The following is a 144179-nucleotide window of genomic DNA, read 5'->3' as shown; positions in this document are numbered from 1 at the left end:
ATCTTGCATGAAATATCGGAGGTATACAAATCAATGCATTACAGGTAATTCTGTATGAATGGCTACTCGGTTGGTAAATGAAAAAAATAAACACAATCTAGATGACATATATGATGTATTTGATAGGGTAACGTGGCGCCATCGTGACATATGCGAGTACTGTCCCAACTAAAGGAATATTTGAAATGACCGTTTATATGGTTAATGAATCTAATTTGAGTGTCCTGTCTGTTAGTCTGTGCTTATGCCTTCAGCGACAAATTTACCTAATGGAATAAGAGCATCAATTCCTGTAGATCCCGAGACGTACAACTATCGATATTACCTAGCTAACAATGTAAATGAGTTCGCATTAGGGTCTGTACCTATCCCCTGTATCGCGGAACAATCAAGAACACATCCCACGATGGGCCAGTCAGAAACCCAGCGGCCGATGGAAATGAATTTACGCACGTCTGATGCCATATGGTATCCCGATAGAATTGGTTTATATCAGCCTTACGATCGTCAACATCTGGTAAGCTCTAATATACATAATATGCCTCCACCTTCGACGGCAGGGAACGATTATGACCGTACAGCGCAGTGTACTGTTAACGTTCCAACGACGCAAACCGCGCATCCGGCAAGAGGAATGAATCATATGACAGTGCATTCGAACCCTCTGATTAACGGCTTCGATCATTTTATGCCATCCCAACCATCAACGTCACACCCCCAGCCATCGCAATACCTTTGGCCTGCAGGCGGAGTTATTAGTCCACATCAACTTGCAGCTCGTCACGTTGCCTGTAGGTCTGTCTACCTAAATTCGCGGGAGATCCATTGGAGTGGCCTATGTTTCTGAGCGCATTCGAATCAACTACGGTCATGTGTGGAATACAACCGGACGAAAATCTGGCCAGGTTGCAAAAAAGTTTGATTGGAAGCGCCAGAGAGAAGGTTCAAAGCCTTCTCACTCTTCCATCAGCTATTCCGGAAATATTAAGTACACTTAGAGATGAGTGTGGTCGACCGAAACAATTAGTTCACTGTCTGCTTTCGAAAATACGGAACGCTCCCCCAACGCTCCCCTAACGTGAACAAACTAGAGACGTTAGTCATATTCGGCAGGGGAGTAAGGAATTTAGTAACTTATATCGAAGCTGCCAACTTACATTCCCATCTTTCGAACCCGATGTTGCTGTCTGAACTAGTGGGCAAATTGCCACCGAGCTTGCGACTGGACTGGGGATTGTACAGTCAACGGATATCTGAGAGCACGTGGAAAGCCTTTAGTAACTATGTATCGTCTATTAAAACAGCAGCCTGCCAAGTGAGCTCTCCGCTTGAATGTGCTTCCAATTTACCAGACAGCATAACACGACGCGGATCGAAAAGAGAAAAGGGCGGTTTCCTGAATGCGCACTCGACGAAAGACGATTCCGACACACAATTAAGCAATGAAATTATTTCACGCTCGTCGAACGTAAAGTTAAAATCATGTCACGTATGTCAGAGAACTGAACACATGATAAGGAACTGTGGCACATTCCTAAAGTACTCTGTCTCAGATCGCATCAAGTTCGTGGAACAGAACGGACTATGTAAACGATGCCTTACGCATGGAACATGGCCATGCAGAACGAAACAGCCCTGTGGTGTAAATGGCTGTCAAGAAGCGCATCATAAACTACGAATCGAACTACCAACCATCGATCCTCAAATCAGTTCTTCAGCTATCATATACACTCACAACCATCGTACGTCATCTTTATTCAAAATATTACCAGTCATACTACGCAATAACGGAAAGTCAGTGGAAACGTTCGCGTTTTTAGACGATGGTTCTGATTTTACGTTACTGGACAAGGACCTCGCAGATAAACTTGACCTCCATGGGACCGAAAGCACGCTCTGTCTTCTGTAACCGTTTGTTACAAAGTCCTCTGATTATTTTTATTATATGTTTAAATGTTATTTGTACTGTCACGTTTCTAAATGTTAATACATGGGTTTATTGTTAGTAGGGTTAGTCAAATAAAAATGTTTAAAAATTGTTAGATTATATGTTAATTGTAAAACTAGGATTAGTAGGGTTAAATAAATAAAAACACGCAATTGTCAAAACACTAAAACAACACAGTGGGTACAAATGAACACCGAAGCGTATAACAGAAAATGTAAGGTGGCGGAAAACTGTTCTACGGCTGATGAAGTACGATTGCGCGGCACACTAATTGTTCGCGCCTGGAAGGAGGTAAAAACAACCGCCAAATTTCAGTTAATAGGAAGGAGAAGAGCAATCGAACCCAGAGCAAAGGTTCAGAATTAATCTGGCGTTCGTGTGCTGAGGTTCAGTTGAGCAGTGAAGATTGTGGTGTTTTATATAAATTGTGAGGTGTGATAATAATTCGTTCAGGACCTTTTGGTATATTTATTGATCGCCTCGGACTGAAGGAAAATCTTCCCAAGGTAGCACACGATTCGGCCTAGTGAGCCCTGGATGCTCACTACGTCTAACCCGTCAAAGACCAGCGATTGTTCTCTGGCCTTGGGCCATAACTGCAAAGGAGAACTTACCCCTCTCGGCACGGTCACTCCGGTATCGTCCTGGGCCTGTCGATCTCCGTCAAAGAGGGAAGACGCCAGTACTAGCCGTAACTTCAACCTAGAACCCACCAATTTCGACCAACCGGAATTCTACGCCAGCCATAGTTCCCGTACAACCGCACCGTCTGTAGCAGCCACGCGAGCGCTCGCCGGACCATCCCAATTCAACAACAACATTGGTACGTACCAGGAAAACCCCACAGCACTCACATACACTCACACTTACAGATTGAAAAAAAATAAATAAAATAAAGTAAATCCAATAAATCCGTTTTGTTAGTCCAAACACATTTCATTTTTAATTCACAACCCATATTCAGACAGGTGACAGTACCCTACAATAGTTGTTCGCGAAGCCCCTCCGAGTACCCAGTAGTAAGCCGACCCTGAGACCCAGCTCGAGGGGTCTCTTGCTATTGAGCTTTTCCGGGATACACAGTAGAAAAGTTACACTTGGCACCCAGCCACAACACACGAAAGGTAATCGGAGGAACCGAGTAGAATAAAAAAAAATCAGACGATTTTCTCCCAGGCGGCAGGAGAGTACACAGTCAGCTTCCTCTGATTGTGTAGGATCCTAAAGCGACCCACGGCATAATTTTTGCATACTGTTTCATTTAAGAACCTGGTAGGTAACGGTAACAGTGAATTTTGATATCGTGCAAAGAGAAAACAACGAAACAGCGGTTAAAATTTCAAAAAAAGAGTGGAGTTTTTCGGATATTTAAAGTAAAAGCTGGTTTTTTTTACAAATTTGCCAAAAAAAAACAGAATACAAAGGTCCTGAATGAAAATTTTTACAGACATAGAACAAAGTTTCACACATATTTATTTATTCTGATATTTATAATTAACTTTCGAGTCGTAGTCGTGTTTTATTTATTTTGATCAATTCTTCACTGATTTGTTAATTGTAAAAAAAAAAATGAATTCGGAATTTTGGATGCAATATCGTTTGATGAATGTTGAACATTTGTTGATAGATGAAGTTGAGCATGAGCTTGTAATTCGTCGGGTCTTGTTCAAAAGCGGTGAATCTGGTGATGCGAAAAAACGGAAACTTAGAAATAAACTCAAAGAGCAACGCGAAACTAATGATTTTTCCGTTGTTTTACTAGAGTCACCAGATAAATGCGAAGAAGAACTGAATCAAGTGGACGAAAAATTAGCCAAAATTCGCGATCAGTTAGATAACAGGAAACCTAGAAAAACAGAATTACCCGTGCTGAAAACGAGGTTAATTCATCTATTTTTTAGATTAGTACGTTTAAAAAAGAATTACGATACAGATGGGTTGGAGTCAACAGCTTTGAAACTTTTGCGTGATCACTTTACATTATTATCGACAGATCCAGATGCAAGAAAAAGGACAGAGGAACAAATTAGAGTTGATGTAAGTAATTTGAGTATCCGTGAGCAAGAGCAGGATAAGTTGGAAGATTTAGAGCAGGAGTCTCATTCTAGTAGTGGTGAAAGTCATCTAGAATCTGATACAGGAAAAGGGAAAACTGAAGAGAACAAAAACACCAGTACTCCCAAGAAGAAGGCTCAGAAAGACGAGAATGCAGAAGAAGGTGAGGAATTATTCAAAAAATTATTAGAGCATGTGAACAGCTATATAGAAGCAAAATTAAGTAAACTTGAAATTAAAAATGATATCCGGGAAAGTGAGTCTTCTGAAGTAGAAAGCGAAGATACTGCTCATCGGAAAAGAGTAAAAGCGAAGGGTAAACGTCAGAGGAAAGCAGAAAAAGACGGAAAACATGAGCTCAATAAAAATAAAATCAGCCGCAGAAAACAAATAAGCGATAGTGATAAAAGTAGTAACACCAGTAGTTCGGACAGCGACAGCGATAGATCAGGTGCTCCGAGGCGGAGGCCACGGTCGGTAGCAGATTGGAGGATGAAGTATGATGGTAAGGATGATGGAAAAAGATTGAATAAGTTTTTGGCAGAAGTTGAGTTCATGGCAGAAGCTGAGAACATAGGAAAACGAGCACTCTTTAATGAAGCCATTCATCTCTTCACCGGAGAAGCAAGAACTTGGTACATTGAAGGAAAGAGTAACAAGGACTTCAGAAATTGGAGAGAGCTGGTCACTGAGCTGAAACTGGAGTTTCAACTACCGGATATGGATTTCCACTATGAGCAACAGGCTGCTCAACGGAGACAGAAAAGATCCGAAAGGTTCCAGGACTACTATAATGCAGTATTGGAAATTTTTCGTTACATGGCAGTTCGACCGAGTGAACAAAGAAAATTCGACATAATTTTCAGGAACCTTCGGTCTGATTATAAAAATGTCCTAGTCGTAAAAGGAGTTCGTAATTTGAAAGCGTTAAAGCAGTGGGGGAGAAAACTAGACTCCGCGAATATGTGGATGTATCGTAGCAAAGATACTGAGGTCACGTCGAAGATAGCTCATGTGCATGAAGTGGAAAACACGTCGCATCAGAGAGAAGTGAACTCTGGAACAAAACCGTGGAAAACAAATCGCTGGGAAATAAAGCCAGATTGGAAAAAGAAACCGGAAACTACAAAACCCTTTGTTCCAAGGAAACCTTTCTCAGAGAAGGAAAACGATCGTCCAGGATCGAGCCAAGGGGATACAGAAAAGCGGATAGCTAGCTACAAAATTCCGGACAAAATGGTGTGTTTTAATTGTAGGGGAAAATTCCACCACTATGAAGCTTGTCTGAGAGAAAAAGCAGTGTTTTGCACAGTATGCGGGTTTCATGATTACACGAAAGAGAAATGTCCATATTGCGCAAAAAACGGACGCAGTTCGGTGTAGAAGGTCGCCGATTGCAGTCAACAAAGCCTTCAACTGTGTTTGTTCCGTACTGTTCTGAAGTTAGCGAACTGAAACTAAAGTTGGAAGGCGATGATAGACCGTTTGTTGAAATTGGAGTTATGGGAGTAGAAATAATAGGCTTGTTGGACAGTGGAGCCCAAGTATCGATTTTAGGAACCGGAAGCGAGAACTTAGTCAAGAGACTAAAGTTAAAAATGTACCGTACCAAAACTAAACTTTCGACTGCTGGGGGTGACAGATTGGAAGTAACAGGCTATGTAAACTTGCCAATCACGTTCAATGGGCAGACCAAAATTCTTACTACCCTTGTAGCACCTTCAATGAAACGGAGATTGATATTGGGCATTAATTTCTGGCGGTTATTCAAAATAGAACCCACGATCACAGGACCGCCAGGACGAGTAGTTGATGCATTAGAGATAGAAATCGCAGAAATGGAAGGAAATGACCGTCTAACTTTGGAACAAAGGAGCCAGCTTGATGAAGTGAAAAAGCAATTTAAGGTTTTCGAAGAGGGAAAAAGACTTGATACCACACCGCTAATTTCGCATTCAATAGAATTCACCGAAAATTATCAGAATGCTGATCCGGTTAGGCTAAATCCTTACCCGTGGTCACCGGAAGTTCAGAAAACCGTTAATGAAGAGCTCGATAAATGGGTCGAATCTGGAGTGGTGGAACGATCCAACAGTGACTGGGCATTGCTGATTGTACCAGTTATGAAAAAAACCGTTAACGAAGACGGAGGAGAAAATATTAAGGTTCGAATGTGCCTAGACGCCAGAAAATTGAACGATAGGACACGGAAGGATGCTTACCCATTGCCACACCAGGATAGAATTCTAGGCAGATTGGGACCGGCCAAATTTCTGACCACCATCGATTTATCGAAAGCTTTCTGGCAGATACCGTTGGATCCTGCTTCGAGAAAGTACACAGCCTTCCGAGTTTTTGGTCGGGGATTGTTTCAATTTACTCGGTTGCCTTTCGGACTGGTCAACAGTCCAGCGACTTTGTCGAGACTTATGGATCAAGTTCTCGGTTACGGCGAATTGGAGCCAAACGTGTTTGTGTATCTCGATGATATTGTGATCGCGAGCAACACGTTTGAAGAGCACCTAGAAAGTCTGAAAGAAGTAGCCAATCGACTAAATTCTGCCAACCTTTCAATAAACATTGAAAAATCGAGATTTTGTGTCTCCGAGCTTCCGTATCTCGGATTCATTCTTTCTGAGGGTGGAGTGAGACCAAACCCCGACAAAGTGGAAGCGATTGTCAACTTTGAACGACCTTCTTCTGTGCGTTCATTGAGACGTTTCTTAGGTATGGTAAATTATTACCGCAGGTTCATAGAAAATTTCAGTGAATTAACGACACCTTTGACAGACCTTTTGAAAGGCAAACCGAAGGTCGTATCGTGGAGCGAGGATGCGGAGAATGCATTCAATGTACTGAAGGAGAAACTAATAACCGCACCTATTCTAGCCAACCCACAGTTTGATCGTCCTTTCAAAATTCAAACGGATGCCAGCGACATCGCTATAGCCGGAATTTTGACGCAAGAGGACGAAGGAAAAGAGCACGTGGTGGCATATTTCTCAAGAAAGTTGACGACTCCTCAACGGTCATGGAAAGCCGCAGAAAAAGAAGGTTTAGCGGCGCTGGAGGCTATTGAGAAGTTTCGTCCATACGTCGAGGGTGCAAGATTCACCTTAGTTACGGACTCATCCGCATTATCATTCATAATGAACACTAAGTGGAAACCGTCGTCCAAACTCAGTCGATGGAGCATTCTTCTGCAGCAGCATGACATGCAAGTCCAGCATCGGAAGGGGTCTGAAAATGTGGTCGCAGATGCCCTGTCCAGAGCCATGGAGTCGATGGAAGTTTCCGTGGAGAACGATTGGTACTCGAAACTTTTTCGAAAGGTTCAAGAGAATCCGGAAAGTTTCGCAGATTTCAAGATCGAAGAGAACAAATTGTACAAGTTTGTATCGGTAGCGTCAGATATGCTAGACTACCGGTATGAATGGAAGCTGTGTTTGCCGGAAAGCATGCGAAGGTCTGTACTAAAGGAGGAGCATGATGATAGTTTGCACCCCGGATATGAGAAAACATTACAGCGACTTAAAATTCGGTATTACTGGCCAAAGATGGCGATAGAAGCCAAACGATACATTCAGGCTTGTGACGTGTGCAAGCAATGTAAGCCCTCGGTGGCACCGTTAGTTGCACCGATGGGAAAGCAGAAGCTTACTGATCGACCTTTCCAAATTTTAGCGTTGGATTTTATCCAAAATCTTCCTAGGAGTCGGAATGGGAATTGCCATTTATTAGTGTTAATGGATATATTCTCTAAATGGTCAATGCTCATTCCGGTCAAAAGGATTGAAGCTAAGTCCGTATGTAGAATGGTGGAGGATCAGTGGATTAGACGCTACGGAACGCCAGAGGTAGTGATAAGCGATAACGCCACCACCTTTATGGGCAAAGAGTTCCAGAATCTATTGAAGCTGCGCGGAATACAGCACTGGCCCAATGCAAGGCATCATAGCCAGGCGAATCCGGTTGAACGAATTAACCGAACGATAAATGCTTGCTTGAGGACATATATGCAACCAGACCAACGAGTTTGGGATACACGGGTTGCTGAAGTCGAAGAAATGCTCAACACAACGGTGCACTCGTCAACAGGGTATACGCCGTATCGCATTTTGTATGGACATGAAAAAGTTGTCAAAGGAGAAGAGCATCGTTTGGAAAGAGATGAAGGGGAATTATCGATGGAAAGAAGAGATGAGTACAGAAGGGAAATTGGTGGAATAATGCTTGAAAAAGTTAAACAGAACTTAGAGAAAAGTAACGAGAAGCACAGAAGAGTGTATAATCTTAGACACCGTCAATTTTCGCCAACTTACCAAGTAGGGCAGAAAGTCTACAAGCGGAATTTCCGCCAATCATCAGCAACTGACCACTACAATGCGAAGTATGGACCACTTTTCACTCCATGTAGAATAGTTGCAAAGCGTGGCAGTAGCTCCTACGAACTCATGGATGAGCATAACAAACACCTTGGGATATTTTCTGCTAAGGACATCCGACCAAGTCATGAATTTCTGCCGAACTAAAAATAAGCCATATATCCATATACTCATATATATATTCAAAAAAAAAAAATAAATAAACAGAGATATCCTTGTCATAAGAGGACCCTGAATGTGGTCGTCGTTGGACATACAATACTATGTATCACATTTCAGGAATTAGCATCGCATCAAAATAGCACGTGACATAACGCAGCAGTTCATCATATCACTCTCAATTAGGTTCATTCACGAGGGTGGTGAATATCTCTGGCTGCCGATCTTATCCGTCATATTCAGCTTTGGTTTGTTGTAATTGCTGAAAAGAGACAACGAGACATTGAATGTAGTCTAATTTATAAGTGACGTCACAAAAACATAGAATGTTGAAGGATGAGTAGACATCCGATGATAGCTTTTGTTAGTGCACGAACAGAAGCGAATTAGATAAATTAGGTCGAAGATAATAATCTTTCCCCTACTAGGAGAATCTTGATCAATACTTACCCAAATTAGAGTCAGATAAGATTTTGCCTCCTGAAACTTACATGTTTCTGGAGTTGTTCCTAATTACCCAGGTGGCCAACTGGGGGAACGAATCCTGAAATAAAAAGTTTCAATCAGCCCAACAAATTAGGATACAGAAATATTTTTACTTATCTTGTATTCCACTTGTTTCACCGCTTCCAATAATTTACACAGTTTTTATTCCGTGAACAAACGCCATTGTGATCTCGCCGGATGAATCACGTTACTAAACCACATACGATCAAGATTGTAGGTAGACTGAATTGATTATTCTTGTCATCGACGGTATTGCCCGATAAGAGAATCGATCAAATAATAAATCACAGTAGTAGAATCTCACCACTGGTGTTCAAGGTGATGTATAAGCACAGGATTAAAATCACATGTGATCAATTATGGCAAATTTTATTTGAAATCTAGCTTTTAGTTACGCATGATTTTAAAGTGTTGTACGTTCACTCAGACTTGTTTGAATTTTTTAACTGCTACGCGTAATACAAAAAAAAACCTATTGTTGATTATGAAAAATACCTTACATGTTCTTAAAAGCAATAGTGTTTTAAATGAAATAAAAATAAATGCTTCACATTTATTTTATCGTTGTGGGGGGATAGTGTAACCGTTTGTTACAAAGTCCTCTGATTATTTTTATTATATGTTTAAATGTTATTTGTACTGTCACGTTTCTAAATGTTAATACATGGGTTTATTGTTAGTAGGGTTAGTCAAATAAAAATGTTTAAAAATTGTTAGATTATATGTTAATTGTAAAACTAGGATTAGTAGGGTTAAATAAATAAAAACACGCAATTGTCAAAACACTAAAACAACACAGTGGGTACAAATGAACACCGAAGCGTATAACAGAAAATGTAAGGTGGCGGAAAACTGTTCTACGGCTGATGAAGTACGATTGCGCGGCACACTAATTGTTCGCGCCTGGAAGGAGGTAAAAACAACCGCCAAATTTCAGTTAATAGGAAGGAGAAGAGCAATCGAACCCAGAGCAAAGGTTCAGAATTAATCTGGCGTTCGTGTGCTGAGGTTCAGTTGAGCAGTGAAGATTGTGGTGTTTTATATAAATTGTGAGGTGTGATAATAATTCGTTCAGGACCTTTTGGTATATTTATTGATCGCCTCGGACTGAAGGAAAATCTTCCCAAGGTAGCACACGATTCGGCCTAGTGAGCCCTGGATGCTCACTACGTCTAACCCGTCAAAGACCAGCGATTGTTCTCTGGCCTTGGGCCATAACTGCAAAGGAGAACTTACCCCTCTCGGCACGGTCACTCCGGTATCGTCCTGGGCCTGTCGATCTCCGTCAAAGAGGGAAGACGCCAGTACTAGCCGTAACTTCAACCTAGAACCCACCAATTTCGACCAACCGGAATTCTACGCCAGCCATAGTTCCCGTACAACCGCACCGTCTGTAGCAGCCACGCGAGCGCTCGCCGGACCATCCCAATTCAACAACAACATTGGTACGTACCAGGAAAACCCCACAGCACTCACATACACTCACACTTACAGATTGAAAAAAAATAAATAAAATAAAGTAAATCCAATAAATCCGTTTTGTTAGTCCAAACACATTTCATTTTTAATTCACAACCCATATTCAGACAGGTGACAGTACCCTACAATAGTTGTTCGCGAAGCCCCTCCGAGTACCCAGTAGTAAGCCGACCCTGAGACCCAGCTCGAGGGGTCTCTTGCTATTGAGCTTTTCCGGGATACACAGTAGAATAGTTACACTTCAATGGACTGGTAACGTTACTAGAAAGGAATCATCAAAAAAAGTCCATCTAAACATCTCAGGTTTCAATGCTAACGAGGAATATGCTCTTCGAAATGTACGCACCGTGGATAGCCTCGACCTACCTAGCAAAGTCTGCACTATCCGGAGTTAGTGAAGCAATTCCCGTATCTACAGGGGCTTCCCGTTCAAAGCTATACCGGGGCTAGTCCAGGTATTCTAATTGGAGTGGACAATGCGCGATTAAAGCTGCCGCTCAATCACCGATATAGACGAGACAAAGAGCCAGTAGCTATAAAAACTCGCCTGGGATGGACTATCTTTGGAGGCATAAGCGAATCCAGTGAAACCCAACACGTTTTTGTTCATATCTGCTCCTGTACTGAAGAATGACAGTTGAACGAAATGGTGAAAGATTACTTCCTAGTGGAGAACTTATGTATTAATAATTGTACACCACGTGAATTGGAGGGAGATACACGTGCTTGGAAGATAATTCGTGACACAACAAGACGAACGGAGTCCGGCTGATTTGAGACGGGACTAATATGGAAAACGGATAATATCAACTTCCCCAACAGCTATCCGATGGCAAATCGCCGGCTGGAATGTCTCGAGCGTAGACTCGAAACAAATTTGGAGCTGAAGCAGGCGGCTCACGAACAGATCATGGAATAACAAAGGCTAGGCTACGCTCATAAAGCGTCAGCGAAGGAGCTACAGGAATGTGATTCTCGCAGAGTATGGTACCTACCACTCGGAGTGGTTTGCAATCCAAGAAAGCCGAACAAAATCCGCGTCGTATGCGATGCGGCTGCTTGTGTTGAGGGACCATCCTTAAACTCCAATCTGTTAAAAGGACCAGACCTGCTGACCCCACTTTTAAAAGTTCTGTGTAATTTCCGTCAAAAACAATACGCGATAACTGGCGATATGAGACAGATGTTTCATCAGCTCCTGATACGAGAACAAGATCGCCAATCCCAACGATTTCTATGGCGGACTGATGCAAAATGTGCCCCAGATGTATACATCATGGATGTAGCAACCTTCGGAGCGAAATGCTCCCCATGCTCCGCGCATTATGTTAAAAATCTAAATGCGAAGGAATTCGAGTCCATATACCCATTAGCAGTTTCATCAATCGTTAATAATACATATGTCGATGACTACTTAGATAGCACAGATACTATCGAGGAAATAATTAAGATAGCTACTGAAGTACAAATGATACACAGTCAAGCCGGTTTCGAGATACGAAACTGGCAGTCAAACTCCGATGCGATCCTCACACGGGTCGGGGGAAGCTGCAATGAGGCAGTTAAAAGTTTCACCGCAGATAAAACAACAAACGCTGAGCGCGTGTTAGGAATTGCGTGGATTCCAAGTGATGATGTTTTCAGCTTCACGGCACAGTTTCGCAAGGATCTTCAGCCTTTACTGACAGGCGATATTATTTCTACAAAACGTCAAGTTCTACAAATCGTAATGAGCCTGTTCGATCCGCTGGGGTTTATATCTAACTACACGATACACGGAAAGATACTCATTCAAGATGTGTGGAGATCTGGAATTGAATGGGATGATTCCATTACAAAAAAAGATTTATATAGTTGGAGACGATGGATTTCATTAGTTCCCGAGTTGCGACAAGTGAGAATATCAAGATGCTACTTCAACAACTACTCACCCGGAAGCTACGACTCGCTTGAACTACACATTTTCGTAGACGCGAGCGAGATGGCATACTGCAGCGTAGCGTACTTTCGTATCGTTGAGGATCGAACACCAAGATGTTCCCTGGTAGCATCGAAGGCGAAAGTAACTCCGCTCCGACCGCAGACTATTCCTAAAAACGAATTGAACGCTGCCGTGCTCGGCGTTAGATTGATGAGGAGTATAGTAGAAAACCATTTCCTAACCATTAAGAGACGATTCATCTGGTCAGACTCCTCAACCGTCCTCTCGTGGTTACGAGCAGACCCTCGTAAATATCGCCCTTACGTGGCATTTCGGGTTGCCGATATTCTCACCGAAACGAATATTGACGATTGGTAATGGGTACCGACAAGGATGAATATCGCCGACGAAGCTACAAAGTGGAATAGTGGTCCAAGCTTCGATCCATTGAGCTGCTGGTATCGCGGCCCCGAGTTCTTATACTCGCCCGAGCACCTTTGGCCATCAGCTGAGCTCTCATTGAAAGATCCTACTGAAGAATTGTGGACCGCCCTTATTCATCGAGAAATTCCGCATCAAACACCGTTTGATTTCGCGAAGTGTTTCCGCTTCGATGATCTAATAAAACGGCTCTCGTACCTCCAACATTTTCGCAATCAGTGCTGTTCCAAAAACAGGGTTCTTACAAAGTCCTGTACCGCGTATCTGAATCATGAAGACTACGTTTCGGCGGAAAAGAGTCTGTGGCGAATGGTACAGGCCGGTCCTTACGCGAATGAAATCTCATTATTGAAAGCAAACTCAGAACGACCCATAGCTCAGCGTCAGCGTCTGTGAAAAGCAAGTACTTTGAGAGGTCTATCGCCTTTTCTAGATGAAGATGGTACGTTCAGAAAGTAGAATCGACCCCAAAGCGGTTTACTATTGTTTCGATTTTCGCAATCCAGTGATTCTACCAAGGGAGAACCACGCGACAGATTTGCTCATACTTCGATTCCATCAGCGGTTTGCACACGCAAATACAGAAACAGTAATAAATGAGATGCACCAGAAATTTTACATCCCAAAGATGCGTTCAGTAGTGAAGAAAGCGATTAAAAATGTATGTGGTGTCGCGTGTACCGAGCCAAACCAGGCGAACCAAGAATGGCATCATTACCGCAGGCACGAGTGCAACCATACGTGCGTCCATTTACATTCACAGGTCTCGACTACTTCGGACCGCTGGTCGTTAAGCGGGGTCGAAGCAACGTCAAACGCTGGGTGGCACTTTTCATGTGCCTTACAATACGCGCTGTTCACTTAGAGGCCGTCCATTCGCTATCAACAGAATCCTGTAGAATGGCCATACGTCAGTTCGTGGTGAAAAGAGGTGCACCGCAGCAGATCTTCAGCGACAACGGCACAAATTTTCACAGCGCTGCTCGAATTTTGGCGAACGAAATTAAGGCAATTAACCACGAGATAGCAGCCACCTTTACCAACACCGATACGAAATGGTACTTTGATCCACCTTCTGCACCGCACATGGGAGGAGTGTGGGAAAGAAAGGTGCGCTCGGTTAAAGACGCATTCAAAGTGTTAGCACATCACGAAAGACTAGACAACGAAGGGCTGGTTACACTTCTCGCAGAAGTCGAAATGATTATCAACTCTCATCCTCTAACATTCGTGTTGTTACACCGAACAGTTTTCTCTTCATGAGCTCGAGTGGATCCAACAACCTCAACAGAATCCCAATAGGTGAACCAATTTCGCTGAGAACAAACTGGAAACGTATGCAGTATCTTCTGAACCAGTTCTGGAAAAGGTGGATCCAGGCGTATCTTCCGACAATCGCTCGGCGGACCAAATGGTTCTCAGAGTTGCTTCCACTAAAAGAAGGCGATTTAGTTATTGTCGTCGACGAATCTGTGAGAAACGGGTGGCTACGAGGCCGCATCGTCAAGACATATACAGCTGTGGACGGACAGGTACGCAAAGTCGACGTTCAAACCAATTCGGGAGTACTGCAGAGACCAGCGATCAAGGTAGCCCTTCTGGACGTTCAGAAGGTCGGTAAAATCCAGATATAACGGGTATTACGGGTCGGGGTGTTATATTATGTATGGAGTAAGCCCCTCGATCGCCGTACGCAGTGATGTCGGAGTAATCGTGTCGGAGAAATCGTGTCACTAGTGGACTGACAGCAGGACGTCCAACGTCATAACCGGAGATATATTCACGTGCGAATATCGGAGAAGTTAACCTTATTGGATAAGTTAACTCGATTTATTACCGTTATCATCGTACACAATTCATTTTGTCGTGAATACGACTTACTTTACTATGGGGCGCCTTTTCAAAATTAGCCATATGGAAAATTGGGCAGAACTTAATCGTGAATATCTCAACTTGTATTAATGGTAGCAACATAGTTCTTTCACCATTTCATCAAAAATATGATCGGGAATTTAGGATAATTTTTTGAACAATGTGAGATAACCACAAACAACTCAAAAATTAAGTTTTCTCAAAATTTGAAAATAATGCGGAAAACTCTTTACTTTCGCTTGGATTTTTCGCGCAAGGACGACGATTTTGAGGTAGTCAGGCACATATATTTAACGTAATGCGTATAAAAGGGGAACCGTGGTGAAAATCGATCATTTCTTTTCGTGCGTTCGATGGTAGCAGACGTCGTGAGAGTTAAACCATCAACCAGCAGCAACGGAGAGAGCACCTTCTGCGTGGTTAAAACCTCAAACGCTCAGGTAGCAACTCTCATTCGCATGCTGGTCATCAAGTCGAGCGGGAGTTAAAAGTTAAACCATCAACCACGCACCTTCTGCGTGGTTAAAACCTCAAACGCTCAGGTAGCATCTCTCATTCGCTTGCTTGCCATCAAGGCGAGTGGGAGTTAAACCATCAACCAGCAGCGACGGAGACTGCACCTTCTGCGTGATTAAAACCTTAAACGCTCAGGTAGCAACTCTCATTCGCTTGCTGGCCATCAAGGCGAGCGGGAGTTAAACCATCAACCAGCAGCAACGGAGAGAGCACCTTCTGCGTGGTTAAAACCTCAAACGCTCAGGTAGCAACTCTCATTCGCATGCTGGTCATCAAGGCGAACGGGAGTTAAGAGTTAATCGTGAATATCTCGACTTGTATTAATGGTAGCAACATAGTTCTTCCACCATTTCATCAAAAATATGATCAGGAATTTAGGATAATTTTTTGAACAATGTGAGATAACCACAAACAACTCAAAAATTAAGTTTTCTCAAAATTTGAAAATAATGCGGAAAACTCTTTACTTTCGCTTGGGTTTTTCGCGCAAGGACGACGATTTTGAGGTAGTCAGGCACATATCTTTAACGTAATGCGTATAAAAGGGGAACCGTGGTGAAAATCGATCTTTTCTTTTCGTGCGTTCGATGGTAGCAGACGTCGTGAGAGTTAAACCATCAACCAGCAGCGACGGAGAGTGCACCTTCTGTGTTGTTAAAACCTCAAACGCTCAGGTCGCAACTCTCATTCGCTTGCTGGCCATCAAGGCGAGCGGGAGTTAAACCATCAACCAGCAGCAACGGAGAGAGCACTTTCTGCGTGGTTAAAACCTCAAACGCTCAGGTAGCAACTCTCATTCGCATGCTGGTCATCAAGTCGAGCGGGAGTTAAGAGTTAAACCATCAACCAAGCACCTTCTGCGTGGTTAAAACCTCAAACGCTCAGGTAGCATCTCTCATTCGCTTGCTTGCCATCAAGGCGAGCGGGAGTTGAACCATCAACCAGCAGCGACGAAGACTGCACCTTCTGCGTGATTAAAACCTTAAACGCTCAGGTAGCAACTCTCATTCGCTTGCTGGCCATCAAGGCGAGCGGGAGTTAAACCATCAACCAGCAGCAACGGAGAGAGCACCTTCTGCGTGGGTAAAACCTCAAACGCTCAGGTAGCAACTCTCATTCGCATGCTGGTCATCAAGGCGAGCGGGAGTTAAGAGTTAAACCATCAACCACGCCCCTTCTGCGTGATTAAAACCTTAAACGCTCAGGTAGCAACTCTCATTCGCTTGCTGGCCATCAAGGCGAGCAGACTGCCATCGCGGGAGTTAAACCATCAACCAGCAGCGACGGAGAGTGCACCTTCTGCGTGGTTAAAACCTCAAACACTCAGGTCGCAACTCTCATTCGCTTGCTGGCCATCAAGGTGCGTGGTTGAAACCTCAAACGCTCAGGTATCAACTCTCATTCGCTTGCTGGCCATCAAGGCGAGCGGGAGTTTAACCAGCAGCGACGGAGAGTGCACCTTCTGCGTGGTTAAAACTTCAAACCCTCAGGTCGCTTTTTGCTTTTCGGTAGTCGTAACGAGAAGTTCAAGCCTGCGTGCTGAAACTGGATTCTGGAACTGTATTCCGGAACTAATTTCAGTTTCGAATTCAAACTGGATTCTGAGTCTGTTATTGGTTCTAAATTTAGTTCTTGAACTCAGGGTCTAGTTCTTTATTCCAGTTTTCTTCTATTCGTTTTTTTTAGAACCCATAATAATACTCCTAAAGAATTATGCGGAAATTTACTTTACTGTACACTATACAACATATTCTTGTAGTCATGGCGAAAAATTGTCTTCAAGTTTTAGAGCTTAGTTCCGGAATATGGGTTTTGAATTCAGAGCCTGCGTGCTTAACTAACTCAACTCGTCACTCTTCATCACGAACGCTTTCATAAAAAGTTCTTTTCAGAGCCACCATTGAATACGACTTATTTCACTATGGGACGCCTTTTCAAAATTAATCATATGGAAGAATGGGCAGAACTTAATCGTGAATATCTCGACTTGTATTAATGGCAGCAACATAATTCTTTCACTATTTCATCGAAAATATGATCAGGAATTTATGATAATATTTTGAACAGTGTGAGATAACCACAAACAACTCAAAAATAAAGTTTTCTGAAAATTTGAAAACAACGCGGAAAACTCTTTACTTTTGTTTGGGTTTTTCGCACAAGGACGACGATTTTGAGGTAGTCAGGCACATATCTTCAACTTAACGTTATAAAAGGGGAACCGTGCTCGAAAATCGATCGAAGAGCGCACCTTCTGCGTGGTTGAAAACCTCAAACGCTCAGGTCTCATTTGCCTTCCGGTCGTCAAGGCGAGAAGACGCATTAAGGTAGCGCTTCGCCGTGGTCAAGTCGAAGCGAGACAACTCACTGCTTCCTCTTGCTTTGTCGCCGAAATTTCACTCTAAATTGCAAATTTCTCCAATACTAACCCGATTCACGAAAAATCAAAAACATACGATTGTAGGTAAATGATTTTACTATGCATTTGGCGAAAAATATTAGTTAGAAAGCTTTTCTTTCGCGAGATTTCGTGCGATTTTGCATGCGTTGACATTGTGTGCGTGCGAAAGAATAAGGAAAAACTCATTTATTTTTAAAACTCGCACGAAATCTTTCGATAAAAACGTTTATCAGGCACAGTTTATATACGAATCGATAGAAAAATTAATTATCTAGAATCGTATGTTCTTGGAATTTCCGTTTTCTTTACCGTTTTCAAACAATTTTGGGTAAAGTGCGTGAACCCCCGGGATAGACAGCGAACTCCCGTGACCACGGCGAAGCGCTACCTTAAATCAGTTTCGCATCATTTGGCATTGCGAGCGGATGTGTCGGTTTGTTTCAGTTCAAGCAAGAACGATTGCATCAGCTTCTGGTGCTTTGCATTGGAGAGAAAGAAAACAAGAAACGAAAAGTGGACAACATTATATAAAATCAGCCGTTCTAATGGCTCTAAATGTTATCTAAAGAACTTTTAAGATTACTTCTTTGCAAATCAAAAGTAGAAATCATCAGTTTACTGAAAATCCAAAATAATTTGATTTGCTTCGTGCACTTTTCGCTGTGCGAAAATCGTTCGAGAAAAATGTTCCGAACTGTGCTAAATATCGTAGAGATTTCCACAATTTGGTCCTTCTAAAAGGCAGAAATGAATCCTGTACAGCATCTTGATAGTTTCTGTCAATGAAATATGCAAATCCGAAATGAGAAAATCGACGTTAAAAATCGTTGATAATTTTAGTAGTGAAAAGGGGGAAAGTTTCGCAATTCACACAATCGATCAACTATCAATTCGAATTCGAATGTGTGAAGAAATCGTGTCAGTTTTATTCGTATTCACGACATCTAGTTATGTCTCTGACATTACACACCCGTACTTTTTCTATTTATAAATTAACGCTACATTTGCCGTAAAAGTATGCCTGAGCTAAGTAACTTTACCAGGTATGAAGAGAATTGTCATTAGCAATAAACTTAACTTATACAGGTAACCTTAACTATAGCTCGATAGGAATACCAGTAACCGTACAAATTGCCAAGTTGAGAACTCAGTAGCCAACGAGCACTCGGTTAGATACTAATTGAAAGTAAGCGAAAATTATGTGAAATCCCGAAATAACATTCCAATAAATTTTAGTTCGAGTTCTTGCCATTTAAACAAAACTGAGAAATTTCTAACAATAGGGATGATCAATATTCATTCATATTCTGGCACGATCTGTAATATTTCAGCAATTAGCGAAACTTGGTTAGATAATTGTTCTGCTGTGAATATAACAGAAAATGGCATCGCCGAATCTAAACGTTCTAATTGTAGAGCTGCTGGTGTTGCAATTTACCTAAAGGACAGTACGTATTTGAATGCAGCTGTTCATAAACTCGAACAACTTAGTGAGCAATATGACGAAAATTTGTTGTTGGCTGACAATTTCGGTGACATATGTGCAACTGATATTACGCTAAATGGCATAACAATACTGTTGGTTGTTCTGTACATTTCGTCAGATACAACCTACAAAGAGAAGCAATTTTTCACCACGCGTAATTTATTTTTATATTCTCGTAAAGCAATGCCGATGATATGTGTGGAGGATTTCAATATAGATGCTTCAAAACAAGATAATATTAAATTCATTGGTTTCATGAGCAAGTATATGAAGCTGGATATGGAATCTGATCCTTCGAAAGCTACTACGCTTCGAGGCACATGTATTGATCTTGTATTTGCTAAGAACATAAATGTAGAAAGCCATAGATATATTTCATACTTCTAATATCACATGCCTATTGTATCACTGATCAATCCAGCAGTTTAAAGTTTTCTTTACTGGAAGATTGTAATCGGTTGTGAACTCTATACCTACACAAACCATATCAGTATCACACCCACGGACAACAGGTCAGCTTGGAAACAAGTGAAGGAAATCAGCGGTATTCATCAGAAGTCAACGTTATCCATTTGAATTCGAACTCAACTCGTCACTCTCCATCACGAACGCTTTCATAAAAGGTTCGTTTCAAATCCACCATTATTTTATTATAGAGAACTATACTGGTTGTTTCATAATATTTAATTGTGTCTCAGAATGTTTAATATAACTAATCTGTACTTTAGTCTAGGTGCATCGTTTAAAATTATAGTAGTGAAAAGGGGCAAAGTTTCACAATTCACACAATCTCGGTTTTCAAAAGTCTGCGAAAGTCTGCACAACAAAAAATGTCTGCAACACTTTTTATTAAATCGCCAGATTTACAGACAAATCTGCAGATCTGGCATCTCTGATTCCATGTTTCATTTCATAATGAATTAATAACAATTGCAAATTGCTTTTTTGACATTTTCAGGGACTATACGGTGGTTCTTCCTGTAAAATTGTAATTTTTTTGACTAATGTTAATTCGATGCTCTGGTGAATCCATAGCAGCTCAAATAATATAATGTTGAACATGTTCAATAGATGAGCGAATCAGTAGCCGGTAGAATAGGATGATTTTGGACGTTTTTAGCGAGCGGTTTGAAGTGGGTCAATATGAAAAATGGTGAACATTTTGACTTTTGCATGTTCGATGCTATAATCATTAGTGCATTAATTGCAGTTAAAGTCTGTTAATTTTGGCTATTCTCAGCGAGTGCTGGATGGCTTAATCAGGGATGCAAACTGCCTCCCCATTTCTATTACCGTAGTTTGTTTATCCACATTCATATTTTCTATTATTCGTACTGTACCACGCTGCCGCATCCAAACTAAAACTTTATTAAAGTAGGCATGTGTAAGGTTAATGAGGTCTTAATCAACTAAAAACCGTTTAGTTCTGGTTACACACATTTATAGTGTCTTGACTGTCCGCTGCTCAATATAACAATGCCTGCAACTGTGTACCTATTACCCACTTGTACAAGGCGGGCAGATTCCCCCCAGGCGGCTGGCTATGTCTGCCAGCTATTTTTGTCGGAATTCTGCCAGAGTTCTGGCAAAAGTCTGGCAACAATGCAATAACCCTTTTCGGGGGTTATTAACGGTTTTGTTTCTGTCGGATTCTTGCCATACAAGATCGGCAGAACCGTTTTGAATCGGTTCTAATTTTTAGATTTTTGGTCTCATTTTTTCAATAAAAAGTTCATATGAAAGACAATAAGTTATTGCCCTTCATATATACTCATTATGAAAAATGTTATTGCGAATAACATTACTTTCTCACTTCCAAACATACCCATATCTCAATCTCATTTACCTCGTCTTAAGATTCGTTTTTTTTTGTATGTACATGCGGGATTGACGAATATCAAATGAAGTCGAATAAAAAAAGAGAAAAAAGAAGGAAGAGGGAAATAAACAAGACACGTCGGGCGAGATAATAACGCAATTTCGCCTGGACAATTTTGAGAGCAGCCGGAATGCAGCCAGTTTTCTGACAGTTGACAGAATTCCTCACAAGCGAGTATATTAGGAGCTCATACCCAGAGATGCCAGGTCTGCAGATTTGTCTGTAAATCTGCAGATTTGGGGTATAGTGCTGCAGACATTTTTTGTTGTGTAGACTTTTGAAATTCTCGCAGACTTTTGCAGATTTTTGAAATTCTCGCAGACTTTCGTCTATATTTACAGACTTTTGAAAAAATTTCCGCGACCTTTTTTTTTTGCTCGCCAAGTCTGTTTTGCGTGTCATACTTTATAGAGAAATTGCTGCCAGCAAGACATACTTGCTGATTGCAGATTTTTTTTTCAGATTTACAGACCCTGTCTGCAGATATTTGAAATTTTTACCTGGCATCTCTGCTCATACCAGTGTTGCCTGTTGACCAGGGTCGGGGTACACGCTTATTTGTGGCTACCCAAAATTGAGTCAAAAGCTACCCAATTTCGCAAAAACTATACCTACCCAAAATTGAGTAGAATAGGTATTACGCAATTTTGGGTAAATACGTTTTTCGCAAAATTTGAGTAGAAATTACTCGTTTTTGTTGACACTTGTAAGCGAGTGGAAATTACTCATTTTTTCATTGAAAATGGATAGATTTTACGTCTATCTCAACAATTAAAAAGAAAACTAATAGTATATAAATTTTCATTTAATTTCAGACGCAGTATTGTCTTCAAATTGTTTAGTTTTATGAAATAATTTCTGTTTTCACATAAGTAGAGCTTTTAATGACTCCTCAAGCACTCCGGCAATTTTATGCACCGTTTTACGAGCTGTATGTTTTTTCGTTTAGTAAATTACAATGTATATAACATCGTGAAGAATTTTCACTCGTGTGGGAATTTGTATGCCGAAGACGGAGAACGTTTTAAAATATACGTCTACAGCATTTCTGATAGAACTGTTTTTTAACAAACACCATCAACAATGACACAGTATGATCCAATTTTAAACGTTTCAGAATTGCAAACTAGATGCGGTACTCTATTTGCAGATACCAAGTAATCAGTCAGGTTCTGAAAAATCATGTAATTGATTGAATAGCACCTAGTAGATTGAGAATTTCGTCTCAATACCTGAGTCCACTGTATAACCGGAAAAAATAGTAGCTCCTCTGGAAAATTCCAGGTCTCCGATCCGGATTTGTTGATCCCTTTTTTAGACAAACTTGCAAAAATACAGAGAAATCCTCGCAGAAGCTAGCTCTACTTACCAACTATAGGCTCATACGACTCACTGTCCACTAGATCTCTGATTTTTTCCATTTTGAGCAACTTCAAATCTTCAAAATTTCAAACATGAAAATGTCGGATAAAGCTAATTCTACGCAGAGAAAGTTTTATATTTTACTCATTTTTTGACAGCTGGTCACAGTATTCGAAAATGAGTACTTTTGAATCAGCCACTGAGTACCCACAAGTAAGCGTGTAGTTTGGCCGAGTGTGATGATATATATATATATATATATATATATATATATATATATATATATATATATATATATATATATATATATATATATATATATATATATATATATATATATATATATATATATATATATATATATATATATGTGAAACACATCAAATGCATCAATGGAAAACGTTTATTGGTGTAAACAAATCAGTGCACATCAAAAAGCTCCTCTTTATTTGTTATTATTTTTTATTATTTCAGCTTTGGTAGGTTTGGATAACCTATTCAAAGCTCACACTGCTTTTTTTCTACACTAGCGTATGCTTAAGTTTGCTCTCATTTGTTTCCTTCTCCAATGCTGCTCTTATCGGAGAATATGTCAAAATTTGGTTTGCTTCGAAACAAACCAACTTCGGTTATTCCGGTCATATGAATCCGGTTTCGTAAGAATTAAAAATAGTGATCAAAAACAGCAAAACACGCTTTTCTTCAAAATGGCCAAATCGATTTCCACAAACTTGTTATTCTACAAATATTTCAATATAAAATAAAACGAACAGATAAGCAGAAATAAAATTTATTTATAAAAACGATTAAAAAACCCCAAAAGTCTACATTCGTCCTGCTCTTTCATATTTATCTGCTTCTTGTAATTGATACGCTGGTAAGTATGTATATTCTCCACATTCACCAATTCTTTTCAGATGCGGATTCGGGATAGTGTTGGATTTATCACCGATAGATGTATATCTGATATTGATAAGAGTATAGTTAAGCTATCTGTAAATGAATTTCGCATTATTTTCTCACCCTCTATCGTACAAGCAACAATAGGGTACGTTATTTTCTCTAATGTAATCCCACACTTCAGCGCAAGACCAATCGAGCAATGGATTAATCCGCATTATAAGGGGCCAATCTGGATCAGTTTCCTATAACAAAGTAAAATTAAATTATGTATTTAGATGGAGAAGCAGTTGTTCACTTTGTCTTTTCTACCTGTATCGGCTTCAAAAGTTCACAATATGGATCCGACCTTCGAGATCCCATCAAACAGGACTTCATGCGAGGATTTTCCTGACATATTCTTTCCAAAACTGACTTAATTCCTCCTCTCATAGTTTCTATATTTATATTATAATGATTTTTGCAATGATCTACGAACTCTTCTATTTCTTCAAACGGATCGACTGGTTGTACATATATACATCGAAGACTTAACTCGTAGTTTAAGTGACTGGGAAGCAATCTTTTTACTACATCTAGCAGTACCGTGCAGTCTTTACCACCGTTGAAAGAAAGGAATATTTCATCCTCCTCGTAATTCAAAAAAACATGCTGTAACAGCTGAAATAAACAAATTTGATAGCTATATGAATTTTTGGTCCAAACACAAATCAATAATTTATCATTTCATTTAATTGTAACAATTGATGGAAACTTCCTAAAGAAAGCTACCTTTTATTACTTTTCATATGTTAGTTATTTATTACGTAAATGTATTCATTACATTTACGTAATAAATAACTAAAAATTTAAACATTGTTAACATTTTAAGTTATTTAAATATTGTTAGGGTTTTGACTTTCTCATATATGCCCTCCCGTGGTTGATGGGCTTGACGGTACTGCAAACATCATCAGATTAATTATTGTTACAATTTAATATAAATATGTGTTATAACTTTTAGTTTAATTATTGAATTTATTGAGTGAGGCATGATTTGAATAAGATGTTGATTGCAATACGCTCCAACATCCGGGGTTGGAGAGGCCGGTAGGGCTTAACTGAGCTCTTTTTTTATGTTTCATTTTCATACTACCGGCCCTTATTACCAGTGTGAAGTGGAAATTAAGTGAAATGAACGTACCCCAGTCAGGTTTCACACGATAACGGAATAGTTGAATGGTGAATTAAGTTTATCTTTGACGTTTATTCTGTGAGGTTGTGTCGTGCTCGTGTGGGATCTGATGGATGAGGTGATATGTGAGTGAAGTGTAAGTGAAGTGGAATGCAAGAACGGTAATAAAGGCTACCGTTTCAGCTCAGGACCAACGATCGACCAATAGAAGAGATAGAAATTGGGTGACGGCACCTCCATCCATCTCAAATCCATTAGTCATTTCATATATGAAAACCATTAGTTAGAGCGAGATCTGTTGTGTCTGTTCGATAGATTGACTTCGAGAGTGAGATGAGGTTAGGAGTATTTCGCGTCGCTATAACAGCAATAACGTACATTTTCTGAACTACTTTTATGTGGTATTGCCTATCAGAGATGAAGCAAAGATTTTGTATTTGATTTCATCACAATTCATTTATTGAAAGTCGAGTAATCGGTAGAATAATATGGTGACTCTATTAATGAAATGACTATTGGCACAATGAATTTAGTTAAAATCTATTAGAATAGAAATAGTAAATCAATGTTACGATGTTTGCGTGTGAAATACATATTTGTATATACGTATATGTATGTACACATGTGTGTGTATGTATGTGTGTATGTCAGTATGCCTTGGTGCCTGTATATATTTATACATGTATGTATGTATGCGTTGTATCAAATACAACGCGTGATACATGTCGATTGTGAATGAATAAGATTTTTTTTTTGTTTCAATTATAGAGGCTTTAACATCTTCCCTAGGCTTTGGATGATGAGCTACAGGGTGCGTACCCCCGCTTGGTGGATGGGGGTGGGAGTCAATTTACACTTCGCGTATTTACAAAGTCTGACCATACCGAGATCGATCGTTAGCTTATAAATGTAAAAGATGAAAATTATTGTGTTGTCTGAATCGATCACGGAGTGGACAGGACTAATAATGCTTGAAATTGACAATAGGTCATTAGGTGGTTTCGAGCATTCTTATGCCTGGAATTGGTCACCAATTTGAATTATTTTGATCCAGTTGGGATGAATATTAATATATCATATTCGTCCTGAGCTTGGTGAATTTAATTCTAAAAGGAGGACTATTGTTATCAGGAATAGGAGTAAATTGATATCCTATGAACCGTTTAAGAACTTTCAAACCTTTCCGATCCGGCTCGGTATCGGTAATGTTTACAAATTGCAATGATGACGAAACTGATTAATCAAGTGTGAATACACTCTCATATCGGGAAAGGTTTGAATGTACTTAGATTTCTCAAACTTGGACACAGATTCACCTTCCAACTAAGAGTGTGAGATGTGTGTTTCTGGAAGAGAACGGTTCACGTGGACCATTTCATCCAATCACACCTAGTATTTCTTCACGAAATACATGTAGTTCTTGTTTCCTGGATGCGTGCTCAACACTAGAAGGCCCAAAGATTATAGACAAAAACGATATGGATATACTAGGATGCTACAGGAATACCAAAAGGAAATTGAAAACAAATCAAGAGCCCCAGTGAAACGACGAAACATTGGTATGTTATTGTAATAAATCTTTTGATGACATATTAACTTTTGGTAAGTCACAATATTTCTATTTTTATTATTACTTTTATTATTACTTTTATTATTATCATTATTATTATTGTTGTTGTTATTGTAATATTATAAATATTTATTTCTTTATTCTTGATAAATTATCACATTGAGATATTAACAGGTTTCTCCGGCATAATAAAAAAGCGATGCAATGGGGAAAAGGAAATGTAACGTAACTTCGACAAAGATAGAATTAATCAGAGCAGATTAGAATGGATAGTGTTAGTAGTCCAAACATATCTACATCTGTTTAGGAACTTTAAAGTAATAATCGTTTGTACCGCTTCAGACATATAAGACTATTTAGGAAAGCAGGGACAAGACCGAAGCGGATACAATGCGAAATTTGCAAAGTTTCATCGACGAGGACATCTAAGACACAGAAGCAGCTGGTAGGATGACAAAATACGAATACGACAGAGACGCACGACTCAATGATTGACTGGTTACAGGGTGAAGCACACACTTCCTGCTCAAGTGACAAATTCTCTGGCGAACTTGCAATAGAAGATACTCGTATCTTTCGTTGCAAATTGATAGCCGCAAAGGAATCTGTCGCTTGGGTTACATGCTGGAGGATTTCCTCCTTCGTTACTAGTGTTCATTTGGGCACATAGCCTAGTTCGTCTGGTATGGAAAGTGTGGATCGTTGTAACCACCCCCCTCGGCCAGAGCAGCCTATAAAGGAAAAAAAAAAAAAAGTTCCGTACGCTTTATTTTCAGCCATAAACACAGTAGTTAGTAGTAGTTAGTTAACTTCTAAATGCTAAATTTCCCTATTCATCTCCACTATCCCTAACCTAATGTATCTGAAACCAGTGGGACTCAGAGCAGCGCCTGCTGGTGGAGGAAGCCGGTGTGCTATACGGTCTAGTGCATATCAACGGTCAGGCTCTAGTAGGCTCACAACCAGCTTGTAGTGAACCTCACTCAAGCAGATGGGCGGACACGGTCTGCCAGGTTGTGGGCTGATAAATTACAATTACAATTACAATTATAGAGGCTTTAACATCTTAGGTCATTCGCCTCTTCGGACCAGAAAATCTTTCTGACCCTATGTGCGGGGTTGGGAATCGAACCCAGGCGGGCTGCGTGAAAGGCATCGACTATCCCATCACGCTATACCCGTCCCCAATGAATAAGATGTTGATTGCATTACGCTCCAACATCCGGGGTTGGAGAGGCCGGTAGGGTTTAACTGAGCTCTTTTTATGTTTCATTTTCACACTACCGGTGCCTATTACCAGTGTGAAGTGGAAATTAAGTGAAATGAACGTACCCCAGTCAGGTTTCACACGATGACAACAGGTGAACGGTGAATCGAGTCCATATTTGATGTTTATTGGTGGTTTGTGTACAATGGATCACTGTGGAATGAGATAGAATATTGTAGAATAGAATGAAATAATAATGACTTAACCAATGGACAAACCACTGATAGCTGTCAAACGATGTTCATCCAGTTTGTATTGTGAGGATGTATCGTTTGGGACCTGATGGGTGGGATGATGTGTGAGTGAAGTGTAAGAGTAACTGCATGCAAGAATGGTAATGAAGGTCACCATTTCAGCTCAGGATTAGTGATCGATCATTAGAAGAGATAGAAATTGGGTAACGGTACCCCCATTCATCTCAAATCCATTAGTCATTTCATATACGAGAACCATTTGTTATAGCGACATCTGTTATCTCTGTTTGATAGATTAATTTCAGAAGTAACATGAAATTTGGAACACTTTGCTTTGCTAAAACAGCAGTATTGAACCATTTCCGAGCTAATACTATGCGTTATTGCTTCTTAGAGAAGAGGCAAAGACTTTGTATTCGGTTTTATCACAATTAATTTATTAAAAGACGAGTGATCGCCAAAATGACATGGTGACTCTACTAATGAGATGACTATTGTCACACTAGTTTTAGTAGGATCTATTAGAGTAGAAATAGTAACTCAATGTTGTAATGCTTGCGTGTGGAATACATGTGGGAATGTATGCATGTGTGAATGTGTGTAAATGTGTGTGTATGTATGTGTTTTTGTGTGTATGTACAATATACATTTGACCGTGCCTTTGAGTGCGTTGTATCAAATTGGTAGTGGTACATTTCGATTGGGAATCTAGGTTTACTTGCTGCTCAAAACGCCTGAGTTTATGGTAAACACAGATTATGAACAATCGAAGATAATGAAATGGAAACATGTTATAGGGGTGATAGCTAAATGATTGAAGAGTAAAATTATATTTCGTAATAGTCAAATATCACTGAGCGTTAGCGTCATGTTTACATTTCCTTATCCGTTGAACCATTCTGAGTGGCAAAACACACATAATGTATATACAGTTCACTAACCCTTGATTTCTCTATCTTGCTTGCATGACACGCCGACAATGAGAGAAAGAATCGGATGAAGCAGAAGCACTTCTAAAACTGAACAGAACAAGAGGAGAAAAAAGAATGGAATGAAGGAGAAAGAAATAAAAAAAAAGAAGGAAAGAAGGAAAAAGAAAAGAGAAAAATTACCATACTCGTCCAGAACAAGCAAAGCGCATCAAAAAAAGAAGGAAAAGAAAAGAAGAAGAAAAAAGTAAAAGAGAAAAAGGAAAAACTAAGAGATATAGCAATGGAATGGAATGGAATATTGGTTAATATTGGAAATGTTGGTAAGAAAAATAATATTATTGCATACAACTAACTTTTACATTCAAGGAACAAAATAACATGCCATCAAAGGACGGAGTGGAAATAATGTAGAAGGAAAAAATACAACGAAACTCAGTTGAATTGAACAATGGGGGATAAGGTAACACAAAACTAAAGGTAAGGAAATCAACCTTATTAAAAAAATGCTGGGAAACAATGTAATTTCCTCATATTGAAAGAGGCGTTTATATGGCGCGTATGCGCTAATTCGGCCTGATACAAATTAACGGGGAGGGCAATACATTTTGGACAGGGCTGTAAAAAGCTGATTGGAACCCTTTCCCCACCAAAATGTAATATAAGGAAACTATAAGGAAAGGTTTTGACTTTCTCATATATGTGTGTATATGTGTGTGTATGTATGTCTGTCTGCGTTCCACCATCAGTTCAAGACAATACCAGTAGATGCGGGTAGATTTACAGTAGATCCGAATTTGATTATCAGATAGCTTTTATAGTATTACTGTTCAGAAGGCCAAAATGGGTTTTGTGAACCCGAAGTCTTCCAGCAAAACCATCCAACCATATAATAAATAATTCCCATATACCAGCTTGAGCCCGCCTGATGGTTTGTTTGTTAAAAGAGTGCGTCTTCTCATTTGAGACCTTCCGGGGGAAACAGAAGCTTCCCCCACTTGACTCAGGTTGGCAATCCACTCATTCATCAAGTCATTCACTTATAAGATACCCTGATGCACTCCCAGCTCCTCTCCGTTGTCGATAGAACTGATTATATAATATACAACAGCACAATATTAAATAACATAACAAACCATAATATATTATAGCCTATGCTACAACACAATACAATATAATATACTATGATATGAAATATCATATTATAATATATTCCAATATAACACAATATAAAATAGAGAAAGGTGCTCGGTTGCCGACAGTGTTCGGTTGCCGGTACACCACCGTAACTTTTGACAGAAAGCAGATAGCCTCATTCCGATAAAAGTCATGTGTGTGTAACAGCACAGCGATTTTTTTTGTACCGAATACCGAAACAAACAGACGCTTGTATTTTTTGCTGCGCTCAAAACAAATTTTAATTACGTGAAAATCAACACAAAAGTTTATTCTGGCTTTTTTAAAGTATCATAAATTTTATTTATTTATTTATTATCATCGAACATTACAGTCTTAATGATATGAGTGGGGAAAAGCCCGTTTGAGTGTACCATTTCAATGCCACTATTCTCAAAGAGGCATAAAAACCACTATCTTTTCCAATACACTAAAATTTACACATAACACATACAAAATTGTCGTTGTTAATAAATAAAACTATACAAACATCATACGTTAATCATACAAACACCAATAAATAGTATACATAAATATCACAGTAATTGTAGTCTTCGTATAGAGGATGCAAAATTTTTTGATGAGTCACCAAACTCTGCTCATGAAAAAGTACGTATCATTGAAGATACTGATTCGTGATATCCATAGCTCGTCCGATGAAACCTCGTTGATAATAACGACACATCGCGGGTTCTTCTAGTGGCTCGATGATCCAAACGGGATTGTAGTTCAGCTGCGTCAATTTCACCATTGAGAATTTTCGCAACTGTTAAGGCTTGTTGAATACGACGACGACGTTTCAATGATTCAATATTTACTAGCTGACAACGATATTGATATGGCGGTAGGTTCTGCGGGTCACGCCAAGGTAGAGTCCAGAGAGCTAATCGTATGAAGCTTTTCTGAACTCTTTCTAGTTCTAGGCACCAAGTTAACTGATACGGATTCCAAATTGAGGTTGAAAACTCAAGAATTGGCCGAACTAAGGAGCAATAAAGAGATTTTAAGCAATATGGATTCGTAAAGTCACGAGATATTTTAGTTATGAATACCAGTTGTCGATTCGCTTTTTTAGTTATATGAGCCATGTGGGAGCTGAAGCTCAGTTTGTGGTCCAATATAATGCCAAGATCACTGATTTCATTGAGTCTACGTAACGGTATACCATCAATGCTGTAACTCAAGATGATCGGATCGCTTTCCCTATGAAAAGTCATTAAGCAGATTTGTTCGACACCAATCCACGAAGCTGTTCAATAGTGTTTGCAATCGAACGCAGTCTTCGGTCGAATTCACTGCTAAATAGAGTTTGAGATCGTCAGCAAATATTAGTTTTCATCCAGTACCCAAATCGGAAGCTACATCATTAAAAAAGAGTATGAAAAGCAGGGGACAAAGATTACTACCCTGTGGTACTCCTGATCCATTAGTAAATGCAGATGATTCGCAAGAACCCAGTTTTACACGAATGATTCTGTGGGTAAGGTAAGACAGTAGCCAAGTAATTAGCTTGTGTGTGGCTCCGAGCAGACTGAATTTGCGAAGAAGAACTTCATGGTCGATACGATCGAAAGCTGCTTTCAGGTCAGTGTATATAACATCCATCTGTAATTTATTATATTTATAATTTATCCCGGGTTGGCGGTTCAACGCATAGGACGCTGGTCTTACAAGCCAGTTGTCGTATGTTCGAGCCCCGACCTGGAAGGATTCTTAGTGTCAGTAGGATCCATAGTACTAGCCATGCAATGATTCTGTACACTAAGAATCGGCTGCGAAGTCTGTTGAAACAGAAAGGCCAAATTCCACCAAAGGAATGTAATGCCAAGACTTTGCTTTGTAATTTATTCTCCATTTGGTCGATACATGTTGACGTAAATTGCAGTAAATTCGTTAAAACAGAACGGCCAGGCATGAATCCATGCTGATCAGTTGAAATGTAGCTAGCGATACGACGGAGAATAAATTGATTGACGATGATTTCAAATATTTTACTTCCTGCCGAAAGATTCGTAATTCCACGATACTGTTGGACATTCCGTCTATCTCCATTTTTAAACACAGGAAACATGTAGGATTGTTTCCAAATATCGGAAAACTTTGCCTCATTAAACGATTGGTTGAAGATTTGAGATAATGGTACCGATAAAGCAGCTGCACAGATGCGATAAATAACAGTAGGAATTCCATCAGGACCAGGAGAGAATGAGCTTTTAAGCTTTCTGGCAGCGCTAAGTACCATATCAGGTGACACATGAAAGGTGTTTAAATCGGCAACGTTGTGCGGTACACTAGTTAATACTGAGGTCAACTCAGAGTAAGATGCAGAGCAGGAAGTAAACACAGAGGCAAAGTGTTTTGCAAACAGTTCACAAGCAGTGGCTGTAGAAGATGCTGTCACTTCTTCAAGGTAGACATTAGGTGGTACATTTGATGTTTTCCTTTTCGAATTAACGAAGTTCCAAAACCCTTTAGGGTTACATCGCAATCTAGATTGAACTCGAAGAACATAAGACCTATATAAGGCAGCATTAAGATTCCGATATGCAATTGTAGCGTTATGGATATCATGAGCAGTGACAGTCGAACGTCTACGGCGAAGTTTACGCTGACAGGCATTTCGTTTTCGGCGCAAATAACGCAGTAGTGGTGTACTCCAAGGTGGGGAAATCGGTCTACGTGTAACGGGAAGATTTGAAGCAAGCCAGTCTTGTAATACATTACAAAATTGAAATGTCATTGTGTCAATATCAGATTATCCAAACAATGTTTACTAACTAATACGACTTACTTTACTATGGGGTGCCTTTTCAAAATTAATCATATGAAAGAATGGGCAGAACTTAATCGTGAATATCTCGACTTGTATTAATGGTAGAAACATAATTCTTTCACCATTTCATCAAAAATATGATCAGGAATTAAGGATAATATTTTGAACAGTGCGATAACCACAAACAACTCAAAAATTAAGTTTTCTTAAAATTTGAAAACAACGCGGAAAACTCTTTACTTTCGCTTGTGTTTTTCGCGCAAGGACGACGATTTTGAGGTAGTCAGGCACATGTCTTCAACTGAATGTGTATAAAAGGGGAACCGAGGTCGAAAATCGATCATTTCTTTTCGTGCGTTCGGTGGAAGCAGACGTCGTGGGAGTGGAATCATCAACCAGCAGCGACGGAGAATGCACCTTCTGTGTGGTTAAAACCTCAAACGCACAGGTCGCATCTCTCATTCGCTTGCTGGCCATCATGGCGAGAGGACTGGAATCGCGGGAGTTAAACCTTCAACCAGCAGCGACGGAGAATGCACCTTCTGCGTGGTTAAAACCTCAAACGCTCAGGTCGCATCTCTCATTCGCTTGCTGGACATCGGAGCGAGAAGACTGGCATCGCGGGAGTTAAACCTTCAACCAGCAGCGACGGAGAATGCACCTTCTGCGTGGTTAAAACCTCAAACGCTCAGGTCGCATCTCTCATTCGCTTGCTGGCCATCGAAGCGAGAGGACTGGCATCGCGGGAGTTAAACCTTCAACCAGCAGCGACGGAGAATGCACCTTCTGCGTGGTTAAAACCTCAAACGCTCAGGTCGCATCTCTCATTCGCTTGCTGGCCATCGAAGCGAGAGGACTGGCATCACGGGAGTTAAAACTTCAACCAGCAGCGACGGAGAATGCACCTTCTGCGTGGTTAAAACCTCAAACGCCCAGGTCGCATCTCTCATTCGCTTGCTGGCCATCGAAGCGAGAGGACTGGCATCGCGGGAGTTAAACCTTCAACCAGCAGAGAAGGAGAATGCACCTTCTGCGTGGTTAAAACCTCAAACGCTCAGGTCGCATCTCTCATTCGCTTGCTGGCCATCGAAGCGAGAGGACTGGCATCGCGGGAGTTAAACCTTCAACCAGCAGCGACGGAGAATGCACCTTCTGCGTGGTTGAAACCTCAAACGCTCAGGACGCATCTCTCATTCGCTTGCTGGCCATCGAAGCGAGAGGACTGGCATCGCGGAAGTTAAACCTTAAATCAGCAGCGACGGAGAATGCACCTTCTGCGTGGTTAAAACCTCAAACGCTCGGGTCGCATCTCTCATTCGCTTGCTGGCCATCGAAGCGAGAGGACTGGCATCGCGGGAGTTAAACCTTCAACCAGCAGCGACGGAGAACGCACCTTCTGCGTGGTTAAAACCTCAAACGCTCAGGTCGCATCTCTCATTCACTTGCTGGCCATCGAAGCGAGAGGACTGGCATCGCGAGAGTTTAACTTTCAACCAGCAGCGACAGAGAATGCACCTTCTGCGTTGTTAAAATCTCAAACGCTCAGGTCGCATCTCTCATTCGCTTGCTGGCCATCAATGCGTGCTGGAACTGGATTCTGGAACTGTATTCCGGAGCTGATTTGAGTTTCGAAATTGCAGTTCTAGAATTGAAACTGGATTCTGAGTCTGTTTGTTGGATTTAAATTTAGGTCTTGAACTCAGGGTCCAGTTCTCTATTCCAGACTTCTATTCGGTTCTTTTTAAAACCATAATAATACTCCTAAAGAATTATGCGGAATTTACTTTACTTTACCTCTATACAACCCATTTTTTATTCATGGCGAAAAATCGTCTTCAAATTTCGGAGCTTAGTTCCGGAATATGGGTTTAGAATTCAGAGTCTGCGTGCTGAACTGGATTCTGGAAAATGATTCCGAATCTGATTTCAGCTTCGAAATTGTAGTTCTAGACCTAAAATACAACTGAGTTCTGAGTCTGTTCTAAGTTCTGAATTTAATTCTTGAACTCATATCTAGTTCCTAATTTCAGAATTCTTCAAATCGGTTCTTTTTAGAACCATAATAATACTCCCAAAGAATTATGAAAAATTTTACTTTTCTGTACTCTATACAGCCCATTTTGTGAATACAACTTACATTATTATGGAGCGCCTTTTCAAAATTAGCCATATGGAAGAATGGGCAAAACTTAACCATGAATATCTCGACTTGTATTAAAGGCAGCAACACAATTCTTTCACTATGTCATCAAAAATATGATCAGGAATTTAGGATAATATTTTGAAAAGTGTGGGATAACCACAAACAACTCAAGAATTAAGTTTTCTGAAAATTTTAAAACAACGCGGAAAAATCTTTACTTTTGCTTGGGTTTTTCGCGCAAGGACGACGATTTTGAGGTAGTCAGGCACATATCTTCAACTGAACGTTATAAAAGGGGAACCGTGGTCGGAAATCGATCATTTCTTCTTGTGCGTTGAATGAAAGCAGACCTCAGGGCGAGAAGACGCATTCAAACAGCGGCATCGGAGAGCGTACCTTATGCGTGGTTAAAAACCTCAAACGCTCAGGTCGTAGTTCTCATTTGCCTTCTGGTCGTCAAGACGAGAAGTCGCATTAAACCAGTTTCGCATTATTTGGCACTGCGAGCGGATGTATCGGTTTGTACGCAAAGCTAGTTTCAATTCAAGCAAGAACGATTGCATCAGCTGCTGATGGTTTGCATTGGACAGAAAGAAAACAAAAAACGAAAAGTGGACAACATTATATAAAATCAGTCGTTCTAATGGCTCTAAATATTATCTAAAGAATTATTAAGATTACTTCTTTGCAAATCGAAGGTAGAAATCATCAGTTTAGTGAATTTCCAAAGTTATTTGATTTGCTTCGTGCACTTTTCGCTGTGCGAAAATCGTTCGAGAAAAATGTTCCGAACTGTGCTAAATATCGTAGAGAATTCCACAATTTGGTCCTTCTAAAAGGCAGAAATGTACTGCATCTTGATATCTTCTTTCAATGACATATGCAAATCCGAAATGATATAATCGACGTCAAAAATCGTTGAAAATTTTAGTAGTGAAAAGGGAGAAAGTTTCGCAATTCACACAATCGATCAACTATCAATTCAAATTCGAAAGTGTAAAGAAATCGTGTCAGTTTTATTCGTATTCACGACATCCAGTTATGTATCTGACATTACACACCCGTACTTTTTTAGTTGAACCGAAAACCAAATCAAGGACACACCCGAGGTTGTTAGCATGTAAATTGAACTGATTGAGATTCAAGAAATCCATTAATCAAGGCAGTACTAGCAGGTGATAGCTGAGATAAATTATCAACACGAATATTATCAATAGATACCCAATTCAACCGTGGTTGGTTGTAATCACCGCAAACCAAAACCATATCTTCGGTAGAACCTTTGTCGCATAGCTCTTGGACTGATGCAATATGGAACTCAATAGTACGAACATCTCTGCTTATATCAGGAGGAATATAAATAGCACAGAGAAGCAATTTACGGTTCCCAATGCTAACCGAAACGCAAACCTGTTCCAAGTTTGATTCATGAGTAACGTTTACGCGTGAACTAATATGGCGATCCGAAACTGCAATTAAAACTCCTCCAAAGCTCTCTTTTCGGCTGTTGTTTTCATTCTGGTCACAGCGGAATACGTTGGATGAGCTGCCAAATAATTTAATAGACTGAATTCGATCGTCAAGTCCTGTTTCCGTCATCACAGTGATATCCAAATTGCAGTCACATATAGCTACGAAAGCAGCATCTATTTTAGAGCGCAGGCCACGGACGTTTTGATAGTACAACCATATACTGTTGAGATGTTGTTGAGAAGCAAGTTGAAAAGTAGTCTGAAACGGTATTATTCCATTCAATGTGTGTGCAGTATCAAGCCTAGCTTCGGGAAGACAAAAACGCTCTTGATTTTTATCTAACGAACTAGGGTTGGCACTGGTTTCTAAGTTACACTCAGGAGTACCAACAAATTCTCCTGGAAGGAATAGGCTGGTTCGTGACAAAATCTGTAATTGAGACATCTCTCTCAGCGATAGTGAAGTATCAATCCTAGCTTCGGAGTGACATATACGTGTAAGATTTTTACCTGAGAAACCAGGGTTGGCACTGGTATATGAACATGAGTCCACCGTATCATCTGATCGCTAGGAGTTGTCAATTCTCAATTTGGCCATTTTTAGGCGCTTCAAGTAGAGCGGGCACTCCAAGCTCCATACAGTGTGGCAAGTTCCAGTAGCTTCATTGGTAGATGTCGACGCTCCAAACGATTTGGTACAGTTCACACACTTCTCAAAGTTGGAATTGCAATCATTGACTGCATGGTTTTCAGCACACTTAGGGCAACAGACAGGCTTATTGCAGGTGGACGCTTTGTGACCGTATCCGGAGCAATTGAAGCAACGAAAAACATCAACATCTTCGAAAATTCGGCAACGGTCCCAACCGATGAACATTTGCTGCAACTTCAGCAAGCAGTTGTAAGTGCGGGAGTCACATTCGAAAATTACTGCCGTAGGACTATTCCGAACATGCTCTCGTTTGTAAAATTTTACGATTTGAATTGTACATGGGTCCGGCAGAGTATTTTGTTTTTTTTTTTTTTTTTTAATTTTTCAATAAACTCGTTTTGGTTGAGATTATCCGATATTCCGACTATTTTGATCCTAGGCTTCAATGGTTTTTGGATTTCAATGTCATGCTTTTCTGATAACAAATCTCTAGAAGTTGACAGAAGCTTTGAGGAGTGCTCACTAGAGACGCATCTAACAAACCGCTGCATTATCTTTAAACTTTACATTGGTAACAGAAAACATGGTTGGATCTAGATTTAAACGAATGTCATTCTTGGTAATATCAGCCGCCTGTGATGACTTTGGTTTGAAAATAACAGTTTGCTTTAGTTTTTTCACAACTTCTGACTTCGACTTGGGTAAAATTGTATTAACATCAAAGCAATTTATATCAGATTCAGCATCATCCGCAACATTGCTGACATCACGATCAACTCTACGACGCTTACCGGACCTCAAAAGACCACCTTCGTCGATTGTCGAAAAGTCATTGTTTTTGTGCTTCAAGCGGTCACCGGTTACAGCTTTCGCACCAACTTGCTTTGGTTTAGATCGAGGCAAGCCAGTACCACCAGACACTATGTTAGCATAAGAACTCTTAGTATTGGAGGTGTCAGCTTTGGCAGACTTTAGTGCTGTCGAAATCACATTCACTTCACTCTTTACTGCTTTCTTAACAACTGAAGTCACGTGTGTAAGCAAAGGACCGTATGTTCGAAGTGAACACACGCGTTTTTCTTACAATTGACATCGGCAAAACGAAGGTGCCTATCACAGCAAAGGCATTACACCGTAGTGATAAAAAGTAGCATCCCCGCAAGTTCTGCCTGTGCATCGACTTCGCATCGGTATCGACAGTGGACGCTATTGTGTTATACTCGAGCAGCAGCCGACAGTAGCATACATCTATTGTTTGCTACCCGCATCGCAGCCGTACAATTCAGAGTCAAGGTCACACTGAGCCACAACGGAGGAGTGAAAGATCAACTCACCTAACAGATTGCCGGGTCATACTGTGAAGTATTTTTTCTAACTTTTTCTATTTTAATATTTTGTTTTTAATTCTTATTACAAGTGCGGGAGACTCTTTTCTATGCTCTATGAATATTGATGACAAAGGAGGTGTCTCGGAAGAAGGCGAAGTTTCAATGAACGAAGAACGTTTAGAAACCGAGTCTGAATGCGAGATGCTGCCATCTCCCCCTCCGAAAATATCTCCCCCTCTGATACCATCCCCCCTCCGATGCCTCCATCACTCTCTGAGATATTGCCGCTTCGTCGAAAAGTTTACCAAGACGATGGCTCGGGGGGTCCGTGGGTGGTATACTTCCGACCCAAATCACCCAAATCAAAGCCTCTCAGAGTCCTGAATATTGCCCGGGACCTGACGAAACACTCGGCAATAAAATCTATCGAGAAGGTTTCGCCAAACAAGTTACGCGTTGTTGTGTCCGACCTGAAGCAAGCAAACGGGATTGCTACCAGCGAGTTGTTCACGAGGGAGTACCGCGTGTACGTCCCGTCTCATGTGGTGGAGATCGACGGTGTGGTCCGTGACGAAAGTCTGACGATCAAAGATCTGATGAAGGACGGGGTAGGCCATTTCAAAAACCCCGACCTTCAGCCAGTGAAAATTTTAGAGTACAAGCAATTGCACTCCAAATCGATAGATGGTTAATTTTACCAATCGGACTCGTTTCGCGTGACTTTTGCCGGATCTGCACTTCCAAATTACTTGGTAGCGAGTGGAGTTCGTTTACCTGTTCGGCAGTATGTACCACGAGTAATGCACTGTACAAGCTGCAAACAGCTAGGGCATACGGCAACATACTGTTGCAACAAACTGCGATGCGGCAGATGTGAAGAGACCCATCAGGACGATCACTGCAGAGGAGCAGCGGAAAAGTGTTGCTACTGTGGGGAGAACCCTCATGATCTGCCGGAGTGCCCTACGTACACGCGGAAATCCTACAAAGAACCACTCCATCGAATCCTGAGAACCCGTTTGCACTCTTGCCAGTTGAAGAGAATACCTCTGACGACCCAGGCGAAGGACCTTCCTACACGCAGGTTGAAGGAAGCAGGAAAAGACAAAATCTGGCTTCTCCTAAGCTTCCTCGTAAAGGCCTCAGAATGTCCTCTTCGTCACAAAATGATCAAACAAAAACGAAAAGTGCTGACTCAAAACCGAAGCAAACACCTCCTGGTTTCAAAAAATGAAAAAAAAAGATGATAAGGAGTACCCAGCACTTCCAGGGGCATCAAAAAACCCGAATGACATCAACTCACAACCAGAAAATCAAATAAACGCTGGATTATTGAAATTTTCTGATGATCTTCTAAAAAACCTCCTAGCTGCTCTACTGCCAACAGTAAGGACATTTTTAAAACAGTTGACTGAACAATGGACCCTCCTTGCGGCGATTGTATCTTTTGATGGATAATTTACCAATGAGAATCGAAGATATGATCATTGTGCTTCAGTGGAATTGCAGAAGTATCATCCCAAAACTTGATTCTTTTAAACACTTAGTACATACTCGTAACTGCGATGTATTCTCCTTGAGTGAAACTTGGCTGACTTCCAACATCAACCTGGACTTCCATAATTTCAACATATTCCGCCTGGATCGAGAAGACTCTTATGGAGGGGTACTTTTAGGGATTAAAAAGTGCTATTCATTTTATCGTATTAACCTCCCCTCGACACCGGGTATTGAAGTTGTTGCTTGTCAAAATAATATTAAAGGTAAAGACCTATGTATAGCTTCCATCTACATTCCTCATAGAGTCTCGATAGGGCATCGCCGGCTTGCAGACATCATAGAACTTTTTCCTTCACCACGGTTGGTTTTAGGGGACTTTAACTCGCATGGTACAGGATGGAGCTGCTTATATGATGATAACCGTTCTTCGTTAATCCAAGATCTGTGTGACAACTTCAATTTGACAATTCTAAACACGGGAGAAATAACACGGAACCCTAGACCGCCAGCACAACCAAGTGCGCTAGATTTATCCCTTTGCTCGACTTCGCTCAAGTTAGATTGCAAGTGGAAGGTAATCTGTGATCCTCACGGTAGCGATCACTTGCCGATCATAGTTTCTATCACCAACCGTGTAAGACCATCGGAAACAATCAATGTTTTGTACGATTTCACACGAAACATTGATTGGAAAAGTTTCGCGAGCTCGATATCTGAGAAACTAGAAACATCACATGAGCTTCCTCCGGAGGAAGAGTATACATTTTTGGCTGGCTTGATTCTTGACACCGCAATTTAAGCTCAGACGAAACGAGTACCCAGCGCGCAAACTAGTATGCGTTCTCTCAACCCATGGTGGGACAAAGAGTGCTCAGAGCTGAAAACGAAAAAAGCTTCAGCCTCCAACTCGTTTAGAAGGAACGGATCCCCAGATAATTATCGGAAATACGCGGTGTTAGAATTTCAAATGAAAAGTCTGATTAAAGCCTAAGAAACGCGGTTACTGGCGAAGGTTTGTTGACGGATTAACGAGAGAAACAGCAATGAGCACTCTTTGGAATACGGCCCGTCGCATGCGCAATCGAAATCACGCGAACGAAAGCGAGGAAAATTCTAACCGCTGGATATTCGATTTGGCTAAAAAAGTATGTCCTGATTCTGTTCCGGAACAGAAGATATCCCGCATCGCGACTTTGAATACAAACGAAACACCGTTTTCGATGGTAGAGTTCTCACTTACGCTCTTGTCGTGTAACAATAGAACCCCGGGATTAGACAGAATTAAATTCAACTTGTTGAAAAATCTGCCTAACTCTGCCAAAAGGCGCTTGTTGAATTTATTCAACAAGTTGCTCGAGGGTAATATTGTTCCACACGAATGGAGAGAAGTGTGAGTTGTCACCATTCAAAAACCTGGGAAACCAGCCTCCGATCACAATTCGTATCGACCGATTGCTATGCTTTCCTGTATTCGGAAATTGTTGGAGAAAATGATTCTCTTCCGTCTAGACAATTGGGTCGAGACTAATGGATTGCTTTCAGGTACACAATTTGGGTTCCGAAGGGGCAAAGGAACGAACGATTGTCTAGCGTTGCTCTCAACAGAAATTCAAATGGCATTTGCACGTAAAGAACAAATGGCGCCAGTTTTCCTCGACATCAAGGGGGCATTCGATTCAGTTTCCATTAACGTTCTATCTGAGAAGTTGCATCAGCATGGTCTTCCACCAATTTTTAACAACTTCTTATACAATCTATTGTCTTAGAAACACATGCATTTCGCACATGGTGATTTGTCGACAAAACGATTCAGCTACGTGGGTCTTCCTCAGGGCTCATGTTTAAGCCCCCTTTTATACAATTTTTACGTAAACAATATTGATGAATCTATCAACACATCCTGCACGCTAAGACAACTTGCCGACGACAGCGTTGTGTCTATTATAGAACCCAAAGCTACCGATCTCCAAGGACCATTACAAGATACCATCGACAACTTGTCAACATGGGCTCTTCAAATGGGTATCGAGTTCTTTACGGAGAAAACTGAGCTGATTGTATTTTCAAGGAAGCGAGAACCAGCACAACTACAGCTTCCACTAAGGGGTGAAACCATAGCTCAGGCCTTGACATTTAAATATCTCGGGGTCTGGTTCGACTCCAAAGATACCTGGGGATGTCACATTAGGTATCTGAAACGAAAATGCCTACAGAGAATCAATTTCCTTCGTACAATAACCGGAAATTGGGCTCTCACCCAGGAGACCTGATCAGGTTGTACAAAACGACGATATTGTCAGTAATGGAATATGAATGTTTCTGTTTCCGCTCCGCTGCGAATATTCATTTCATTAAACTGGGAAGAATTCAGTATCGTTGTTCGCGTATTACCTTGGGTTGCATGCAATCAACTCATACGATGAGTCTTGAAGTGCTGGCGGGCGTTTTACCGCTGTAAAACAGATTCTGGGATCTCTCATATCGATTGCTTATCCGATGCGACATCTTGAATCCGATGGTGATAGAAAACTTTAAAAAGCTTGTCGAGCTTAATTCACAGACCCGTTTCATGTCCTTGTATTTTGACTACATGGCTCAGAATATAAATCCTTCTTCGTTTGTTCCCAATCGTGTTCATTTTGTGGATACTTCTAATTCTACTGTGTTTTTCGACACATCCATGAAAGAAGAAATTCGTGGAATCACGGATCCTGTACGCCCTCAAGAGATCCCAAAAATTTTTAATAATAAATTCAAAGAAGTCAACTGTAATAAAATGTTTTACACTGACAGATCATATCTCGACGGGTAGACTGTCTTCGGTATATTCAATGTAAACTTCACCACTTCTTATAAACTCAGTGATCCAGCTTCAGTTTACGTCGCAGAACTAGCTGCAATTCAGTATACCCTTGAGATCATTGACACTCTGCCCACAGAACACTACTTCATTATATCGGACAGTCTCAGTTCCATTGAGGCTCTCCGTTCAGTGAAGCCTGGAAAGCACTCACCCTATTTCCTGGGGAAAATACTGAAAAAATTCTACAAAATCATACCAGATTACCTTGGCTTGGGTCCCCTCACTGTTCCATACGGGGCAATGAGAGGGCGGACTCGTTAGCCAAGGTGGGCGCACTAGAAGGTGATATCTATGAAAGACCAATCTGCTTCAAAGAATTTTTCAGTTGCTGTCGTCAGAAAACTCTAGCTAGCTGGGAGAATACATGGAATGGTGGAACTCTGGGACGATAGTTACACTCAATAATTCCACAGGTATCGACGAAACCTTGGTTCCGGGGTTAGACGTGAGCCGTGACTTTATTCGTGTAATGTCAAGGCTCATGTCTAATCATTATATGTTCAGCGCGCATCTCCGTCGTGTGGGGCTCGCCGAGAGTGATGTCTGCGTTTGCGGTGAGGGTTATCATGACATCGAGCATGTTGTTTGGATGTGTGTCGAGTATTGTGATGCCAGGTCCCAACTCATAGGTTCCCTTCGGGCCCGAGGTATACCACCTTTCGTACTAGTCCGCGACGTCTTGACAACTCGAAATCTTCCTTATATGGCTCTTATCTATAGCTTCTTGAAAACTACCTTCTATAACCTTGAACTGACTGAGTTGCTAAAAACTACCCAAAAACGCCACAACAACGTCAGAGCACACCAACAAAGCATCCCAGCCAAGGATAATCTCTGTCGTTACAATCTGAAGAACGTGAAGATCCAGAAAACTGAAAAATTTGTGCCACAAACGAATGATGTATTGTAATTCAAAATCAATATTTTGTAAATTCCACACTCCTCACATTCCTTTACTAACTCTAGGGGAGTATGTCGCCCCCTTAATACGGCGTCCCTTCTTCTCCTTTAAAAACAAAACAATCGGCCACGTTAAGCTAAAGCAAATGAGCCAAATAAAAATTTTATCATAAAAAAACTCAGCACATTTAATTAGAACATCATTCAGGCTTAGTTATTTGCGACACTCGAAACACATGAATTTCAGAGCAACATTATTTTTCATAGCAAGAACACCAGGATTATTCAGATCGGAGCACTTGGTGTGCAAAATTCTCATACATCCACCAAAACAGTATATACACTGAAATGAAAATCTTATTTATATTCATTAGATTTGTCACATGAATCATATGCAGAAAATAATTCATAGAAATTATATGGAAACTTATAATCTTTATTTAATGTGTACGTCAAATCTAAATTGACGTTATCATAATGAAAGTTATAAAAATATCCCATATAATTTATATGGAAATCCGATGAAAGTCGTGAATAGTTGTGTCCTCGATATTCATCAACTGCTCCAGACCATTTTTTCAGGAAGTTCCGCATCTCAATGTAATTCTAAATCGCTGACAAGACAGCTCATCCAACTTCGTTCAAGGATATGCGTTAACGGACCATGAAATATATATCCGGTACATTTCATTACTCTATCTGTCTAGTAAGATTCATTTTTTTATTTTCAGTCTCGGGATCTCACTTCTCTTTCGCAAATATCATGAGGTGCTCCCTTACCGAATGGAATACTAGTAAAGCTTGAATCCTCAAAGAAAAGTAGTAGTTGGCAATTATCTGCTATTCGTATGACCTCCATTGAAAGTTATATATATATATATATATATATATATATATATATATATATATATATATATATATATATATATATATATATATATATATATATATATATAAATTTTATAAAACTAGTCATATAGTATATAAATAAATTCGAAGTGAATATAATATGCGCTCCATAAATTGTTCCAATGTACGTTGTGCGGATATCTAGTAATGGTTATAAGACGCGCCAATAAATTTGACTCAGACTGGAAATTTCATTCGTTATATAGAAATCCTGTAAAAATAACGTTAAGAAGAGTTTTATGTTTCATAAGATTATCTCATATATTTGACATGATGTTGAACACATCTTGTAACTATTATTGGAAATGCTAATAGTGCAAAATCATTAGAATATCATATAATGTGACAAAGAAAATTTAGCTCAGTGTACGTTCGCTTTCCGAAGAAATACGCTGTGTGCAAACATCGCACTGTACAGAAGCCATGGCTATTGTTGCGACCTGATTCGTCCGAGTGCGGGCTTTCAAAGTAAACAGCACTGCTTGCAATAGCCTTTGTTCACCGGAGCACGTACCGAAATTGAAATATTTAACGCATTTTATAGCGAAAAATAAGCTGGAACTGATCAGATGCGTACGAACAAAATGATACACACTTCACAAGCAACAAATTGATTTAGTTTTTACCGCTAGGCGATCAATAATGAAGAGCATCATTCGAAAAGGTGAGTGGATTGAATATTTATGAAGCGAAATATATCTAATTAGTGATTTAATGCCGGATGTAATTTTCAAAATGTTATCCGATATCGGTTACCGGCACCCCAAGGTGTTCAGCAACCGAAACCCCATTTTTTCGATAATTCATGAAAAATTGTTAGGGATATGCACAGATGCATAATCTGCAAATTTGTCTGTAAATTATCAAATTTCGTTATTAACCTGCAAACCTTTTTTCGACTTAAAGCTTTTTCCATGCTTTTGAAACTTCGATTGTTTGCCCACATTTGTCAGAATTTACAGACTTTTTAAAATTTACGCAATCTTTTTGTTTTTGCTAACTAAACTTATTGTACTAACAGGCATCTCTGGTGATATGCAACACATGGACAAATTAACAGCTTCAAAACATCCGCTATATAAGTAAAAACTTTGGTTCTCTGGTTCTGTTAGCCATGCGACTCCAAACAAACCGTCAAAGTGAAGGAAAATGAACTTTATTGCACTGATTAATGTCATTAAACGTTGCTTAATGGATCAGAAGCCATTAAATTCGACTGCAGTAGTGTATTCAATGCCGTGAAGCCGGTGGAAGGTCGGCCAAAGCAATAACAAAGGCGCCACCATACAAATCATCGGCCAAGAGAGCCAAGACGAAGCCACTATAAGGCAATGGAGACTTTTGTAAAAAATCGGGTGGGTAATGTCAGAGACATAACTGGATGTCGTGAATACGAAAACAACTGACATGTTCCTTAACACTTCCAAGTATCAATTAGTTGATCAATTGTATGAATTATGCAAGCATTCCCCTTTTCCACATTTTACACAAAAACAAAGAAGGCTTCACTTGATCTAGATTGCTGTGAATTTCACACAGCGAAAAGTGCAAAAATCAAATCAAACAGTTCTAGATTTGCATTAAACTGAGGGATATTTACCTTCGATTTGCGAACAAGAAATCCTAATTGTTCTTTAGAAAACTTTTAGAGCCACTAGAACGGCTGATTTTGTTTAATGCTCTCCACCATTGTTTTTTCACCAATGTAAATGACTGGCAGCTGTGACGTAATCGCTCTTGTCGGAAGCGAAACTAGCTTTGCAAACGACACAAAATACATCTGCTCGCAGTGGCGCAAGAATCCAAACTGATCCAATTTTTGTTGAGAGGTTTGTTTTTACCTGATTTCATTTGTAAAATTGTGATCATATTTTCGATGGCGTGTAGCAAAAATTATGTTGATTCGTTAGATACAACAAGAGATATTCACGATCATAAACTTATCACTCTCTCAGAGGGTAAATTTTGAAAGGGCACCCCATAGTAAAGTTAGTCGACAAAACGCTTCCGAAAAAAATATATTCCGTTTTTTCTTTGAATAATTGCAGTCTTTACTTATATTTTTCCGTTTTTAGCGAAATTTCTTGGGGTACCGGTAACCAAACATCTTTATTAACATGGTCAAAATTTATCACTTTACTAAATTGATAATAGTTTTCTCAATCAAATAAATCAACTTAGTTGCTTAATCAGTTGTTAGTTAGGGACTTTAGCTTCCAATTGATGTACACGACGAGAAAAAATCGTAAAAATAATAAAATTCAGTTTTCACAAAACGAATTTTTTTTATTGAAAAGTGACAAAAGAATATCTGGGGTGATATAGCACATATTGCTGCTTGAAACTACAAAACATGATAATTCATTTTTCTCGATTGATTAGTTTGTTTCAATCAATACTTTGATAAATCATTCAGTAAAAAGCGTTCAAGCAGACAGGTTGTGTTACTGGCTTGTGAGTTAACGGCTATCACCGGGTCAAGGCAACTTCAGCTGCAGGTAAACAAAACCCGCCTGCGCCTATTGCAAACGCAGCAAAAGCTGGTGTACAGCCAATATTCGGGGCGTTCCCGACTTGGAAGCAATCGAAGAAGGCCATCCCATTCATACGCACAGAGGTGAAGAGACACAGAGGTGCGAACGCATAGAAGTGCTCAGACACAGAGGTGCGGAGACGAAGGGGTGTAAAGGCACAGAGGTGCTAAGGCACAGAGGTGCTAGGGCGCATCAGCGCAAAGCCACAGAGACAACCACCAGGTATCAGTTCGTATGGTGTACAGTACCGGTTGCGGTGGACAGAAAGAAGCATTATCGTATGGTGCTACACAAGAAGCATCACAACTCATCGTCAACAAGAGCTACAACGCTGTATCTAAGGCCAGGTACAGGCAGCGTACAGACCAAGCTCAGCGAAGACCACGACGGCAGAGCAACGGAGATAGAAGACAGCAAATTTAAAATAGTTGGAGCGAACTTCACACCGAGTAATTGAGGAAAGCAGAAAGCGACTAACAGGTAGATCTATAATTTTATTTTATTTCACTTCAAAGTATATTCTCGTTTATATAATTCAGTTGAGATCAATTTAAACATATATATGTAATGGATGATCTAATGGATGAGAATCCAGGAGATCCATCTCTGCCACCAGGCGAAAATTTAACGGTTCCTAACTCGCAGAGAACGAAGTTTTACAATGAAACTTCTGCGGGCCCATGGATAGTATATTTTCGGCGTAAAATGAAGGCATAAAATTTATTTAATATATCTAAAGAATTGACATCACGAATTCCCGCTACCAAAGAGATAGTAAGAGTCCATAAAGACAAGATCCGCGTTGTAGTCGATTCCTTGAAGCAGGCTAATGAGATTGTTGTTTGTGAATTATTTACCCGCGAATATCGCGTATATATCCCTTCGAAAGACGTTGAAATAGACGGTTTTATAACCGAAGCGGGTCTTTCGGTTAAAGAGTTGCTTGAGCATGGAGTTGGACGTTTTAAAAACTCTATGCTTGAGGGAGTAAGGATACTTGAGTGCAAGCAATTGTACTCAGCATCTTTCGAAGAAGGAAAAAAAACTTATCGACCTTCAGATTCGTATCGAGTAACATTCGCTGGATCTGCCTTGCCTAGCCATGTCCACATCGATAGAGTTCGCCTTCCTGTTCGGCTTTTCATACCAAATGTTATGAATTGCACGAACTGCAAAAAATTTGGCCACACAGCTACTTACTGTAGTAATAAGTCAAAATGTACAAAATGTCAAGGGCCTCATAAGGATAATCTTTGCGATAAAGATATTGAAAAATGTGTTTATTGTGGGGAAAATCCTCATGATGATTTTTCAGTATGCGCTGCATTTAAATTGCGTAAGGACAAAATGAAGCTTTCTTTAAAAGCACGGTCTAAGCGCACATATGCGGAAATGCTCAAAACTATCATTTATGTCCCACCTTTGGAATCCGAAAACGGTTTTTCAAATATGGCGGAACCAGAGGAATCTGACTCTGACGGAAATAGTGAAGATACCTCGTTTGTCACTCCTCAAGGGTCTGTTAAGAGGAGATTAACAAACCACAAAATACCAAAAAGACTCCTAAAATTACACCTTCAAAAAAAGATCCTCGTGTTAAATCTAAAAACCCAAATTTAAAACCAAAAACTGTGTCTCCTGGTTTGTCACATTCACAAACCAATCCAGGAACTAGCACAAGAAAAGACAATAATCCAGTGGGCTCCATTTCACAGCCACCAACAGGATTACTGAAGTTTTCGGAAATTGTTGAATGGATTTTCTCAGCATTCAATATAACTGAACCCTTAAAGACCCTCATAATGGCATTCCTTCCAATAGCTAGAACCTTTTTGAAGCAGTTATCAGCTCAATGGCCAATTGTCTCAGGTTTTGTATCTTTTGATGGATAATTTATCACCCGTCGCAAATGATACAATCACTGTCCTGCAGTGGAATTGTCGAAGCATCATGCCAAAACTTGATTCATTTAAAGTTTTGTTGCATAGTCAAAAATGTGATGTATTTGCTTTGTGCGAAACATGGCTTACATCAAATATAGCTTTAAATTTTAATGACTAACATTATACGTCTCGATAGAGACTCTCCGTATGGTGGAGTGCTTTTAGGAATTAAGAAATGTTATTCCTTTTATAGATTAAACATTCCTTCGAGTTCTAGTATAGAAGTTGTTGCTTGTCAAATAAACATGAAAGGAAAGGACATTTGCATTGCTTCGGTATATATTCCTCCAAGAGCTCAAGTTGGACAACGACAGCTTAATGAAATGGTTGAAGCCCTTCCTGCTCCACGTTTGATTTTAGGAGATTTCAATTCGCACGGAATGATGTGGGGTTCCGTTTACAATGATAGCAGATCATCTTTAATATATAATATTTGCGACAATTTCAACATGACAGTATTGAATATGGGTAGCATGACTCGGATTCCAAGACCTCCGGCACGTCCAAGTGCATTAGATTTATCTCTTTGCTCGACTTCAATTCGACTAGATTGCACCTGGAGAGTATTTCCTGATTTACACGGTAGCGATCATTTACCAATCATCATCTCAATTAGCAGTAACAAATGTATTGCTAATTCAGGTAATATTCCATATGATTTGACAAAAAATATTGACTGGATTAAATACCAAAGTAATATCTCAAGTGTCTTAAATTCAAATGAAGAGCTCCCCCCACTTGAAGAATATGACTTCCTCGTTTGTTCAATTCTGGAGGCCGCAGAACAAGCCCAAACCAAACGATTTCTTGGTCCATCGTCTAACAGAAGACCTCCAAATCCTTGGTGGGACAAAGAGTGCTCAGATGCTAAACACGCGAAACAAAATGCTTTCAAGACGTTTTTGAAACGAGGAGGAGGAACTCCTCAGAATTTTTAAAAATTCTTGGTTTTATAAACCAAGTACAAGAACATACTTCGGGTTAAGAAATGCAGCTATTGGAGACATTTTGTGGAAGGTTTGTCAAGAGAAACCTCAATGAGCACTCTTTGGGATACGGCCAGACGAATGAGGAATCGTAACGTAGGAAATGAGAGTGAGGAGTACTCGAATCGATGGATATTTGATTTTGCGAGGAAAGTTTGTCCAGATTCCGTTCCTACGCATAGCATTATTAGGGAGTCTTCTTCAAATGATGATTCCATTGATAGCTCCTTTTCAATGATGGAATTTTCCATAGCACTCATGTCTTGTAACAATAACGCTCCTGGGTTGGACAGAATTAAATTCAATTTGGTGAAGAATCTGCCCGACCTCGCAAAAAGACGTTTGTTGGAATTGTTCAACAAGTTTCTTGAGCAAAATATTGTTCCACCTGACTGGAGACAAGTGAAAGTTATCGCCATTCAAAAGCCGGGGAAACCAGCTTCCAATCACAACTCATATAGACCAATTGCGATGTTGTCCTGCATCAGAAAATTGTTTGAAAAAATTATTCTACGACGTCTCGACACTTGGGTCGAGACGAACGGTTTGTTGTCAGATACTCAGTTTGGCTTCCGTAGAAATAAAGGGACGAATGATTGCCTTGCATTACTTTCGTCTGACATCCAAATTGCCTTCGCTCAAAAGCAACAAATGGCATCTGTATTTTTAGACATTAAAGGAGCATTTGATTCAGTTTCCATTGATGTTCTTTCAGACAAGCTCCACCAACATGGACTCCCAGCGGTTATAAATAATTATTTGCACAACCTTTTGTCAGAGAAACGCATGCATTTTTCCCATGGCGATTTGGCAACACTCAGAATTAGTTACATGGGTCTCCCGCAAGGCTCATGCCTCAGTCCGCTCCTCTATAATTTTTACGTGAATGACATTGACAGCTGTCTAGTAACCCCATGTACACTAAGACAATTGGCAGATGATGGCGTGGTTTCAGTTACTGGATCCAAAGCTAGTGATCTGCAAAAACCATTGCAAGATACCTTAGATAAATTGTCCGTTTAGGCTGTTCATCTTGGTATCGAATTCTCTGTGGAGAAAACAGAGCTGGTCGTCTTTTCAAGAAAGCATGATCCCGCGAAACTTCAGCTTCATATGATGGGAAGAATAATCGAACAGGTTTTGACTTTCAAATACCTCGGGGTGTGGTTTGATTCCAAATGCACGTGGGGAGGACACATTAGGTATCTGATAACGAAATGCCAACAAAGAGTAAATTTTCTTCGAACAATAACAGGGTCTTGGTGGGATGCTCATCCGCAAGATCTAATAAAATTGTATCAGACAACGATACTTTCAGTGATGGAATATGGATGCGTTTGCTTTCGTTCCGCTGCAAATTCTCATATTATCAAACTTGAGCGAATTCAGTACCGTTGTTTGCGAATTGCTTTAGGTTGCATGCATTCGACACATACAATGAGTCTTGAAGTTCTGGCGGGAGTTCTTCCATTGAAAGATCGATTTTGGGAGCTTTCATCACGCCTGCTAATAAGATGTGAGGTGCTGAATCCCATGGTAATTAATAATTTCGAACGACTAGTCGAGCTTCGATCTCAAACAAAATTCATGACAGTATATTTTAACCATATGTCACAGGAAATCAACCCTTCAAGATATATTCCTAACTTTATAACTTTATTTTTCGACACATCCATGCAGCGCGAAGTGCGTGGAATCCCGGATCACCTACGCTCTATGGAAATCCCAAAAATATTTTCAAGTAAGTTCAGGCATATTGACTCTGAGAAAATGTTTTACACGGACGGATCGCGAATTGAAGAAGCGACAGGGTTTGGTATGTTCAACAATAATGTTTCGGCCTCATTCAAGCTTCAAGAACCTGCATCTGTTTATATAGCAGATTTAGCAGCAGTTCATTATAGCTTGAATGTAATCGTCACATTATCTCCAAACCATTATTTCCTCTTCACAGATAGTCTGAGTGCAATTGAAGCCATTCGCTCAAACGCTGTTGGCAAAAATGAACCGTTTTTCTTGGGCAAAATAAAACAGTGTCTGAACGACATATTGAATAATAATTATCTAATCACTATAGTCTAGGTCCCGGCTCATTGCTCCATTCCAGGCAATGAAAGAGCCGATAATTTAGCCAAACGTGGTGCTATTGAGGGTGAAATTTATGAGAGACCGATTGCTTTCAACGAATTTTATAGCGCGACTGGCCAAAGAACACTTGCCAGCTGGCAAGCTTCTTGGGATAAAGATGATCTGGGTCGGTGGACGCACTCAATTATCCCTAAAATATCGACAAAGGTGTGGTTCAAGGGGCTGGATGTGAGTAGGGACTTCATTCGTTTGATGTCCAGACTCATGTCCAATCACTACGCGTTAGATGCACATCTCCTTCGAATTGGACTTTCCGAAACTAATCATTGTGCTTGTGGCAAAGGCTATCGTGATATTGATCATGTCGTTTGCACAAGCGTGGAGTATCGTGATGTCAGATCTCAACTAATAAATTCCTTGCGTACCCAAGGTAGACTATCCAATGTCCCAGTTCGAGACATTCTTGCTTGTCGTGACCTTTCTTACATGAAACTTCTTTATCATTTCATAAAGAAAATTGAAGTTTCAATTTAATAATTGACCCTTTTGAGGGTTAATTCTGACTCCTACTGCGTCCATTAGTTCATCTAATAGCAAAATTTTAATAAAAATGATGTGCTGATACAAACAAACTCAAAATAGGTTACGAAATCAACAACAAAATGTATAAAAATTTAAGCTTATCTTATAATTTATAGTAGTAAATCGCTTGGTTCAAATAATGTTCTCAAGTAGATTTAATAATAAATAACGAAATAGCTAATATGATATTTAAGTAATAAGAGGAATATATTTTATTAAACTCAAATCGCTGTTACTATATTAGTATTATATTAGGTTAAGAATTCTATGTAAAAGTGATGATACGGCGAAGAAAAACTTATGTAAATTGCCTTAAGAAATAAACGTATTTATGAAAAAAAAAATACTTTGATAAAAATAACAAATATTTTACTTGTGCGTTTCTGTCAATTTCTTGACAAACAGTTTCATAGTAAAGTAGGTTCAATTTGAAAAATTAGGTTCAAATGAATGAACTCCAGTTAAAGGTCATAATTGTAGCGCTTCAAATTTAAACATTTTAGATGGAATAAAAGAACCTAAGTTCAGCTATTTCAACTAACGCTTTTGTTTGTTCTAATCATACATTTTAGTTTGTTTTAGGAATGAAATAATTTGCAAGGTAATTTTCGATACCACTTTTAATTAAATTTACATTCATTTTTAAATTCTCAAAAACAAAGCGTTTGATTGATGCATTTAGCCCTTTTGTCGAGACGACTGAACTATTCACATTCTACAATCATACCCTGGCATCCTAATTAGTATCCAAAGATTTGGTATTTTATCAGTCCGGTCAAGATCTCTGCTTCAAATTTTTTTCTAATAAAATGTGTTACGTAATGTTATACAATTTTTTTTCGAAAATACGTTTATTTCATAGGCAATATACATAAGTTTTTTTCGCCGTGGCATCCACAAAACATATAGTACTTTAAACCAGGGGTTGAAATAAGCAAACTTTTTGATTCACTGTAAATAAAAATAGTTAGTATTATCTTTTCATATCACATATTTATTGTAGATATTATAATGAATTTTTAAACGAATGATTTTTTATAAGATAAATTTTTGTTTTACTTAGAATTTAAAAAGGTCTTCAATTTCATTTTCCACAATTTAAAACATAATCGCAATTTTAATTTTGTTACCGATTTTTTTAATTCAGTGTCCGGTTTTTTGATTCACAATCGGAAATCTTGATTCACATTTTCATGCGCAAAATGGGCTTTAAACCTAATACATTTCGAATATCATATTAGTATGTTGGTATTCATTGTTGAATCTAAACACTGTTTTTATCAAGCGATTTGCTATTATAAATTACATTGAATAAAACACATTTATTTTGTACATGATCTTATAACTATTTCAGGTTTGTTTGTATCAATTCATCACTTAGTTGGCTATTGATTGAACTCATATAGTTAGCTATTGGTTGAACTCATATAAAAGTAAATAGTCAAGTAAAATTTAAATTGGAACTCTAATGGACTTGATGAAATGATAAAGAAGTTTCATGTATGTAAGGTCACGACAAGTAAGAATGTCGCGAACTGGGACATTGGATGGTCTACTTTGTATGTTATACAATTTTCAACAATATTATTAATTACTAGCTGACCCGTCGAACTTCGTCTCGCCTAAAATTATCTTTTGTAATTTATATTTTCGGACGGCAGAGTGGTCAAATGTCTAATGTCGTTGACGTTTCTCTCCATTATGTGACTGACTACTTGGTCTACAATGAACGGTTGTAACGAATTCAGAGACGATATATTATTTTCCACACAAATTGTCATCTTCGAATGCATTAAACATAGATATCAGATCTCTTTCCAACAAATGGTACCGACATATTAGAATAAGAGTGGTCCTGAGATGATTAAAATTTATTGACAAATCCTTGGAGATTATCGGAAGGATTTTTTTGAGATTGTTTGTCCAAAAATCATGTTTGATGAATGTTCATAGCATTGCCATTACAGGATCAATCTTTGAATCCAAAATTTAGCGATAAATTCTACATTCAATAGTTAAAACGATAATTTTATCCATGTAGTGTCCTTTAACTTGTACATGAACACTGAAGCCGTCAAATAATCATAGTCATATCATTAGTTGAGTCACATCGTTTTGCTGAGTACTTCGTCTAAAATTAGGGAATAAGTTAACATCTGATAATCAATATCATACAAAATTGAAGGAAAAATGTGCAATATGTGAAATAAATATACCAGTTGTAGTCCATTTTTTTAGCTAATATGTATTTGTTCAAGTAACCCAAAGTTCGGAAAGAGGGAATGAACGGTCTTAAGCTACTTTCAAAGTAAATAAATAGTATCATAAGCCACCCGTTTTCAAGTCATCCACCGTTCAAAATTAACCAAACGCAACTGAACGAACTATAGCTCGGTGCAGCTGAAAAAATAGCTCAAAACTTGTTCTGTACCTTCAAGTTGCCAGAAACTCCTCGTCTACTTTGAAGCAACAAAAAAGTAATTATTTTCATATATTGTGAAACTTTTGATGGCTTGGGGAAACTCCGCTATAATTTTAATTTGATCTTTATCTTACCAATTTGAAAATACTTTACAAAAATAAGCAACTTAAAATCAAATATTTACGCCAATCATCATCTACCGATTGGCATTTAATTGCCATTTATTATGTGCGTCTATCTACATAATTTGTAAGATAAATGCTAGGAACATCTCTTTGTTTGTCCTCATTGGGCCGTATGGATAAAACGTAGCATGCTTGAATTTCGGTAGTAAATGCTACGTGTGGATCACGTTCCTGTCAAAACATGCTACAAACTGTAGTATTTACTACAAGTTTTCGGTAGGTAGCTCTAGAGGTTGTTACTCGTGTGTTTGCTGATAAAGTGAAGTACATAAATTAAAAAAGTGGCATTTTTACAGATGTAAGTACGTTTCTTGCTTTGTGCATGCTTATGCCAGCTTTTCCGGCTCTGTGTCGATACGGTATGCAGTAAATGCTTGAATTCGGAAGTAGCATTGACTACATGTTCGAACTTGTTTTTGTCGTGAATACGACTTACTTTACTATGGGGCGCCTTTTCAAAATTAGCCATATGGAAGAATGGGCAGAACTTAATCGCGAATATCTCGACTTGTATTAATGGTAGCAACATAATTCTTTCACCATTTCATCAAAAATATGATCAGGAATTCAGGATAATATTTTGAACAGTGTGCGATAACCACAAACAACTCAAAAATTAAGTTTTCTTAAAATTTGAAAACAACGCGGAAAACTTTTGTCGTGAATACGACTTACTTTACTATGGGGCGCCTTTTCAAAATTAGCCATATGGAAGAATGGGCAGAACTTAATCGCGAATATCTCGACTTGTATTAATGGTAGCAACATAATTCTTTCACTATTTCATCAAAAATATGATCAGGAATTTAGGATAATATTTTGAACAGTGTGAGATAACCACAAACAACTCAAAAATTAAGTTTTCTTAAAATTTGAAAACAACGCGGAAAACTCTTTACTTTCGCTTGGGTTTTTCGCGCAAGGACGACGATTTTGAGATAGTCAGGCACATATCTTCAGCTGAATGCGTATAAAAGGGGAACCGTGGTCGAAAATCGATCATTTCTTCTTGTGCGTTCGATGGAAGCAGACGTCGTGGGAGTGGAACCATCAACCAGCAGCGAGAGAGAATGCACCTTCTGCGTGGTTAATAAAAACCTCAAACGCTCAGGTCGCATCTCTCATTCGCTTGCTGGCCATCGAGGCGCGAGGACCAGCCGGCAGCAGCAGCGGGAGTTAACCAGCAGCGAGAGAGAATGCACCTTCTGCGTGGTTAATAAAAACCTCAAACGCTCAGGTCGCATCTCTCATTCGCTTGCTGGCCATCGAGGCGCGAGGACCAGCCAGCAGCAGCAGCGAGAGAGAATGCACCTTCTGCGTGGTTAATAAAAACCTCAAACGCTCAGGTCGCATCTCTCATTCGCTTGCTGGCCATCGAGGCGCGAGGACCAGCCAGCAGCAGCAGCGAGAGAGAATGCACCTTCTGCGTGGTTAATAAAAACCTCAAACGCTCAGGTCGCATCTCTCATTCGCTTGCTGGCCACCAAGGCGAGAACCAGCAGCGACTGAAACTAGATTCTGAGTGTTATTGGATCTAAATTTAGGTCTTGAACTCAGGGTCCAGTTCTCTATTCCAGACTTCTATTCGGTTGTTCTTAAAACCATAATAATACTCCTAAAGAATTATGCGGAATTTACTTTACTGTAGCTCTATACAACCCATTTTGTCGTGAATACGACTTACTTTACTATGGGGTGCCTTTTCAAAATTAGCCATATGGAAGAATGGGCAGAACTTAATCGTGAATATCTCGACTTGTATTAATGGTAGCAACATAATTCTTTCACCATTTTATCAAAAATATGATCAGGAATTTGGGATAATATTTTGAACAGTGTGAGATAACCATAAACAACTCAAAAATTAAGTTTTCTCAAAATTTCAAAATAATGCGGAAAACTCTTTACTTTCGCTTGGGTTTTTCGCGCAAGGACGACGATTTTGAGGTAGTCAGGCACATATCTTCAACTGAATGCGTATAAAAGGGGAACCGTGGTGAAAATCGATCATTTCTTTTCGTGCGTTCGATGGAAGCAGACGTCGTGGGAGTTAAACCATCAACCAGCAGCGACGGAGAGAGCGCCTTCTGCGTGGTTAAAAGCACAAACGCTCAGGTAGCAACTTTCATTCGCTTGCTGGCCTTCAAGGCGAGCAGACTGCCATCGCGAGAGTTAAACCATCAACCAGCAGCGACGGAGAGAGCGCCTTCTGCGTGGTTAAAAGCACAAACGCTCAGGTAGCAACTTTCATTCGCTTGCTGGCCTTCAAGGCGAGCAGACTGCCATCGCGGGAGTTAAACCATCAGCGACGGAGAGAGCACCTGCCATCATTTGGTTTTCGGTAGTCGTAACGAGAAGTTCAATTTTCAGATTTTAGTTCCGCAATATAGGTTTAGAATTCAGAGCCTGCGTGCTGAAACTGGATTCTGGAACTGTATTCCGGAACTAATTTGAGTTTCGAAATTGCAATTCTAGAATTGAAACTGGATTCTGAGTCTGTTATTGGTTCTAAATTTAGTTCTTGAACTCAGGATCCAGTTCTTTATTCCAGATTTCTTCTATTCGGTTCTTTTTAGAACCATAATAATACTCCTAAAGAATTATGCGGAAATTTACTTTACTGTACTCTATAAAACCCATTCTGGTAGTCATGGCGAAAAATCGTCTTCATGTTTTAGAGCTTAGTTCTGGAATATGGGTTTAGAATTCAGAGTCTGCGTGCTGAACTAACTCAAATCGTCACCATTTTGTCGTGAATACGACTTACTTTACTATGGGGCGCCTTTTCAAAATTAGCCATATGGAAGAATGGGCAGAACTTAATCGCGAATATCTCGACTTGTATTAATGGTAGCAACATAATTCTTTCACCATTTCATCAAAAATATGATCAGGAATTCAGGATAATATTTTGAACAGTGTGCGATAACCACAAACAACTCAAAAATTAAGTTTTCTTAAAATTTGAAAACAACGCGGAAAACTTTTTACTTTCGCTTGGGTTTTTCGCGCAAGGACGACGATTTTGAGATAGTCAGGCACATATCTTCAACTGAATGCGTATAAAAGGGGAACCGTGGTCGAAAATCGATCATTTCTTTTCGTGCGTTCGATGGAAGCAGACGTCGTGGGAGTGGAATCATCAACCAGCAGCGACAGAGAATGCACCTTCTGCGTGGTTAATAAAAACCTCGTACGCTCAGGTCGCATCTCTCATTCGCTTGCTGGCCATCAAGGCGCGAGGACCAGCCAGCAGCAGCAGCGGGAGTTAACCAGCAGCGAGAGAATGCACCTTCTGCGTGGTTAATAAAACCTCAAACGCTCAGGTCGCATCTCTCATTCGCTTGCTGGCCATCGAAGCGCGTGGACCAGCCAGCAGCAGCAGCGGGAGTTAACCAGCAGCGAGAGAATGCACCTTCTGCGTGGTTAATAAAAACCTCAAACGCTCAGGTCGCATCTCTCATTCGCTTGCTGGCCATCGAAGCGCGTGGACCAGCCAGCAGCGGGAGTTAACCAGCAGCGCGAGAGAATGCGCCTTCTGCGTGGTTAATAAAAACCTCAAACGCTCAGGTCGCATCTCTTATTCGCTTGCTGGCCACCAAGGCGAGAACCAGCAGCGACTGAAACTGGATTCTGAGTCTGTTATTGGATCTAAATTTAGGTCTTGAACTCAGGGTCCAGTTCTCTATTCCAGACTTCTATTCGGTTGTTCTTAAAACCATAATGATACTCCTAAAGAATTAAGCGGAATTTACTTTACTGTACCTCTATACAACCCATTTTTTATTCATGGCGAAAAATCGTCTTCAAATTTCAGAGCTTAGTTCCGGAATATGAGTTTAGAATTCAGAGTCTGCGTGCTGAACTGGATTCTGGAAAATGATTGTAGTTCTAGAACTAAAATCCAACTGAGTTCTGAGTCTGTTCTATGTTCTAAATTTAATTCTTGAACTCAGATCCAGTTATTAATTTCAGAATTCTTCAAATCGGTTCTTTTGTCGTGAATACGACTTACTTTACTATGGGATGCCTTTTCAAAATTTACCCTCTGAGAGAGTGATAAGTTTTTGATCGTGAATATCTATTGTTGTATCTAATGAATCAACATAATTCTTGCGACATGCCATCGGAAATATGATCACAATTTTATGATAAAATTTTCAGTTTTGTGACATAGTCTCGAATAATTCAAAATTAAACTTTTCTGAAATGTTTGGTATAAACGAGTATCGAAGAGGATAATTCATATGGCGCGTTTGCCTTTCTCGTATTTTTAAAGCTCATATCTCAGTGATCTGTGAAAGGATTTATATAATCTAACTACCAATAGAATCGAAATTTTTTAATTTAAACGTGTATAGCAAAAGCATTGAAGTATTTCAATAGTACACTATTGAAAAACTTGTCTCATTTGATCCATGTCAACACCAGCCAATCAGAACGCGTTCTAAGGAAGAGAACGAAATATCTGCTGCTGTACAACAAATCGTCCGTGAAAAATGTTCCGAGAAGTGGTGAATATCGCAGTGAGTTCCTCAATTTGGTCCTTGTGAATGCTAGAAACGAATCCCTACAACATATTGATAGTTTCTTTCAATAAATTATGCAAATCCGAAATGAAATAATCGACATTAAAATTCTATATGCGGCTATTTTTATAGCCGTTAGGACCGCCCATTAGTGAAAAAGCTACAAACGAAATCACATAAAAGGAAATCTCTTAACAAAAATTCAATCAGTTTGGATTCTATCGCCACTGCGAGCAGATGTGTTTTGTGTCGTCTGCACAATTAGTTTCGCTTTCGACAAGAGCGATTACGTCACAGCTGCCAGTCATTAGCATTGGTGAAAAAACAACGGTGGAGAGCATTGCACAAAATCAGCCGTTCTAATGGCTCTAAAAGTTTTCTAAAGAACTAGTAGGATTTGTTGTTCGCAAATCGTAGGGAAATATCCTCAGTTTACTGCAAATCTAGAACAGTTTGGTTAGATTTGTGCACATTTCGATGTGTGAAACTCACAGTAAACGAGATCAAGTGAAGCCTTCTTTGTTTTTGCGAAAAATGTTCCAGAGTTTAATGTCGTAGAGAATTACGCAATTTGACCTTTCTGAATGCTAGAAACGAGTCCCTTCAGCATATTGATAGTTTCTTTCAATAAATTATGCAAATCCGAAATGAAATAATCAACATTAAAATTCTGAATGCGGATATTTTTATAGCCGTTAGGACCGCCCATTAGTGAAAAAGCTACAAACGAAATCAGGTAGAAACAAGCCTCTCAATAAAAAGTGAAGCCTTCTTTGTTTTTGCGGAAAATGTGCAAAGGGGAATGCTTGCATAATTCATACAATTGATCAACTAATTGATATTCGGAAGTGTTAAGGAACATGTCAGTTGTTTTCGTATTCACGACATCCAGTTATGTCTCTGACATTACCCACCCGCCTTTCTACTTTCGCTTGGGTTTTTCGCGCAAGGACGACGATTTTGAGATAGTCAGGCACATATCTTCAACTGAATGCGTATAAAAGGGGAACCGTGGTCGAAAATCGATCATTTCTTTTCGTGCGTTCGATGGAAGCAGACGTCGTGGGAGTGGAATCATCAACCAGCAGCTAGAGAGAATGCACCTTCTGCGTGGTTAATAAAAACCTCAAACGCTCAGGTCGCATCTCTCATTCGCTTGCTGGCCATCGAGGCGCGAGGACCAGCCAGCAGCAGCAGCGGGAGTTAACCAGCAGCGAGCTCATTCGCTTGCTGGCCATCAAGGCGAGAGGACCAGCCAGCAGCAGCAGCGGGAGTTAACCAGCAGCGAGAGAGAATGCACCTTCTGCGTGGTTAATAAAAACCTCAAACGCTCAGGTCGCATCTCTCATTCGCTTGCTGGCCACCAAGGCGAGAACCAGCAGCGACTGAAACTGGATTCTGAGTCTGTTATTGGATCTAAATTTAGGTCTTGAACTCAGGGTCCAGTTCTCTATTCCAGACTTCTATTCGGTTGTTCTTAAAACCATAATAATACTCCTAAAGAATTATGCGGAATTTACTTTACTGTACCTCTATACAACCCATTTTTTATTCATGGCGAAAAATCGTCTTCAAATTTCAGAGCTTAGTTCCGGAATATGAGTTTAGAATTCAGAGTCTGCGTGCTGAACTGGATTCTGGAAAATGATTGTAGTTCTAGAACTAAAATCCAACTGAGTTCTGAGTCTGTTCTATGTTCTAAATTTAATTCTTGAACTCAGATCCAGTTATTAATTTCAGAATTCTTCAAATCGGTTCTTTTGTCGTGAATACGACTTACTTTACTATGGGATGCCTTTTCAAAATTTACCCTCTGAGAGAGTGATAAGTTTTTGATCGTGAATATCTATTGTTGTATCTAATGAATCAACATAATTCTTGCGACATGCCATCGGAAATATGATCACAATTTTATGATAAAATTTTCAGTTTTGTGACATAGTCTCAAATAATTCAAAATTAAACTTTTCTGAAATGTTTGGTATAAACGAGTATCGAAGAGGATAATTCATATGGCGCGTTTGCCTTTCTCGGATTTTTAAAGCTCATAGCTCAGTGATCTGTGAAAGGATTTATATAATCTAACTACCAATAGAATCGAAATTTTTCAATTTAAACGTGTATAGCAAAAGCATTGAAGTATTTCAATAGTACACTATTGAAAAACTTGTCTCATTTGATCCATGTCAACATCAGCCAATCAGAACGCGTTCTAAGGAAGAGAACGAAATATCTGCTGCTGTACAACAAATCGTCCGGGAAAAATGTTCCGAGAAGTGGTGAATATCGCAGTGAGTTCCTCAATTTGGTCCTTGTGAATGCTAGAAACGAATCCCTACAACATATTGATAGTTTCTTTCAATAAATTATGCAAATCCGAAATGAAATAATCGACATTAAAATTCTATATGCGGCTATTTTTATACCGTTAGGACCGCCCATTAGTGAAAAAGCTACAAACGAAATCACATAAAAGGAAATCTCTTAACAAAAATTCAATCAGTTTAGATTCGATCGCCACTGCGAGCAGATGTGTTTTGTGTCGTCTGCACAGCTAGTTTCGCTTCCGACAAGAGCGATTACGTCACAGCTGCCAGTCATTAGCATTGGAAAAAAAAACAACGGTGGAGAGCATTGCACAAAATCAGCCGTTCTAATGGCTCTAAAAGTTTTCTAAAGAACTATTAGGATTTGTTGTTCGCAAATCGTAGGGAAATATCCTCAGTTTACTGCAAATCTAGAACAGTTTGGTTAGATTTGTGCACATTTCGCTGTGTGAAACTCACAGTAAACGAGATCAAGTGAAGCCTTCTTTATTTTTGCGAAAAATGTTCCAGAGTTTACTGTCGTAGAGAATTACGCAATTTGACCTTTCTGAATGCTAGAAACGAGTCCCTTCAGCATATTGATAGTTTCTTTCAATAAATTATGCAAATCCGAAATGAAATAATCAACATTAAAATTCTGAATGCGGATATTTTTATAGCCGTTAGGACCGCCCATTAGTGAAAAAGTTACAAACGAAATCAGGTAGAAACAAGCCTCTCAATAAAAAGTGAAGCTATCTTTGTTTTTGCGGAAAATGTGCAAAGGGGAATGCTTGCATAATTCATACAATTGATCAACAAATTGATATTCGGAAGTGTTAAGGAACATGTCAGTTGTTTTCGTATTCACGACATCCAGTTATGTCTCTGACATTACCCACCCGCCTTTTTATTCATACCAAACTGCGTTATACTCTGTGGACTTTGTTTCTGAGAAGATACTACAAACTACAGACTTTACTGCATTTTATTTATACGGCCCATTGTTTCAACAGCGGAATCGCATCATTGATTTTTTTGTGATTTCATTTATTGAACTCACGCCAATGATGACCAATATTATTCATCTAACTGATTACATGACACACATTGCATCTAGTAAACGAAATCAGAACTTTTGCTCCTGCTTACGGTACGGTTTGAATAGTATATCGACATAGCTAGAGCAGTAATATGCATTCCAGCAAGTCATTTTGTAAACAATCATTTTGATACCCAATTAATGGCGTTTTCGTTTTTAATTTGCACTACACCGGTGCAATGCTACACTGAGGCATGAATAAACGAACAAAAATGACGAAAACATAAACAGTAACCATTGACTACAATAAACGATTCCATTGCACAGAGCTACACCAAACTTTTGATGAGTGCTACACCAGTGGTATCGGTGCAGAAAAAGTGTAGCACTGGTGTAGTGCAGTTGACAAAAACGAACGGTTTCAGTGCAGCTTTCGCTACACCGGTGTAGTGCAATTTAAAAACGAAAACGACATAAGCACGTGGCTCGAAATAACAAATCATATACATCAAGTATGCCTGTGAATTCTCCATAGAAACATCTCGTTGCGCGCCAAACAATTTTTTCAACGATCTAGTATTCTTTCCTTCGACGGCCAAGCACTTATGCAACTCGTTGCGCGCCAAACATCAATCTTAATCTAGCAAGCATTGGTGACTTTTTGAACGGAAAATTCCATTGTCCATACAAAACAATTTTATGGATTATTCACACTTTTCCGGCAAGTTTTCCTAATTTTTTTGATGTACGAACCCGGTGGGGGTAAAAACTGTTCAAATAAAAAAAGAATCATGTAAATCCGTCCATCCGTTCTTACGTGATGCGATTACAAAGAATGATCTCTGCCTTTTTTATATATAGATCAATACATACGTTTGAATTATTGAAATCCCAGGGTGGCAAGTGAATTAGCGATTTCAATTCCCCTGTTTTTTCCCGGTTTTCCCGGTGCGCGAGACTAAAAATTCCCGGTTTTTTAACATGTCCAAAAAACATTGAGAAATAAGTATTTTTCGGTTATATCCTTGGAACTACGATTAAAACTCTCATCCACAGTTTGTCTAAACGAACTATTCAATCTTTTTCAAGACTACCACTGAATCAGTCTTTTAAAGGCTATCTGGAAAATCAGTCCTTCTTAAATTTTATACAAGTTAGGAGTGTATTCTAGAAATGGGCAAAACCGTTAATTTCAAAGAACTGTAGAAATCTTGATAGTTGTACCGAAAGAATTAGTTCTATTAAACCATTCTTTCGTTTTTCTGAAACTTTGTATGTTTCTTCAAAAATAATATGAGAGCTATAAATTATATTTTGTGGTTTACAGATTCAATAATAATAAAGTCTTTTTGCATGTGTTCTACCAATAATCATTCTCTTTTGTATACATTTTCAAAGTTCGCGAAATTCTACCAGATTACTCAAACCAGCAAACGTTTTGATAGACTATTCTATTGAGAAGAACAGGGAGCTATCATTCTTCAATAAAGAACTCCAGTTTACTCAATCTTCGAGGAAAACTAGTTTTGTTGGACCGTACGGGGACTGACCATCTCTAGTTATTCCAATTTTTTTTAGTTTGGTATTGTATAGGGTTAAAAATTAAAAACGAATGAACTAAAGCACAACATCCAGTGGCCGGTTTTTCCCGGTAAAACCAAATTCCCGACTTTTTCCCGGTTTTCCCGATTTTCCCGGTCACTTGCCACCCTGAAATCCCCTTACGAAATAGAAGAAGCAGATTTTACTCTTAAGACATGCACAAACTTTTTCCGCGGGAGAGAAAAATGCTCTGCTTTATTTGCGCGGGAAGAAATTACCCGAAAAAGATCCTAGATAATTTGAACCAAATAGCAGGATTAAATCAACATAAATATTGCCGATAGCATCAACTCAACTTTGGTTGACATGTAATAAATAGTTAGTTTATTTCCACAATATAGTCAACCGGAACAAATATTTTTTGCATTTGACATGACCAAAATTTTTATTCAAATCAAACAGAGAACATTATTGATATTGAAGGGAGAAATTAGTTCAAAACAATCTAGCTAGAAATAATCATAAATCGAATTTGAAAATCTACTAGCCTTTTGTAATTTTAAACATGCTCAATTTTTCTGCGTGTATATATGTCAGCATAATGTGAAGTTATGTACGATTCAGACGGTCTGCCTTCTTCCGTCACCGTCACCGGAACGTTCACACGTTCCGTCCGTCAATAAATAATAATAATAATAATAATGATGATGATAATAATAATAATAATAAAAATAATAATAATAATAATAACAGCAATAATAATAATAATAATTCCTTCCTTTCATTCGTAACCGAATGTTCGAAGTGAATACATGCGTTTTTTATGTGGAACACATTTTTGTTTTCTATATATTTTCTATCTATATTTTCTATTCATGGGTGAATATAAAAAGAAATGTGTTCAGCTTTTGAACACTTACAGCTCAACCAGTTAAGTTTCAATCAGTAATATTATTTCACCAATTGATTGGAAGTATTTCTATATTTTTTACTTTTTTATTTATGACTTCTGGTCAGTCAGTATTTTTTACTTTTTTCGGTTTTTTAACGATATCAAACTAACTAGAGATTATAAGAGGAGAAAGAATATGAAATCATAGAGCCATAGTACTCAAGGAAGAACAAGGATGTGAAGAATAAAGTGCGGAAAAGTGCTCTTCCTTGAGTACTATGGCTCTATGATTTCATATTCTTTCTCCTCTTATAATCTCTAGTTAGTTTGATATCGTTAAAAAACCGAAAAAAATATTTCTATATACAATGAATTACAACTACTACTCAAACCATTTGTAGATTGTTCTGTTATCGTTTTGCAGCAAAATACTGTTTCAAATTATTCGAGAAGAAGTAGAGAAAACCTGTCGCTTTATATAATCGAGCTATAGCTGTCATTGTTACTAAGTAATTAATTTGAGTGAATTCATGCATATACATAGGGTAACAGAAATATTTTGACCACTTCATATATTTTGGCCTCAAGGTCTCGACTAGGGTCCTGCTAAAAGCAATATAACAGTTATATTTACTTGTGCGGCTAATGGAAAGATGTATCCACCTATGAGTGTTTTGCCATTATAATATTTTTTCAATTTTTATCGTCACTAGAAATGATACTACAGGAAAAAGACGTTACAAACCATTTTTGTCGTGAATACGACTTACTTTACTATGAGGTTGCCTTTTCAAAATTAGCCATATGGAAGAATGGGCAGAACTTAATCGTGAATATCTCGACTTGTATTAATGGTAGCAACATAATTCTTTCCCCATTTCATCAAAAATATGATCAGGAATTTATGATAATATATTAAACAGTGTGAGATAACCACAAACAACACAAAAATTAAGCTTTTTCAAACTATGAAAACAACGCGAAAAACTTTTTACTTTGGCTTTGCCATTTGAGCCAATTTGTTCTGATTCCTGATTCACGCAAGGACGACTATTTTGAGGTAGTCAGGCACATGCATGCATATAAAAGGCACATGTATGCATATAAAAGGGAAACCGTGGTCGAAAATCGATCATCTAACACTCGATGTGGATAGACGAATTTTGTTTTATCTTTTATTCGCAGCTTTCTACCTACCCAAGCTAAGGGTAAAACGAGCCATAAAGCGTCTGAAGCCAAGTGAAGGTAAACGACCGTTTGCTGAGTAACAACCAATACGCTGATCTGCCAGTTGATGTCGAAGAGGAACTGCAGAAGAAGGAAAAAATGCCGCCTTTCTACCTGAAGGGCTTCCCACCAACTCTACGATCGGATTTCAACACACTGATCAGCAAAGGACTACAGGCAACAATCCGTTTATGTACTGAAGGCTACAAAATTACTGTTCCGGCTTTGAACCACTACAAAGGAGTGGAATTGTACCTGAAGCAGACAAAAGCGGAATACTTCACACACGATATTGCCGCCAATAAACCTATGAAGGTTGTACTTCGAGGACTACCCGACATGATGGAAGCCGAACTAAAGCAGGCACTGTCGGAGGCTGGACTAAAACCTTTCATGGTGTTTAAAATGAAGCGACATAACACGGACAAAAAGTATCGAGATCAACTCTACTTGGTTCATCTGGAGAAGGGCTCCATCACCATGAGTCAACTAAAAACCATATAATCCTTATTCCACATAATCATCGAATGGCAAAAGTATAAACCGGTACATCGGGATGTCACACAGTACACGAACTGTTTGAACTACGGCCATGGAGCGAGGAATTGCCACATGAAAAGTCGGTGCGGGAAATGTGCCGAATCACACAATACCAACGATTGACTAGATGACATCGCTGTAAAATGTGTGAACTGTGATGGTGACCATCCATCTACTAGCAAATCGTGTCCCAAACGTGCTGAGTTCACAAAAACTCGACAACAGGCGTCCCGTAAACAATCAACGCGCAAGAATGTTCCCCAGAAGGATGAAATTAATTTCCCACGGCTCCCACCGAAGAGGGATATTCCAAATTCGCCGCCACTTCCTCGCAGCAATTCAAAAGGTTCAGCCGCTGGATCACAAAAAGAATCTTCCTCAAAAATCTCTCCTGGATGGGGCAATAATCAACCACAAGCAAAGGATGACTCTGGTGACTTATTCTCTGCTGAACAACTGATCGTCATTATTGAAACAATGACAACTAAACTACGAAACTGCAGAACGCGGTTGGATCAAATCAACGCCTTAGGCAAATTCATCATCGAATATGCAATATAATGAGTTGGTTGTAGTAAATTGGAATGCTTGCTCACTCAGGAGCAAAACTGCTGAGTTATCCGACTATCTTCAAGAGAAGAATGCCGATATTGCTATTTTAACTGAAAATCATCTTAAGGTAGCGCTTCGCCGTGGTCACGGGAGTTCGCTGCCTATCCCGGGGTTTCACGCACTTTACCCAAAATTGTGAGAAAACGATAAAGAAAACGGAAATTCCAAGAACATACGATTCTAGATAATTAATTTTTCTATCGATTCGTATATAAACTGTGCCTGATAAACGTTTTTATCGAAAGATTTCGTGCGAGTTTTAAAAATAAATGAGGTTTTCATTATTCTTTCGCACGCACACAATGTCAACGCATGCATTGGGGTGTGAAAAATGCCACATGCGGTAGACGCTAACAACATTTCTTTTGTTTTCGTTGTCCGTTCTCTCTGTGTAAACGTTGAATAAAGATGAGTAGAAAATGTAAGTAAGTGTTACTACTTTGTAAAATAATTTCTATTCATGTTTCAGTAGAACCAGAAATCAGTAATGATTTTCATCGCTACTAGCTTTGAAGCTTTGTTGAAAACGTAGCACATCCCTACATATGCGAGTTGTTTATAGCGAGAAATGGAAAAAAGAAAACAAAAGGTTTAACAAAACTCGCACGAAATCTCGCAAAAGAAAAGCTTTCTAACTAACATTTTTCGCCAAATGCATAGTAAAATCATTTACCTACAATCGTATGTTTTTGATTTTGCGTGAATCGGGTTAGTATTGGAGAAATTTGCAATTTAGAGTGAAATTTCAGCGACAAAGCAAGAGGAAGCAGTGAGTTGTCTCGCTTCGACTTGACCACGGCGAAGCGCTACCTTAAACCTGAAATTTCTATTTTTATTTCCAATTACAGGATTCGCAGGCTCGACAGGACAACTACCAGAGGAGGGGGAGTTGCCATTGGCATTAAACGATTTATTCAGCGCAGGCTTCTGTCAGCCTTTATATTGCAACTCATAGAAGCCATCGGAATTGAGATTACAACGACGATGGGACCCATCATCATCATTGCAGCGTACTGCCCCAAACAATCCAATCTTCGAGATGGTACCTGTGCATCATTGAAGCGAGATCTAGCTATGCTCACTCGACGACAGAACAAATTCATCACCGCTGGGGACCTGAACGCACGGCATGAGCTGTGGGGAAACAAAAGACAGAATCGAAACGGATTCGTACTTGCCGAAGATTACGAAACTGTACAGTACAACATCCTCGCTCCGGATCAACCAACGCGACTTTGCAGATCAGGAGTTCATTCCATTTTGGATATAATTATCAGCAACATCGCCATAGACAGCTTTCCGGTTGTCTTCAACGAGCTATCTTCCTACCACTTTCCAGTAATATTGACGTTGGGATCTTAACCAGACACAGTGCCTATTCAACCTCGGAGGAACTATTATCGCACCGATTGGGTCCAATTTCAACATATCGCCGACCAACTTATTAATATCGATTTGCCACTAGATTCCCCGATGGAAATCGATGCGGCCCTATCTTCCTTCCAGCATTCAATCACAGTCGCTCGTGATAGGACGGTTCCAGTACAACATATGCCGAGTTCCTCTCTTCAAATCGACAGTGTCACCAAGAAACTCATCCGACTTCGGAATATCTACCGGAGGCAGTATCAACGAACTGGCATCCTAGATAAGAAGACTTCTTATAACAACTTAACTAGGATAATCCAGGAAAGGATATCTGAGCTTCGCAACAGGAATTTCTAGCAAAAGCTTCGAGAAATTCTCCCACATTCAAAGCCCTTCTGGTCCTTAACAAAGGTGCTGAAGAAAAAAGCGAAGCCTATTCCTCCTCTGATGTCACCCCAGGACGCAGCTGAAGGAATACCTTTAATAACACCAGTAGAGAAGGCAAATGCGCTAGGCCAGCAGTTTGTGTGTTCTCACAATTCAGGACTCAACATTGTTAGTCCACATGAAAGAGCCGTTGCTGATAGCGTAGCTGAGGTTGACCAATCAGACAGCTTGGTTCCGGTAGAAAGTAGAGTCACTGCGAATGAGCTGATGGCTATTGTGAAAAAAACCAAAAATATGAAGGCCTCCGGTTTCGACAACACATTCAACATTGAGCTGAAACATTTGAGTATTCGCTCATTTGTCTTCTTAGCTAAACTTTTTAACAGGTCCTGGGAGCTTGGTTACTTCCCTTCAAAGTGGAAGTTAGCTAAAGTTATCCCAGTCTTGAAACCGGGGAAAGATCCTTCCTTTTCAAAGAGCTTTCGGCCCATCAGCTTACTCTCTGTCCTATCCAGGCTGTTTGAAAAGTCAATACAAAGGCGAATTCTTGCTTTCGCCGATGAACAGGATATATTACTGGAAGAACAGTTTGGGTTCCGGAAAGGAAGATCCACCATCCACCAACGCACAGGGGTTAACAACGTCATCCAGAAAAATAAATCAGTGTCCAAAACGACTGCCATGGCAATATTGGATGTTGAAAAGGCATTCGATAATGTGTGGCACGATGGCCTGTTGTTTAAACTACATCGGTATAATTTTCCCATGTATCTTATTAAAATTATCAAAAATTATCTTGCAGATAGAGCATTCCAGGTTTCTCTGAATAATGCACTTTCAGAAAGATTTACTATTCCTGCTGGTGTACCCCAAGGAAGTATCCTAGGTCCCATTCTATACAACATTTTTACATCAGACATCCCACCTCTTCCGGGTGGTGGTGTTCTGTCACAATTTGCTGATGATATTGCCATTCTTTACAAAGGTTGTGTCATTAATGCTCTGAAGAATAAACTACAGACAGGTCTGGACGCTTTAACGGAATATTTTACAAGCTGGAAAATTGTAATCAATGCAGCAAAAACTCAGGTCATCTTGTTTCCACATTCAATATCTCCAAAACTTGTTCCATCAGACGAATGCCGAATACGATTCGGTGATGAGGCCATTCAATGGTCCGATGAAGTTATCTATCTAGGACTCACCTTTGACAGACATCTGATATTCAGGTCACATGTTGATAAAATCGTTCAAAAATGCAGTATACTACATTACATTAGGTGTCTGTATCCGCTGATTTGTAGAACATCTAAACTGTGCCTGAAGAATCAGATGGCTGTCTATAAACAAATCATCTACCCCGCAATTGAATACGGAGTCCGTGTTTGGCGGGGCTATGCACGAACACACAAACTTAGGTTTCAGCGCATTCAAAGTAAGATCTTAAAGATGATTCTAAATCTACCCCTTGGACAAGGACTAGTGAAGTACATGAGATGGCCTCCCTGGATATACTAGAACAAAAATTCGAACAATACTGCACGAAATTTGAAGAGAGGTGCTCAATCTCTGGAATACAAATAATTCAAAATTTGTACGTATTAGGTTAGGGATAGTTAGAAGTAGATAGATTTGCCTTTCTCATATAGAAAGGTTATGCAATCACTTGAAAAACCGACTAGTGAAAATAGGCCCGAAGGGCCAAGTGTCATATACCATTCGACTCAGTTCATCGAGCTGAGCAATGTCTGTGTGTGTGTGTGTCAAATAATCTCACTAGTTTTTCTCGGAGATGGCTGAACCGATTTTGACAAACTAGGATTCAAATGAAAGGTCTCGTGGTCCCATACGGAATTCCTGAGTTTCATCCGGATCCGACTTCCGGTTCCGGAATTATAGGGTTAAGTGTGTTCAATATTGTACACCGTCACCTAAACCGGCGAAACAAAAAACGTAAAAATTTTTCTAAACTGGTCTCAAAACTACACTAACCGATAGTCATTATCAGTAGGTAACTAAACAAACCGATTCAAGCAATCCTGGTTCCCGGTATCCGGTTCCGGAAGTACCGGAAATAGTGGTCAAATATATAAAAATGGATCTCACTCACTTTTCTCAACGATGGTTTGACCGATTTCCACAAACTTAGATTCAAATGAAACGTTATCCGGTCCCATACGAAATTCCTGAATTTCATCCAGATCCGACTTCCGGTTCCGGAATTATAGAGTAAAGTGTGTTCAATATTGTACACCGTCACTTAAACCGGCGAAACAAAAAACGTGAAAATTTTTCTAAACTGGTCTCAAAACTACACAAATCGATAGTCATTATCAGTAGGCAACTAAACAAATCCATTCCGGCTATATTGGTTCCCGGTATCCGGTTCCGGAAGTACCAGAAATAGTGGTCATATATATAAAAAAGGCGGGTGTGTAATGTCAGAGACATAACTGGATGTCGTGATTACGAAAAAACTGACACGCTCCCATCACTTTCCCGAATATCAGTTAGTTGATTGATTGTATGAATTGTGCAAGCTTTCCTCTTTTTCACTAATAGAATTTGAAGCGATACACCTACATTAAAATACAGATTAGTTACATTAAGCAGCTACTATTCTACAACTATATATTCCAAACTTGAAACAATTCCTTTTTAATTTGCTAATATAGGAAGCTAGGTACGACAAATTTGTAGTTTATTTTTATTGAAGCTATGAAGTTCGAAGATATCTGATTCTTCTCGAAATTTCAGTACGAGACAATCGCATTGGCCTGGTCTGAAATGTATCTACGATCTTCGGTATGCAAAAGTGATTCTAATAATAATAATAATAATAATGATAATAATAATAATAATAATAATAATAATAATAATGATAGTACAGATTAATCGGTATATATGGCAACCCTGTTTCGCACGGCATATTTTCACACGACCCCATACTAGTATAAAGATGTGTTCAACATTCGCTTTCGCATTGCCGTTCGTACTTGAATGAGTTAGTGACGGTACAAATCTGCCATCTTTTCGGTGCCATCGTGCTGATGGTGTCTCGTACGTTCAGAGTAGCTGCTTTAACTTGACGCTATTTGTCACATCACATTTTCTTTTATACGTGCTAGTGGTAGCGGTGGACGGACGTCCCCTTAGTTAGAATTCCGTTCCTATACGCAGAACGGGAAACAGTGAAACGATATAAAAGAGAGAGTTAGCAGAGCGGCAGCCAGTAATCCTGCACGGAACGACCGAAATCAGCATTTTCGCGAAAAATTTAGTTGATTTGCTGATTTTAGTTAGTTATTTTTTGAGACAACTAAAAAAATCTTACTTTTGCTGATTTAGTTTTTTAATCTCATTCCCTTAATAATAATAAAATATTTGTTGAAATGACTATTTTTTTTAGTTGAATTCACAAATTAAACGTACTGTCATTTCTTAGCTAAGGCACACTTCATATCCAGTCAACTAATTTTTTAGTTGAATTAAAGAAATATAATGTTGTTTTCAACCAATATGAATGGTTGAATTGGCTTCTGCAATCTGCAGCTATATGGCGCCCTGTCACCGAAACGGTAACACCTTAATGACTACTAGCCACTAGATGGCACACTACTGCCGAAAAAAATTCAGACGCGGTTGTCTTTTCTATATTGGCAGGTATAAATACGATGTTGTGTTGGAGAAAAAGACATAAACGAAACGTAAACATCTTTTTGAATTTTTTTCTTCTAAATCACTGTTTCTTCATTCTCACTGAAAACTTTGAGCACTCGGAAAACAAAAACCGAATACAAATAGTACACCGGACGGCGCAGCTCGGAAGGTTTGAAGATACAAAAAAACTTCATCACAATTAGAGTGAAACATTCGAAATTCACATCACTGCTCCGCGTAAAAACATTATTACGCACAATCGCTTCAAGTGCGCACAAATTCTGAATAAATACACTTTCCACTAACAGTTTACGTCATTTTTACATATCGGTTTAAAAAATTATATAGGGATATATCGTAACACATGCGATAAACATCTAAACAATTTGCGAGCAGTTTCAACAAGACTGTCCCTTTTAGCTTTTTAATGGATTGTTTTGCTTTGACATTGCTGTCCTTCAGTAATGACGGTGATAGATAAATAGAATCAAAGTTTCTGATTTTAATAACGAAATTAGTTGTCAATGAGAATTTCGTGTTGGATTGAAATATTGCTGGTTTGTGTCCAGAATATTCGCCAACTAAACACATTCTCTAAAAATAAGAGTTTTTTTCAGCACAGTAAATTCTACATTTTAACTAATTTTATAGTTATTTTAGAAATTTTGTTGTTAGAATCAACTAATTCAAAAATAGTAATACGAATTAGGCGCAGAGCTAATTTCGGTCGTTCCGTGTGAATTGGTCGTCGAGCTGTTAACAGCATATTGAGGAATTTTTACGCAGAAACACGCACACAGGAGGAACAGTTAAGGGCAAGGCAAAGTCCCGCTCAAACCGTGCTGGTCTGAAGTGTCCAGTTGGCGGCAGAATCCATCGTTTGCCTCGGAAGGGGAACTACGCCGAGCGTGTCAGTGCTGGTGCATCGGTCTATCTGGGGGCAGTGATGGAGTTCTTGGTTGCCGAAGTGTTGGAATTGCCCGGTAACGCTGCCCGTGACAACAAGAAAACGAAAATCATCCCTCGCCATCTGCAGCTGGCCATCCGTTGAAAACCCCGTCCTTTTCAGGACGACCACATCACTGTGATAAAGAAATATTTAGAATTGCTTTAAGTTTAGCCAGTTCTGATACGCCTGGAAAGTAGAATGCGCAAATCAAGTGGAAACATTTGTTCTAACAATTTTTGTTTTCGGCCGCATACTAAAGTAATCGCGACAAAAATACATATTGATCTGTGGCAACTCTGTTTCGCACGGCATATTTGTAAACTAGTATAAAGATGTGTTCAAAATCATCACTTTCGCTTTCGCATTGCCGTTCGTAATTGAATGTGTTAGTGACGGTGCAAATTATTTTAACACCCATCTTGATGAATCTTTTGGTAGGAAATATTGAGATCTGAGATGGTTCTCGTGTGTGTCTTGTTTCGGCATTGGGCCTTGCTGGACTTTTTGGCTGCCTTTTTCGGTGTCATTGTGCTAACAGTGTCTCGTGCATTCATATCGGGAAACAATGAGACGACAGGTTCTCGATGTTGCTGTCGTGTGTCTTGTTTCGGGAAGAGTTGCTCAGCAAATGATAGGAAAAATTAACCATTCAACTTTTATATGGATGCTCTTGTATAGATGCAGACATCTCGCGTTCTGATTGGCTGGTGCTGTCATGGGTTAAATCAAAAAGGTTTTTCAATAGTGTACTATTGAACAACTTCAATATTGTTGTAATACACGTTCAAGTTGAAGATTTTCGATTCTATTGGTAGTTAGATTACATAAATCCTTCTACAGATCAGTGAGCTATGAGCTTTCAAAATACGAGAAAGGCAAACGCGCCTTATGAATTATCTTCTTTAATACTCGTTTATACCAAACATTTCAGAAAAGTTTAATTGTGAACTATTTAAGAATATGTCACACAACTGAAAGTTTTATCATAAAATTGTGATCATATTTCCGATGGCATGTAGCAAGAATTATGTTGATTCGTTAGATATAACAGGAGATATTCACGATCAAAAACTAATCATTCTCTCAGAGGGTAAATTTTGAAAAGGCGCCCCATAGTAAAGTAAGTCGTATTCACGACAAAATGGATCTCACTCACTTTTCTCAGCGATGGTTTGACCGATTTCCACAAACTTAGATTCAAAAGAAAGGTCTTCCGGTCCCATACAGAATTCCTGAATTTCATCCAGATCCGACGTCCGGTTCCGGAATTATAGGGTAAAGTGTGTTCAATATTGTACACCGCCACTTAAACCGGCGAAACAAAAATCGTGAAAATTTTTCTAAACTGGTCTCAAAACTACACAAATCGACAGTCATTACAAGTAGGCAACTAAACAAACCGATTCCGGCTATCCTGGTTCTCGGTATCCGGTTCCGGAAGTACCAGAAATAGTGGTCATATATATAAAAATGGATCTCACTCACTTTTCTCAGCGATTGTTTGACCGATTTCCACAAACTTAGATTCAAAAGAAAGGTCTTCCAGTCCCATACAGAATTCCTGAATTTCATCCAGATCCGACGTCCGGTTCCGGAATTATAGGATAAAGTGTGTTCAATATTGTACACCGCCACTTAAACCGGCGAAACAGAAAACGTGAAAATTTTTTTAAACTGGTCTCAAAACTACACAAATCGATAGTCATTATCAGTAGGCAATTAAACAAACCGATTCCGGCTATCCTGGTTCCCGGTATCCGGTTCCGGAAGTACCAGAAATAGTGGTCATATATACCAAAATGGATCTCACTCACTTTTCTCAGCGATGGTTTGACCGATTTCCACAAACTTAGATTCAAAAGAAAGGTCTTCCGGTCTCATACAGAATTCCTGAATTTCCTCCAGATCCGACGTCCGGTTCCGGAATTATAGGGTAAAGTGTGTTCAATATTGTACACCGCCACTTAAACCGGCGAAACAAAAAACGTGAAAATTTTTCTAAACTGGTCTCAAAACTACACAAATCGATAGTCATTATCAGTAGGCAATTAAACAAACCGATTTCGGCTATCCTGGTTACCGGTATCCGGTTCCGGAAGTACCAGAAATAGTGGTCATATATACCAAAATGGATCTCACTCACTTTTCTCAGCGATGGTTTGACCGATTTCCACAATCAATGATTCAAATGAAAGGTCTTCCGGTCCCATACGGAATTCTTGAATTTCATCCGGATGCGACTTCCGAATCCGGAGTTATAGGGTGCATACTAGAAGAGTTTGTGTGTCATGTTAGTTGGTGGCCGTACGAACCGACTTCGATTATACCGGTTCTCGGGTTGCGGTGCCGGAAGTGCATATAATAGTGAACCCATTTCGTTATCTTAAGGATGGCTTACGCAACTAAAGCACTGTTTTATTCTGTATGTTATGCACAAACAATCACTTGGTTTCTTTCAAAAATCGAAGAGAAAATTTTTGAATAGAATACCACAATATTATATGTACATGAGAAAGGCATCATTACACCACTAGGTGGATTAAAACAGGTTTTTTATAAATAATTAAAATAAATATTATGATTAAACATAAGTATGTAAAACAAGAGTAACTAAAACACCTATTATTAATAACGAATCGTATGAACAACAAAGATGAAACCCGGGTAGAAGTGATTTGCAAACAAATATCAAATTCTGTTATTAAAATCAAACATCTCAATGGTAGAAATTAACATTATTTAGTTTGAAATAAGAGTTAAAATATCAAAAATTATAACAAAGCCTGCATGAGAAAATAGCAACAAAATAAAAAATTTTGTCATTGTAATATTAAACCAAGAACAAAATATTTATAGAAGATGAATTTGTCAATTATTTCATATTCTCGCATTAAGAATAGAGTAATATCTTAAGTATTTCTCTTATCTGATTCTGATGCAGTTTATTCAATGGTATTTTATTTGAAGATATAACTACTGGATCAATTTACTTAATGAAATTGAAATAGCTCATCAATAACGAAATAAGATATTATAACTAATTTTAATGTTGAACAGATATTGTACAATGTCTTGATCCCTTGATGAAATATCACGAAAATATCAAGTATCGCTATGATAACACAGAAACATCAAGCCAAGATATGATGGTAAAATTTATTATTATTTTGACCTTTGTTTGCTATTTACACCTACCCGGGAAGGCCAAAGGGTCAAAACACTTGTACTGTAAAATGTTGATGTAATACACAAAAATAAGATTAATAAACAGATATTTATGCAAAAAAAAATGCGAAAATCGATCATTCGTCATCTAACACTCGATGTGGATAAACGAATAACCTACTACGACTAATTTCGATTTTGTTTTAGCTTGTGGTGACTTTTCAGCCCTATTGAATAAATGATTTGGTTATAACCATGAGGACATCATTTGCTTCCGCGATTCTGAGATTTTTGTGTAGGGAAAATTCTAAACCTACTTGTATTGTATAAAGGGGAAAAGAAACTTATATACTAACTTACTAACTAATACAGAGCTCGAATCGATTCAATTGAAGATTGCATCGATTTTAGTCGAAATTTGCTTATAATATTATGTGACATTTCATCTAATGGTTCTATATTTGTGAGTCTGTGTAACTCATTTGTACTAAACCAGGGAGGACGCTTCAAAATCATTTTCAGAATTTTATTCTGAATCCTTTGAAGCGTTTTCTTCCTGGTAGAACAACAACTTGACCAAATTGGTACTGCATAAAGCATGGCTGCTCTGAAAATTTGTTTATAAATTAACAATTTGTTTTTTAGACAGAGCTCAGAATTTCTGTTTATAAGAGGATATAAACATTTAATATATTTATTACACTTTGCCTGGATTCCTTCAATGTGATCCTTGAAAGTGAGTTTTTTGTCATACGTTAAACCTAAGTATTTAGCTTGATCAGACCATGTCAATTCCAAGCCATTCAATTTGAGAATGTGATTATTATTTGGTTTGAGAAAAGAAGCTCTTGGCTTATGATGAAAGATAATTAATTGCGTTTTTGCTGCATTTGGTTTAATTTTCCATTTTGACAGATAATCACTGAAAATATTTAAACTTCCTTGTAGGTGACTGCAGATCACTCTTAGATTTCTACCTAACTAGCTTGTGTCGACACAGACTTGTGTCGTCACAGAATAGCGATTTCTGACAACCAACGGGTAGATTTGGAAGATCAGAAGTGAAAATATTATGCAAGATTGGAGCTTCGCTCGAACCCTGCGGAACACCGGCTCGTACGGGTAGCAATTCTGATAGCTAACCTGAAGAGTACGATCAGTTAAATAATTTTGACTCATTTTGATCAAATACATAGGAAACTGGAAATCAGACATTTTTGCTATTAAACCTTTGTACCAAACACTGTCGAATGCTTATTCTATGTCTAGAAGAGCAACTCCAGTTGAGTAGTTGAATGTTCATGACGAAATCCAAACTGCTCTGGTAAAAAATTGAATTCTCATTTTTATGAGACATAATTCTCAACAAGATAATTTTTTCAAAAAGTTTACTGATAGAAGAAAGTAAGCTAATTGCACGATAACTTGATGTTTCTGCTGGGTTTTATCAGGTATGATGATAGGAATTACTTTAGCGTTTTTTCATCTTTTTGAGAAGTAAGCTAATGAAAAACACTTGTTGAAAATTTTAACCAGGAGTCTCAAGGCAACATCGGGAAGATTTTGAATAAGAATATTAAAAAACCGTCATTACCAGGAGCCTTCATGCTTTTAAGTTTCCTAATAATTGATTTAATTTCATCAAAATTCGTCTCAATAATGTCATCTTGTGATAACACTTGGGTTGAAATATGATCATATTTCAGTGAGACTTCATTTTCAATAGGACTCACAACGTTCAAATTAAAATTGTGGACACTCTCGAATTGCTGAGCAAGTTTTTGAGCTTTTTCGTCATTTGTAAGAAGTATTTGATTTCCTTCCTTGAGAGCAGGAATTGGTTTCTGAGGTTTCTTAAGAACCTTAGAAAGTTTCCAGAAAGGTTTAAAATATGGTTTAATTTGTTCAATTTCTTTAGCGAAATTTTCATTTCGCAAAAGAGTAAATCTATGTTTAATTTCTTTTTGTAAATCCTTAACTATGTTTTTCATAGCGGGATCACGAGAACGTTGATATTGTCTTCGACGAACATTCTTCAACCGAATGAGCAGTTGAGGATTGTCATCGATGATATGAGAATTTAATTTAGTTTGAGCTTTGGAAACTGAAAGATTTCTAGCTTCGATAATGTAATGATTCAAATTATCAATTGCTGTGTCGATGTCCGCTGAATTTTCTAAAATAGTTTCATGATCCACATGATTTTCAATGTGATATCTGTAATTCAACCAATTAGCTCTATGATAGTTGAATATAGTATTAAATGGATTAATTAAAACTTCGTTGGAAAGTCTGAATGTTACAGGAAGATGATCTGAGTCAAAATCAGCATGTGTAATCGGTTCACTACAAATGTGATTTTGATCTGTTAGAACCAGATCAATTGTAGACGGGTTTTTCACGGAAGAGAAACAAATCGGATTACTGGGATGAAGAACTGTGAAGTAACCAGCTGAGAGTTGATTATGAAGTATTTTACCATTACTGTTATTTTGCCTACAATTCCACTGGACATGCTTAGCATTTAAGTCCCTTATTACGAAAAATTTCGGTGGATATCTTGTGAGTTTTTGCAAATCGCCTTTAAAGAATTTTAATTGTTCGCCGGTGCATTGGAATGGCAAATATGCTCCAGCGATGGAATAAATTCCATGAATGGTTTCAACTTCGATTCCCAAGCTTTCAATAACTTTAGTATTGAAAGAAAGTAAAATTCGATGTTTAATTTGCCGTTGGACAAAAATGTCAACTCCACCGTCCATTCCAGTAAACCTGTCAAATCGATGAACCACATAATGTGGATTACTTTTCAATTTGATATTTGGTTTAAGAAAAGTTTCTGTCACTCGATTTCAAAGATCGAGCATTCTAATTTAAAATATTCAAATAATTATTTAACATCACTGTTAAATTTTAAATTCATTATAATATTATTTGCGAATTGCCATCCGATTTGAAATGCTTCAAAAGGCGATGAAGTCGAATTCATTCGGATGATCATTTGAAAAAGTTGATCTTGTAGGTAGATCATTTTATTTTCCGTTATATCGCCTAAATCGACTTCATTTAAAGAAGCGAATGGCATTGAAGGAATATTTGTAGGTAGACTGCCATTAGAAGATGATATGGCCGATCTACCTATTAATTAATTGTTTTCGTTAGAGGATGAACTGCAAGGCGGTCCTGTGTTTTGATTATTTACATTAGAAGAATTAAGTGGTAGATTGCTACCTGTTATACTAGCATAACTGACATTAAAAGAAGATGATGACGAGGTCGATCTACCTGTCAATAAATTGTTTTCGTTAGAAGACGAATTGGAAGGTGTACCTGGTGTTTTAACTTCGAAGAAATAAGTGCCTTAGAAGAATTAGGCGTGGCATTTGTAACGGTTTTTTTGATTTTCAGGTATGCTCTGTAAATTTAAGGTAGTTGATTTGACTTGTTGTCTAAGCGAACGAGCGTCTAATTTTTTTCTCTGACAGGACATTTCAAATAATTGGATTTATAATTTCCATCGCAATTTGAACATGAATTTTTTTTTCTTTTTTTCATAAGTATTACTTGGGAAGGGGCAACTTATATATTAGCATAACTTGGGAAGGGGTAAAACCAAACAATTCTTTTAGTTTATTTTTAATTTCATCAGTACTTTGATCATTTGATAAGCCTTTCAAGACAGCCTTGAAGGGTCTGTCTGATTTTATATCATATGAATAAAACTTATGAAGTTTCTTGGACAAATATCGAATAAGACGTTCGTACGTAATCTCATTAACTTTTCGTTTGAGTGTTTGAACAGAATGATTTTACAAGGATAAATTTTTTGAATATTACCATTTAATTCTGTTATAAGTATATCACGTCACTATACAAAATCACTATGTATCTCACGACACTATAAATCGTGTATAATAAACGTCACATCACAAAATAGTGATTTTGTATAGTGACGTGATATACTTGTAACAGAATTAAATGGTAATATTCAAAAAAATTATCCTTGTTCGTAATCTTCCAATTGATCAACCAAGACTCGACATTCTCCTCTTCGTCCGATTTGAAATGAGACTTTTACTTCCGGGAGAAAAGTAGGAAGCTCAATCCGGAATGCTTTGAAGTCGGAAATCATCACCGTCACTAGTGGCATAGATTGTTGTTTCTTCCCAGAACGACAAGCGTTCATTTTGGGAATTTTTGAAGAATTTCCTTCTATGTCGCTTCAGGAAGAATCTCGTCGGATTCAGGAAGAATCTCGTAAATATTGTTAGACGGCATAGGATCAAAGGAAGGGAAATCCGTCCGTTGTCTTTTATTTTCACATTCAGATTCTATAAGATCGTGAATGTTATTAGGAAAATGTTGAATAACGGATTGTGATTTTTTTTTCATTAATACGTTTATTTCATAGGCAATATACATAAGTTTTTCTTCGCCGTGGCATCCACAATACATAGTAGTTTAAACCTAATACATTTCGAATATCATATTAGTATGTTGGTACTCATTAGTTAATCTAAACACTGTTTTTATCAAGCAAGTTTTTAAATTACATTAAATAAAATACATTTATTTTGTACATGATCTTATAACTATTTCAGGTTTGTTTGTATCAGTTCACCACTTATATTCAATATCCTATAGTTGGCTATTGGTTGAACTCATGGAAGAGAAAACAGTCTAACATAAAATAAAATTTAAATTGGAACTCCAATGGATTTAATGAAATGATAAAGAAGTTTCATGTATGGAAGGTCACGACAAGCAAGAATGTCGCGAACTGGGACATTGGATAGTCTACCTTGGGTACGCAAGGAATTTATTAGTTGAGATCTGACATCACGAAACTCCACGCATGTCCAAACAACATGGTCCATATCGCGGTAACCTTCGCCGCAAGCACAATGATTAGTCTCGGAAAGTCCAATTCGAAGGAGATGTGCATCTAACGCGTAGTGATTGGACATGAGTCTGGACATCACACGAATGAAATCTCTACTCACATCCAGTCCCCTGAACCATGCCTTTGTCGATATTTTAGGAATAATTGAGTGCATCCACCGACCCAGATCATCTTTATCCCAAGAAGCTTGCCAGCTGGCAAGTGTTCTTTGGCGAGACGCGCTATAGAATTCGTTGAAAGCAATCGGTCTCTCATAAATCTCACCCTCAATAGCACCACTTTGGCTAAAATATCGGCTCTTTCGTTGCCTGGAATGGAGCAATGAGCCGGAACCCAAACTATTGTGATTTGATAATTATTATTCAATATGACGTTCAGGCACTGTTTTATTTTGCCCAAGAAAAAAGGTTCATTTCGGCAAGCAGCGTTTGAGCGAATAGCTTCAATTGCACTCAGACTATCTGTAAAAAGAAAATAATGGTTTGGAGATAATGTGACGATTACACTCAAACTATAATGAACTGCTGCTAACTCTGCTATATAAACAGATGCAGGTTCTTGAAGCTTAAATGAGACCGAAACATGATTGTTGAATATACCAAACCCAGTAGCCTCTTCAATTCGTGATCCGTCCGTGTAAAATATTTTCTCAGAGTCAATATGTCTGAACTTACTTGTAAATATTTTTGGGATTTCCACCGAGCGTAGGTGTTCCGGGATTCCACGCACTTCGCGCTGCATGGATGTGTCGAAAAATAAAGTTGAGTCAGGGACATTTAGGAGGCTGACACGGATAGGAATATATCTTGAAGGGTTGATTTCCTGTGACATATGGTTAAAATATACTGTCATGAATCTTGTTTGAGATTGAAGCTCAATTAGCCTTTCGAAGTTATTAATAACCAGGGGATTCAGTACCTCACATCTTATTAGCAGTCGCGATGAAAGCTCCCAAAAACGATCTTTCAATGGAAGAACTCCCGCCAGAACTTCAAGACTCATTGTATGTGTCGAATGCATGCACCCTAAAGCAATTCGCAAACAACGATATTGAATTCGCTCTAATTTGATAATATGAGAGTTTGCAGCGGAACGAAAGCAAACGCATCCATATTCCATCAGTGAAAGTATCGTTGTCTGATACAATTTTATTAGATCTTCCGGATGAGCACCCCACCAAGATCCTGTTATTGTTCGAAGAAAATTTACTCTTTGTTGGCATTTTGTTATCCCCACGTGCATTTGGAATCAAACCACACCCCAAGGTATTTGAAAGTCAAAACCTGTTGGATCATTCTTCCCATCATATGAAGCTGAAGCTGCGCGGGATCATGCTTTCTTGAAAAGACGACCAGCTCTGTTTTCTCCGCAGGGAATTCGATACCCAGATGAACAGCCCAAACGGACAACGGATTGTGATTTATTTCGTATTGAATTATTTTTAGCCTTGGGCTTGTTGCCTTTCTGGTTGGATGCAGGCATTTTTGAAATGAATGAAATTTTTAATTAAATTAACTAGGCTGAATTAATCTTCGATTAGACTCCTAGTTTGGGAAAGTCTTGATAGAGACTGATTTTGTGGTAGTCTTAATAAAGACTGATTAGTTCGAAGAATAGTTCTTTGAATAGCTAGCCTTAAAAAAGGCTGATTAATTTCTTAGTCACTCTAGCATCACTCTTTGTATCACCTAGTCACTCAAATATTACTCTTTGTATAGCCTTGAGAAAGGCTGACTAATTGGTAGCCTTGAAAAAGACTGAAGCCCTGAATCAATGGAACTCTAGGTAGCCAGAAAAAATTTCTAGGAGCCAAGAGCTATACGCGTGCGGTACGAACGACTGTTCAACACCGACTGACAAAAAAATAATAAGATTAATAAACAGATATTTAAGCAAAAAAAATGCGAAAATCGATCATTTCTTTTCGTGCGTTCGATGGAAGCAGACGTCTGGGGTGTGAAATCATCAACCAGCAGCGACGGAGAGTGCACATTCTGCGTGGTTAAAACCTCAAACGCTCAGGACGCAGTTCTCATTTGCTTTTCGGTAGCAAGAAGTTCAAGTTTCAGATTTTAGTTCCGCAATATAGGTTAAAAATTCAGATCCTGCGTGCTGAAACTGGATTCTGGAACAATATTCCGGAACTGATTTCAGCTTCGAAATTGTAGTTCTAGAATTGGAACTGAATTCTGAGTCTGTTATTGGTTCTAAATTTAGTTCTTGTTCTCAGCTCGAGTTCTTTATTACAACTTCTAATACTCCCAAAGAATTATGCGAAATTTTGCTTTACTGTATTCTATACAACCAATGTTGGTAGTCATGACGAAAAATCGTCTTCAAGTTTCAGAGCTTAGCTCCGGAATATGGGTTTAGAATTCAGAGCCAGCGTGCTGAACTGGATTCTGGAAAATGATTCCGGAACTGATTTCAGTTCGAAATTGTAGTTCTAGAACTAAAATCCAACTGAATTCTGAGTCTGTTCTAAGTTCTTAAATTAGGTCCTAAATTAGTTCTTTTCAGAGCCACCATTATTTTATTATAAAGAACTATACAGGTTATTCCATAATATTTTTTTGCGTTTCAGAATGTTTAATGTAACTAATCTGTACTTTAGTCTAGGCGCATCGTTCAAAATTCTTGTAGTGAAAAAGGGGGAACACAATCGATCAACTACCAATTCGAATTCGGAAGTATAAAGAAAGCCTGTCGAAAGTTTTATTCGTATTCACGACATCCAGTTATGTCTCTGACATTACACACCCGTACTTTTATTTGTGAAATAAAGTTGATATTTTTTTCAAACTAGGACCACCCGAATTATAACTGGCGCAGTCGACGGCAAAGTGAGTGGAATTAAGTTGAAGACTTAAGTGAAAGACAAACTAGTGAAGTAATCTTAGTGGAAATAAGAGCTTCCTAGAAGAGAAGCATTTAAGGGCAACGAAAGACCTTCTTAAGTAAAGTTCATCGCGAACACCTATGTTACCGTCCAGAAAGCCGCTGATGAGAGGATATCATACAGCTTGTGCAATTCAGAACGAAGGAAGGACCCATTCACAACCTACAACCAACCAGCATCGACGACAACTATAACTCCATATGAGAGTTAGTACTCTTCTGTAGGTCATAATCTTTTTTACTTATTAACAAAACTGAACACAGTGATAATACTAAAAGTTTTTCAAAGTGAATATTTGAAATACAGGAAAGTGCTAAAACTTAATATAAACTTCGACCTTATCGAAGAAAAAAAAATCTTTTGATTTCAACTAAAGAAAATATTTTATAAATCGTGCTAAAATCTTCAATAATAGCAGAAATTAGCACAGGAAATTAACACTAACGAGCTGTTAGAGCAAATCCGCAGTCTCACAGAAAACTAAAACGTGCTAATGCAACAAACTAGTGCTATGCGCGAAAGGGCAGATGATCCGTTTTTAAATTACCGGACACCCGACCCAATAAAAAATTTAGCTACGTTCAGTGGCAATAAAAAAGAAACGCAAGCATGGCTTGAAGACACCGAGAACACATTAGAGTTATTCGGAAGTTACACGGAAAAACCGTATTATAACCAAATCATTAGAGCCGTGAAAAATAAAATAACGGAAGAAGCCAAAGAAGTATTAATAGCAGCCGGAAACCCTAAAGATTGGCAATCAATCGAGGAGGCTCTATTAAACACCTACGGCGACAGAAGAGATCTTACATCTCACATTCAATCGCTCTTCTACGTAAGGCAAGGAAAAAAGACTTGGGTGAATTCTATAACAAAGTCGAATCCATAGACACAGCGATAAAGAGTACCGCAGCTGTCATGAGCGACTATAAAGACTCAACCAGAGCTATAAATAACCTAGTTAGCCTAATGTCAGTAGCCCGGTTCATAGAAGGGCTAAACGACACTTTGTCCATGCACGTGAGAAGTTACCGACCCGAGTCTCTCGAGGAGGCATACAATATCACGGTGCAATATGCAAACGCGGCTTATAGAATGAAACTTGATAATAAAACACCTTGTTCGAGTTCAAAACCGAATTATCAAAACAAATATAAGCCACCGCAAATTCACAACGCGACCAATCCATATAATGCTCAAAAACCCGGTTCATCAGGGAAATTCAGACATTTAAAACCAGGTACTGACGATGACGTATCCATGAGAACGGTTAGATCAAACCAATTTAATACACACGAGGCAGAAGCAGAGATAGATAACGATACTAACAATTAGATGAAACAGTTTTAGATTCAGATGACGACAACTTTTTCTTAGGAGACGAGATTTTCACATAATAGAAGGAAAAGGACTGGAAACATAACAAACAATAACTTTATACAATATATTACGATACTAACTAGCAGGAGGGAAATGAAGTTTTTGATCGACACAGGAACGAACAAAAATTATATTTCACCAGAGCAATTTAACCTTCAAAATTGCAAATCTGAGACTGGGATACAAGTAACAAACATACAAGGAACGCATAAAATCATAAAATCAACCACCTTCGACATTTTTCAAATTAATAACAAACTTAAATTTTACATTTTCAAATTTCACGAGTTCTTTGATGGCCTGATTGATTACGAACCACTAAGAGACATCAAAGCACAGATTGATATAGTAAAAAATAAGATAAAAATCGGAAGAAAGGAGTTGACAATGAAAAAACGGTTACCAGCTCAACTTGACCGAACATAAATTTCAATATGTAAAAACAGTAAAAGGCGGAGACTTCTGGATACGAAATGAATTTAGGAATATTTTCTTTATTACCTGGGCTTTACCGGAGCACAAACAGAATAGCAATAGTAGCAATACAAAATCATTCCTACATTCCGTTGGAAATTAATTTAAACGAAATTAAAATTAAACCAGACAAATTTCAAGCAATTCAAGAGCCAATTAAGCAAGAAATTAACCAAAAATATAACTTTCCGGAAGACCATCAAAACAACGTAGCAAAGTAAGCGCTGAACACGTCATCAATCAAAATAAAGGAATACTACAGGGTCCGCCATCTAACTTTTTTTAAAACTAGCGGTTATTTCGACATTGGCAACCCACTTCTGATTTGACAGAAACTTAGTTTTACACTTCCGCTGAACGAAAATGGTTGTGTATACGCTTGAGGAACGCGTGAAAATAGTGCAGTTTTACTTTGAAAATCATGGTAATGTTGCGGAATGTGTGGGAAAATTTTTGCCAAAAAATCATCTTCTTGGATGAGGCACATTATCATCTCGGCGGGTATGTTAATAAGCAAAATTGTCGCATCTGGTGGACGGAAAACCCGCACGTTATCATGGAGAAGCCGATGCATCCTCAGAGAGTGATGGTTTGGTGCGAATTTTGGTCTGGCGGCATCATTGGGAATATGACTGTGACGGAAATAGTGAAGATACCTTGTTTGTCACTCCTCAAGGGTCTGTTAAGAGGAGATTACCAAATCACAAATTACCACAAAAGACACCTAAAATTACACCTTAAAAAAAGATCCCCTTGTTAAATCTAAAAAACTAAATTTAAAACTAAAAACTGTGCCTCCTGGTTTGTCAAATTCACAAACCAATCCAGGAAATAGCACAAGAAAAGACAATAATCTAGTGGGCTCCGTTTCACAGCCACTATCAGGATTACTGAAGTTTTCGGAAATTGTAGAATGGATATTCGCAGCATTTAATATTTCTGAACCTCTGAAGACCATCATAACGGCATTCATTCCAATAGCTAGAACTTTTTTGAAACAGTTATCAGCTCAATGGCCAGTTATCTCAGATTTTGTATCATTTGATGGATAATTTTTCATCCGCCGCAAATGATTCAATCACTGTCCTGCAGTGGAATTGTCGAAGCATCATGCCAAAACTTGATTCATTTAAAGTTTTGTTGCATAGCCAAAATTGTGATGTATTTGCTTTGTGCGGAACATGGCTTACATCAAACAAAGCATTAAATTTTAATGACTTTAACATTATACGTCTCGATAGAGACTCTATCTGGAGTGCTTTTAGGAATTATGAAAAGCTACTCGTTTTATAGATTAAAGATTCCTTCGACTTCTAGTATAGAAGCTGATGCTTGCCAAATAAACATTAAAGGAAAGGACATTTGTATACCTTCGGTATATATTCCTCCAAGAGCTTAAGTTGGACATCGACAGCTTAATGAAATGGTCGAAGCCCTTCCTACTCCACGATTGATTCTGGGAGATTTCAATTCGAACGGAATGAATCTTTAATATATAATATTTGCGAAAATTTTAGCATGACGGTATTAAATATGGGTAGCATGACACGGATTCCAAGACCTCCTGTAGTAATATCTCAAGTACCTTGAACTCAATGGAAGAGCTCCCCCCACTTGAAGAATGTGACTTCCTCGTTTGTTCGATTCTGGAGGCCGCAGAACAAGCCCAAACCAAACGATTTCTTGGTCCATCGTCTAACAGAAGGTCTCAAAACCCTTGGTGGGACAAAGAGTGCTCAGATGCTAAACACGCGAAATAAAATGCTTTCAAGACGTTTTTAAAACGAGGAGGAGAAACTCCTCAGAATTTTGAAAAATTCTTGACTTTAGAAATCAAGTATAAGAGCATACTTCGGGCCAAGAAATGTAGCTATTGGAGACATTTTGTCGAACATTTGTCAAGAGAAACCTCAATGAGCACTCTTTGGAATACGGCCAGACGAATGAGGAATCGTAACGTAGGAAATGAGAGTGAGGAATACTCGAATCGATGGATATTTGATTTTGCGTGGAAAGTTTGTCCAGATTCTGTTTCTACGCATAGCATTTTGATGGAATTTTCCATAGCACTCATGTCTTGTAACAATAACGATCCTGGGTTGGACAGAATTAAATTCAACTTGGTGAAGAATTTGCCTGACCTTGCAAAAAGACGTTTGTTGGAATTGTTTAACAAGTTTCTTGTTTAAAATATTGTCCCATCTGACTGGAGGCAAGTGAAAGTTATTGCCATTCAAAAGCCGGGGAAACCAGCTTAAAATCACAGCTCATATAGAAATTATTTTACGACGTCTCGACACTTGGGTCGAGACTAACGGTTTGTTGTCAGATACTCAGTTTGGTTTCTGTAGAAATAAAGGGACGAATGATTGCCTTGCATTACTTTCGTCTGACATCTAAATTGCCTTCGCTCAAAAACAACAAATGGCATCTGTATTTTTAGACATTAAAGGAGCATTTGATTCAGTTTCCATTGATGTTATTTCAGAGAAGCTCCACCAACATGGACTTCCACCGGTTAAAAAAAATTATTTGCACAACCTTTTGTCAGAGAAGTGCATGTATTTTTCACATGGCGATTTGGCAACAATCAGAATTAGCTACATGGCTCTCCGCAAGGCTCATGCCTTAGTCCGCTCCTGTATAATTTTATGTAAACGACATTGACAGCTGTCTAGTATCCCCATGTACACTAAAACAATTGGCAGATGATGGCGTGGTTTCGTTTCGAGTAACATTTGCCGGATCTACGTTGGCTAGCCGTGTCTACATCGATAAAATTCGCCTTCCTGTTCGGCTTTTCGTACCGCATGTTATGAATTGCACGAGCTGTAAATTTTTCAAACTTTTCAAATCTAGCCGTGCCAGAGGAATATGACTCTGACGGAAATAGTGAAGATACCTCGTTTGTCACTCCTCAAGGGTCTGTTAAGAGGAGATTACCAAATCACAAATTACCACAAAAGACACCTAAAATTACACCTTAAAAAAGATCCACGTGTAAAATCTAAAAAGCCAAATTTAAAACCAAAAACTGTGCCTCCTGGTTTGTCAAATTCACAAACCAATCCAGGAACTAGCACAAGAAAAGACAATAATCTAGTGGGCTCCGTTTCACAGCCACCATCAGGATTACTGAAGTTTTCGGAAATTGTAGAATGGATATTCGCAGCATTCAATATTTCAATTGTGATGTATTTGCTTTGTGCGAAACATGGCTTACATCAAACAAAGCATTAAATTTTAATGACTTTAAGATTATACGTCTCGATAGAGACTCTATCTGGAGTACTTTTAGGAATTAAGAAAAGCTACTCGTTTTATAAATTAAACATTCCTTCGACTTCTAGTATAGAAGTTGTTGCTTGTCAAATAAACATTAAAGGAAAAGACATTTGTATACCTTCGGTATATATTCCTCCAAGAGCTCAAGTTGGACAACGACAGCTTAATGAAATGGTCGAAGCCCTTCCTACTCCACGATTGATTCTGGGAGATTTCAATTCGCACGGAATGATGTGGGGTTCCGTTTACAATGATAGCAAATCGTCTTTAATATATAATATTTGCGAAAAAACAGTAAATGACAAGTATGCGATTCCGGATATAATAGACATACTCGACAAATTGGGTAGAGCTCAGTATTTTGCAACAATCGACATCGACAATCGAGTATCAGGATTTCACCAGATACAACTAGCCGAGACAGATACCGAATAAAGAGCGTTCACCGTGAATTCTGGAAAATACGAAATTACCAGAATGCCCTTCGACCTGAAAAACGCACCTTGCACATTTCAGCGAGTAATGGATTGTATTTTGCGAGAACTAATAGGAGTGTGTTGTTTCGTCTATATGGACGACATAATCATTTTGTCTAGCTCACTGCAAGAGCATCAAAAAGACTTGATACGAGTAATGAAAAAGTTGAAAGACGCCGGTCTGAAGATACAACTGGACAAATATGAGTTCTTCAGAAAGCAAGTCCAATTTCTAGGACACACGGTGTCAGAAGACGGAGTGAAGCCTAATGCGGATAAAATTAAAATAATTAGAGACTGGCCAATGCCAAAATGTGAAAAAGAAGTCAGAAAATTTCTGGGCACGCTAGGTCAGAGGTTCATAAAAGACTTCACGAAGGTGGTAAAACCAATGACCTAATTACTAAGGAAAGACATAGAATTCAAAATTACACCTGAAATCGACACTTTTTCATAAATGCAAAAAGATACTAACCATGGATCCCGTACTAACGTATCCCGACTTTAGTAAGGAATTCATTTTAACAACAGACGCGAGCGACTATGCGATTGGAGCTGTTCTCTCCTAGGGGACAATAGGAAAGGATAGACTAATAGCATACACCTCATGGGCATTAAATAAAACAGAAGAAAATTCCTGTACCATCGAAAAAGAACTACTGCCAATCGTGTGGGCGGTAAAGCATTTTCGACCGTAAATTTACGGAAGAAAATTTAAGTTAGTTACAGACCATCAACCATGTAAGGGTTCGTTCGATGGAAGCTTAACCTAGGAGATTTTGACTATGAGATTGTATACAAACCCGGCAGGCAAAATGTCGTAGCAGACGCCCACTCAATAATCAACATAGTTTAGATCAGGGGTTCCCAAACTATTTTGGGTCATGGACCCCTTTACTACAACTAACTTAGGCCTCAGACCCCCATCAACAAATTCCTTTGAAAATTCAAAAAAATAGCTTATTATTATTGATGTAAAATACTTACCAATTTCTGCGGATGGTCAAAAAAACACAATTTTTTTAGCGTGAATATTTCAAATAACAACTTATATCAGACAATAGGGGGTCGATTTCTAGACCTCGTCGACTCCCATAGTCAGTTTTCGTTTACGTCGACCCCCGCAAAAAGGATATCGACCCCAAGGGGTCTATATCGACCACTTTGGGAATCCCTGGTTTAGATCAACATTCCCAAAGAAGTATAGAAGTAGAACCATCCTCGAGTGAAAGTGATGATCTAGAAACAGTTCACTCAACATACACGAATGATGATTATTTTATACCCTGTACTGAAAAAAAACAATTAACCTCTTCAGGAATCAAATCATTTTAAAATTAGGCAACAAAGACATAACATCGTACGAACAAGTTTTTCCGAAATACCACAGGCACATAATAACAAAACAAGAGCCTACATAAAACGACATGATCAACATTTTCAAGACTTTTCTTCATGAAAAAGCAACAAACTGCATGAGAATGCCAATTTCACTAATTCAACAGGCCCAGGAAACCTACAAAATTTCTCCAACCTACAATTTCTCCACTAACAGAACTTACAAGATTCTCATTTCAGAAATACTCCTAGAGAACGTAAGAATGGAAGTCCACAATTACGGGCATAGAGGCACAAAAAAGAACTAGCAGCAAATAATAGAAAAATATTTTTTTCCACAGATCGAAAAAAAGGCTCAAAATTTTCATAGGTGCCTGTGATATTTGCAAAAAAGCAAAATATGACAGGAAACCGCCAAAATTAATTAGAAAAAGCACTTTCGGCGAGACACCGTTCGATAGAGTCCACATTGACGTCTTTTTCCTGAAAGGTCAAAAGTGGCTAACTATAGTAGATTCCTTTTCCAAATTTGCAAACGCAATTCACCTTCAATCAAGAACAATAATAGATATGAAAAATGCTATAACAGAGCACATACGTCAGTTTGGAAGACCAAATACTATAGTCAGCGACCAAGAACCATCATTCAGATCAATCGACTTTATCGGATTCCTCAATGATCTAGGAATCGAAATACATTTCGCCAGCAATTCTAACGCGAACGGTACAGTTGAAAGATTCCATTCCACACTTATTGAAATATTTAGATCAACGAAACAACAATTCAACGATCTCTCTCTCAAAGAACACGTTAACGTCGCGATCGATATCTACAATAACACTTTCCATGAAGCTACTAAGGCTAAACCGCGCGATTTAATATTTAACACTTTAAATACAACAAATACTTTAGAAATAACAGAAAATTTTCATAAACTTCAATCAAAGGTTAAAAATGAACTCGATAAACGAAGAACAAAGTACGAGGATAACAACGCACACAAACAACCACCTAAAACATTAGACCCAGGCGAAGAAAAATATATTAAAATAGCACAAAGACTAACAAAAGATAAGAACCTGTATAAAATCGTAAAAGTTAAACAAGACAATGAACTTACCTTTGAAGACAATAATGACATTAAAATCCACAAAAATCGTCTAAAATGAGTAAACACCTAAAATGTCCTTCTACTTGCAGAATAATCTCACTCAGCATGATAAACGCCACCATATATAAAGAGATAACAAACACTAATGGACTACTAGCAACGAAAATCGAGACAGTCAGAATCAAAATAGGATACAATAGGATAATAAACAAAATAGATCTGGAAACACTAGAATACAAAATCAATTATATTGAGAAAATAGCGAAAGCAGTAAAAATCAGTGACCATTTAGAAAACACACTCAAAGCCAAAATACAACTAACCAAAATACAACAGATAAAAATCAATGAAATTTTCCTTATAGTTTCCTTATATCGCATTTTGGTGGGGAAAGGGTTCCAATCAGCTTTACAGCCTTGTCCAAAATGTGTTTCCCTCCCCGTTAATTTGTATCAGGCCGAATTAGCGCATGCGCCTCTTTCAATATGAGGAAATTATATTATTACCCAACAGTTTCTATTATTTATTCATGTTGGTTCCCTTACCTTTGGTCATAGTTTATATTCTGTTTTTCCTTAGTTCCAGTGTTCTATTCAATTGTGTTTCGTAAGTGTCTTTTGTTGTCCTTCTATTTTATTTCCATTTCGTACTTTTGCTGATGTTATTTTATTTCCTGAAATGTAAAAGTTAGTTGTATGCAGTGGCGTTTTTATTCTTACCCATGTTCCATTTTGTATTTAAGATTTCCTAAGAGTGTTAATTAAATTATTTCCCAATTTTTCAGTTCCACATCTATCACATTTGTTCCTGACTTTCTTGAGTATCTTGTTCTTTATTCATCAATTTCCGAGAAAAAAAGGAGACAAAAAAGGATTAGTGTTTTTTTTTAATGACATCTTTGTACGGCCGGTCATGATGGTTTGACGGAAAAAAACTGAGAACATGCATTTTTATTTAAATTATATTGACACTTGGGTCCAATAAGTATTACTACAGCATGTTCACATTGATTTGTCTTCGGTTGATCCTTTTTTTTTTACTTAACTTTTAATACAAAGCCCTGCCAAGTGGGAATACTGTGATAGTGTAGATTACATGTCAATATTGCACTTTATAATAAATTCAGTTACAATTAATAAAAGTTCTATATCGTTTGACTTCAGTATCAGTTGAATATACGGTGGAATCTGTTTTCTACATAAAACAGTATGTGATTTGGGTTTGCAATTGCGGAACCGCAGGAACACATAGCATCATCGATTATACCATTGCGACACAGGTGAGCGGGTAGTCGCGAATGGTTGCTTATTAGTTTGCAAAGAATCACTATCTGTCTTCTTGTAAGATTAAGATGCTCAAACCACGGTTTTATCGATATCTTGGGTAGAATATCGTAGCAACATTGTCTGCCATTTTTCTTTAGTGCGTAGTCTATAGATGAATGTTATGTCAAAGCTAGTAATACGATAGTCTTTTTCACTGGCGCCATTTCCCACGGCTTACTTGGCTGCTTGATCAGCAAGCTCATTTAATAAGATTCCCTCATGTGATGGAACCCAAAGGAAAGATATTGCTCCTCCTCTGGATTTTAAACTGCCGACTTCTTGTTTAATATCATACCATGCAACTGGTAACGTAGGATCCAATTTAGTACCAGAAAGCAGAGATGGCATTTCACCAGAGTGATAAACGCTAGAGTCAGATTTTTGCCACACCGAGGATGAAAAAAACGAAGCACCGCACAAAGAGGAAAGCGCACTTCTTCTCAGTGTCGAATAGACAGCATTTGAGTGTGTGCTCGTGGTTAAAGCAGCTGGCGCGAGTGAAACTTATTCTCTTCGCATGAATCGCTCACACGCGCTCTCGTCTAAATACACCCAAGTGACCACTGGCGCGTGATGGTGAGCGAACACTTCTGTGAACTTCAATTAATAGAGAGTAGATCTGGCCTTGCTATGAAAAATTTGCAAGGAAAACCGAAAATTTTACGATAAATTGTTTTATTTTGCTGATTTTGCGTGTCCACGCTTCATCTACGAAAACCATACAGCAGAGTGCTCACCGGCGTGTACACCTCTGTGAAAGTATCTGCATCCACCTCGGAGAATTTATTAGCTAATGCTCTAGCACTTTGGTGCGATTCAGTGGAAGAGGTAAAAGGAAATAAACAAACGCACTCATGATGCGTGTACACTTTACACAACAGTGGTGTATAAATGTGAAAGAGAAGAGCTCTCGTTGAAGTTGTCAGTGCGAGGGGAGAAATATTGCTTGCTCTTCGTCACACAGAGGAGATAGACATCTCTGCCAGAAAGGCTCATTATACTACTTAAACTGTCCGTTATGATGACATACCATGCAGGTTCCATCGAAACAATTTGTTGTACAGCTTTGCGTATGGCAAGTAATTCCGCCATGTATACTGAGATTGTAGAAGGCAGTTTGGTAGCTATGGTGGGACGATTGACGTTATTAACTACAGTATATGCAACATTATCAGCGTCCTTAGACCCATCCGTCGCAAATATTTTTGCGTGAAAATAATTTTCCTCCAGTCTTTTTTTAACAGTTTCTGGACTGAAATCTTGAGTTAGATAATATTCGATAGTTAGGTCAATTTGCAATGTCTGTAGTCTACTTCCGGACCGAACATTCATGGAATTGCGAAATTACGTGGCTTATGGCTGTAGTATTGCTTTCTTGGCTAATCACCTGCGAGGCAAAACGATCATACCAAGGCCTTAAAGAGATACGCTTGTTGACGAAACGCATTACCGTTGACTCACGACGTAAGGTTTGTGGAGTCAGACCTGCCATGACCTTCAGTGAGCTAGTGTGAGTAGTCTTTGTAGATCCAAGGCATATTCGAATGCATGCCCACTGCACACGATCTAGCTTAATGGCTTCTCTTTTCGGAATATTGCTCATAAAAATTGAACCATACTCCAAGATGGATCGGATGCATGATTTATAAACATTAATTAATGCCGAAGGGTGAGCTCCCCAATACTGACTGGCTACACTACGTAAAAATTCACATATGGCATCGTACGGCGCTTCAATTCAGAGATATGAAGACCCCAGGTCAACTTTGAGGTTATATGAAGACCTAAAAGTTTCATCGAGTCGACGCATGATACAGGTTTACCATTGATCTGAATACACGGTTGTTCTTCCATTTGTTTTTTTGAAATTATCATCATACAGCTTTTGGATGAGAAAATTTCTAAACCCAGGTTGGACACATTTCTAATCAGATCGTCGACTGCGCCTTGAAGGATCTCACAATCATCGTTCAGCTGTCTTCCAGTAACTGCAATAGTTATGTCATCAGCGTAACCAATTTTTATGACCGCGTTTGAAATAGATTTCATCAATCCCGCAATGAACACATTGAAACAGATTGAGGAAGGCCTTTCCAAGTTGTCCTTTGTACTACACGACAGTTTAAGGATACGGTAACGATACGTTCTTCAAATAGTCTGTAAATGTCACGGATGATGCATTCACATATATGAGTTCTTCGGAGTTCTCGAACCAGCAAATCGATATCCACATTATCATAGGCACTCTTCAAGTCTATACTGCAGATTACAAGATGTTCTCGCTGGTGTAACGCTTTTGATGCTTGGTCAACCAGAAGATGAAGTGCATCCATCGTACCTCGTACATCTCGAAGGATAGGACACCGTTGCTTTCTATATGCCATTATAATTTTTCCTTCACCATAAGCTCGTACACTTTCCGGAAACAGGATGCTGAAGCAATTGGCCGGATCGACGACGCATTATTTAACTCTAAGGAGTGATATCATGGCATTGGCCGATAGATGATTAATAACTGAATATGGTACCCCGTCAATTCCAGGTGAGGAATCTTTTCCGGATTTCAGTACACTCTTCAAATCAAATCATTGTGAAATAGTCGGAAGTCGCAAGATCATTGCAGCTGCAATTTCGGAATTCAATTGTACGTTGTTTTACATTGCTAGGAGCTAAACGCTCTAACAGTTCCTCAAGTAACGATTCAGGCATACTGCTTCGATCACTTGAAGAGACACGTCCTTTTAATCTACGTGCCATCTTCCACAATTTATCGACGGAGGTGTTACTATCTAAGGAATCACAACACCATTGCCAGTATTTGACTTTTTTTTCGTTTCACCATGAACCGAAAGGAACGTTCAGCATCAGTGTATTCAAAATATGCTTCAGTGGTTAGTAGACGTTTCCATACTTTGTAAGCACTTCGTGTTAGCGCTTTAGCTGCAGTGAGTTCTTCATCCCAGTATGGTTGAGGGATTTTCGAATTACATGTTATTCGTTTCGGTACCGGACAGGAAGACTTCAGTGCGTTCCAAATATGCTTGAAAAAAATTTCGAAGGAAAAATCAAAAGAAATGTTTACTAATCGATTGTCCAGTTCATCGACAAAGTTGTTCCAATCTATTTTTCTTAAGTTGATTGACTCACGGCGAGCATCAACTGTCGTCGCTGCAGATCCGAATATTATCGGGATCACTTCCGCTCGGTGAATTTTGAACATCCCAGGTAAAATCCAAAATTAGCTCAGAGGACACTAAAGTTATATCTATCGCACTCCATGATCGATTAGCATCGAACCGAGTCGGTTGGTTTTTATTTAGAACTACTAGATTGCAAGTTTCCAATGCCTGATACAGAATATTACCTCGTCGATTTTCCGATTGGTCACCCCACAAGTAATGCTTCGCGTTAAAATCTCCTGCTATGATGCAGGGCGAAGGAATAGACAAGAAAAAATCTTCCAATTCGGTTTGGGATATTGATGCTTGGGGATGTATATACATTGAGACCATTGTCACAGTTCCGATGGTACAATTGATCTGACAGGAAACTTGTTGGATATCAGGAGGAGACGCTATGCATGCTTTGGTTGCAATTCATGACGTATAATTAGTGCAGCACCCATGGAATTTCTCCTGTGATCTTTGCGAAACATCACATGCCGTGGAATGTTGAAGTTGGTGTATCGATCAAGATGCGTTTCACTGGGAAAAAGTACATTGGGCTCGTTAACCATATTAATAAGAGATGCACGCTTGCCTAATAGACCTCTACAGTTATCATAACCTCAAGGAGGTTATATACTTATTCACGTTATTGTTAACAACTGAATTGATTTTCGATAGAATGCACGTTTTAATCTTTTCTCTCATATCGTCCTCTTCAAGGACACTTCCAAAATTTCCGCCATTAGTTTAATCATTTCTTCTGATCCGATGCTTGCTTTAATTACATTGCAGACTTGTTCCGAAATATGTTTTTCGAGCGGTGGAAGATCGTCTTCCGACTCCGCGCTCGCATCATATTTACGTTTTTGTGCCGGTGGAGGTTGAATTGGGTGGTTAACATCTTTCTCTTCCTGATCATTGGACAGGATCGTACTTTGTGTTGTAGAAGAGGTGAACCAGTCGGTATGACCTTGAGAAAAAGTTTGTCGGCGTTCAGTATCCTTTCTTTTTTGTTGAGAAATTTTCGGGCACAATTTGTGGTCATTAGCACGATGTGAACCTTTGCAGTTCACACAGCGTGGTACGGATTGGTCACATTCGTGATTAGATTCGTCAACTTCGCCGATACAATTATTGCAACTCATTGAACTTTTACAAGTTCTTTTATCGTGCCCCAAACGCCAGCATTTACCACATTGCCTCGTAGGGTAAACAAACTGCTTAATGGGGTATAACACTTTGCTAATTTCAACGTGAGATGGTAGATACAAACCTTGAAATGTAAAAATCACGGTAAATAATGGTTTACTTTCGCCATCTTCCGTTTTTTCACGATTCGGCGGGCATCAATTACAGCAGGGTTTCCGTCCTGTACCATTTTTGATTTAATGAAGGCATTTGCAGTTTTCAGTTCCCGATCGTCTACTTCGGGTTCAACGTAAGCCACTCCTAGGCATTCGACTAAACGTTGAGGAATCGAGAATATGACGTTTTCATAGGTTATGTCCACTAACTTATTTGTTGCCTCTCCATTTTTCACAAGAATCTTCATTTTTGTTTTAGATATAGGTATAGCTCGTTCATAGTCCTTTCCGAAGGTTTGGATGATTGTTTTGGCCATCTTTGAACAATGCAAATGACCATGTTTTGCTTCTGCAATCACCAAATATTAGCCCTCGTATTGGGAATTGTACTTTCTCACACGACGGACTGGCAAAGCGTCCGGTATTGTTCGATCAACAATAGAACGTATAGAGAATTATAACTCATCTAACACAGTATTCAAAACGATGTGATACGTACCATAGCACAAAGCGAACTGGCTTCGGTTGATCCTTGACAGTGTTACCATCCGCTCAGGCACTATTGTGCATCTGGTGTACACTGACTCACAATCGAAATGCATCACTAGCAATTTGATACAACGCACTCAAAGGCACGGTACAGGGTCCGGCACTCGAAGTGTAACCAATTAAAAAGGCCATAAATTCAGTTTGGAAAATTACTTTTACTTAATTCAAAGTACAAAATGTGTAAAAATAATACAAAATTCAGAATCAATTCACTTTTGCTCGATATGACCACCTTTTGCCTTGACTATGGCCTTGAGACGGTCAAAAAACGAATCGCAAGCTGCCCGAATGTGACTTGCAGGTATTTTGGCCCACTCGCGGCAATAACTTTTTTCAGCGCCTCGAGACTGGTGTATCTTTTAGTTCGGACTTTGCTCTCCAAAATGGCCCAAAGAGAATAATCCATTGGATTCGCATCTGGTGAATTCGAGAGCCATTGTGTGGGCGTGATGAAGTTCGGAACGTTGTTTTTCAACCATTCTTGGTTCACTCGAGCTTTGTGAGACGGTGCCGAGTCCTGCTGAAATGTCCATGGTCTGCCACCGAAATGTTTGTCTGCCCACGGCTTCAAAGCAACCTCCAGAATACTTTCCCGATAATATGTCGCATTTACCTTGACGCCAGGCTCGATGAAAACGATTGGAGAGCGCCCATCTGCGGTTACAGCGGCCCAAACCATTATCTGTTGCGGGTGCTGCCTCCTGGTGGCCAAACGATGACTCAAATTCTCGTATGAACGGTCGGTCAAGTAAACCCTATCGTTTTGAGAGTTTACGAATTGCTCAATTGGAAAAATTTTCTCGTCAGAAAATACAATGTTCGGAAATTGACCGCTTTCGGTCAAACGAAGCAACTCCTTCGCTCTCTCAAGTCAAGATTTTTTTTTCGCGTTCACTTTTGGCAAAATGCTTTCTAGCGCTTGTAAACAATACAACTCCGAACTGTCATTTAGCAAATTTCTAGAGAGCTGATGCCCGTGCCTCAGCTGCGCGAGCGGTCTGAAGTTGGTTACACTTCGAGTGCCGGACCCTGTAGTTAAAATCTATTAGAATAGAAATAGTAAATCAATGTTACAATGTTTTCGTGTGAAATACATATTTGTATATATGTATATGTATGTACACATGTGTGTGTATGTATGTATGTATGTGTGTATGTTGGAGAGGCCGGTTGGGCTTAACTGAGCTTCTTTTATGTTTTATTTTCATACTACCGGTCCCTGAAGTATCTCATTAGTAGAGTCACCATTTTATTTTAGCGATCACTCGACTTTTAATAAATAAATTGTGATAAAACCAAATACAAAGTCTTTGCCTCATCTCTAAGTAGTACCATAGTAGTACCTCGGAAATGGTTCAATACTGCTGTTTTAGCGAAGCAAAATATTCCAAATTTCATGTTACTTCTGAAGTTAATCTATCGAACAGAGATAACAGATGTCACTATAACAAATGGTTCTCGTATATGAAATGACTAATGGATTTGAGATGAATGGGGGTACCGTTACCCAATTTCTATCTCTTCTAATGATCGATCGCTAATCCTGAGCTGAAACGGTGGCCTTTATTACCATTCTTACACGCAGTTACTCTTACACTTCACTCACATATCACTCCACCCATCAGGTCCCAAACGATACATCCTCTCAAAACAAACTGGATGAACATCGTTTGACAGATATCAGTGGTTTGTCCATTGGTTAAATCATTATTATTTCGTTCTATTCTACAATATTCTCTCTCATTCCACAATAATCCATTGTACACAAACCACCAATAAACGTCAAATATGGACTCGATTCACCATTCACATAAAAGTTCACCTGTTGTCATCGTGTGAAACCCAATTGGGATACGTTCACTCCACTTAACTTCCACTTCACACTGGTAATAGGGACCGGTAGTATTAAAATAAAACATAAAAAGAGCTCAGTTAAGCCCAACCGGCCTCTCCAACATACACACATACATACATACATACACACACACATGTGTACATACATATACATATATACAAATATGTATTTCACACGCAAACATCGTAACATTGATTTACTATTTCTATTCTAATAGATTTTAACTACAGGGTCCGGCACTCGAAGTGTAACCAACTTCAGACCGCTCGCGCAGCTGACGCACGGGCATCAGCTCTCTAGAAATTTGCTAAATGACAGTTCGGAGTTGTATTGTTTACAAGCGCAAGAAAGCATTTTGCCAAAAGTGAACGCGAAAAAAAAATCTTGACTTGAGAGAGCGAAGGAGTTGCTTCGTTTGGCCGAAAGCGGTCAATTTCCGAACATTGTATTTTCTGACGAGAAAATTTTTCCAATTGAGCAATTCGTAAACTCTCAAAACGATAGGGTTTACTTGATCGACCGTTCATACGAGAATTTGAGTCATCGATTGGCCACCAGGAGGCAGCACCCGCAACAGACAATGGTTTGGGCCGCTGTAACCGCAGATGGGCGCTCTCCAATCGTTTTCATCGAGCCTGGCGTCAAGGTAAATGCGACATATTATCGGGAAAGTATTCTGGAGGTTGCTTTGAAGCCGTGGGCAGATAAACATTTCGGTGGCAGACCATGGACGTTTCAGCAGGACTCGGCATCGTCTCACAAAGCTCGAGTGAACCAAGAATGGCTGAAAAACAACGTTCCGAACTTCATCACGTCCACACTCTTTGGGCCATTTTGGAGAGCAAAGTCCGAACTAAAAGATACACCAGTCTCGAGGCGCTGTAAAAAGTTATTGTCCGCGAGTGGGCCTAAATACCTCTAAGTCACATTCGGCAGCTTGCGATTCGTTTCTTGACCGTCTCAAGGCCATAGTCAAGGCAAAAGGTGGTCATATCGAGCAAAAGTGAATTGATTCTGAATTTTGTATTATTGTTACACATTTTGTAACGGGTGATTTTTTAAGAGCTTGAGAACTTTTTTAAACAATAAAACGCATAAAATTTGCAAAATCTCATCGGTTCTTTATTTTAAACGTTAGATTGGTACATGACATTTACTTTTTGAAGATAATTTCATTTAAATGTTGACCGCGGCTGCGTCTTAGGTGGTCCATTCGGAAAGTCCAATTTTGGGCAACTTTTTCGAGCATTTCGGCCGGAATAGCCCGAATTTCTTCGGAAATGTTGTCTTCCAAAGCTGGAATAGTTACTGGCTTATTTCTGTAGACTTTAGACTTGACGTAGCCCCACAAAAAATAGTCTAAAGGCGTCAAATCGCATGATCTTGGTGGCCAACTTACCGGTCCATTTCTTGAGATGAATTGTTCTCCGAAGTTTTCCCTCAAAATGGCCATAGAATCGCGAGCTGTGTGGCATGTACCGCCATCTTGTTGAAACCACATGTCAACCAAGTTCAGTTCTTCCATTTTTGGCAACAAAAAGTTTGTTAGCATCGAACGATAGCGATCGCCATTCACTGTAACGTTGCGCCCAACAGCATCTTTGAAAAAATACGGTCCAATGATTCCACCAGCGTACAAACCACACCAAACAGTGCATTTTTCGGGATGCATGGGCAGTTCTTGAACGGCTTCTGGTTGCTCTTCACTCCAAATGCGGCAATTTTGCTTATTTACGTAGCCATTCAACCAGAAATGAGCCTCATCGCTGAACAAAATTTGTCGATAAAAAAGCGGACTTTCCGAATGGACCACCTAAGACGCAGCCGCGGTCAACATTTAAATGAAATTATCTTCAAAAAGTAAATGTCATGTACCAATCTAACGTTTAAAATAAAGAACCGATGAGATTTTGCAAATTTTATGCGTTTTATTGTTTAAAAAAGTTCTCAAGCTCTTAAAAAATCACCCAATACTTTGAATTAAGTAAAAGTAACTTTCCAAACTGAATTCATGGCCTTTTTAAATGGTTACACTTCGAGTGTCGGACCCTGTAAATTCATTCTGCCAATAGTCATTTAATTAATAGAGTCACCATAGTATTATAGTTACCGATTACTCGACTTTCAATAAATGAATTGTGATGAAATCAAATACAAAATCGTTGCTTCATCTCTGATAAGCAATACCGCATAAAAGGAGCCCAGAAAATGTACGATATCGTTGTTATAGCGACGCGAAATACTTCTAACCTCATCTCACTCTCGAAGTCAATCTATCAAACAGAGATAACAGATCTCGCTCTAACCAATGATTTTCATATATGAAATGACTAATGGATTTGAGATGAATGGAGGTGCCGTCACTAAATTTCTATCTCTTTTATTGGTCGATCGTTAGTTCTGAGCTGAAACGGTGGCTTTTATTACCGTTCTTGCATTCCACTTCACTTATACTTCACTCACATATCACCTCATCCATCAGATCCCACACGAGCACAACACAACCTCACAGAATAAACGTCAAAGATGAACTTAATTCACCATTCAACTATTCCGTTATCGTGTGAAACCTGACTGGGGTACGTTCATTTCGCTTAATTTTCACTTCACACCGGTAATATGGGCCGGTAGTATGAAAATGAAACACAAAAAAGCGGGTGGGTAATGTCAGAGACATAACCGGATGGCGTGAATACGAATAAAATGCATCGTTCAGTTTCTTTGACGTGGAAAATTCTGAATTCTTTAACTGGAATTCAAACATGTCTCGAAAAAGGTTGAAAACATGAAAAAATTTCTTAAAAAATCTTACTACGCTAATCTACTCTCTACCACCTGCCATTCTAAATTGTGGAGGAATATCAACTCCATTATGGGACGCACAAAAGAAAAGGGACAAATTAACCTTACAGTCGATGGAGTTCTAACATCCAATGATCTAGAAGTTTGTGAAGCTTTTAATAATTATTTTTCTGGTATTGGTAACACACTAGCGAACAGTATTCCAACTAGTGGTAACATTGATCCTGTGAATACTACGACTTGTATTTCAAACTCAATTTATCTACGTCCAGCTTGCTTGAATGAAGTAATTCTGGCAATAAACGACCTAGACAGCAATAAAAGTATTGGCCCAGATAATATACCTGCAACATTATTGAAAAGCAATGCCCGATTGTTTGCATCAATCATTTATCAAGCATTCAATAAAATTATAACTTCAGGAATTTTTCCCGCCTGTCTGAAAGTAGCTCGAGTCGTTCCAGTATTCAAATCTGGGAATCCTTATGATCCCAGTAATTATCGTCCAATTTCAACGTTGTCTGTGTTTAGCAAAGTAATAGAAAAGCTTTTTGTTGCGAGGTTACTAAGTTTTTTCAAATCGAACAGAATTTTGTACGATTTTCAGTATGGTTTTCGGGAAGGATGCAGTACTACTGTTGTAGAGTTGATGGACTGTCTTATTAAAGATATTGACACTAAGAAACTTGTTGGATCGTTATTTCTCGATTTGCGAAAAGCGTTTGACACCCTGAATCACAATATTCTCCTACGAAAACTGGATAGATGTGGCATAAGAGGAATTGCCAATGATTTATTAGCCAGCTACTTAAAAAATAGAACACAATACGTGGCGGTCGGGGGAGTACATAGTTCGTATCGATCAACAAGGTACAAGGTAGTAATATTGGTCCACTTCTGTTTCTAATATTTATCAATGATATTGGAAACTCGAAGATAAAAGGAATACCTCGACTCTTCGCAGACGATACTGCTCTGTTTTATCCATGTATAGATGCAAGGACGATTGTAGCTTCAATAGAACAGGATATAAGTGTCCTAATGAATTATTTTAATTCAAATCTTTTGTCGTTGAATCTTTCCAAAACAAAGTATGTGATATTCCATTCTACGAGGAAAAAAAATACAAGACCCTCCAAATCCCACGTGTAATCAGTCAGTCATCGAAAAAGTAAATAATTTCAAATACCTTGGTATTCACCTTGATTCTGTATTATTATGGGATAGTCATATCGAAAGTATGAAAAATAAACTTTCGTCACTCTCTGGAGCACTGCGGAAAGTAAGTTATTTCATGCCACGAAAAGCTCTACTAAAATTTTATTTTGCTTGTATACATTCTCACATCCAGTATCTTCTAATTGTTTGGGGTCTGGCGGCAAAGTCCAAGCTGAAAAGAATACAGACTTTACAAAATAGATGTCTGAAAACCATCTTCAAGCTACCCTGCTTGCACCCTACTTTACAACTTTACTCTGATACTTCCCATGGTATATTACCACTGTTAGCACTTCGCGATATGCAGACAATTACGTTCGTTCACAATGTTCTTCATCAACCAGATTTTCATCATAACCTTTCAATATCCACTGGTCTTCGGCAGCAAAATACACGGCAGTCGAACTCATTATTGCGAGTAAGAGCATACTCTAACTTAGGTAAAAGCCGCATCATGTTCAACGGCCCAACAATTTACAACGCTCTTCCAAACGAATTGAAACAAATTACGAATATGAATCTATTCAAAACAAAATTAAAGCATTACCTGAAAACACGAATAATATCTTATATATTGTAATGTGTATCAACCGTATGTAGCTCTCGATTAGAATAAATTTGTCACTGCAGCAAGCTACAGTCTAACTGTGATATTGACCAGAAAGTTCTCTGTGTGTTTTTTGGTGTGAGTATCTGTGGTGGGTTAGCGTTCGTTATATCGTTATACGCAAAGATGGCATTTCACCAGAGTGATAAACGCTAGAGTCAGATTTTTGCCACACCGAGGATGAAAAAAAACGAACCACCGCACAAAGAGGAAAGCGCACTTCTTCTCAGTGTCGAATAGACAGCATTTGAGTGTGTGCTTGAGGTTAAAGCAGCTGGCGCGAGTGAAACACATTCTCTTCGCATGAATCGCTCACACGCGCTCTCGTCTAAATACACCCAAGTGACCACTGGCGCGTGATGATGAGCGAACACTTCTGTGAACTTCAATTAATAGTGAGTAGATCTGGCCTTGCTATGAAAAATTTGCAAGGAAAACCGAAAATTTTACGATAAATTGTTTTATTTTGCTGATTTTGCGTGTCCACGCTTCATCTACGAAAACCATACAGCAGAGTGCTCACCGGCGTGTACACCTATGTGAAAGTATCTGCATCCACCTCAGAGAATTTTTTAGCTAATGCTCTAGCACTTTGGTGCGATTCAGTGGAAGAGGTAAAAGGAAATAAACAAACGCTCTCATGATGCGTGTACACTTTACACAACAGTGGTGTATAAATGTGAAAGAGAAGAGCTCTCGTTGAAGTTGTCAGTGCGAGGGGAGAAATTTTGCTTGCTCCTCGTCACACAGAGGAGATAGACATCTCTGGTTATACGTGTAGCGATGTCATGCTGTATTAACTGTTTGCATGCTTCTATCAAACATACAAAAGTCAATTTCAGTTTCATTAATTCGTTCACTTATTCAATTATTCAAGCTTTCATTTTTTTTTAACTCTCACACTCGTTCCATTCTTCTATCCTTTCATCTACGCATCTACTCATCCACTCATTTATTCATCTACTCATTCATAACACCATTCACAAACTCATTTTATTCATTTTAAGTTTTTGCTATTAATTATGATATCAAAAGCAGAGGAGGTTTTTGTGCCCTCTTGAGCGAGAACTGGTGGTACAGTCAGCTCAAGAGGGTTTTTTTTCCTTCTCCGATAGATAATTTATTAGATTGTGCTTTAAAGAATTTTGTTAATTGATTAATTTTATTTAGAGCCCCTTAAAAGGAATCTTACATTCCACTGGGTGCTCTCTCATATTGTAAATAGTATGTTCCCTTCTTTGTTAGTATATAATCGTTAAATGTAAATACCTCAGCTGTTAACGTCGCGATTTTTTGTTTATCCTTTTTCTGAGCCGAGGTATGTATGTGTCCGTGACCAGGAAGCTCCGATTGAGTGAGCTTTTTGGTGCGGGGGAGTGTGGAGGGCTATTAAAAAAAAAAAAGAACCAAGAATTTTTTATCCGAATGCTGGAATTGAATCCTGAAACTCAATTTCGATGCTAACAGATCGGCTGAAAAGTTCGAATCGTTTCTATGAGAGGGCGCCACTAGAATTAAATCCATACCATTTTCAGTTAGTACCAACCTTCAAAAGATACGTGTATAAATTTGACAGCTGTCTGATTATTAGTTTGAGAGATATTGCATTTTTAATGAAGTTACTTCTGTTATTGTGAAAAAAATGGAAAAAAAGGAATTTCGTGTGTTGAAACACTACTTTTTGATGAAAAAAAGTGCCGCCGATACCAAACAATGGCTTGATGAGTGTTATCCAGACTCTGCACCGGGCGAAGCAACAATTCGTAAGTGGTTTGCAAAATTTCGTACAGGTCATATGATCACCGAAGACGATGAACGCAGTGGACGTCCAAAAGAGGCTGTTACCGATGAAAACGTGAAAAAAATCCACAAAATGATTTTCAATGACAGTAAAGTGAAGTAGATCGAGATAGCTGACACCCTAAAGATATCAAAGGAACGTGTTGGGCATATTATTCACGAATATTTGGATATGAGAAAGCTTTGTGCAAAATGGGTGCCGCGTGAGCTCACAATCGATCAAAAACAACAACGAATTGATGATTCTGAGCAGTGTTTGGAGGTGTTATATCGAAATAAAACCGATTTTTTTCGTCGATATATAACAATGGACGAAACATGGCTCCATCACTTCACTCCGGAGTCCAATCGACAGTCAGCTGAGTGGACTGCACCCGATGAACCGAACCCAAAGCGTGGAAAGACTCAACAATCGGCCGGTAAGGTTATGGCGTCTGTATTTTGAGAGTCGCATGGTATAATTTTCATCGACTACCTTGAAAAGGGAAAAACCATCAACAGAGACTATTATATAGCGTTATTAGAACGTTTGAAGGACGAAATTTCAAAAAAACGGCCTCATTTAAAGAAGAAAAAAGTTTTGCTTCATCAAGACAATGCACCGTGTCACAAGTCGATGAAAACCATGCTGAAATTGAACGAATTGGGCTTCGAATTGCTCCCTCATCCACCGTATTCTCCAGATGTGGCCCCCAGTGACTTTTTCCTGTTCTCAGACCTCAAGAGAATGCTCGCTGGTAAAAAATTTAGAAGCAATGAAGAGGTAATCGCTGAAACTGAGGCCTATTTTGAGGCAAAGGACAAATCGTACTACAAAAATGGTATCGAAAAGTTGGAAGATCGCTATAATCGCTGTATCGCCTCTGATGGCAATTATGTTGAATAATAAAAACGAATTTTGGCAAAAAAAAATGTGTTTCTATTAAACGATACGAACTTTTCAGCCGAACTACCATAGGAAAGATCGGGTAACCAACCCTGGTGGGACCATAGGAAAGATCGGGTAACCAACCCCGGTGGGACCTTAGTCGTATGCTGACAGGGAAGGGGGGGGGGGGGGCTTGCCTTCTCTTTACAGAGAGCGAGCCTACCCGAGCGTCTGTTCCCCATGTTGGGGCGGCTCGAAACTGCGTCTGTTCTCCATGTTAGGAGCAGCTGATTACCGTCGTTGTGTCAGTGTGGGACTCTAAACAGTGCTGACACGATGGCCCTCCGGCGAGACAGGAGGTTGGTGCAGTCCTAACAAGCCGCCCGGAAAAAGGAAGTTACGAACATTCAAGTAAGTAATACGACTCGGAATAATCGGCAAAGACCTACGCGACGAACTAAGGACTACGATTGGAAGCTTGGTACATGGAACTGCAAATCGCTTGGCTTCCCAGGATACGACCGAATGCTGCATGATGAGCTTCAAATCCACGGCTTCGATGTTGTAGCACTGCAGGAACTTTGTTGGACGGGACAGAAGGTGTGGAAAAGTGGGCATCGGGCGGCTACCTTCTACCAGAGCTTTGGCACAACCAATGTTCTAGGAACGGGATTTGTAGTGTTGGACAAGATGCGCCAGCGCGTGATTGGGTGACAGCCAATCAGTGACAGAATGTGCGTATTGAAGATCAAGGGCCGTTTCTTCAATTACAGCATCATCAACGTGCACTGCCCACATGAGACGAGACCCGATGACGAGAAGGAAGCATTCTACGCGCAGCTGGAACAAACCTACGACAACTGTCCACGGCGGGATGTAAAACTCGTCATCGGCGACATGAATGCTCAGGTAGGCCGGGAGGTAATGTACAGGCCCGTGATCGGGCTGGAGAGCCTGCACGCGGTAACAAACGACAACGGTCAACAATGCGTAAACTTTGCAGCCTCCCGAGGAATGGTAGTTCGAAGCACATTCTTCCCCCGCAAAGATATCCACAAAGCCACTTGGAGATCACCGGATCAACATACGGAAAATCAAATCGACCACGTTCTCATCGACGGGCGATTCTTCTCCGACGTCATCAATGTCCGCACTTACCGCAGTGCCAATATTGATTCTGACCACTACCTTGTCGCGGATTGTATGCGCTCAAAACTATCGACGGTGCACAATACTCGTCGCACAGGAACGCCTGGACTCAATCTCGAGCAGCTACGTAGCATTCGTACTGCAGAGGAATACGCGCAACATCTGGAGCCAGTGCTACCAACGAAAGAGCAGCTTGGCGCAGCGACTCTTGAAGACGGCTGGAGGAACATAAGGTCCGCCGTGAGTAGCACTGCTGCAACCGTTCTAGATACGAGGTTATCGAATCGAGGAAATGACTGGTTTGACGGCAAATGTCTGCAGTTGGTCGAAGAGAAGAATGCAGCATGGGCGAGGATGCTGCAACACCGCACTAGAGCGAACGAGGAACGATACAGAGAGGCGCGGAACAGACAGAACAAACCGGCTGTTCGGCCATCCATGGAAGTTGACCATCAATGTTAACTTCCCTCTCTGAGCAGCCTAAATAGCCGTGTAGTGTCGGTAGCGGTTTCCCAACTGCTAAGAATAACGCTACGGTCCACCTGTACCGGTGGTATAAGTCCACCAAACAGGTAAGCCGTGTGGCATCCGGCGGAATTATTTTTTACCAAGAATTGATCCACTGGTTTCCTATTCCATGTCGTAAAAGGCCACAAAAATAGGAACTCCTAAGTCAAGGTGTATTTCCGTGCCGATGGCTGAATGGCTGCAGGAGGTTAAACATTGCAGTCGTGAACGGAATATCTTGGGTTTTTTTTTTTTTTCCCTTACTGGATACACGCAATGCTTAGCAATCAACTTCTTTGATCATCGATTCGGCAGGCCAGAGATTAGAAAGCTGAGTGTCTGTGGGTGTCCTCAAGGTGGTATAAGCATTAACACTCTCTTTGATTTAATGCAGCAAGCCCTGCGATCTGTTGAACAATGGTGTTGTCAGGTTTGGATTATCTGTAAATCCGGGCAAAACATCAATGGTGCTTTTCACTCATCGTAGGATAATTACAGGAGCTCGTCCGTTGCAGTTCTTTGGTTCAGGAGTCACTGTGGTCGATCAAGTTAAATACGTCGGGGTTATTCTTGACTCAAAACTGAATTGGTCTGCTCACATTGATTTCAGGATTAAAAGAGCTTGCATGGCTTTCGGCCAATGCAGACGAGCTTTTGGAAAATCATGGGGACTCAAACCCAGATATATTCATTGGATCTACACAACTATCGTTAGACCAATTTTAGCATATGGATGTCTTGTATGGTGGCAGAAAGGAGAAGTCGCGACAGTTCAGTCAAAGCTAAATCATCTCCAAAGGATGGTCCTAATGGCGATGACAGGAGCATTCACGACAACTCCTACTGCTGCTCTAGAGGCGCTACTGTGCATTAAACCACTACATGTGTTCCTAAAACAGGAAGCATTATCTTGTGCATACCGTCTTAGGGTTACAGGGCTTTGGAACAGTAACCCATTAGAATATGCTACCAGTCACACTCGCTTGTGGTCTCAAATGGTTCCGTGGGATGAGTATTTACTCGCTCCTAGTGACCTAACTCTCACATGCAGTTTTCCTTTTAAAACATTCAATGTGAGCTATCCTCTTCGTTAGGAATGATTGTCTGGTTGTCTGGAACGACAACTTGATGAACACATAGTTTGTTTTACGGACGGTTCTCTGTTGAATGGTCGTGCTGGTGCTGGTATCTACTGTCGTGAAATAGGCTGGAGCAGTCTCATTCACTTGATAGATACTGTACTGTGTTCCAAGCAGAAATCTACGCAATTCTGTGTGAAGTACAATCGGCACTTCAGCAGAGGATCTGTGGTAAACGTATTTATTTTTGTTCCGACAGTCAGGCAGCCTTGAAAGCACTCAGTTCGAATGACTCACGGTCGAATCTAGTGATCGCATGTCGAACTCAAATTGAAGACCTCAGCATTTCAAATGCTGTTTACTTCTTATGGGTACCCGGCCATTCTGGTATTACTGGAAATGAATGGGCTGATGAGTTGGCTAGAGCTGGTGCAACGAATGATTTCGTTGGTCCTGAACCAGCTTTACCACTTTCAACTAGTTGGATAAAGCACAAGATACGTTCTTGGGCTGCATCCAAACATGCCAGCTACTGGCGCAGCTTGCAAACTTGCGCTCAGACAAAGCATTTCTACCAGATTTAGATCTGAAAATGTCAAAGTGTCTACTGCATTTCTCCAAGTATCATTGAAGTGTTCTGGTCAGAGCTCTGACTGGACATTGCAAACTCAATTATCACATGGCTACTATTCAACGTGCTGAGTATTACTCGTGTGATTTGTGTGAATGCGATTATGGTACTTCATATCATCTGATATGTAACTGTCCCGCATTGAGGCAGCTACGTATCCGGGTTTTTGGTTCTCCATACATGGTTGAGTCTGTGTATGCGGAGCTAAAATTGAAGGATATTCTCTCGTTTCTCACCCAATGTGGTAAGAGCTATAGTCAGAAGGGTTCATCGTTCTTCCTGGAGTGAATGAATCCCTTCTGTATTAACCTTAAATAGGGTTTGGCAGATTGTTTGGCATCCTCTGGGGGGTACCGAATTTACTTCTGCTCGTACATACTGCGAGTCGTTCTGCATTCTTCCGGGAGTGCAGAATGGTGTCGCTTTTGTAAGATCTCTAAATCCTCTCGGGGGTTGGAGGTTTTATTAACAGCAGACTGTTCGGGACCTCGTAGAGGTTCAGAATTTCCTTCTGCTTCCACTAAATGTGATCCTCAGCAGATTGTTCAGCATCCCTTAGGGGTGCAGAATTTACTTTTGCTTTTATGTGTTTTTGTGTCGTCAATTTTTCCCATCCTCCTAGTCCAACCCTTACCATTTCCTTTCAATCCTTCCCTCTTATATATCGGGAAAATGATGCTAAAAACAAATTGATGGCAAGGCACAAATCTCCAAATATCAAGGGGAACGTGCCATTTGAGCCAATTTGTTCTGATTCCTGATTCCTGAGTAGCACTGCTGCAACCGTTCTAGATACGAGGTTATCGAATCGAGGAAATGACTGATTTGACGGCAAATGTCTGCAGTTGGTCGAAGAGAAGAATGCAGCATGGGCGAGGATGCTGCAACACCGCACTAGAGCGAACGAGGAACGATACAGAGAGGCGCGGAACAGACAGAACACGGTTTTCAGGAAGAAAAAGTGCCACCAGGAAGACCAAGATCGCGAAGCGATGGAACAGCTGTATCACGCAAATGACACACAGAAGTACTATGAGAAGGTGAACCGCTCACGTAGAGGCTACACGCCACAGGCCGAAATGTGCAGAGATACCAGTGGTAACCTTCTCACGAACGAACGTGAGGTGATCGACAGGTGGAAGCAGTGCTATGACGAGCACCTGAATGGCGAAGATACAGAGATCGGTACACGAATCAATCTGGGTGCAAGCTCAGCCGACGACAGATTCCGAGCCCCTGATCTGTCGGAGATAAGTCAGGAGATCGGCAAGCTGAGGAACAACAAAGCCGCGGGCAATGACCAGTTGCCAGGCGAGCTGCTCAAACATGAAGGAGAGGCACTGGCTAGAGCGCTACACTGGATGATTTCAAGGATTTGGGAGGAGGAGATTCTACCGCAGGAATGGATGGATGGAGTGGTATGTCCCGTCTACAAAAAGGGCGATAAGCTAGACTTGCAATTACCGCGCAATCACATTGCCGAACGCTGCCTACAAGGTACTCTCCCAAATCCTTTGCCGTCGTCTATCACCAATAGCTAAGGAATTCGTAGGGCCGTACCAAGCGATATTTACTGGAGCCCGCGCCACTACGGATCACATATTCGCGATAAGTACTCCAGAAGTGTCGTGAATACAACGTACCCTCGCATCACCTATTCATTGACTTCAAAGCGGCATACGACACAATCGATCGAGAATAGCTATGGCAGATAATGCACGAATACGGTTTCCCGGATAAACTGATGCGATTGATCAAAGCAACGATGGATAGAGTGATGTGCTACGTCCGAGGATCTAGAACGCTCTCGAGTTCCTTCGAATCTCAGAGAGGGCTACGTCAAGTTGATGGACTTTCTTGTATCTTGTTCAATATTGCCCTGGAAGGTGTGATTCGAAGAACGAGGATCGACACGAGTGGCACGATCTTCCGAAAGTCCGTACAACTTTTTGGCGTCACTGACAATATTGATATTGTAACACGTAACCTTGAGAAGATGACGGAAACCTACATCGGACTGAAAGCTGAAGCTAGACATATCGGACTGGCCATAAATGCAGCGAAAACAAAATACATGAGAGGAAGAGGCTCTAGAGAAGAAACACTACGCCTCCCACCACGAATATTGATAGACGGTGATGATATCGAGGTGGTTGACGAATTTGTGTATTTGGGCTCACTGGTGACCGCCGAAAATGCTGCTAGGAGAACCACCTATCGTACGGACAGCTAAAATCGGACGTCTACGATGGGCTGGGCAGGTCATAAGGATGTCGGACGACAGCTCAGTGAAAATAGTTCTTGAATCTAATCCGACTGGTACAAGAAGAAGAGGAGCGCAGCGAGCAAGGTGGATCGATCAGGTGGAGGGTAATCTCAAAAGCATCCGTGCCTTGAGTGGCTGGCGACGAGTAGCCATGGACCGAGTTATGTGGAGACGTATGCTTGATACAGCAAAGGACACCCCAGGCCTATAGCTGTTAGCTCTCGCTCTCTCTTCCGCACAATAAATGAAGATCAACATTACCACCTCAGAGTAAAAACTTTTTCTTCAACTTCTACTATGATTTTTCAAATGAATTTGTTCGTTTTTATAAGAAATCGTTGAAAAGGTGCAGTAATTAAAAAAATTCCTACCGATTTGACAGCTCTTGCTGTTTATAGCAACCAGAGTTGCCAGATATTTTCATAGAAAATATGAACTGTTCTGCATACAAAAGCTGTATTCACTGATAAAATTATCTTTCTACAATGAAATGGTGTTAAAAGATATCCCAATAAATTGCGGTTATAGAATTAGAGATTCCATGAGCATTCATTCTTCAAAGCTCCGTAGTTCTCCAGAATATACAACGAAAACATTTAATAATTTTTTCAATAATTGAATCTCAATTCGTTAGTGTGAAAAAGTTGACTTCATAATTTCACATTGAATTTCGACGCATAATCAACGTTGCCAGGTTGCAAATGCCAGATTTTTCTCACATCGCCAGACACTCAAACTAACCAGATCTTCTGTCAGATTTTACCAGATATCACAAATTTTTCCAGATTTGGTCAAATCTAAACAAATCTTTACGGGTTTTGGCCTCTATACGATAGGTGGTGGGACCTTTTTTTGCTCACTGAAAATGAAGCCCGGTAAAAATTTCAAATCCAATAAAAAAAATAAAAAAAAATAACCTGGCAACTCTGCGCATAATACGCAACGTCAAGCCAGGTCATACAACCAGAGATGCCAGATCTGTAGATTTGTCTGTAAATCGACAGATTTCGTGTATTGAGGTTTCTATGCCCGGTGGAAAATGATTGGTGGCTCTACTGAAAAATGGGTGGCCAACACGTTTCCTGATGAAAACAAAACAATATGTAAAAGCGATTCACACGCAGCATCAAGCGGCTATCACCTGAATTGATCGATTACGGAACAACAACATTAATTGTAAGCAATTCATATAAAAGGACACTACGTCAAGTTCACGGAACTTTTTAATGTCGGATACGTGAGCAATATTCGGCCAAATAAAATTAATAAACCAATCTGGACGTCGACCGAAGTTGATTGATCGTCTGAACTGTGTTTAATGCATTCGTTTCCTGATGAAAACAAACCAATCTCATATGCATTTGTGGTTGTAAGTGAGCTGTCAGAGAGCCTAATAGTGCTGCAGACATTTTTTGTTGTGCAGACTTTTGAAAATCGAGTTTTTCACAGAATTTCGTCCAAATTTACAGACTTCAAATTACCAATTTTATTACTATTTTTCCACAAACGATGGTTAAAAACAGGTACAAATCCCATAAAACTGTCTGATAAATTCTTATAGTTTGCAGAGCTTGTTAGTTTGTGGACATGAAAACTTAATTCGGCACTACTGGTCCCCTCTTTTCCTGTTCCGCGAGCACCGAAAGTGGAGAAGAAAAACTCCTAAAACTAAATTCACTTCGATTTCTCTGCGATGTTTGAACCGATTTTCACAAATCTTGATTTAAATTAGAGTTCATACTGTCTTTAAATCTATTGTGAAATTTCATCCGGATCCGACTTTCGGTTCCGCAGTTACAGGGCGATGAGTGTCAAAGTTTTCAAATCGCCATATAGAGTTACAATATGTACAACACCGAAAGAAGAAGAAAACACAAAACGAACAAGGCGTGCTTTGTTCTATTTCGTACATGTTGTGTAGTGATGTCAATAATAATAATAATAATAATAATAATAATAATAATAATAACAATAATAATACTATTAATAATAACATTAACCATAACAATAACAATAACAATAACAATAAAAATAACAATAAAAATTACAATAACAATAACAATAACAATAACAATAACAATAATAATAATAATAATAATAATTAGGCTCTCTGACAGCTCACTTACAACCACAAATGCAAATGAGATTGGTTTGTTTTCATCAGGAAACGAATGCATTAAACACAGTTCAGACGATCAATCAACTTCGGTCGACGTCCAGATTGGTTTATTATTTTCATTTAGCCGAATATTGCTCACGTATCCGACGTTAAAAAGTTCCGTGAACTTGACGTAGTGTCGTTTCATATGAATTGCTTACAATTAATGTTGTTGCTCCGTAATCGTTCCATTAAGGTGATAGCCGCTTGATGCTGCGTGTGAATCGCTTTTACATATTGTTTTGTTTTCATCAGGAAACGTGTTGGCCACCCATTTTTCAGTAGGGCCACCGTTCATTTTTCACCGGGCATAGAAACCTCAATAATAATAATAATAAAAATAATAATAATAATAATAATGATAATAGTAATAAAAATAATAATAATAATAATAATAATTATAATATAATAATTTTATAATAATAATAATAATTGTAATTGTAATTTCTCAGCCCACAACCTGGCAGACCGTGTCCGCCCATCTGCTTGAGTGATGTTCACTACAAGCTGTTGTGAGCCTACTAAAGCCTGGCCGTTGATATGCACTAAACCGTATAGCACACCTGATTTCCATTCTGCACAGATTTCCATTTTAATTTGTTATTTGTCCGATGATTTGTAAACTTTAATCTTCGCCCCGATTCTGCAATTCGACGGATTCGTGATACGAACGAATCTACACTTTCGTTCGAGTTCGAATTTTGCATTCTTTATTCCGTTCGACTCTCGTTCGGGAACACTTGAAATTTCGAAAATTAACAACTCGAACGAATTACATTCGCGTTCATACCAAACTCGAACGGAATGCAGAATGGAAATTTCACATTCGATAGGAATATTTCGAATCGATCAACGTAGAGAATAGGGGTGTATGTTACCATCATATTTTTCAGGTATCACATGTTTGGAATAATTTTTAAATTGAATGTAAACACCATACCTCGATGGATTGTTGTAATTTATAGTGGAACTCATTTTTTAGATCCATAACAAGAACACAAACAATCACTATTCAGACGAACGGCATAGGAACAAACTATTGAGCAATTTGACGTCTCTATGCAGAGTGAACCCACGACGTAAAATACACTGGTGGCGTGATAAGACAGTTTTGGTTGTGTTGGTAATTTTCTCACGAAATTAAGTATGGCGCGCCGGGATTCAAGCATGTAAACATAAACAAACGACTAGTTCAGATCGGGATTTCACTTTTAAGTTACTCCAGTTGTCGCGCAGCCTTGCGAATCTTTGGCACTTATTGAAAATCTGGACATGTTTTCTTCAAGGGCTTGCAAGGTAACGTCGAAATATAGAAAATTTTACACACATCCGATTCTGTTCATTTCGTTGGAGGAAGGATTTGGCGGATCGCACTGTGGTATCTATTACAGTCATTATGGATAATGGAGTGATTGTGCTCTGGGTGGCATTTCAAATGCAGGTGATGAAAACGATTGAAACATCCCGGAACAAAACACCGCATTTATTCTGTCAATATTTTCGCAAACAGAATCAACTCTAAATATTTTCATAAAAGCAACTCCCGAAACGTCATTTGTTTATGTTTTTCTTTTTCACGTCTCTCTGTTATTCCAAAATAAAATGACAACCGCACTAACACATAGAAAAACGTGATCACCAGATATTATACATCGTGGAGTGAACCTAAGACAAGACCTGACAACTGGCTTCTTATTCTTCCCTAAGACAAGACCTGGCAACTGGCTTCTTATTCTTCCTTTCGAATCATCCTTCTCGTCATTTTCGCCCTGTGGAATAAATACCAACGTATCGGCTACAGTGTAGCCATATTTACAGATTTTTTTAATAACTATGCTAGGAAAAAAATATTGCATTTAAATTTTTAGACTAGGTTTTTGATTTGAAATAAACATAAATCATGTTTTGGTGAATGCATTTCTTTATTATATATTAATGCTTAAAACAATTAATTGATCTTTGATGACAAAACACGAAATATCTTATGTTGAAAAAAATTGAATCCATTGTTGACGTATTACCACAGACTAACAGACATGACAGTATGTGTAAATTCTTATAAAAAATAATTTTTCGTGATGCACTAACTCCACCTATATTGTACTGCGCGAACTATTTACTATCTGTACACCCCTTGTGTTATGTAAAAGTTTTTTTACTAGTTGGTTTCCCCTCGTTTGTCAACAGCGATCAGCTGCTTGCAGAGATGCCTGATTTCATCAAAATATTTGAAAATGAATCGTCACAATAAATTATTGGATTACGTTGATAATATATTTCACTTTTTCGCGATGTTGGAAGGTAACCATTTATTTGACTCAACGTTGTTCATCTAGACTATTTTTTATTGTGTTGGTAGTTTTCTCCCGAAATTAAGTGGCGGCCAAGGGGCAAATCACTCTAAACTCTAGACAATCTCATACTAATAAACTCATGTCATTCCAAAACAATTTTCTCTAATCTCTTAATCCCAACTAGTCTAGATAAATTTGGGTAATTTAAAATTAATTCAACCTAGTTTTGCCTAATCTTGTTTGAAGTGTATCTGTCATTCGAGCTCCCACGCAGAGATGCCATTTATACAGATTTATCTGTATTATACAGATTTTTACATGCACTGAGCTAAATTTTCTTTTTCACATTATATGATATTCTAATGATTTTGCACTATTAGCATTTCCAATAATAGTTACAAGATGTGTTCAACATCATGTCAAATATATGAGATAATCTTATGAAACATAAAACTCTTCTTAACGTTATTTTTACAGGATTTCCATATAACGAATGAAATTTCCAGTCTGAGTCAAATTTATTGGCGCGTCTTATAACCATTACTAGATATCCGCACAACATACATTGGAACAATTTATGAAGCGCATATTATATTCACTTCGATTTTATTTGAATAGGTTCATATATACCATATGACTAGTTTTATAAAATTTATATATATATATATATATATATATATATATATATATATATATATATATATATATATATATATATGTATATATATATATATATATATATATATATATATATATATATATATATATATATATATATATATATATATATATATATATATATATATATATATATATATATATATATATATATATATATATATATATATATATATATATATATATATATATATATATATATATATATATATATAACTTTCAATGGTAGTAGATAATCGCCAACTACTTTTCTTTGAGGATTCAAGCTTTACTAGTATTCCGTTCGGTAAGGGAGCACCTCATGATATTTGCGAAAGAGAAGTTAGATCCCGAGACTGAAAATAAAAATGAATCTTACTAAACAGATAAGGTAATGAAATGTACCCGATATATATTTCATGGTCCGTTAACGCATATCCTTGAACGAAGTTGGATGAGCTGTCTTGTCAGCAATTTAAAATTACATTGAGATGCGGAACTTCCTGAAAAAAAATGGTCTGGAGCAGTTGATGAATATCGAGGACACAACTATTTCTTCAGCTTCAAGCAGTACGATTCACGACTTCCATCGGATTTCCATATAAATTATGTGGGATATTTTTATAACTTTCATTATGATAACGTCCATATAGATTTGACGTACACATTAAATAAAGATTATAAGTTTCCATATAATTTCTATGAAGTATATTCTGCATATGATTCATATGACAAATCTAATGAATATAAATAAGATTTTCATTTCAGTGTGCGCTTACAGATTTAATACAGAGTACAGATTTTATACAAATTTCTCAAATTAAATACAGATTTATACAGATACCACAAAAAGTAAGAAAGAAATAATGAGACTTTTCCGTCTGAGCGTGTTTGATTACCCATATTCAAATGAAATTTTTTTCGTGCAGCGTCATGAAACTTTATTGTCAGACTGAAAAGTTGTATGACCTGACTTGACGTTGCGTAATGGGCGTTTGAATTCCATGTTTGAATTCCAAGTCATCATTTTCAAACGAAAAAAGTATATGGATTTACAATGTGGTTGATAACAAAAACAATTAAATTTCGTCGTTGAATGTTCATGTCCGCGCGGCAAGGACTTACGATATAAAGGAATGCTCTTTGCATCTGCCATTATATACTTAAGTTCTTTATTACATGAAAAGGTTTTTAAAAATGTTTTACACTTTGATTCCACTGTTGGTCTTGGGACCGAACTGTTTCACTTCTTAAATCGAACTGACTATCTTGTCCTGCCTAAATGTTCGTTAGACCTGACTACCTAGCCCTAAACTATTGATTCAGCGGTTATCCTGTCCGAACATGTCGAATCGTCGATGCGGCGTGGTGGTTTCGGTTGATGCAATTACTGATGGTTCCTGGCTGATGCAACTACGGTGGCCGGATGTCTGCTGCGATGTCAGCGGTTCAATAATTGGTAACAGGGTGGTTGACATCTCTACGCGTTGGATACACTGGCGTCTTACTGCTGGCGCGTACTTTGCTAAGGTCTGTGCGTACGGGCCATATGCTATTCAGGTTCGTCCATAACTTCCCCCTTCTTAGATTGAACCGTCTCGGTTCAACCCTGATTGTGAGCTGTCTGCAACTTTGTCTATTGGAATTCGAATGATTAGTTTCAGCTTAAGTTTGTAGATTTCTCGTATGATGAATGTAACGAAGGTTATGACGAGACATGTGATTAAAACTATGGCTCCAATGTTAAATACTCTGGTCCTTTTTGTAATGGTTTCTAGATACTCTAGCTTATGACGGTTATGTACGTGTAACAGTTCCAAATTGGTGATGGGCTCAGATATTAATTCTGATTCATTTACGTGCACTAAATGGAGTGGAAGGATAGTGGGTTTGGTTTTTCCTTTGAAAATCTTGTTGTTGAACTGCGTTCCATTGAGTTTTATGGAGCAATTTTCGAATGACACAAGGTATGTTCCTGTCAGATTTCTTGATCCAAAACCACAACTGTTCTGCATAAGTGTTGGTTCAATGGAGTTTTTTATCAGTACTCCAAGGTTTTCGATTGATTTGAACTTCGAGAGCGTTGATGGCTTTGTAAAAGTACAAGTACCAGGATTTCCTCGTAATATTGGATGGAGACATTTGTCGTTGGATATGTTGAAGAGATTTTTTATGTCACAAATACTGTTTTTCTCAATGTTATTGCATGGATGTTCTACCAGATACGATTCGTTGTTGCCAAAAATAGCGTTGGTAGCGTTTATTGCGATGATTTTGCCGTTTATGGGAATGGTTTCTATATGAAGTTGTACATATTCTCCTCGTCTAAGCTTGGGAATTTTGATGAGGACTATTATGTCTGAATCGTTATGAAAAGCTATAGGTTCCAGAAACTCATAAGTTTGATCGTAGCTTTCAATTGATATGCCTTGTGATTCCAACAGTTGCGTTGCAAATTCCAGTTCTGGAGGTTGTAAGAACGTTTTTGATATTATACCAAGTTTCGATAGTTGTATTGATTCGAAGATTGTCATCAGCTGGTGGTGGATCATGTCGATGTTGAAGATGATGCTGTGTACGTGTAGAATGTGTTTCCAGTCGATTGGCCTGTCTAAACTCAACCTAGCTTGTTTTATGATGCTATCCCGATCAGATGGTAATAACAGAATTATAACAACTGAAGTAATTTATTTCAGAAATATTTTGTAACAAATTTTGAAATATTTTTGGCTGGTAAGCTGTTAAAATAACAAGAATCATAACAAAACGAACTCTAGCGAGAACAAAATCGTAACAGATTCTGAAATGTTTGTATTACAATTATTATTGAATTTGATATAACTACAGAGGTCCGAAAGCAGAAATTTATAACAATAGTTGTAATAAATTAGATAGCAAATTTAACACAGAAAAACTATATCACAGCAAACTTTTAGCATCGTTGCAATCTAAAATTGTTGGATGATTTTTTTTATTAATTATTTATTAATTTTTATTTAGTGATCTGATTTTTTCTTATAGTTTTTTAAAATTCTGATCATTATATTTCGATATGAAGGAACGGAAAAAGTAATTTTTTCAATTAATGAACTTCATCATGAGTCTTGCAAATGAAAATAAAATATCATAACTGATTTTGTTATTATATTGTTATCATAAGTTTTAACTTTCAACTGTTTTCATTCGTTGAATACCCCAAAATAACACAAATTGTTATACAGATCAACTGTTGATATATTTATGTTATGATTTTGTTATGTGCATCTGATCGGGATCAATTTCTATAGATTGTCTATAAGCTTCTTTTGTTAAATTGTTAATCCTGCTTTCAAATAACTCATTTACTCTGACCTGTTCATTGTTTTCTGTAATTAAAGCATTGTTTGAATATTTCAAAGATTCCAATTGATTTTCAATTTTGAGTAAATCTTCATTATCAAGGTTTCCCGTTATCATTTTTATAGTAGATCCAAGAAAATTGAGAGATCTTTTTGTTTTCCTTCATTTTATAGTTAAATTTTCTAGTACAAAATAAGCTTGGCTATGTTTTTGTTTTAAAATGTTGACTATTTCGATAATATTTGAATTTTCTTCTAGTTTGTTGATAATTGATTTTATATTGTTTTAAGATAATACTAAATGGATACAGATTGAATTTGTGAATTAGCGTGTGGGAACCTTCTTTTAAAAAAACGGGTTTGGTTTTGAAAGCAACAATGCCTGGATTGTTGTTTAGTTCGATTATTTCTATGTCAGAAGGACTGATGAAATCGCACCACAGAAATATGATGCAACAATAAATTATAGTAACTCTCGTTGTCATCTTTCAGCTGTAAAGAAACATTAAATTGAAGACAAAAAAATGGGATTATTAATTATTGTTAGGGTAAAATATTTCGTTTTCGTTTTAGTTTAGTTTTGTGGATTTTTCTTCCGCTCTCGTCAATTATGTTAGTTTCCCTATTTTCTACTACTTTTAGTTCTTGATATCGAGGTTACTGTTTTAGATTATTGCGTTTTCTCTCGAAGATCGTGTCATTTAAAGAGAAATTTTCAGGCTCTTCTCTGCTCTTGTTGAGTTTTTCTAAATCTCTGAGCTTCTTTTGTTCATATTTTTTCAGAAAAGATTCTGTAGAATATCTCTTTTTGTCTAATTCTTTCTTCTAAATCTTCGGGTACCGTTTCCTCATTTTTAAAGCCAAAGAATAGCTCTTTAGGGGTTAATTTTGTTTGCGAGTGTATTGATTCGTTACAAATAGAGACTGCCAAATTAATTTTTCCTGTTTCTGACAAATCTTTTGTTGTTTCTCTAATACTCAAGATGTTATGCAGTTCTCTCAACGTTCTGTGAACAATTTCAACCGTTCCGTTGGAAGAGGACTGCCCAACACTTGTATAATGGTACTCAACATCATTTTCTTCAAGGAACTCTTTAATTGTTGTTGAAGTGAATGATGCTTCTTGGTCCATGACGAGAAGGGAAGGTTTTCCTACGTTTGAAAAGAAGTGAGTTATAGCTTTAAGTATGTGTATAGCGTTGCGTGTCCTTAGAGGGATCGCCATTGTTAGTCTTGAAAACTTATCGCATAATGTTAGATAATGTTTGTTATTGATGATAAAAATGTCCATATGTACAATTTGCAACGGTTTTGTAGGTGTTGCTGTTAGTTTATATTGTTGTTTATATGGCCTTCTTTCATACTTAGCTGTTTGGCATAACCTGCAAAGGTTGATAAATTTGGTAATTTTTGATTTCATATTCGGGAAAAAATATTTTCGGGATATGTGGGATTTAGTTTCGGTAATGCCTCTATGGTTTGCGTTGTGTTGTCTTTGGATTATTAGGTCTTGTTCAAGTTCGTCAGTTATGTCTTCTAGCAATTGTTGCGTCCAGAATATTTTAAATGTCTTCGCTCTGGTGAAATAGTTCTTGTATATTGTTTGTAAACTACACAGTATCTTTTCGCTACAGTAAATGCCGGTAGTGCACCTATTTGTGGCGTATTCCTTCAAAATGTTGATTAATGAGGCGGGACCGAAATTGGTCTTTTTGATTATAGTTCTATGATAGTTTCTAAATAAGGTTAGAGATTCTTGGCTATCCTCGTTCGCTTCTTGCAGAATAATTTGATTTCTGAAGTCGTTTAGAGGCCTAAGTGTCGATGGGATAAAGTCGCTATCGTCGGTATCCGCAGAGTGTTGTGTCATGTCGTCACTGGAGGAGGAGTTTGCGTTTATTTCTGTTTGCTGTTCTGGTTCAGGTTCGATACGAGAAAGTGCGTCCGCATTTGTGTTTAATGTTCCTTTTTTGTACTTGATTTCGAATTCAAGTTCTTCTAAAGCAAGTTTCCAATGTAAAAGTCTTCGGTTTAAATCATTTTTCTGTCGGAGCCACACGAGTGGTTTGTGGTCCGTGCGTATTTCAAAATGGGTTCCATAAATGTACGGTCTAAAATGTTTTGTTGCCCAAACAATGGCTAACAATTCTTTTTCAGTAGCAGAATAGTTGCATTCTGCTTCATTCAAAGTTCTTGATGCGTATGCAATAGGGTGTTCTTTACCGTCATCGAATTTTTGGGACAAAACTGCTCCGAGTGCGAAGTCGCTTGCGTCAGTTTCGAGAATAAATTTCTTGTTAAAATCAGGATATTTTAAAATGGGATCGGTTGTCAGTAATCGTTTACAATCATTGAAGCAGTTAATGAATTGTTCGTTATGAATAATTTTTTCATCCTTTTTTAAACATTTCGTTAAAGGTTTAGTTAGTTTCGCGAAGTCGCGAATAAATTTCCTGTAATATCCAAGTAAACCTAAGAATCCTTTGATTTGAGTGGTGGTCTTTGGAATTGGCCAACCTAGAATTTTTTCAATTTTATTCGGATTTGGTCGAATGCCGTCTTGGGTTATTATATGGCCTAAAAACTCACATTCCTTCTGAAGGAACTCACATTTGTCTAGCTGAATTTTTAGATTAGCTTGAGCGAGTGTTTGAAGAACTTTGTTTAAATTGTCGAGATGTTGCTGAAGTGAATTACCAAAGATTATGATGTCATCTAAATAGACTAGGCAACACTTTCCGATTAAATTTCCAAGAATGTGATTCATTACACGCTGGAAAGTTGCTGGTGCGTTTTTAAGTCCGAAAGGCATACGTATGAATTCAAAATGTCCTTGGTCCGTACTGAAAGCGGTTTTCGGCCTGTCCTTGGGATGGACTTCAATCTGGTGGAATCCAGATTTTAGATCTAACGTAGTGAAGTAGGTACTACGACCAAGCCTATCGAGTATTTCCTCGATTCGTGGGATTGGAAATTTGTCATCCACGGTTTTTTCGTTTAATTTGCGGTAATCTATGACTATGCGCCATTTCTTCTTGCCGCTAGCATCAAGTTTCTTTAGAACGATCCAAATTGGAGATGTCCATGGTAAGATGGAATTCTGGATAATTCCATCTTCAAACATTTCGTTTACTTGCTTCTCGACTTCAGCTTTGTGAACCTGGGGGTATCTGTATGTTTTCGTGTGCACTGGAATGTCGTCAACTGTTTTAATTCGATGTTGGATTGTGGAAGTGCAAGACAATTTTTCTGAATCTTTGTGAAGGATTTTGGAATATTTAGCAAGGGTTTTCAATAAAGCAGGTTTTTCTTCAGAGTTAAGATGACTACTTCTAATCATTTTTTCTAATTCTGCGTAGGGTGTGTGAGATGTTTGATGCAGGTGATTTAAGTTTATGTTATTCACCTCTGCTACCTGTATTGTTTTTGCCGGATGCGTCCAATGAAATGTCACGGTTTGGCCGAAATTTCTTATCGGGGCGTTTACGAAACCTTTTTCTGCATGATACAATCCTGACTGGATTACTGCATTGTTTATTTTTATATCATTAGGAAGGTAAACGTTGCCACTGTCTTGAGAAACAGGGAGTTTAATGATTGTCGTCGAATTTTCAGTCAGTGTGATCTGCGGCGGACCTAATTTCCTTATTTGCATGGCAAGTGTTTTTTGTGGGAGAACTAATTTATGATTGCTCACGTCAATAAGAGCTTCTAAATCAGAGAGTGTTTCATAACCAATGATACCGTCGAAAAATTTATGAAAATTTAAAAGGTAAAAATGAACTTTTTGTTTCATACCGAAAAGTGTCGTAATAAATTTTTTATCAGTGGAATGTTGTCCTGAAGTGTTAGAGATTCGAATGGTTTTGCATTTTTCTTGTTTTGATTTTGGAATCAGACGGGGAGAAATAAAATTTTTGTTTGAACCACTGTCTACTAGTAATTTTGCATCTTTGTCAAAGAGTTTAACTGTTACATAGGGTAATCCATTTATTGCATTCAGGTCAGCGCGTTGTGAGGAAAGACAATTTGAAAATTTACACCTGATTCTTCGGCTTCTACTTCCTCTTCGGTGTCGCTTATATCTAATTCGTTGTCTTCCTGCTCGGCATCGTGATTGTAAATTCTGTTAGAACGCAACGATGGGTCTATTTCCATTGGTGTCGTTTTTTGCCTGTCTGATGAATTTTTGTGCCGGGTTGAAGATTGTGCTTCCGGGTATTTGTTGTATGATTTGTTAAAAGGCTTAAAATTTTTGTTGGAATTAGGTTGTTGCTCGAACGCTGCTTGGGTGTGTGTTTTAGTTTTCTCTGCATTTTGGAATCTACACAAGAATGCATAAGCATCCTCTAAATCACTTGGTTGAGCAGTTTGAGCATATCCGAAATATGGTTTACTGAGTCCATTTATAAAAGCAGCCAAACATTCTTGTTCTAGAAATTGGTTTATTGCTTCCCAGTGTGCCAAGTATGTTTGATTTTGCTTCGCTAAAGATTTCATGTTAACCATAATTTCTTTAGTGCGTTTGTAATAAATGTGTAAAGATTCGGTCATTTTCAATGACCAGAGTTGTGTTTGGTAAGTCGCAATGTTATTGCGATCACCATAAGCACTGTGTAACATGTCTGCTACCTCCTCGAAGGTAGTAGGGTTTCCATTTACACATATCATGTCTCGGGCTTTGCCTTCGACTTTGGTTATCACCGCCTGTTCGTACACGGCAAATAGATCCGGTGCTACGTGTGGTCGGCATAAATTTAAAGCTCTTCTGGCTGTGTCTAGCCAATGAGTCAATTGTTTTTTATTCCCGTCGAATGATGGAATCATCCGAATTGGATCAGGAATTCTAAAGAAGTCAGTGCGGCGTTCCTCCATTATGGGAGCTTGTCGTTGTTGTTGTTGCAGTTGTTGCTGCTGCTGTTGTAAAGTGCTATTCTCCATTTGGAGAGCACCGATTCTTTGTTCCAAGCTTTGAATTTGGTCAAAGATGGCTTGCAGATTAACGTTTTCCATTTCAGAGAACTTTAAGGCTCTTACTTTTGGAATAGGATTGAATTTGGGCATAAAGTTTTTAGTAAAAGAAAGGGAGAGATTACTCACGGTTCCTCGTTCTTGAAGGATTTAAATCCACCGCTCTAGTTGAGATCCTCCAATTGATTGACGCGAATCGCCTACGGGGTGAGGGATGGCTTGCGATGCTTCTCGATGAAACTTCTCCGCCGGTCAATCAACGTTCCGGGTTGAACACTAATTTGTTAGTTTTACTTAATCGTAAACTTTCACTACACTAGTTGGAGTCTCTTCACTAAGTCGTAGAACGAGCCGTACGACTGCGCCACTTAAGTTCTTTATTACATGAAAAGGTTTTTAAAAATGTTTTACACTTTGATTCCACTGTTGGTCTTGGGACCGAACTGTTTCACTTCTTAAATCGAACTGACTATCTTGTCCTGCCTAAATGTTCGTTAGACCTGACTACCTAGCCCTAAACTATTGATTCAGCGGTTATCCTGTCCGAACATGTCGAATCGTCGATGCGGCGTGGTGGTTTCGGCTGATGCAATTACTGATGGTTCCTGGCTGATGCAACTACGGTGGCCGGATGTCTGCTGCGATGTCAGCGGTTCAATAATTGGTAACAGGGTGGTTGACATCTCTACGCGTTGGATACAATGGCGTCTTACTGCTGGCGCGTACTTTGCTAAGGTCTGTGCGTACGGGCCATATGCTATTCAGGTTCGTCCATAACTATATAATAATAATCTAATGGAATAACATCTTCAAACATCATTTTATTTCCGAAATTTCCTTTCTGAATACAGATAAATACAGATTTTTTATACAAAACAATACAGGTTTTCTATGAAAAATATCTGGCATCTCTGCTCCCACGTTCACAGCTTCTTATGTCAAAATAATGCTTTTCCAGATCTCGGCTAAACTTCTCTAATCCCATTATAATCCAGCGAGATCCCTGCTAAACTTTTTTACTCCCGGTAAAACTTGTTTGAGTTCAGACAAAGCTTAGAGTGATTTGCCCCTTGGTGGCGGCAGACCAGAAGCAAGTAAATAATGTAACAAAACGGGTTCGATTTTGTCTTGCGTTGGAGGATGAGAAGTAGACACAATTATGTAAATAGTTTTGGCAATATGTATTAAATCTGTATTCTGCATGAAATTCGTATGGACGTATACAAATCAATACATTACAGGTAGTTCTGTATGAATGGCCACTCTGTTGGTAAATGAAAAAAAATAAACACAGTCTAGATGACAGACAGGATGTTTTTGATAGGGTAACGTGGCGCCATCATGACATATGTGAGTACTGTCCCAAATAAAGGAATATTCGAAATGACCGTTAAAATGATTGAAGAATCTAATTTGAGTGTCCTGTCTGTTAGTCTGTGGTATTACCGGATGTTTTGCAAACCGGAAAAAATTAGGTTTGGATAGAAATGCTTAATGCGACCACAGTGTGGAACACAACAGTTCATTCTTCTCGTAAAACTAAACGCACTTTCGAGTTTACACTAATTTAACAAATCTTTTTTGGTTACACTTTAATTCACAAAACAGAAAAACGGCTTGATGTTTATTTTAAATACACAGTCTTGCCACTATAAACATTTATTACCAATGAGATTAAAAAAAAGTGAAACATTTTCCGAAAATTATCATTTTCATTGGTGAGCTAAAATTATACATTTTAATAAATTTGTTTTCTGATTTTCTTTATACTTGGCATCATTGCTCGCGTACCCTGCAAAAATTTTTTCTTTTCACCTAAGACAAGACCTGACATCTGGGGGGGCTGCTTTCGTTCCAAAATGGACCAGTTTCTGATTGGCTGATTTTGATGTTGCCACCTGCACATTGTGAAAAGAAAAAACTTTTGCAGGGTACGCGAGCAATGATGCCAAGTATAAAGAAAATCAGAAAACAAATCTATTAAAATGTATAATTTTAGCTCACCAATGAAAATGATAATTTTCGGAAAATGTTTCACTTTTTTTTAATCTCATTGGTAATAAATGTTTATAGTGGCAAGACTGTGTATTTATAATAAACATCAAGCCGTTTTTCTGTTTTGTGAATTAAAGTGTAACCAAAAAAGATTTGTTAAATTAGTGTAAACTCGAAAGTGCGTTTAGTTTTACGAGAAGAATGAACTGTTGTGTTCCACACTGTGGTCGCATTAAGCATTTCTATCCAAACCTAATTTTTTCCGGTTTGCAAAACATCCGGTAATACCACAGACTAACAGACAGGACACTCAAATTAGATTCTTCAATCATTTTAACGGTCATTTCGAATATTCCTTTATTTGGGACAGTACTCACATATGTCATGATGGCGCCACCAAATACAAATTATAATACGGAGTACTCCGACAAATTTTCAAGGACACATTTTGCATCGTGCGGTACATTGTCATGATACACTGTCAGAGTGACAATGTACTTTAACGAATTTCCTAGAAAACTAGCAACACTGAAGGGTAAGAACCAGTTCACCATTCGCGTCGTAGAAGGAGTGGTGCTGCCATCTCTCTAAGTTTAATCTGTGTGTGAAGAGAATGTAAACAAAATATGTTATTTTTTCGCTTAAGTTAAATCCATTGGTTCTCATTGTTTTAAAGTGATATAGTGCGCATCGAAAAAATGAACACATATAACGGCTTTTATTTAGGCTTTTTAACTGTTTTAGTTGAATATCGGAGTTGGTTTTGTGCCCGTAAGAAAGAAAATAAAATTTCTCTTCCGGTGCTAATAATCCGCATAGGTAAGAGTACACAGGATTTTTTTTGATAAATTTAATAATTTGTGTTGTGCTTATGTGACAAACCAGTACGTAACATTACGAAAAATGTTAATCGTGGCTTATATGAAAATTTTTTTTTCTAAATGTCGTAGATCGTGTAGTTGAAAAGCTGTTCGGATGGGTACGCAAAAACAATCCCTGGACATTTTTTTATGCTGATGAGAACATTAACAAAAGGAATTCGTTAGGCCGTGTGGTGCGATATGTTCCAGAATGCAAAAAAAAGAATAACGTTTAATTCTTTCCCTAAAATGTCAAATTAAAACCGGTGGGTTCAACGACTCAAACTTAAATTTGAAAAAACGAAAATTTATTTCTTTGCACCTTCACAATATATTATATTGTCTACCAAGTGAGTATTAAAATATTTTCAAATCAAATTCAGACAGGTATAACCTGTTGTCTGTTCACAGGTATGAATCGTATGTCTCGACGATTAAAGATTTTCAGCAAAAAGGAAGTTTTCGGTTTTCCAAACCGACTCAGGATTCTCGTTTGTTTCAGATGAGCTCATGATTATCGCTTGTGAAATCAATATATTCAATCCGAAATTGTATAATAAAAGATTCGTTAACATTTTTCAGTGGTGATTCATTCCCAGATATTGTCAGTTCATTAGCATTTTTTGGTCCACCGTGTACTTGATATAGCTAAACAATATAAAGTCAAATCAAAACAATAAATAGTAGTTACGAATTTGCGATTACCTTCCACAAAATGGTTCAAAGTTTTAAAATTTTCTTTCTCGTCAGTTTCAATAATTTGAAAACTGCGGGTCAAACTTTTTTTATTGTTCAGGAGTCTCTTCCTATATAGAATTATTCAGGTCACTATTAATGAGTTCTGTATCGCCTTATCATTGTGTACCGAAACAGATGTTTCAAGCAGTTTATGCAACGATCTCCATTGTGTTATGCTCGGCACTTGCAGAGCTATGAAAATGCTGATGCTCGCCACTTGACTCTAGACAAGTGCAAAATTCGCCAAGTCCGCCATCTTCTACTGCAACTATCAGAAGGTACTGGAGCCTGGAGTACTCTTACGCGTTTGACCACCAAACGGCAACCTCCGGTAACGTAACTGAAACATCCGAGTTCACCAACACACTGCATGTACAACTTTCTGACAGCTCCTAATGGTGATTCGAAAAATACATTATTTTCTCATTTAAAGTAAACACTTCGATTAAAAAATTACACCACGAATAGAAAACATGCAGTTCTAAAGCACATCTCCGAAATCTTTAACATTGAAGTTGGTTTTAATTCATAATTGTTGTTTCGAAATGTTGTTTACTTTTTTGCTGATACTGACCACTGTTTTATTTTTCGGTGAAAAAGCATCACTCACACAAATTATTTTATATCTATCAACTAAATTAGTATCGTCAAAGATTTTTAAAAACACTTTTACTAACCAATTCAAACAGCAAACTGAAAATCGAAGAAAACGGTACGTTTGAAAATTCATTACTTTTTTGCTTTTTCTTGTTTACCTTCACTTCACACACATAAGCTGTCAAACTCAACTTCGTAGTCGCGAATAGTTACTGTTTATTGTAGTGAAAAATATGTAAACACAAGCGAAGTCAGGAGAACTATAATATTAACCGAGATATTGTAATACTGGAGTGATCGCCGTCAAAAAACGTACTACTGATGATGATGGGCCAACAGGCGTTGTTAGCGAGGAATTGGTGCGAATCGATGAACTGATGTCGGTTATAAGAAAAGTAAGGCTTAAAAAAACATTTTAAATTATGATAAACAATCTCGTATGTTTTTCAGCAGATTCTAGATGATTCCCGGTTAGACCAAATTTCAAAAATCCTTTGTAAAAATTGGCAACGATCACGATGGCATATCAAAGTGGAAGAGAAGACAGTGGCGGATATGAGGCTACGACACAGACTAACAGACAGGACACTCAAATTAGATTCTTCAATCATTTTAACGGTCATTTCGAATATTCCTTTATTTGGGACAGTACTCACATGTGTCATGATGGCGCCACGCTACCCTATCAAAAACATCCTGTCTGTCATCTAGACTGTGTTTTTTTTTTCATTTACCAACAGAGTTGCCATACATACAGAATTACCTGTATTGTATTGATTTGTTTACGTCCATGCGAATTTCATGCAGGATACAGATTTAATACATATTGCCAAAACTATATACATAATTGTGCCTACTTCTCATCCTCCACCGGAATACAAAATCGAACCCGTTTTGTTACAATATTTACTTACTTCTGGTGTGCCGCCACTTAATTTCGGGTGAAAACTACCAACACAATAAAAAATTGTCTTTATGAACAACGTTGAGTCAAATAAATGGTTATCTTCGCGAAAAAGTTAAATGTATTATCAACGTAATCCAATAATTTATTGTGACGATTCATTCTCAAATATGTTGATGAAATCAGGCATCCCTGCAAGCAGCTGATCGGTGTTGACAAACGAGGGGAAACCAACTAGTAAAAAAACTTGTACATAACACAAGGGGTGTACAGATAGTAAATAGTTCGCGCAGTACAATATAGGTGGAACTAGTGCATCACGAAAAATTATTTTTAAAAGAATTTACTCATACTGTCATGTCTGTTAGTCTGTGGCTACGATCCTCAAGCCAAAAACAAGAAAATACAACAACAACAACAAAGTGGAAGATGTTTGCAACTGATTTGGGTGTTTCTTCTGGCGATGGTCAAACAAGTAAAAGAAACGGTACGAAGGTCGGCTCATTAATAAGACAGTATATTATTAAAGTGAGGTTACAGAATAAAAATACATTCCATCAACTGCAATTACCATTTATTTACAATGCTAACCGAAAGCTTTCCCTCAGATAATTTCTAATGCTTACAACAACTAATAAAACAAAGATAAGTACTTTGGAATGTTATTTAAATTAGTCATACATGCGGGCTGATAAATCTCGTTGTTTGCGGTCTTTTTCAAGTATCCGACAATTTTCGTTGTTTAACTTGATTTTCTAGAATGCATGCATGTATTATTATAAATTAAGTTCTAATAATAATCTACCTTAATAATTCAAAAAGCAAGCTCGAAATTCATAGATCAGTAGTAGCGAAAAATCTATTTCTGATTATCTTGGAAGCTATATATACACACATATATATATATATATATATATATATATATATATATATATATATATATATATATATATATATATATATATATTTATGTATATATATATATATATATATATATATATATATATATATATATATATATATATATATATATATATATATATATATATATATATATATTTATATATATATATATTTATATATATATATATATATATATATATATATATATATATATATATATATATATATATATATATATATATATATATTTATATATATATATATATATATATATATATATATATATATATATATATATATATATATATATATATATATATATATATATATATATATATATATATATATATATATATTTATATATATATATATATTTGGTGTACATGTGTGTGTGGCTTATGAGCTTATATATTTCCAGACGGAGTTGAGTTTTATTTACTGAATTCCTGTTCCTGCAGTTTGATATGTTGTAAAGCATCGTCCTTATGATGGAATTTGAACTGGTCCATGAAAATACGAAGGGCCCACTCCCCTAATAGAACAGCATCTATAAATTCTGTATACTGAAATACATAATACTAAATTTAAGTAGAATAGAAATATGAATATCATTACCATTCCAAGCTCTTCTTGGGAACATAATTTTTGCTGTAAGAAGCGTGCCATTTCATACATTTGGTCGTCAGTCATAATCATGACCACATCTGACCAGAGCACAAATTTCTCGTTTTGTAATTTAGCACATTGCCTTTCGCTAAATTTCTTATACTTGTTGAAAATGTTCTTCATCTCTGTTTCGTATCTAGAATACTTTTGCAAAATTTCTATATGCTTCAAATCTCCATAACGGTATGTATGATCAGGATAATACAATGTGGTTTAATCACATTAGATTATTTTAAAACAATTTGCGTATCGTCAGGTTTTTTAATTTTAGTATTTTTCTGCACGTTAACGGGAACTAGTTTATTTCCCGATACGTTCATTCTTCTGGCCTTTCCACATTGACGGAAATATCCTGTTGCGCGTTGTTTTTTCGGTTTTGGACTGAATTTTCGTAACTTGTCCTTTTATCAGTGTATTAAGCATGGTGTCCACAAATTTGCTATGACAGAGCAAACAAATTTTCTTATAACGCAATTCTTCATCCATCGATTAGCTGGAGTGTACCTTTGAATTTGTTGCAATACAGCAACGATAAACATAAACAAACAAGTTTGTTTTGCACCGTAGCAACTAGCATAAAGCGTTGCCAGAAACGATCTCCTTTCACATTTTCACACTATCGCAACGAAAGGGAGATATTTGCTAGGCTTACTTGTTCATGCTGTGAACCAAACATTGGCGGTTCGTTTGTATGGGACTTAGGGGTATTATTATTTGTATTTGGCGCCACGTTACCCTATCAAAAACATCCTGTCTGTCATCTAGACTGTGTTTATTTTTTTCATTTACCAACAGAGTGGCCATTCATACAGAATTACCTGTAATGTATTGATTTGTATACGTCCATACGAATTTCATGCAGAATACAGATTTAATACATATTGCCAAAACTATTTACATAATTGTGTCTACTTCTCATCCTCCAACGCAAGACAAAATCGAACCCGTTTTGTTACATTATTTACTTGCTTCTGGTCTGCCGCCACCTAATTTCGGGTGAAAACTACCAACACAATAAAAAATAGTCTAGATGAACAACGTTGAGTCAAATAAATGGTTACCTTCCAACATCGCGAAAAAGTTAAATAAATTATCAACGAAATCCAATAATTTATTGTGACGATTCATTTTCAAATATTTTGATGAAATCAGGCATCCCTGCAAGCAGCTGATCGGTGTTGACAAACGAGGGGATACCAACTAGTAAAAAAACTTTTACATAACACAAGGGGTGTACAGATAGTAAATAGTTCGCGCAGTACAATATAGGTGGAGTTAGTGCATCACGAAAAATTATTTTTTATAAGAATTTACTCATACTGTCATGTCTGTTAGTCTGTGGTAATACGTCAACAATGGATTCAATTTTTTTCAACATAAGATATTTCGTGTTTTGTCATCAAAGATCAATTAATTGTTTCAAGCATTAATATATAATAAAGAAATGCATTCACCAAAACATGATTTATGTTTATTTCAAATCAAAAACCTAGTCTAAAAATTTAAATGCAATATTTTTTTCCTAGCATAGTTATTAAAAAAATCTGTAAATATGGCTACACTGTAGCCGATACGTTGGTATTTATTCCACAGGGCGAAAATGACGAGAAGGATGATTCGGAAGGAAGAATAAGAAGCCAGTTGTCAGGTCTTGTCTTAGCTTTTCACAATGTGCAGGTGGCAACATCAAAATCAGCCAATCAGAAACTGGTCCATTTTGGAACGAATCAGCCCCCCCAGATGTCAGGTCTTGTCTTAGGAGTGAACATATCTATTCATATACAAAATTAGAATGTGTGCGAGCCGAAGTCAGCGTTGCCAGGTTGCCAGATTTGTCTGGCAAATGCCAGATTTGTCTGGCAAATGCCAGATTTTCCTCGTTTCGCCAGACACTCAAACTAACCAGATCTTTTGCCAGATTTTCCAAATTTTCCCAGACTTTTCAGATTTAGTTAGATCTTAATAGATCTTTACGGTTTTGGCCTCTATACGATAGCTGAGGAGACCTTTTTTTTCTTTGCTCACTGAAAATGAAACCCGGCAAAAATTTCCTTGTATATAGGGTAACAGAGGTATTTCGGCCCACTTTAGGATTGATTTTATTTTGGCCCACTTTATAAAAATATCAACCAAATATTGTAATAACTTTAAAAACCCCTTCCGCAATAGGTAATTTAATGTGATTAGCTTCAAATTGATGCAAAATGAGTTACTTAACATCGATAAAATCCGATGAAATCGATAAAGTTTGTTAGGTGGGCCGAAATATATGAAGTGGCCAAAATACCTCTATTACCCTAGTAGACCCAGATAAATCCAGATAAATTTTTGAGTTTTGACAGATTTTGGAAAAAATGACATGGCAACTCTGGCCAAAGTCAAAGTTTTTTGTTACACGCTTACTTGTGGCTACCCAAAATTGAGTCAAAAGTCACTCAATTTCGTAAAAACTACACCTACCCAGAATTGAGTACAGTGAGTATTACGCAATTTTGGGTAAATATGCTTTTCGCAAAATTTGAGTAGAATTTACTCTCTTTTGTTGACATTTGTAAATATGTGGAAGATCAAATTTTTAAGAAATAACTACGTTTTATTGCAATACCCACATGTGAAATAGGTTTAATTCAATGTATCCGGAACAGTTCTGCTTCTCTCGGCATCAATCCACCAAGCAACCACCAACGGGACGTTTGAAATCTATTCGTAGTTCAAATGTATTTTTATTGCATAATGTAAAAATGCATTTTTTATGTATTTTACTTACCAGCTAGAGCCTCACACGACTCGCTGTATATAACACTTTTAATTTTATCCATCCGGAAAAACTTGAAAATGTCGGATGGCGCGGTTAAGTTACTTTGACACAGTGACAGTTTTAAATTCTACTCATTTTTTGACATCTGTTCACAGTTGTTGAAAATGAGTACTTTCGATTCACTCACTGGGTAGCCACAAGTAAGCGTGTAGGTCAATCTTACACTGAGGTAAAACATTTTTGACTCATAATCATACACTGCGGAAAATGTATATAGAATTTCGTAAGCTATGAACTAATGAACTAAGTAGAAGAGTTTCATAAACTATTTTATGTTTTTCTCAACTGTTCTCTTGGCATTACAGTGTTTTTATTTAATATATGTCTACAATAATTGGCGCGATGCGGCTCGACAAAATTTACTGGGTTATTTCGACAAACTCACACTACACGCTCGTTCAATGTTACTCTAAAGTGAGTTCAATTTCACTCACTTTCGTTAAAAGTGGAACTACTCTATTGGTACACCCACTTAGAAAAAAACGTTCAACGGTGGTCCTTCATTGGTCCAATACGTTGAATCATTGGTCCAATGAAAATCCAATCAATCGTTCAACGGGAGGCCAACACGGGTCCTTCGTTAACAGATTTTGAAACAGACCGTTGAACCGAATGCCATTTTTTTCGTTCAACAAACCCGGCAGACAGAGGTCCATTGTTGAGCCATATTTAACATGAGGAGTTGGAGCCCCGTTGGACTAGTTTTACTGCAGAATTTCTGAAGTTTTCTCCACTTATTTGTTTAAACTAACAATACATACCTACACAATACTTCTACTTCACGTAGAATAACAACAAATTTTCTTTCTATGTAAAGGTAACGCTTAATTTTCACACTATTTTTGCAAAAGAAAAACCAACAACAAACCGTTCCAGCAAATTGAACGAATATTTCGTGCAATATGTCGTTCAACAAGCGCTCAAAACCCTCTCAGCAGGCCGTTCAATTTTGTTGATTTTTGAGCGCTTGTTGAACGATATATTGCACGAAATATTCGTTCAATTTGCTGGAACGGTTTGTTGTTGTTTTTTCTCTTGCAAAAATAGCGTGAAAATTAAGTGTTACTTTCCATAGAAAGAAAATTTGTTGTTATTCTACGTAAAGTAGAAGTATTGTGCAGGTATGTACTGTTAGTTCAAACAAATAAGTGGAGAAAATTTCAGAAATTCTGCAGTAAAACTATTCCAACGGGGCTCCAACTCCTCATGTTGAAAATGGCTCAACAATGGACCTCTATCTGCTGGGTTTGTTGAACGAAAAAAATGGCATTCGGTTCAACGGTCTGTTTCAAAATCGGCAAACGAAGGACCCGTGTTGGCCTCCCGTTGAACGATTGATTGGATTTTCATTGGACCAATGATTCTACGTATTGGACCAATGAAGGACCACCGTTGAATGTTTTTTTCTAGTTGGGAAAGCTGATTTACCGGTAGCGACACCTGCCAATAAAAAATAGAACCAAGAACAGGAGGATTCTTTCGGAAATTTTCATATCGGCAGTAGTGATTTGCAACATTTTTATCGTTTATTAAATAGTACAAATAGATATCAGCAACAGTGCTGAAAACTGCTGACATTTTTTTAATGCCGTGTGCTGGAAACTTTCATGTTGCCTACTATCTGGGCAGTCACACATGAATGTCACGCGAACCATACAGATGAATGTCGCATGTGACAGTCACGAGCGAGCACTTCATGAACGTAGTGGCGACAGTCTTACTTGTGTTGGACGATAAATGTAATGAAAGAATAATAGTCCTCAATAGAATCGGCTGCATTTTGTTTTCGGTGCGAATTTCATTTCTGGCAATAAACTTTCATTAAGAAATTCAAAATGGCGTCATTAGTGATAGTTTTCATCTCGATACTGTTCCATGAAATGGTCAAATTTCATACCATTTTAGCATAAAGGAGAACGTCAATGTCAATGAAAAAGCGCGGATTACGGTCAATCAACGAAAATTCTCATTTTTTTTAAATTTTCAAACATGAATTGCCTGCGTTTGCCTTCAAACAATATTAGATCAATTCGTCGACTGGTGTCATCGAAACAAGCTGACCGTGAGCATTTCAAAATGCATGGTTATGTCCTACCATCGTACCAAACAGCCAATAAGATTCGACTATGTCATTGATAGTGTTATTCTGCAACGAACTCACCAATTTAGCGATTTAGGTGTGCTACTTGATCGAAAGCTTACGTTCAATTTACATCGATCGACAGTAATTGCAAAAGCTAATCGACAATTAGGGTTTATCACAAAGATATCAAAACATTTTTCTGATCCGTACTGTTTAAAAGCTCTCTACTGCTCTCGCGTTCGGCCAATACTGGAGAATGCTTCAATTGTTTGGCATCCTTATCAATTGACCTGGAGCCTAAGGATCGAAAACGTGCAGCGAAAGTTCATCAGATTTGCACTGCGGTACCGGTTTACATCAATGATCCGCACTTTTACATCTGTCGAAGAGTTTTTCGAATTCGGAGAACCATCTTGCCGATTCATAACACGGATTAAAAATAGTTCATCGATATAATATAAGGTAATATTTCATGTAGACTTCGGTCAGATGGAATCAAACAATAAAAATAAATAAAATAAATCAATAAATGGCAAAAGAAGTGAATAATAATCGAAAACCACACCATTTAAACATTTACTAGATGCATAGGGTTGTCAACCAGCTCAAATTTTCAATTTTTGAAAAAAATGTGAAATAGTAATTGAATAAAAAAGCAAAACTTTAGAGTACAAAATTCACTATATTAGTGTACTTTAAAAGTGCATAGAGTTGTCAACCAGCAAAAATTTACTTCTTTTGAACAGTTTCTAGTTTTATTTCAATGAAAAGTGAAGTCAATAGTTAGAGATTTACCAAGAAAAAATTCTAAATTTTGAAAAAATTTAATGCGTTAGTTGAATGAAAAAGCGAAGAGTTATAAAATTGTTAGGATCATGCCCTTTTTAAAGTGCATAGGGTTTACCAACAGCTTAACTACCCAAGTAACCACGACGCATTATAATTTTACATTAATTCAGCTTTCAAAATTCGCGTAAAACTTGAATTAATGCAGAGGAGTTGCACATGTTTTTGAAATGCTATTATAAAGCGAAAAAAGGCGTTTATTAAACTCTTATAGGATTATTAATCTTATAGTTAATATTAAAGTTTCATTGCTCCAAAATATAGCATTGAATGTCGATATATAGCACGGCGGAAGGTTGTTGTAAAATTATGCTCAGTTACATTTTGAATGCAAATTTAATGCACATTGCTTTAAAGTAGGATTAGTGTAATTATACATTAACAATGTAAAAATAGAGTTGTAAATGTACAGTGATATAATGCATATGGTTACTTGGGTATATCTGTAAAAACTCAAGTATCACACCAAAACCTCCATTTACGCAATAATCGAGGATTCGTCAACCGAATCATGAAGCAAAAAAAGTTTATGTAATTAAAAATTCATTACGTAAAATAAGTTGACGATATTTCAGATTTTCCACATAATTTTTATCTTATGTACATTATTCGACATAATATAATGAATATTCTTATCGACATTTGTAACAAACCATAGCAATATGAGTATTTTTCGAACGGATTTGATGAGTGAATGTTAGAAAACGACGTTAGAAGCCGTTTCAAAATCCAAGATGGCGACTTCCGGCATATCGATATTCGTTACAAACAATCACAATATGAGCATTTTTCTAACGGATTTGATGAGTGGGTTTTAAAAACGACGTTAGAAGCCGTTTCTAGGTACAACATGGCGGTCTCCGGCATATCGATATTCGTTACGAACCATAACAATATGAGTATTTTTCGAACGGATTTAATGAGCGGATGTTAGAAAACGACGTTAGAAGCCGTTTATAAATACAAGATGGCGGCTTCCGGCATATCGATATTCGTTACAAACCATCACAATATGAGTATTTTTCGAACGGATTTAATGAATGAATGTTAGAAAGCGACGTTAAAAGCCGTTTCAAAATCCAAGATGGCGACTTCCGGCATATCGATATTCGTTACAATCACAATATGAGTATTTTTCAAACGGATTTAATGAGCGGATGTTAGAAAACGACGTTAGAAGCCGTTTCTAAATCCATGATGGCGACTTCCGGCTTATCGATATTCGTTACGAACCATCACAATATGAGTATTTCTCGAACGAATTTTATAAGTGGATGTTAGAAAACGATGTTAGAAACAGTTTCAAAATTCAAGATGGCGACTTCCGGCATATCGATATTCGTTACAAACAATCAGAATATGAGTATTTTTCGAACGGATTTATTGAGTGGATGTTAGAAAACGACGTTAGAAGCCGTTTCTAAATCCATGATGGCGACTTCCGGTTAATCGATATTCGTTACAAATCATCACAATGAGTATTTTTCGAACGAATTTGATGAGTGGATGTTAAAAAACGACGATAGATGCCGTCAGTGTGAAAGAAATTACCGGCCACAAACTGGTTTTTGCTTCATTCGATCTTCGTCAAAACAAATTAGATTTGTATGAATGTGGTAATGCACTATTACCAAATATTACATTACAAACTAACATTACATCATATGTAAATAGACCCGAGGAGAAAGAAATATATATGGCTGTACGAGTAACCGTGTGTACGTATGTTTGATTCGTCCGATGCTAAATACAACGTATGGCGACGAGGATGGTTATTTATCGGTTCCTAATATAGCAGTATTGTCGCAGTATTCTCATTGGTGAGTATAACAATATAGAAAACAAATATTTCGAAGGTGATAGCCATAATTCCTCGAGCTAAAAGGTTGGCATACTTGATCGGCACTTTTCCGTTAGCAATGGCGTCTCGTTTTGAGACCAAAGAAAACTAAAAAAAAAAGAAGAAAAAAACAGAGAATGTCTAAACAAATAACCATGAAAATGGTGAATCTGCGACGAAAGCAGATGGCTACTCCGGCAGGACAGGAGCGGGCTACTCCGGCAGGAAAGGAGCGGGCTACCCCGGCAGGTCAGGGGCTGATTACCTCGGCAGGAAAGAGGTTAGAAAAATGAACTTGAGAGCACCGCGGCAGGTCAGCGGTCGAATTTTCTCTGGTCATTGATAAACGTGCAGTGCTATCAGATGTACTGGTTTATCGGGTTTTGTATCGATTTAGTTGCGTGCTGATAAATATTTAATTTGAAATTGATGATTACACTTGAGAAATAATCTAGCATCACTGTTGAATGAATCGAGAAAAAACAAAACAGAAAAACGTCACATGAGGTTTTTTCTTCTTCTATTCAAGATTATTTCGCTGGTTTGTAGACGATACGATATTATTGAAAAATTCTCTTTGGAAGGAGATTAACGGAAACGAGGTAAATTTTGATGCGTTTAAATGTGTCGTAAATACAGTGTTTTATTTTAAGGATGGAACAAATGCGGAGTCTTGCGAGTTTGCCACTGTTTACGCATAATAATGTGCCAATCTCGGATAGGCGGAATAAATGGCTCACATGGAAACTAGCTTTTGAAATTTGGCTTCGCGCTGTTAAAGTCACAGCACCGGTAGAAAAAAAGGACATGCTGTTGGCACAAGGAGGATTAGAGCTCCAGGAGATTTTCTTTAATATTCCGGGAGCTGATGTGGAGGGTGACGAAGAAAATGGTATCGATCCTTTTGCAGTTGCTTTAGAGAAATTAGACGAATACTTTGCACCCCAACGTCACGAGGCACATGAGCGGTACGTGTTTTGGGGAACTAAACCAGAACCGGGTGAAAGTTTGGTAAAGTTTTTGATGAGAGCTTGAACAATTGCGGAGAGATGCAACTTTGGGAAGACATCCGCTGAAAGTACATCGATCGCAGTTGTAGATAAGATGCTTCAATTTGTGCCAACTGCACTGCGTGAAAAGATGCTTCAGGAGAAATCTATCACGTTGGATGACGTAGTCAGACAAGTGAATGCTTACGAAACCAGCCGTTCCGCTAGTGAACAGATAAGTGGAAAGTCAATTCTGCAGCAGGCTGTCGGAACTGAAGAGAACGTTCAGTTCGTTCGGAAGACCTGCAAGTACTGTGGAAGATCTCACGGACCGAATCAGGAATGTCCCGCACGGGACAAAACATGCTCTGTCTGCGGCAAACGAGGCCACTTTCATGCTGTTTGTTATTCGCGGAATAGGAATAATTCTCCAGCAAACAAATCGACAGTTCAGCCTGGTAAGTAATCTGGGAAAAGGAATTTCAACCAAGCGTTTTCATCTGGAGCAAGATCATCTAATCAAGATAACAATCGCGGACATTCGAATCGTAAGGTGCATGCAATTGAACAATATGATACTGAAGATGCCAATGATGAGGTTGAGCTGGTAGATATGGTCTCTTCTGCCAATGATTCTGACGATTTAATCTGGGCAAGAGTTGGCGGAGTACTTATTGAGATGCAAATTGATTCGGGAGTGAAATCAAATATTATCGATTTCCAAACGTGGGAAAAAATGCTTCAGAATGGAGTACGCACAATCGGAAAATTTCAACGAAATGATAGGAGATTCAAGGTGTATGCACAAAAAGACTGTTTGGTGGTAGCTACAATGTTTGATGCAGAAATCAAAATTGAAGACCACGATAAACAGATGATGAAAGTGGCTAGATTCTATGTGGTGAGAGATGGTCCTCAACCATTACTTGGGAGGGAAACAGCGAAACAGCTTGGTGTTCTCATAGTTGGCCTCCCAAGCCAGCAGCAACCTGTTTGTCAAATTGAGGTGCATAAAACGTTTCCAAGCATTCGAGGAGTGAAAATTCACATTCCGATTGATAAATCCATTGAGCCGGTTGCACAACGATTCAGAAGATTGCCTTTCGCGATGGGGTAGAAGTAAAACTGAAGGAGCTATTGACGAATGATATCATCGAGAAAGTTTCGGAGCCGAGTCGCTGGGTATCTCCAATGGTCATCGTGGCGAAGGATTGTGGCAACATACGCTTGTGTATTGATATGAGACAGTTGAATAAGGCGATTCTGCGTGAAACTCATCCACTTCCGACTATAGAGGACATTCGCTGGAAGTTAAATGGAGCGGTATTCTTTTCTAGACTGGACATCAAAGACGCATTCCATCAGTTAGAATTGGATGACGAGAGCAAACCGTTGACAACGTTCATAG

The 144179-nt window shown here is 38.5% G+C and overlaps 2 protein-coding genes and 1 long non-coding RNA gene across 3 annotated transcripts in view; 2 read left to right on the top strand and 1 right to left on the bottom strand.

Annotated features, from left to right (window-relative positions):
• Positions 1-23185: 23185 nt before the first annotated feature.
• LOC131432776 (FAD synthase-like) lies at positions 23186-117454 on the bottom strand. The gene is made up of 4 exons (XM_058599280.1): positions 117213-117454; positions 23624-23971; positions 23435-23556; positions 23186-23374 (listed from the first exon to the last, which is right to left on the bottom strand). Exons 1-4 carry the CDS (start codon positions 117258-117260, stop codon positions 23236-23238), a joined length of 657 nt encoding a protein of 218 aa, XP_058455263.1. The 5' UTR covers positions 117261-117454; the 3' UTR covers positions 23186-23235.
• A 12618-nt stretch (positions 117455-130072) lies between these two features.
• Positions 130073-130964, top strand: LOC131432773 (uncharacterized). Its single transcript, XR_009229964.1, has 3 exons — positions 130073-130346; positions 130478-130737; positions 130799-130964. It is a non-coding gene; the product is annotated as an uncharacterized LOC131432773 (long non-coding RNA).
• An 11922-nt stretch (positions 130965-142886) lies between these two features.
• Positions 142887-144179, top strand: part of LOC131429058 (uncharacterized) — a 1343-nt gene continuing 50 nt past the window's right edge. The window contains exons 1-3 of the mRNA XM_058593108.1: positions 142887-143229; positions 143296-143672; positions 143864-144179. The exon at positions 143864-144179 is cut by the window's right edge and continues 50 nt beyond it. Of these exons, the coding sequence (XP_058449091.1) occupies positions 142887-143229; positions 143296-143672; positions 143864-144179 (1036 nt within the window). The remainder of the gene's footprint in view (positions 143230-143295; positions 143673-143863) is intronic.

This window comes from Malaya genurostris, chromosome 2, assembly GCF_030247185.1.
Source record: "Malaya genurostris strain Urasoe2022 chromosome 2, Malgen_1.1, whole genome shotgun sequence".
Classification (NCBI taxonomy): Eukaryota; Metazoa; Arthropoda; class Insecta; order Diptera; family Culicidae; genus Malaya; species Malaya genurostris.
The sequence above is the reverse complement of the archived record's forward strand: the minus strand, read 5'-3'. Positions and strand labels throughout refer to the sequence as shown.

Excerpts from the sequence above, each read along its gene's own strand:
- LOC131432776 (XM_058599280.1), bottom strand. The coding sequence starts at position 117,260 with ATGGATCTAAAAAATGAGTTCCACTATAAATTACAACAATCCATCGAG. Across the intron at positions 23,557-23,623 it reads AACTTTTGAAGCCGATACAG|GAAACTGATCCAGATTGGCC; the intron begins GTAGAAAAGACA and ends ACTTTGTTATAG. Across the intron at positions 23,375-23,434 it reads TGTTGCTTGTACGATAGAGG|ATATACATCTATCGGTGATA; the intron begins GTGAGAAAATAA and ends TATCAATATCAG.